General features: G+C 33.0%; 7 protein-coding genes, 4 long non-coding RNA genes and 5 other non-coding genes across 16 annotated transcripts in view; 11 read left to right on the forward strand and 5 right to left on the reverse strand.

Annotated features, from left to right (window-relative positions):
- The window catches only part of LOC132714458 (COP9 signalosome complex subunit 4-like), a 16,754-nt gene extending 1,533 nt beyond the window's left edge, over nt 1–15,221 (forward strand). The window contains exons 2-11 of the mRNA XM_060697387.1: nt 5,951–6,033; nt 6,668–6,819; nt 8,232–8,335; nt 9,576–9,729; nt 11,107–11,257; nt 11,894–11,978; nt 12,182–12,267; nt 12,725–12,840; nt 13,791–13,875; nt 14,969–15,221. Of these exons, the coding sequence (XP_060553370.1) occupies nt 5,951–6,033; nt 6,668–6,819; nt 8,232–8,335; nt 9,576–9,729; nt 11,107–11,257; nt 11,894–11,978; nt 12,182–12,267; nt 12,725–12,840; nt 13,791–13,875; nt 14,969–15,102 (1,150 nt within the window). The 3' untranslated portion in view covers nt 15,103–15,221. The remainder of the gene's footprint in view (nt 1–5,950; nt 6,034–6,667; nt 6,820–8,231; nt 8,336–9,575; nt 9,730–11,106; nt 11,258–11,893; nt 11,979–12,181; nt 12,268–12,724; nt 12,841–13,790; nt 13,876–14,968) is intronic.
- Nucleotides 15,222–22,728: 7,507 nt separating this feature from the next.
- On the reverse strand, nt 22,729–24,138 carry LOC132714564 (uncharacterized). Its single transcript, XM_060697485.1, has one exon. The coding sequence runs from the start codon at nt 23,729–23,731 to the stop codon at nt 23,261–23,263; it is 471 nt and encodes a 156-aa protein (XP_060553468.1). The 5' UTR covers nt 23,732–24,138; the 3' UTR covers nt 22,729–23,260.
- A 3,338-nt stretch (nt 24,139–27,476) lies between these two features.
- On the reverse strand, nt 27,477–29,991 carry LOC132712795 (uncharacterized). Its single transcript, XM_060695262.1, has 4 exons — nt 29,847–29,991; nt 29,412–29,614; nt 28,455–28,961; nt 27,477–28,209 (listed from the first exon to the last, which is right to left on the reverse strand). Exons 1-4 carry the CDS (start codon nt 29,902–29,904, stop codon nt 27,904–27,906), a joined length of 1,074 nt encoding a protein of 357 aa, XP_060551245.1. The 5' UTR covers nt 29,905–29,991; the 3' UTR covers nt 27,477–27,903.
- Trnae-uuc (transfer RNA glutamic acid (anticodon UUC)) lies at nt 27,774–27,845 on the forward strand. The gene has a single exon. It is a non-coding gene; the product is annotated as a tRNA-Glu (tRNA).
- Nucleotides 29,992–33,850: 3,859 nt separating the features above from the next.
- On the forward strand, nt 33,851–33,922 carry Trnae-uuc (transfer RNA glutamic acid (anticodon UUC)). Its single transcript has one exon. It is a non-coding gene; the product is annotated as a tRNA-Glu (tRNA).
- A 159-nt stretch (nt 33,923–34,081) lies between these two features.
- Nucleotides 34,082–34,154, reverse strand: Trnak-cuu (transfer RNA lysine (anticodon CUU)). Its single transcript has one exon. It is a non-coding gene; the product is annotated as a tRNA-Lys (tRNA).
- A 1,291-nt stretch (nt 34,155–35,445) lies between these two features.
- Nucleotides 35,446–35,517, forward strand: Trnae-uuc (transfer RNA glutamic acid (anticodon UUC)). Its single transcript has one exon. It is a non-coding gene; the product is annotated as a tRNA-Glu (tRNA).
- Nucleotides 35,518–47,620: 12,103 nt separating this feature from the next.
- On the forward strand, nt 47,621–47,692 carry Trnae-uuc (transfer RNA glutamic acid (anticodon UUC)). The gene has a single exon. It is a non-coding gene; the product is annotated as a tRNA-Glu (tRNA).
- A 7,388-nt stretch (nt 47,693–55,080) lies between these two features.
- On the reverse strand, nt 55,081–58,744 carry LOC132712893 (uncharacterized). Its single transcript, XM_060695363.1, has 3 exons — nt 58,642–58,744; nt 56,832–57,090; nt 55,081–55,784 (listed from the first exon to the last, which is right to left on the reverse strand). The coding sequence occupies exons 2-3, from the start codon at nt 57,081–57,083 to the stop codon at nt 55,128–55,130; spliced, it is 909 nt and encodes a 302-aa protein (XP_060551346.1). The 5' UTR covers nt 57,084–57,090; nt 58,642–58,744; the 3' UTR covers nt 55,081–55,127.
- A 1,848-nt stretch (nt 58,745–60,592) lies between these two features.
- LOC132714653 (turripeptide Lol9.1-like) lies at nt 60,593–71,602 on the forward strand. The gene is made up of 4 exons (XM_060697594.1): nt 60,593–60,740; nt 66,160–66,279; nt 70,275–70,391; nt 71,523–71,602. Exons 1-4 carry the CDS (start codon nt 60,701–60,703, stop codon nt 71,597–71,599), a joined length of 354 nt encoding a protein of 117 aa, XP_060553577.1. The 5' UTR covers nt 60,593–60,700; the 3' UTR covers nt 71,600–71,602.
- Nucleotides 61,167–63,329, forward strand: LOC132714748 (uncharacterized). The gene is made up of 3 exons (XR_009623604.1): nt 61,167–61,340; nt 61,719–61,828; nt 62,545–63,329. It is a non-coding gene; the product is annotated as an uncharacterized LOC132714748 (long non-coding RNA).
- LOC132714815 (uncharacterized) lies at nt 64,189–65,857 on the reverse strand. The gene is made up of 2 exons (XR_009623617.1): nt 65,606–65,857; nt 64,189–64,737 (listed from the first exon to the last, which is right to left on the reverse strand). It is a non-coding gene; the product is annotated as an uncharacterized LOC132714815 (long non-coding RNA).
- A 1,299-nt stretch (nt 71,603–72,901) lies between the features above and the next one.
- Nucleotides 72,902–75,303, forward strand: LOC132712991 (uncharacterized). Its single transcript, XR_009623393.1, has 3 exons — nt 72,902–73,030; nt 73,171–73,275; nt 75,179–75,303. It is a non-coding gene; the product is annotated as an uncharacterized LOC132712991 (long non-coding RNA).
- A 2,937-nt stretch (nt 75,304–78,240) lies between these two features.
- LOC132714886 (turripeptide OL11-like) lies at nt 78,241–80,961 on the forward strand. The gene is made up of 3 exons (XM_060697842.1): nt 78,241–78,395; nt 78,523–78,639; nt 80,840–80,961. The coding sequence occupies exons 1-3, from the start codon at nt 78,356–78,358 to the stop codon at nt 80,914–80,916; spliced, it is 234 nt and encodes a 77-aa protein (XP_060553825.1). The 5' UTR covers nt 78,241–78,355; the 3' UTR covers nt 80,917–80,961.
- Nucleotides 80,962–83,586: 2,625 nt separating this feature from the next.
- On the forward strand, nt 83,587–85,558 carry LOC132714974 (PI-actitoxin-Avd5a-like). Its single transcript, XM_060697959.1, has 3 exons — nt 83,587–83,911; nt 84,321–84,425; nt 85,102–85,558. Exons 1-3 carry the CDS (start codon nt 83,872–83,874, stop codon nt 85,179–85,181), a joined length of 225 nt encoding a protein of 74 aa, XP_060553942.1. The 5' UTR covers nt 83,587–83,871; the 3' UTR covers nt 85,182–85,558.
- Nucleotides 85,559–87,166: 1,608 nt separating this feature from the next.
- On the forward strand, nt 87,167–99,892 carry LOC132713054 (uncharacterized). The gene is made up of 2 exons (XR_009623400.1): nt 87,167–87,470; nt 98,494–99,892. It is a non-coding gene; the product is annotated as an uncharacterized LOC132713054 (long non-coding RNA).
- Nucleotides 99,893–101,939: the final 2,047 nt, after the last annotated feature.

The raw sequence follows: 101,939 nt of genomic DNA on the forward strand, positions 1-101,939 counted from the left end.
CGATTTAATTATTAAAAGCCGAGTTTATCAACCAGCCGAAGTTATTTCCCCAACCAGTATGATCATATAAGAAAGTTTAATCATGTAATCGGTAAAAATCAATCATGTACCACCAAGAATGATGCAATCATTGTCTTCTGGTACAAATTATTGTAACAATTATTGTTTGTTTTGATAATTTCTATCCTCGGCTTCCATTTTGATGTTGCCCGTATGTTCCATGCGTAAATCCAACTTTTGTTAGAAACTGTCAATTTCATTGGCTAATGAATAATAATAATCCGGATAATAATGGCATATAGCCGCGACAAATAGCGTTTTTTTCATCAGCCAATGAAAATACTCGGAACATAAACACACCTGCAAAATGGACGACAACTTGACAGCCAATGTAAATATTGAAATGTTAGCTATTTCCTGCAATGTTACAGGTTTTAATGAAGTGTTTGTAGTAGAACTTTGGTAATGACTCGTAGAGCTGTCATCGATATCGACAATATCGATGTATCGTTGATATTTTTTTGTCGATCAATAATCGATACACATTTTCAAAAATCGATACTTTTGACTTATAAATTAAATGTCTAGAAATTATACAATTCACCCAAAATATATGCAGAAACAATTATTTATATCAAATGTGATGCTTTTGTTATATAGTGGAATTATTTCATAGCAATGGTGACAAAAAATATTGTCTAGAAAAAATCATGCAGTGGACAAGACACTGTACAGAACATGTTTTTGACTGAAATCATTGAAACAGGTATGAAAATGAATGACAGACAAGTGAGTATAGGATATTATCGATATATCGGTGTATTGTTGATTTTAGTTACTTGATATCGATATATCGTTGATATGCTTTGCACTGAATCAATGACAGCTCTAATGACTCGTTCATATATTAACTTCTACAATAACTTTGATGGAATAGAGGATATTTTATACAGTTTACACGTGTGAATGCATTTTACGAACCCATGCTGGTAGTGCGAGGCCACGACTTGTATCCCTTGTTTATATTATATATATAGATTTAATAAAATAATGACAGATTTCCCTGTGGTTTCGGCCCCAAACATGTCCTAAACATTTAACCGAAATTTCCCTATATTTGTAATTAATAGGGCTATTCTGTCATTAATTATGCCCCCATTTTGAAAAAAAGGGGGTATATTGCTTTGCACTTGTCGGTCCGTCGGTCCGTCGGTCCGTAGACCAAATGGTTTCCGAGTGATAACTAAAGAACCCTTAGGCCTAGGAACTTCAAACTTGGTATGGTGATTGGTCATGACCAGTAGATGACCCCTATTGATTTTGGGGTCAAGGGGTCAAAGGTCAAGGTCACATTGACCTTGAAAGCAAAAACGGTTTCCGATCAATAACTAAAGAACCTTAAGGCCTAGGAACTTCAAACTTGGTATGGTGATTGGTCATGACCAGTAGATGACCCCTATTGATTTTGGGGTCAAGGGGTCAAAGGTCAAGGTCACATTGACCTTGAAAGCAAAAACCGTTTCCGATCAATAACTAAAGAACCTTAAGGCCTAGGAACTTCAAACTTGGTATGGTGATTGGTCATGACCAGTAAATGACCCCTATTGATTTTGGGGTCAAGGGGTCAAAGGTCAAGGTCACATTGACCTTGAAAGCAAAAACGGTTTCCGATCAATAACTAAAGAACCTTAAGGCCTAGGAACTTCAAACTTGGTATGGTGATTGGTCATGACCAGTAAATGACCCCTATTGATTTTGGAGTCAAGGGGTCAAAGGTCAAGGTCACATTGACCTTGAAAGCAAAAACGGTTTCCGATCAATAACTAAAGAACCTTAAGGCCTAGGAACTTCAAACTTGGTATGGTGATTGGTCATGACCAGTAGATGACCCCTATTGATTTTGGAGTCAAGGGGTCAAAGGTCAAGGTCACATTGACCTTGAAAGCAAAAACGGTTTCCGATCAATAACTAAAGAACCTTAAGGCCTAGGAACTTCAAACTTGGTATGGTGATTGGTCATGACCAGTAGATGACCCCTATTGATTTTGTAGTCAAGGGGTCAAAGGTCAAGGTCACATTGACCTTGAAAGCAAAAACAGTTTCCGATCAATAACTAAAGAACCTTAAGGCCTAGGAACTTCAAACTTGGTATGGTGATTGGTCATGACCAGTAGATGACCCTATTGATTTTGGGTCAAGGGGTCAAAGGTCAAGGTCACATTGACCTTAAAAGCAAAAACGGTTTCCGATCAATAACTAAAGAACCTGAAGGCCTAGGAACTTCAAACTTGGTATAGTGATTGGTCATGATCAGTAGATGACCCCTATTGATTTTGGGGTCAAGGGGTCAAAGGTCAAGGTCGCATTGACCTTGTAGGTAAAAACGGTTTCCGATCAATACCTAAAGAACCTTAAGGCTTAGGAACATTAAACTTGGTATGGTGATTGGTCATGATCAGTAGATGACCCCTATTGATTTTGGGGTCAAGGGGTCAAAGGTCAAGGTCACATTGACCTTGTACGTAAAAACGGTTTCCGATCAATAACTAAAGAACCTTAAGGCCTAGGAACTTCAAACTTGGTATGGTGATTGGTCATGATCAGTAGATGACCCGTATAGATTTTGGGGTCAAGGGGTCAAAGGTCAAGGTCACATTGACCTTTTAATTAAAAACGGTTTCTGATCAATAACAAAAGAACCCTTAGGCCTAGGAACTTCAAACTTGGTATGGTGATTGGTAATGACCAATCAGATGACCCCTATTGATTTTGGCGTTAAGGGGTCAAAGGTCAGGGTCACATTGACCTTGTAGGTAAAAACGGTTTCCGATCAATAATGAAAGAACCCTTAGGCCTAGGGACTTAAAACTTGAGATGGTGATTGGTCATGATCAGTAGATGACCCCTATTGATTTTGGGGTCTAGGGGTCAAAGGTCAAGGTCACATTGACCTTGTAGGTAAAAATGCTTTCGGATCAATAACTTAAGAACCCTTATGCCTAGGAACTTCAAACTTGGTATGGTGATTGGTCATGACCAGCAGATGACCTATTGATTTTGGGGTCAAGGGTCAAAGGTCAAGGTCACATTGACCTTGTAGGTAAAAACGGTTTCCGATCAATTAACTAAAAACGCTTAGGCCTAGGAACTTCAAACTTTGTGTGATGATTGGTCATGACCAGCAGATGACCCCTATTGAGTTTTAGGTGAAGGGGTCAAAGGTCAAGGTCACATTGACCTTTTAAGTAAAAACGGTTTCTGATCAATAACTCAAGAACGCTTAGGCCTAGGAACTTCAAACTTGGTATGGTGATTTGTCATGACCAGCAGATTACTCCTATTGATTTTGGGATCAAGGGGTCAAAGGTCAAGGTCACAATGACCTTGTAAGTAAAAACGGTTTCTGATCAATAACTAAAGAACGCTTCGGCCTAGAAACTTCAAACTTGGCATGGTGATTGGTCATGACCAGCAAATGACCCCTATTGATTTTGGGGTCAAAGGTCAAGGTCACATTGACCTTGTATGTTAAAACGGTTTCCGATCAATAATAAGAGAACCCTTAGGCCTAAGAACTTCAAACTTGGCATGGTGATTGGTCATGACCAGCAGATGACCCCTATTGATTTTGGGGTCAAGGGGTCAAAGGTCAAGGTCACATTGACCTTGTAGGTAAAAACGGTTTCTGATCAATTTACTAAAAACGCCTAGGCCTAGGAACTTCAAACTTTGTATGATGATTGGTCGTGACCAGCAGATGACCCCTATTGAGTTTTGGGTCAAGGGGTCAAAGGTCAAGGTCATGACCAGTAGATACTTTATAACCCTTATTAATTGTTTGATCACTGGGTCAGACGTCATGCATAATAGCCTTATCACATGACTAATTGGCTGCTGATAGGGGGCATACATGTTTTACAAACATATCTTGTTTCTGTGGGGTTTGTACTTTGAATGTCACAAGGGTTTTCAGACAGTTCATCCCTCCGACACCTCGCCCCAAGGCTTTTTTTTGCAGACACTTCATCTCCGTTTTTGTGAAATCTGTTTGAGAGTCCCAGACACTTCACCCCCTAATAATAACAAAAAAGTCAAAGCCTCAAAGCGAGCTCGATTTTCTTTTACTGTGAAAGATTAGAGTATAAAATAATCGTTCATTTTTATTTTACATTTTCCGTTTTAAAATTGTCTTTTCGTATTTTATACACTGCTTCCGTTTATTCTGATTCCCTGTCGTATTATGGTTCCCATTTAAGTGCGCAGGATACCAGTCTATGCTTCTGTTTTCAATCAGAATACCTCAGCTTTTATTGTTATCTTGAAATTCAAAAAGTTGGGATGTGTCAATTCGGTACTTCGGACGAAAGTTTTCAAAACCATCGATCACTCTAGCAGGTACTTGCGTTACTGTAAAGCTCACTTTTCAAGCATGCCCTTTGGGCCAGCTCTTCGAGCTCACTATGAAAAAGGCAAAGCCTCAAAGCGAGCTTGAATTACTTTTACCATGAAATAGTATAAAATAATTGTAAATTTTTATTTTACATTTTCCGGTTTAAAAATGCCATTCGGTATTTTATACACTGCTTCAGTTTACTCTGGTTCCTGTCCTATTATGGTTCCAATAGAAGTGTGCAGAATACCAGTTTACGCAATCCGTTTCAATCAGAATACCTCGGTTTTTATCGTTATCTTCTAATTCGAAAAGTTGCGATGTGTCAAATTAGTACTCCTGACGAAATTTTTCAAAACCACCACTATCTAGCAGGTTCTTGCGTTACCGTAAAGCTGGCTTTGCAGCTCGCTATTTTTTTTTTTTTTGGTTTTGTCATTTACACAAATGAAGGTGAAACATGTGAGATGTATTTCATTATAGACAGAAAGGTGGGACTGTGCATCTAGCATATACCCTAGAGGGGAACTTCATAATTATCCCAGAGTAATTAGTTTTGACTACCTAAAGCTGTTTAACTTGTGCATGTTTAGCTAGCCTGGTTTTTGAAGAAAAAAAAGGTTTTGTTACAGTCATGGAGATGTTGCCATCCAAAAACTTGAGCCTTTATCATAACCTTTTAAGTCCTTGGTATATTGTCTTCATACTTGGCCATAAGAAGCCTTGGGACAATATTTTAAAGTAGGCCAGACTAAACTTGACCTTTATTCTTAAATGACCTTGACCTTCAAGGTCAAATGTATGAATTTTGCTTAACTTTTGCAGATTTTTGCTATAAATGGCAATAACTTTGTTATTTTTGACTGGATTGTCTTCTAACTTGAACACAACAATTTTTTAGGATAGACCTTCCAGTTCTTAAGTTGACATTGATAGTTTAAGTTGATAGTTTATATTTGTCACCTTTGTTCTTAAAGCAGCACGCCTCCAGATTCATGTTAATTTTCATAAAATTTTTGGAAATGTATTTAAAAGTAAAATAATGTGAGGTGAACAAATATTGTAATTAACATATTGCAATCAGCACTTGCAATTGATTATCCATGAAAATTACCAAAAGTTGGTCAACATAATGCAAAAAACAGCCCTTACTGCGTTAGTAACGCAGTAGAAATATGGTAATAAAATACTGCAAAATCAGTGTTAAACCGCACATAACATGTAAAATATAAATGGGATCTTAAATGTTTTTACCTTTCTTAAAAGTTTAGTGCATTTTTCTCAATATTGATTTTTTTGAACTATTTTGGCTCATCTAGCTGGAGGCATGCAGCTTTAAATTGACATTGATAGTTTATGTTGATAGTATCAGTAAGACCTTAACTTGTCTGTAAATTTTTCATAACATGGAAGAGGTGGACATGTTCTTTGACCAAATAGTTCTATCTAATGATCATATGCTTGAAAAAAATAGAACAGTCCTGTCCATATGTTAAGCATTTGAAATTTTGAATATTGAAATGTTTTTCAAATTTTATAAGACTCTTTGTGTACTTTCAGATACAAAGGAATACTTGATGGAATCTTTAAAGCAAATGGATGTCCAGACTTCATACAACAGCTTCAGATCTTCGTGGAAGCTTGTAATTGCATTATTTCTTTATTTATATCATTATACTTTGCCATTACCACATTTATCACTTTATGATGAGAAAAGTTTTTTGTATTTTAGAATTTGTGATCTCCCACTTACTAGGGCATAAGTAACAACACTTTAAACTACTGAGCAAAAATACAACAATAAAAAACAGTTCTCCAGTGCATGTTATGTTGAATTTTTTTTGTATGATAATGCTATAAATGCAATTTATGAAATAGCTCTCTTAAAGTTTCTTTTTTTTCATGCTTTAAATAATGCAGGAAAAGGAACTATCTGATTTTTCCATTAAGATAATTTCAGCATTGGGGAGAATGGATCAATGCTAGTCCTATTTAAAAGGAGGGTAATTGCACTGCAATTTGTAATCATAATGGGACATGAAAGCAACGATATTGATAATCACAATCTATAAGTAAAAAAAATTACAAAATAGTTGTGTTCTTTAGTCATCCAGAACTGTAGAAGATACTGAAATTTCAGGTTGAATAATAAATGAATTTATTTCTTTTGTTTACTTTTTTGTTTTGTGAAATGATCAAAAAAATTGAGATGTTGGCCTCCAAATTTTGGCCAAAAAACACTGACTTATATAAATGAAATTGGAATTCACTTTTCAGTGTTGAATGAAGTTGTCAGCTTAGTGATTTCTCGACAGTTACTGAGTGATTTCTGCACACATTTACTGCAACTAGAAGATGGTATTGCCAAACAGGTTGCCCACTTCACCCTTGAGAAAGTTCAAGCAAGAGTCATATCATTTGAGGAGCAGGTAGTGTCAAATTAAAGGAATTTCAATTTTTTGTCTTCAAACCTAATAATGCAAATGTATTGAATTAATTGATGAGTATTGAAACAAAGGCCAGTTTTGTATTATAAATGTGGTGCCAGTTCTTTCTAAATTTCAAGATACAGCTTATTTAAGTGAAATTTTTATGCATTTAATTCATTTTAAATCTTATTCATTCATATGTCAAGCTTGCAAAGTTCTAAACCCCTGTACAATTACCTGTGACTTTAAGGCATATTTGCTGGAAAATAAAAAGGAAGCTTTAATGAAAGTGATGTGTGACATAAAACTCCAACTAAAAATAGAAAACAAATGTTTGAATGATTAAGTGGAAGAGTAGGTCAGAGGCTATATTTGGGGTTCCCAATCATTTTTGAAATTGAGTACAAAGGCAAACCTTTGGTCTCTCACCACCAGATAAACTTGACAAGGTGAGCTCTTGTGATCACAATATGTCCGGTGTCCCTCTGTCCGTAAACTTTTTCTTTAAATGACATCTCCCCATAAACTGTAAAACCACTAAGCCAATTTCATCTAAATTTCACAGTAATGTTCCTTTGGTGGTCACCTTTAAAAATTGTTCAAAGAATTTAATTCCATGCAGAACTCTGGTTGCCATGGCATCTGAAAGAAAGAAAAATTAAAAAAAATGCTTTTAAAGAACCCAAACAGCTAGAGCTTAGATATTTGGCATGAAACATCTTCTAGTGAGTGTCTACCAATTTTGTCCAAATAAAAGCCCTGGGGTCAAAATTGGCCGGCCACTGGGGGTCACTGATTTTTCTTACATGTATAGAGTAAAAACTTAAAAAATCTTCTTTTAAAAACCCAAATAGCTAGAGGTAATAGGTAGCTATTAAGCATGAAACATCTTCTATTGAGTGTCTACCAAGTTCAAGGTCAAATTGGCCGGCCGGGGGGGGGGGGGTGGGGGGGGGGGGGGGGGGGGGGGGGGGGGGGGGGGGGGGGGGGGGGGGGGGGGGGGGGGGGGGGGGGGGGTCATTGATTTTCTTTATATGTACACATCTTTTGGAACTGTTTTTTTCCCTTAGCAATAGTAACCAGTAAACAAGTAACGTTTTTACACATGCACTATTTCAGATACAGATTTGAACTGTATGATATGAGTTTAAGATTAAGATTTTATATCTGCTTTTGTTCATAGTTAACAATATTACTTGTTCCTTGTCATGGAGAGTTTTTATATTCAGGTGAGCGATTCAGGGCCATCATGGCCCTCTTGTTTACACAATGTATATAGTATCCATTAACAAAATAATAGAAAATTGTAATTAAACTAAACATAACATAATACTAAACATAATAGCTGTAATTATTATATGAACTGTATAATAAATATTGTTTCATTTACTATAATTTTTTACATTTATCAGGTGGCTGCTATCAGACAACATCTAGCAGATATTTATGAAAGAGAAGGGTCCTGGAAGGAAGCAGCTAATATACTTGTAGGAATTCCATTAGAAACTGGACAAAAGTAAGATTTATACATTATTGTGACTAAATGTACAATATTTATTTATGATGTTTTAAGTTAAGGTTATATACATTTATTTATAGTTAAGGTTATATATGCTGGTTTTAAAGGTTATACTACATTTATAGTAAGTTTTAAAGCTTATATTACATTAATAATAAGTTTAAAAGGCTATATTACATTTATGATTAAGATTTTAAGTTATGAAAAATGGTACCAGGCCATCTTAGACGAGTGTTTAATTTACCGTCATGTTGAATCACTAATATCTAATCTCGAGGTTTGCAACCCTGTACATGTACTTATAAGTTAAATCTTCTATGCGAGGGGGTAATCCATCAAGCTGCCACAAGGAAGGTCATTTCATTCAGGTGCCTCTTGCACCTGCCTGAAATACCAAATTGTTTAGAACAGTCTGCCTATACATTACAATGCACAGAATGCTATATAAGCATGGTTGTGTTTTCTGACTTCAAAAACTCTGCCAATTCAGAAAATATATTACAAGTTTACTGTGAATCTTAACGATAAATTGTATATGTTATGTATTAAGTGGTAACTGATTCAGATGTTACACATGTTGGTATTAATATGCCATTTATCTACCAAATATTATGAGGACCAGAGGACTCGAATAATATAAAAAAAAAATCTTAAAGGGAAATGAAGAAGGTCTTTTAGCTTTAATTAACTGGAGTGAACTCCAGATATATTTATTTGTCCTTTGTTTCTAAAAAATAAAGCAAAAACCGAACTGCAATGATTTGTACTTGCATTATGTAGATGGTCCTTTTACAGTGATCTTGTTTTCAATTTTCAAAACAACCTGTGGCTTTCTGAAGGGGAAATATAATGATAACACAGAAAAAAATGAAAACCAGTTACCTTAAATTAATTTCCAACAGTTGAGAATGGAATTTATCTGCACATTCTGTTTTAAATCAATTTTAACATGCATGGAATTAGCAAAGGCTATCTATAGGGACAGCTTTCTGTCCTTCAATCATTATATTTGTCGACTTACTAATATAAGTCAGCTGGTTCTGGTTAAGAATGTGCATAAGGCATTTCAGGGGAAAGTATAGCAGTTGAGGGGTAAATATACCTATTTTGGGCTAGGGGGAAAAAGCCTTTAATCATTTGTAAAATATAGGGAAAAAATCACTGGTTTATAATTCAGAAGTTTTCTATGGAATAAAGTATACAATGTATGTATTGTCAAATTTTTAATATGTTACAGGCAATATACAACAGATTATAAACTCGAGACATACTTGAAGATTGCCCGTCTATATTTGGAGGATGCAGATCCGGTTCAGGCAGAGGCTTACATTAACCGTGCTTCACTATTACAGACCGACTCACAAAATCATGAATTACAGATACATTATAAGGTACTTTTATATTTCTTTCAAAATCTTACTTTGGAAAATAACAATCTTAGATAGCTTTTTTAGCTTATATATTTGAAGAATAGGGAAAGCTATTGTACTTACCCAGGTGTCAGTGTTACATTTTGGTTAATTTTTTGTGTGCAAGTTGGTATCTCAAATTATTGCATAAAATCGGCTATTTTTCCCTCTTTTGCCCATGTTATAACGGGGCCAAAACCATGCGTTAACATAGTCACGCGCTCTTGTTATAGCCCGGTTTTACCTATGCGCAATACATGCAGGGCCCAGAAAACAAACAAAAAATGACGATTTGGCCTGTTTGCCAGAGTCATGCGCTCTTGTTATATTGGAATTATTAATTCGAGGGCCTCAGTCGCATATTCAAGTAATTATGCCGGCGATACGGCGTATAGACATCGCCCCTTATCTTGGTTGTCGCCCTTTCTTAGAAACAGACAGTTGTCAATGTAAACAAATAGAATCTGTCATTCAGTTTAATCCCCCGATTAACTTACAAAAATGGAAAGCACAAAATGAATATAAGAAAACGTTGTTTTATTGACGTTTATATTGATAAATGTTCATTATGTTTTTTTGAGAGAATAATGTTTTATGCCTGATTTTTTTTAAACTTCCGTGCTTAAAAAAAACTGATTCTGAAATTGAATCTGATGTCACTGATCTTTTTCTTACCGCCAATCTGTAACCATTCTAGGAATTTCTGAGGCGCCTGTTTTGTCTTTGGTAGAGTAATGTTATGTTTTTCTTAAGTTAATATATCTCCAAAGTTAAACTTTGTTAAATCAATTAAAATTCGAAATTTCGTTCGGTTCTCAAGTTGTTGGCCCCGGAAAAAATAAAACGTATACGTAAAACATGTAGAGTTGGATAAATACCGTTCAAGCACAAGGATTTAATGTTTGTGTTTTATATATAATATACATCATAAATCTGTTTTAAAATTTTATGCTATAATAGCGTCAACGCACTTTTATTTCGTGTTATAAAGTCTGCAGAGTCCCTCGGAACTGTTGGAGCCCTCGCCCTACCAGGCTCGGGCACCAACCGTTCCTCAGGACTCTGCAGACGTTATAACACGGAAAAACGTGCGTTAACCCTATAAAATAATAAGAGGTCACTGTTAAAGGCCCCATAATTCTAACATGGATTATTAATGCTCTTGTTTTAATGAGATTCTGCAGAGTTCCTTAGAGCTAAACAGTTACAAATGTGTTGTAATGTTATTGAGATCTCGAGTAACATGTGACAAGATTTATATGTTTTCCATTTGATAAAGCAAGTAATTAATTATGATGTTTTGTTTATGTCTTAGTACTGTATTCAAAATTTGTTTTTTCTGTGTTTGTGTTATTATAGGCATGTTATGCCCGGGTGTTGGACTTTCGTCGTAAGTTTATTGAGGCTGCTGTTAGATATAATGAACTGTCATATAAAAGTATAATAGCTGAGGAGGAACGGATGACAGCTTTAAGGAATGCCCTCACCTGTACAGTGCTAGCCTCTGCTGGTAGGTATATATTGTAGATTTAACATGTAGCATTCACTTTCATTGTGATTGATAATGAGATTCTTTCTACGGTCATTAGCACTGTACCTCTGCTTTTGCATGTACAAAAGAAATCTGTTCCTTGCAAAATTGAAGGCAACTAGTACTGGTAAACTGCTTGACAGCCTGCCCAGGAAGTATGTGATGGCTGAACTGTGCTCTGGTAAATTCAATGTGGCTTACTGCCGTGATCTGGAGTGAAAACTACCAACACTACCATTACTACTACTAGCATTCACTTGACCTCTTCAGCAATAATGAAAAAATCTGGCTAAGATGGCTGACTTAAAATCACTTGGCTATCACTTCCTTTGTTCCTGTTTAGCTGATTACTACTGGGGCAGTATTTTTGCGTGAGAAGCCACCTAGCTGGCTAATAGATGAATAATGGTTCCCTGTTGCATGTCTTTGTCAAAAGTGATTCATTGACAGACTTTCCTATATCATGACAAGAACTAAATTGTTAAAGTTTTACTACAAGTAATGAGTATAAGCATAATTGTATGTTTGTATGGTAATCTGTGGTAATTTCTTTTAATATAATAACTTTAGATACATAAAACATATTAATGACCAGTTCTTATTACTTTTATTCAGGACAACAAAGGTCAAGGATGCTGGCAACATTGTTTAAAGATGAGAGATGCCAGAAGTTACCTGCATACAATATTCTCGAGAAAATGTAAGTTTTTACTGTATATCAAGCTTATATTACAACAATATTCCATGATTTATATGCCAGAATTCATAAATTAAATTCTCATTAATTATTATTTATTGATTAATTATGCCAAATATTTTTTTTTGACATTTTTAGCTTATAGTGTGTTTAAAGGTATTATAAAGTTTGCATATACTCTGAATATGTATTATGTATATTTTCAGGTACTTAGACAGAATTATACGTAGCAGTGAGTTGGTAGAATTTTCAGCTTTATTGCAGCAACAGCAGAAAGCACTCACTGCAGATGGTAGGCTGATTCATATTTATTTTAACTTACCTTTTTCAGAAAAAATAATTGTGGCCATCTTTTTAATTTGCTTAAAATGTTTTTGTTTTCAAATTCTTAGATCATGCAAAGTTTATATAAATTCTAATGTACAGTTTTCGTTCTACTATAATTATGTCTATTTTTCAAAGCATGTTATTAAACACTTTTTTTTGCTGGTGGCAACAGATTCTACCTATGCCACCGGTGCAGACCAACATCAGCCTGGGACATCTGTGTCATCTGACCTGGTCTGCACTGTTTGCTGTATGTTATTTAGTCAATAGATATTTTGAAATTTTTCCTTAAAATGAGAAAAAAGTTTGGTCGAGGTTGAAGAGTGGACAAGTCCATTTATATAAGATATTAAATTGTGGTAAGGTTTAACTAAAGGAAAGCAAATGCCATGCTAATTTGATCCTTATTTTACTTATTTCAGGATCAACCATTTTGGATAGAGCAGTGATAGAACATAATCTGTTGTCTGCAAGTAAACTTTATAACAACATTTCTTTCCCAGAACTTGGTTCTCTTCTAGAAATTCCTCCAGCTAAAGTGAGTATAATAATAGGACCAAGGTTATAAAGATAATACTTAAATAATAAGTGCAAACTCAGATCTCGGGTATTTGATTGTTCAGAAACTGCCACAGAATTTCTAATGACCTATGGAAATACTGAGATTTGAGACAAAACTCAGAAAAAAAGTTTCATAACCTCAAAACTAGCTTTTTCGTGTTTTACTCCAGATTCAGATAGAAGAGGAACTGTTACATAGTGGTTAAGGTGTCTGCTTCCCACTCCCAGGGATCACGAATCGGGACTGTTTCCAACTATGGCTCCAGTTGTCCAGTTTTGGTGTTAGTACTAGGAAGCATATTTGACAGTGGTTCAGATATGCTGCAACCATTCATCACAATATACAATGTATCTAAAAATAGATACAAAATGTATATGAAATATATATTAAAAGTTGTAATCTTATGAAAATTTTGACTGATAAAGAGTTTGGTGAAGAAAAGAAATCTACTGTTTAATCATGACCAAAAAAGGGCAAATTAAATATGTTATACAGACATTAATGAAAACTGGAAAGTCATAATAAATAAGGTTGGGACAAATAGATCTGTTCCACAAATCAGGTAAAACTATACACAGATTGAAATATTGGATCTTAAACCAAATATAAAGGAAGATATTTCTCACAATTTATGTTGTTTTCCCCATGTGGATAAGTTATTGTAGATGAGTTCGGTTACAAATTTATTCATGGTAAATATTTAGGTTTGTCACTAGAAATAAAGTGAGCTTTTGTTGTTTTGAGTGAGCTGTAAATAAGTGAATAGAAAGAAATGTGATGACTATTTCCACTGTAAAATATGTTTTACTTGCACAAATTTATGTGATTTGTTTGTACTACTCATTCACAGAGTTGTTTTCAACAAACAACAAGATATCACATAATGTAGAAATGAGTAATGAATGATAAACTCTTGAACATTTTAGGCAGAGAAGATAGCATCCCAGATGATCACTGAGGGCAGAATGAATGGCTACATAGACCAGATAGATTCAATTGTTCATTTTGAATGTAAGTTTACTTATGTTTGTTTGGATTTCAAGTCACACAAGTACTGTTTAGGTTATATTGGAACTTGAACTTTATTGAGAGATATCTCTGATACTATTCCATTCATTATATCAAACAAGAACTGGTGTTTGAGCAAAACCACAGTTTTTAGCATGTTAATTACTTAGTTTCCTTAATTAAAAGAGTAGATGTTTTTTGGAACTCTGCAGATGTGCAAATATGTGTTTTCTCATCGTATCCCAGGGTACAAACAAACTTTTTCTGTTAAAATGGATTGCTCTACAATGGGCACATTTTCTGAAAGTATTTCAAATACAGATACAAACTATAGAAATTATTATTTAGATATTCTTATATACAGTAATTTTTGGGAAAATGTTGACATAGTTCTAAGTGAGTTAATATTATGACCATTTATATAATGAAAAATTATATATATGATGAAAAACAATATTTTGTTCTAGAACAAATTTCAATCTGCTATATGTTGATATGTAATTCAAGGTGATGTATATCACACAAACAACATTTATATATAATTATTTTGTGGTCTGTTGTCACTTGTGATACAATATTAGCAACCAAATTTATGGTATTAAAGACCTTTCACTTCAGAGCAATTCACTTTAAAGCTACACTGTGCACTACCATTCAAAATGGAGTGACCAATGTCTTGTGCTTATTATCAATATACATTTTTACCAATTTATATTTACCAAGTTGTAGTTCTGTAAAAGTTTTTGTTAACCCTGGGATTAGATGGGAATATTCACATTCCAGAGTTTCAGAGTATTTCTATTTCTATTGAATGTTCTCTGTAGGATTGTTACCCAAAATCTAGAGGCTCAAATTAATACAAGTTATACTATCTCAATGTACAGTCTGATTTTTGTTTGAAAAACATATTGTGTTGAAATAAGTTTTCATATGATAACTGCATGGTATTAAGTTCAGATAAACTGGTAGGCAATAAAAAAAAAAAATCAGTCAATGATAGAAAGAATTTGTGTTTTCGACTCTTACAGGCTCTAAGAAAAAAACAACACAGTCCTTGGCAATATACCTTTTATTAATGTATAAATTAAAATTTCAGCACGGGAGACATTGCCAACCTGGGATAAACAAATACAGAGCTTGTGTTTCCAAGTGAATAACATCATTGAAAAAATAACAGTTACACAACCTGATTGGTTATTAAAAACAATGGAATCTCAAATGAGCCAATGAGAATGACTTTAACATCATACACTTTGTGTTGATGCGTTGGCTTCACTCCAATGTCAAGATGATACTTTTGAAGTAAAAGCTGGATGTTTGTTAGGAAAGTGACATTTTCCTCAAAAGAATACTTCTCTCAAGCACTTTGCTGAATTAAGTTTGTAAATCGTTAGGCAATTGTATTTATTACACTAAACAACAAGTGAAGTATGTGTATGTTCCTTGTGCACAAGAAATGATGCTTATTTTTGTATTGTATTGTATATGATTATATTAAATATGTTAGAAAGAAAGGCGAGTTTGCTTTGTAACAGCTTGAAATTGGGTCACTTAAGAATTTAATTTTTTACTATTTGGGTTTATATGGGCATATTGGCCGTACTTCAAAGTAACGCTCCATTATGCTGTTATGGCGTTTTTTGCTTTTCATTTACACTTCCTTTTTGGCACTTCAGGTCATTTGTTACTTTAAAACTCCCATGTAAAAGTTTACAGAGTATTTTCTGAAAATACAAACTTGAAGGTTATGTCCTGTGCATTTTCAGAAAAAAATGCAATAGAACTTGCTGAAGACAGGGGAGGTTACTATAGTAGTCGTATTTGTAATAAATGTGTAGTGTCCTGAACGTTTGAACAGTTTTCTTGATTTGTGCCTTATTTCTTAATACATGTATTGTCAGTCCATGCCCGCCAAGAAACTTATCTCTGCTTGTCAGTCTTCATGGTGGCAGACTTTAGCCATACTATTTTTGTAAAGTAGGTCAGGGCCGTAATGCTTGACCGAAACACAACATGACTGAGGAGCTATCAAAATCTGGATCCCTACCCTATTGGAGCTACATGTAATACAGCTCTAGTCACAACATACCCGCAGAGCTTACGCACCTCTGGCCACAACAAACATGTGGAGCTAACACCTCTGGATTGCATAAACGCACCTATTGATCTAACATATCTGTGGAGCAATCACATCTTACAACATCTTACAATCTGATTACAACATACCTGTGGAGCTAATTTGCCAGTTGTGCTAAATCACCTCTGGACCCGATATTCCCTTGGAACAAACACATCATCTGTGGAGCAATCATCTCTTGTCATAATATAACCTGCAAAGCGGGTACAAATCTGGATCCAACATAACTGTGGAGTGTTCACAGCATATTGTTTTCCCTATATAAATACCTTTCATCACAAGAAATTGGGATTATTAGTAATTAGTGGCTTAAATAATCAAGATGTCAGTGTTGAAAAGTACCGGATGCCTAAGAAAACCCCAAACTTAAAATCAAAGGTTAATTATAGGATCAAAGATGCACATGTATATACAAATTTTCTGAAATAAACAAAGGCAAGACACCGACTTGTTTTAATATACATGTGTATTTTCGGGAAAAAAATGACTAAATACGATATATTACGTGCCGAAAAATGTACATGTAGTTTTAAGCGTTTATCATTGAATGGTTATTGATACTAGGAGTATATATGGAGTACTGCACGTGGTTGTTGACACATGCAGATATTGCCCTTGAATATTTAGAGGTAATTAAGGACAAATGTACCGACACGATAGCTGACTGTCGTCATATATTCTTAATTCTAATCTAGGATTTACATTTGATATATTATACTGTATAAACCACGGGATTAAGAAGATCATCCGGTTATAATACTAAAAGATAAACCATTCAACTAATAAAGCGCCGATATGCAAGAACGTAAGATTTTGCCTTATGAATATTGTAAACAGATTTATGCAATATTTAATCAGTTTAATATCTTTTGAAGACATTTAAGGAATTGGTGCAGTCATAATATTTCAGGTATTATATACGTATATAGAATGCGGGATTTTCATTTAAGCTGAATGCCAATAGTCCTTTATCTTGGATATGTAAATCTTGCCGACTGTTAACCATCATTCAATACCAGCTTATTTCACATTAAGGACGCACATTTAACCGATTATTCTCATTATGTAATGATCTTAACATGTTTCATCACTGTACGACTGCTTATCAATTTACGACGGCTGTATATCCTAGTTAACACTGGTGTAAGTCTAGGGACTTCGGATTCATGTTTTTGGTGACAATGTGAAAATAATGCCTTAAGTTCAACAATAATTTTTTCATCCTGTCGACTCAAGAAAACAGTACAAAATTAACGAGCAATGGTTTAATTGATTGTCTACTGGTACATCACTGAAATGCTGCAGTGTCGCGCTAACTCAACTCATTTAAAATAGGTCTAGTCGGGCCGGGTCAGTCAACCAATACAACCGGACCAAACCAACAAAATAAAGAATTTCAATAACATTAAATTTTGTCCGTCTTAGCACGTATCTATCACATATACATATACACGTAGAATATACTAAATCTAGATTCTTGTCTGGCCCTCTGCATTATTTCGCATTAGGAATACAGCTGCATGACATCCAGGATATCAATGTGAGCCGCGTCACGACAAAACCAACATAATGGGTTTGCGACCAGCATGGATCCAGACCAGCCTGCGCATCCGCGCAGTCTGATCAGGATCCATGCTGTTCGCTTACAAACCCTATAACAAGTAGAGAAACTGATAGCGAACAGCATGGATCCTGATCAGACTGCGCGGATGCGCAGGCTGGTCTGGATCCATGTTGGTCGCAAACCCATTATGTTGGTTTTGTCGTGACGCGGCTCAATGTAATGATATGCAGGCCACCTGATGTGTTCTTTCACAATAACAACTGGAAATTCGCCACATGGCATACATATTGCATACATACATGCACGTATGACGTAAAACTTACAACAAAAATGAAGATCTGAAAAAAGTTTTAAGCGTTCTATATTACCATGGTTACAGACAACAAAAGATTTTTATCTTTCTTCAAAACTTTTAAACATATAGTAACCTAGTCCCTGTGACCGATTCATTACTAAATGTAATTATTTGGATGGACACACGATACTAGTAATTTTGTAGGAAATGTCACATGTCTATAAATGTCAAATATTGTATAAGAAGCATTCGTTTTAGGTAAAAATTGATTTTTTTGCTTAGAATAGTGTGGCGATTTTCCAGATTAAGGTACAAGCGACGTCCCCGCGCCTTTTTCTAGGCAGAAATGGGCACCATTTGGACCCACGACCGTCATCGTTATATTCGATCTTTATCATTATAAAAAAATTACATGTAATGACTTCTTGAAAATTCGCACATACAGATTCGGAACATAGGGGCTCTAAATCCGAAGGTAGCGAAAACTGTTGGAAACGATTATATACTTTCTTTTTTACCAACACATTTATGTTTTATATTGACGGATGCAAGTATCACATGAATTAACGATGTTTTGCAAGCCTAGTTGACTGGTATTCAAGAAATTCGGGTTACGGATAGGTTTGTATATAAACAAGTTTACTATATCTCCAGGTAAATGTCAGTATATATTTACTCTTATTGAAATCATTACGTCTGTGTGGAGAAAACATCTCACTTGATTGCTGTTATTCTGCTCCCACAACTTTCTTGCTATTACGAGTATTGGCAGGCACTGCTGAGAAAATATTTACAGGTATATTCGACTTTAGTCAGTGCTCTCTATAACTTCGGCGCCCAGAATTTGGATAAATATGTGAAATGTCAAACAGATGTAGGTTGTTTTTAAATATTCAAATGTAATTATGTAGTTAATGTTGATGACATACAGGCACGTCTGATTTGAATTATTTTGTTGAAGAAGTGAGAATGTATATTAATATATGTAGTGCAAAAAATAAATAAATAAAAGCAAACCCACGAAAAACAAAAACAAATTTAAGACACGTAACAACAACAACAACAAAAACTAGCTAGAGCAAAAATGAAAGATAGACGCACCAGTAACTATTTGGAACATGTCATGTATTCGATCCTCTTGATAAATGATACTGTAATACTAGTAAATGTAATTATAAGTTAAAATAATGGAAAATGTATAGTAAAATAAATTGATACGAGTGCCTTCATATTTATCCTATTAAAGGTCCACAGGATGCTCTGTTTCCCTACGGAGTAAATCTGTGTTGATAATTACATGTATGATAATTTGATAACCCTAGCCGTACTTATTCCAATATGGCTAATTATGTTGTATAAAACGCGTAGATAAATCAGTCGTAAGTAATTAATTAACCAAAGTAAGACCAGTGACTGATAGAATAGCTGAGAATCCCGTCTATTGCCTTAGGGTTCCCCACCATTAACCTTTAGTGATAACATTTTATATGACGTAATGACCGACCTTTGACGATAATTAGTAATGATAATTAATTGGATAACATAATAATATAACACTAATGCTTATAAATATAGCAATTATACGCAATGATTGCCATTCCTTATTCCTAACGATGGTTGGGTTTGTTTGGTGCCAAAAAGTAATCATGATAAATGTGTCTTGTGTGATGCCAATGTTTGTTTTGTTTTATAGAAGAGATGTGGAGAAGAAATACCAGTTAGTAAATAAGCTTAAGAATGTGTATGTTTGAAAAGGGTCTTTCAAATTATTTGAAATTATTTGATGTGAGTAAATCGTATGGCCAACATATCGGCCCCTTAGTATGTTTCCTTTTATATGAGCCGTGTCATGACAAAACCAACATAGTGCGTTTGCGACCAGCATGGATCAAGATCAGCCTGCGCATCCGCGCAGTCTGATCAGGATCCATGCTGTTCGCTATCAGTTTCTCTACTTGTAATAGGGTTGGTAAGCGAACAGCATGGATCCTGATCAGACTGCGCGGATGCGCAGGCTGGTCTGGATCCATGCTGGTCGCAAACCTATTATGTTGGTTTTGTTATGGCATGACTCATATTATGTTAAATTTAGATTAATCGGCCCTTTAGCGTACATACTCGTGAAGCCAAAGTGGAAAGAATGCATTTCTATGAAATTTGACATAAAATATAAGTTAAAACAGTAATGTTCGAATCCAAATTTAAAGAAAGTTATTCGGGTTGTAAATAGCCAAATCGACATAGACACCGTAGCTAGAATGTATGGAATCCTTCGGGAACACTCGATTTCTGCCTAAAATTCCATTCGAAATCCTTTATGAGTCTAAAATTGTACACAGTTGTGTGTTGTTTTGTTTTTCAAATCATCCATTCCCAGTGATCAGACAGACAATATATTGTATTTCTAGCTCTTGAATGATGATGGGGGCATATTTTCATAATGTTGTGGGTCAACATAATGATATACATGTATACTGTAAACAGGGCCGGCGTAAGAATTTCTTAACCTTTTGTTGAAACATTACATTAAAATTTTATTGATATGCGATCCCTACATGAAAAGTTTTAAGCTTTTAGCGACTTCTCAGATTTTCTGTAATGAATAATTTAGCGAACTGTTATATTTGAAACATGTTACATATGAAATGGTCATACGTCCTGATAATTATATTGACTCTTTTGAACTAGAGACTGGCTGGAAGATATCTATACGGCTAGCCAGCTGTAATGTCGTGAAAACCATGTACATGTATATTTAATGCACAGTCAAAACTGTGAACAAAGGCCATCCAAATGAGAAACAAAACATGACCTTTATAGACAAGTGGTCTTTATTTGGAGGTTACTTTGTTATATTTAATCAATGAAGGGTTGTTGAAGTAGAACTAGATGGCCTTTATTTACAGGTGATCTTTATTTGAAGGTTGTCTTTAATACAGGTTTAACTGTACTTAATGGCAAGTAAGAGGTTTTTATTGATACGATCCAACTTGTTTTGCACAAGCACAACTCTTGTTACCGGTATTTTAAGATATATAATTACACGGCCAGAATTCTATGGTAGTGCTTGCTGGACAAGAATTTGTTCAGGTATTTATACAATTAATAATATAGAATATGATGACAAACAGTGGAAAACATTTTTAACTGGTTTTAACTGGTTCGTCGATGTTCACGTGACGTATGCACTTTCTTGTTACTATGATTATATTAAGTTTATTTCTAGGATATCGTTACAATTTTAATGTTCATAGTTTTTAAAAATAATATTTATAATACATTTTGTATATAGAAAATACACAGCAGTTATTGCACATGTAAAAGGTGTGTTTTTTCTTCTTCAAAGTGAAGCGTTTCTTCAAGGGGTTTGTACTTAGAGTTTAGCTAATGCGTTTTACCAGGTAAATAAACGTGCTACGTACAAATAAAATACCCCGCATAAAACAATTGTGACATGTATCTTGTTTCAAGTCACACCACGTGTATTAAATTTCCCATTCTCTTTACACACTAGAATATTCAGGAAGCAATTAAGCTGTCATTTTCAAATTAAGGAAATTTTAACTTATTTTCTTCCTTCTATTTCATCTTTCATAAATCATCCAAATATGAGGAGAAATTAGATAATTCATAAAGTAGGAATATAAAGTCAAACCTGTAAAAAAGACCAGTGTAAGGAAATTCGGAATAGAGGCCTTTGTAGCCAGGTTATGACTTGGAAGAGATATTCTTGCTTTTCAAATAATTGATGTTGAACTGAAAATGTTTTGTTTCCAATTTTTATACAGATTTTCTGATGGTCTATATTCGGAGACGGTTTTTGTTTGGAGAAAGTTTTTGTTTTGAGATTGATGGACTTTTAGGACAAGTTTGACCGTATGGAGCGGAACATAAACTTCAAAACTAGAAAGACCGCACTTAACAATGTAATGTTTCATTGACATAAAAATTGGTTAAATATATAAGACTTGAAAAATGTTGGTTTAATTTTAAGAGAAAACAGTCGAAAATACATTGAAATATTTCAGTAGAATAATAATTAAGATTATCATGAACCAAAAGAATGTATACTCAACATGCACATAAAGTTGAATGGTACATGTCATTTCATTAGAGCAATTAGCTACAATAAGCCTAACTTAATTTGTATGTCCATACACCCATGACAATGATTGAAATATTTTCATGGCTTATATTCTTGTATATTTTAAAAAAAGTACAAAGACACTTACAATTAAATGATTAGCCCCCGTTTTCTATGTATATGGAAAATGAGACGTATTTATTTCAATCTTTATCGTGCTAAATATCTTGTCTTTCATTCTTGACAAAGTCATTCATCATTTTTAGAAAGGTAAGTACTGATTTAATAGCGAACAGTGCAGACCATGATCAGATGGCAAGGATTTTCCGGCTGATCTTAGTCTGCACTGTTAGCATGGGTAATATTAGTTGCCGCCAGCAGACTATAAAGCCGCGTCAAAACAAAACCAACATAGTGCGTTGGCGACCAGCATTGATCCAGACCAGCCTGCGCATCCGCACAGTCTAATCAGGATCCATGCTGTCAGTCACTCTACTTGTAATAGGGTTGGTAAGCGAACAGCATGGATCCTGATCAGACTGCGCGGATGCGCAGGCTGGTCTGGATCCATGCTGGTCGCAAACGCATTACGTTGGTTTTGTCGTGACGCGGCTCATATTTGTTTTTCGAAATCCTTACGCAAATAGAAACTAGTTAATTTGTTTGGTTAATCGTTACGTCATTTGTATCAATATTGTTCTTTCTTTCTAACATAAGTTTCATGTACTAAAAATCCTTCTGCTAACATGGGGATAGAAAAATAAAAGAATACAATATATCAGTACGCAATAACTTTAACACTGCAACACATATAACTATAGGTCAATATATTAATTAACAACGAACTTAAAAAGTCAACAAAAATTACAATAAAATGTTAATATTACTATATAACAGTATGTAAACAAAAATCTATACATTCATGAAAGACATTAAGGGTTAAATCGTCCGTAAATAAATATACGATTAAGCATTTGTAAAACCACTTTGTCTATGAAGGTCGTGCCAAAACTTGTAACGATTTCAAATTATACATTGGACACGAATTGTATCATAAAATATGTTAATAATAATAATATGTTAATATCATTTCCAAATTTAAAATGACAATTTCTGTTATCAATTAATACATGCTACTGCAGGCTTCCAGAATGATAACAATGATTTGACCTGCTACAAAGATATGCGTGATCACGCGAAAAAGAGTACCGTGTGTGTGTGTGAACTGAATTTAACTGTTAACACAATTCAATTATACGTCTTTAAGGCCCCGAAGCGTAGGGATACTACAGTAAATCCTTTGGCACATCAGTCCCTAAAATGTAGTCCTTCATCTAGATGCACGGCGATGTCGTTAATGATTAAATCATCGTCATAATTTATACAATGTGACAAGATAACGGAAGCTTTCACTGTTATGTCACCAAAAACAGCCTGTGATTGTTTCATCAGTCCGTCTTTTAGGTATCTTTTCGCCTCTTCTGCTTCGTCTTCGTACATTGGCACTGAGATGAAAGTATGTAACTTGGTTCCACCTTCAATGTATCGCCAACGTATACTCTCCAACTGGTCCCGTGCCATTAAGCCGGGTCCCAAAGGAATGCCATTAAGTATTCGCGGTAACTTTTTCAAACACGTATTTGGAATCGGGGTATCGCTATAAACTGACTGGAATGACACTTGTAACAGAAAGCAAACTTTCTCATCTTCACGTTTCCGTTGGTTTTTCACTAATTTAGAAGCGTCACTGGAACTGATTGTAAACAGAGATGACGACATCCTTGAAGTATTTTCAACCAATGTCACAGGCTCGAGTACACTAACGGTCCGTAACAAGGGCAATTGGAAGTTGCAAAACTGGCCCTGATTAATTTCCGACCACGCAGCCAGTTTGATTGTTAAATCCAGCACATTATTTTCCTATTTCACGGCAAGCTATCCGCTCTTCATTTATTATAATCCGTTGTAAAGTATAATTGTAATTTGTCCTGCGATAAAATTACGACTGAAAATAATCGTATCTTTCTACCTTCTTATTGACGTCAGATTACCATTGAGGAAATGCCAACATTTTCAGTAAATGACATTGCAGCATTTCAAAACTAAATTCGTGAAGGTCAACTTTAAAATCGATATACTCCACTGTTCTAATAACCTATTTATTAGTCATTTATATAGTTTACATACAAGTTTTAAAACACGTGTACATAAAACGTTTTATCGAGCTATCAACTGCGAAATGTATATACACTAAATACTTCGTATAAACCGTACCATTATAATAAGTTCCTTAGTGCTACCAGTGTTTCGCCAACATATTGTTTCAATATGAAAAGAACATGCGGAATATATATATAAATATAGGTAAGAGAGAAATGCGTCAATGTTACACTACAAAATAAACACAGGCAAGATTATGTATAGACGCAAACCTCGACCGATTTATGTATAAGTTTACCTATACAACATGCGCCAAAAGACTTATCTGTAATGTCTTATCACAAAATGCAATATGTATTCAATAATATATTGACATAACAGATAATAGAGCAAATCCGCTCCGGGAGGGTTATAGTATTCACTGGAGAATACTAGCTGGGGCATGATCATTTTATTTTGTATACAGGAATAGTTCCATTTACATATCTATTTCATAAACTATATATAATAATTATAATCGTTTCAGGCTTACGTCACTGTTAACTACGTGTATACAATGTCTCTTCTGGTTTTCACAAATTATAAACTGTATAAACATGTATTTTCTGAACAATATATATGTACCATAATATCATACACTGAACAATAAAAAGAAATTTCTCCTGTGTTTAAACGGAGATATATAGTGTTATTTAAAAAAATCAAAACGTCAAATGAGCTACATATATTCGGGCGAACGATTATGTGTCCGATAAAACAAATTTTAACTCGATTACGGAAGAGCATCAGTGGCAGGTGTGTGTTTTATAAACTCGAAATTTCGACTTACTAACTTGAAATTGCGACTAAGTATATCTTAATCTCGACTTAGTAACTCGAAATTTAGACTAAGAAACGTTACTAGAATGGCCAAAAAGTTATGAGTTATCAAGAGTTTAGATAATATAAGATATAGTAGGGAATGCGATTGTACGATGGAGATGGAGAGCCGGGTGCCTGGACAAACTATTGAAGTAAACCTTAAAGTGCGGTCAACTTTGACAATGGCATGTACACGCCCGACCTCAAAAACACAAGGCTTCCTTTAATTTGTACGTTCGTGCGTTGTATTGTATCCCATCTGTTCGAACATATCTTTTCACTAATCCCTGTGAATAAAACGATCCTATAGTGTGGGACATCTGAGGAAGTACCGCGGTGTGGCCAAAATAGGGCGTGCTGAGGCCTTTGTCAAATTTGTTGGGCTGACTATGTTTCTTGTAAAATCGGATGCTTTAATATCATTGCCAGCATGTATCCACTTTTATCAACTTTATCAACACAATATGGATCAAATTCCGAGTAAATAAAAGTATATATAATTCATTGTATTGACAAATATCTTTTAAACACGAGCTGTCGGTAGGACAACAACGCTCGACTATTCTTAGTGCTTGAGCCTTGATAATGTAAAATTTTCTTAGTTGACAAAAGGGTAATTTTTTTCTTTTAATCCATGTTACAGTTATAGGCCTTGGAGAGAGTCCTATTATGCTCTCAAAGAAGAGTATAAAATTTTAACTTGTTTCAAAGCCAGATGTCAATAGAATATGAAAATGTCTGAGGTGGTATGTAAACTTAAATGCAAATTCAAAGTTTAAAAAGGGGCATTATTCTGCCAAATGATTCATCCTGTCACATCCTGTCTACAGGTTGGGGTCATGATGGTGAACAAGTGTGCAAAGTTTCAAAGCCATATGTCAATGGACTTTGAAAATATTTGAGGTGTTACAAAAGCTTTAACGAAAATTTTAAGTCGGAAAAGGGGTATAATTCTGTCAAAATGCTTGATACAGTTACCTCATCCTGTTTACAGGTTGAGGTAATGATGGTGAACAAGTGTGCAAAGTTTCAAAGCCAAAATTTCGAGTAAGTCGAAATTTCGAGTTAGTAACACACACACCTGGCACCAATGCTCTTCCGTACATTTTGCAGAGAAACCCGTTAAACGTGCATGCACGGACCAGTAGATTCGTGCATATTTTATGGAACCTTTCAGTGCAATATAATGGACTTTCAAGTCAATAAGAAAAAGACCTTGATTTTTGTTCAGTTTTCTTTATCTTTAAAATGCCTAGAACTTCCGCAACATTTAGGCGACCGTGGCATTGGCATGCTTAATGCTGGTATGACGATGAATGCCGTCGCTATAGAAACTCTTGCTATTCGACACCTTAGGCAACGTTTTTAAGCAACATGGCGTACAGAAAATCGACCACGTAGAGGACGTCCACCCGTCACGACGCAAGCCCAAGACCGCTATATTCGGAACACTCATATATTTGAAAGACCCTGAGCTAAGACAAGCCTTAATTTAGAAATGGAACAACATTCCACAAGCCGAAGCGCCAACGATGCCAGGCAGTCTTTCATGCTGAATATGGTCATACCTGATATACGTGTAGTCTCTGGTGTGGTCTAGTGGTTAGGATTCCTGGTTTTCACCTAGGCGGCCCGAGTTCGATTCCCGGCAACGGAAAACACTTTTGTTCTCAAGTTTTTTTTCGTCTTCATTTTAATCGATCTGTACTCTGGTTTAAAAAAAATAGTATCAAGTGAACAACGCACTATTGCCGGGCTACATGTTTATCGACAGTAGAAAAATAGAACGTAAACAGAATGGCATCTATTAATGCACAATGAAACCGCCAAAATCTGGCGCGGAAAAAATTGTTTATAGATGCTTAATTCGTAATTATCTCGTATCTTGTTCATTTAAGTACATAAGTATATATTTATTGTGAATATATGTAGCAGAGAGACAAAGTCGTGTTAGTTTTGTACTGAAAGTGTACGGAAGGTGAAAAAAGAAGGTCAAATGTGGAATGGGAATAGTTCAATTGGATAACCCATTACCTCCGGACCTCCCAACAATGTACAGAACTCAATGACTATATATACTGTATTGTAAAGTTTGTAGCTTTTAACCAACTTTTAATTTACATAAATGTTCTTGTAATTTTATCCTGCAAAAAAAGTCAATGCATCTATAGCATTTCATAAATGCATACGTTCACATGGATAATCGACTGCAAAGTAATTGGTCAATTTTACAATTGTGCCGAGCTCAATCTCATACTTTTAATGCAGTTCTATAAATATAGAATATAAATATAGACATACAACATACAGATCTAGTACACTACGGGAAAGCATGCATGCATGTATTCGTCACTGGCCGTTTTGACAGAAATAACGGCTTTTTTTTTAAGAATCAGCTTCTTTCTTAAGATTTATATTTTTACCGTAAAATAAGTCCTACGGGTCCTACGTGTGTATAATATATAAAAAAATATTAGAAAATGTGGACAAACATCGATGAGAGCTCTGGTACTAAATGAACAAAATACTGTGACAATTATCTATAAACATAGATCAATCTTTCAGCCAGCCCATATTCTTTTTCATGTCAACGGAATCTATTGAGAAAAACAACCGGACACTTTTAGCAACGACTTTTTGTTTGATTTCCATGCTGTTTATGTACAAAGAAATAAACAAATGACATGTATCTATAATATTATCAGCTGCGTACATATACATCGTTTTCCACATCAAATAGCTCATCCCGCTCCGTTTATCCTCATTATACACAATTTCCCGATAGGAATGACGTGTTGTCTCCGGTGTAGTCTAGTGGTTAGGATTCCTGGTTTTCACCCAGGCGGCCCAGGTTCGATTCCCGGCACCGGAACACACTTTTGTTCTCAAGTTTGTTTTCGTCTTCATTTTAATCGATCTGTATAGTATAGTTAAAAATAAGTTTCAAGTGAACAACGCACTATTGCGACCGGCTCCACATTTTCGTAAAACTGACGAACATTTCCTTTTATAACTTCGAAAAATGTAACGCCCAATGTGGGGCCCGAACCCACGACCCCGAGATTAAGAGTCTCGTGCTCTACCGACTGCGCTTGAAGATCATCTTTGTCCCAGGCAAAGATACAGCTGCTTAGCCTCCGCATGAACAATCCGCTTGCCGTACCACAGCAGTCACGGTCAACATAGATGACCTCTGGTGGTGGATGTCCTGCATCACTAAACCTCTTCATCAGACCCTGCAATGAATACCCATTTTATGTTGTTGTATCTTTTTTCTTTTTTTTAAATATATTTGACAGTAATTGGCATATTATTTGGCATGACTTGCAAATCGTTATAGTCTTCGGACTAAATACTTACAAATCTCTAAAAGATATGTCTTTTTGAAACATCTAGGACCGAGAGCTAGAGACCTTTTATGGTATGAGGATTTTATGTTATATGCTTCAAAAATAATCAGAGCATAACTGTAATATCATACCTTTGCCATCCTCATGAGCCCAAATCGACCTTCACCAGCAGTCAAAACTGACATCAGTACTTGGCCGTACTCATTACCCACATTGGTCGCCCATTCTGCTGTGCCCGTTGTTGGTCCTGATAATTTTTTAGTGATCTTTTTTGTTGAATCAACTTTGAGAATACGACCAAACACTGATGTTATGTTCGCCTTCACCTCTTGAAGTCTCTGCAGGACATCCTGAATGTAGACCTGCATCAGCCATCTGTATTCAGGTACACTTGCCATGACTGGTGGCTCGATAAAATGTGGTGCCTCAACCAGCCCTGATGATGCAGCTCCTGCTACAGTCTTGCATGCTGACAGGTACTGTATGGTCTTCTGGTACCACTCTGTGCTATGTTGTTCTTGAAGCTTTTTGTGGATCTGGGATGCACTATTTCCCAAACCACATTGCCTCTTTTTCCATTCGTTCTGCTGCAGCCAACAGTTCTTGGTCATATGTGCTGGACAGAACCTCTGTAGTTGCTGAAATAGATAATAGTCATATTAAATTATACTATTAGTGTGTTTTTCATCTGAGTTATTTTCTATTAATGTTCTTATTATAATTTTTCTATGATGAAAGTACAACAAAACAACACAAAATTTAAAAAGTTTTCTTTCCAGCACATTTCTAAATATAAAAGCAACATGTGGCTGTGAGATCCTTGTTAACCCCTAAGCCCCTTATACTAGGATTGTCATTGAATATGGCAATATTGAAATGTCATCGATATTTACCATTCAATGCAATATCTATACACAATATATGTACACTCACACAATTATTGAATTTTTTTCAAGACATTGCATTTTTTATAGAGATATTGGTATAAATATGTGAGGCAGATATAAACTGACTCATTTATAAAAAGGTAAGGTATTGGATGCAATTAATAGCACTTTAGTAAAATTAAGAATGTAGTAAAAAAATACCTTGTACTTTGACAGTTGGCTTTTTCCTGTTTTCTTTTTCTGTACTGCCTCAACTCCCTCTGGGAACAGTTTTAAATAGTTCCTGAGTGCCATCTTGTTTAAATAATTTGCTGAAGATGAAGTGGGCTCTTTTTTCTGAATCAGCAGCAAGGTACGCAGCATAGCCCAATGCATTTGAGGCAAGCCACTGGAAGGTTTCACCCCTATATATAGTGTTAAAGTAACAGTTTAATAATTCAATCATATAACATATATTTATACACATTGCATTATAATAATAATAATAATCAGAGCACTAAAATATATATTTTATCTATGATAAAAAAGATTAAAAAAAAGCTATTTCTATCTGCTATTGATAACCTTTATTAAGTTAAGACCCCATCCCCCCCCCCCCCACCCCCCAAAAAAGGAAATAGTTTCAGTTATTCTTGCCTGAATATCCCAAACTGAATTCGGAACTGCCCCAGCAAATGTTTTTTATTCGAAACATCACCACCAACACGCCGTACAGAAACCTCGGCCTCGGCCCGCACTTTGATAGCAGACATTGGTGGCACTAGCCTGGGATGGCACATAAACACGCTGTCGCTGTTCAAGCCTAACTCTCTTGGCATTGTCTGTATCTGCCAAACTGGGGCCTGCCTGTGTCTGCTTAAATACCGGTTCCAACATCCTGAAGTAAAACCAGTCTCACTTGAAATATTATCAAATGTTTGTATTCATTAGAAAAAAAAAGAATGCCAAAAGTACTAGGGGGGAGTATATTTGGGTTAAGTTATATTGTATAGATGATATCTAATTAGTGTAGATTTAATACCAAATTTATTGAACAAGTTGAATAAAAGCAAAGTAAGCAAGCCTCTGGCAAATTAAATTGTTAAAAATCAATAAGTTCAATAAATTTAGTATTGATTCTATACAAATATTACATTCTATTTATCACATATCAAATATAACAATTGTTTACAGTTTATTTAAATATATTAAAATGTGACCTTTTCGAAAACCTAGCTAAACACCGTTTTCCGGTACGTTAGGGATTTAGCTCTGGGGAATTATACCAAATAAAGTACATAACACAGTTACATGACATTTCTATCATTATTTTACCGTTTAAGGTGAAAGAAATTGATAATGATTTACTTAAACGAATTACCATCATAACATATTATTATAAATTATCACGATTAAAATTAGGTTTGAAAAGTTTTGAGTACGAATCATTACATTATTTTGCTTATTTAGTGAAAATATATCTTTAATTTTAATCATTTGGTCTACTGTTATAAAAGGAATCATTGACAAACTAATGAAAGTTTTCTTCAAGAGCTTCATTCATAATCATTGCTATTTACTTATCAAAATAACAATTTGACAACATAATTATTATCTTTATAAACAATCAATTGTAATATATTGTACTTACCAGAGAAATGGGTATAAAACGACTAAATATTTACTTAAAAGTTTTAAATTTTAAGGCTCTATACAAGTGACAGAAATGAAGCCTTAAATAACAAAGTTCTGTAAAGAAATATGTGTTGCATAACTATAAGTTAAACATAATACATAATCTTAACCGAGTTTTATGTCACAGTCATATGGTGACTTACAGCTTAACTGGTTGAAGACATCAGGTGCCCCTATGTGCATTATTTCTGGGAACAGGCACCATAGGCATAATAGTACAGCGATTTTTTTCTCTGAATTGTGAATGGGCCCGGTACCATAAAAATTGTAAAAAAAAGCGACATTTCTTAACAAATTGTGAACTCATGGAAGAAATCATGGTTGGCTAAACACATTTTAAGATAAACAAAGCACAACAGGCAAAATTTACCAGCATTATTATGTCTAAACCGCCCTATTGAAGATTGTGTCTACCATGTTTAGACCCATACTAGGTAGAAAAGAGGCGAGTGAATTGGTGTTTGTATGTGAGGAACATTGTAGGGGTGTGTGACGAACATTGTAGAACTATACATTGAACATTGTATAAGTATGCATTGGACATTGTAAAAACAGTAAATTATGCATGTGTTGCTTGTTTGTTAATATTGAAAGTTTTTATATAAAATAAATAATAAAAAATATCATCGTTAAACTTTTGTTGTTGTTTTTGTTGTAAATTTTTTTTTATTTCTTGAAAAGTGTTAACATTTTAAAGCAAAATAAATAATAAAAAAATGGGGCCGGGTTGACCAGAAATAACATTGATTTGGGGCCGGGTTGACCAATTTGGGGTCGGGCTAACTTGGGGCCGGGTTGACTTGGGGCCGGGTTGACTTGTACCGCTTAATTATACATAATAACATTATTAATGGCTTAAATAATCAAAATTGTGAAATTTCATCAGAATTGTGAACGGGTCCGTCGGACCCAGTCTGAAAATTGTGAAGGTCCTTTTGTGATTGTGAAAGGGTCCCTTATTGGGTACCACTTATATAGGGAAAAAATCGCTGTACTAGTAGAACCATAGACATTCCATGATAAGCTTGCTACATGTATATTGCTTCCTCCTATTAAGGAATCCAAACTTCTTGGTGGAAGTTGAACCTACAGCAGTTAGGGAAAATATTGGTAACAAAGTGAAGTTCATCCAAGCAATCTCCAAGAAAGAACCCATACATGTATGTCTATTTTCCAATTATTTTCATACAATATATTAAAGAATATACTAGAAAATTGAAATATGAAATTAATCTACGGTACATATTCTATTTTTATGGGGGTATGGGTGGTGGTCTGAAAGATACCATGGCCTTAAACTATAAATGTATTTGCTAGTATAAAACAGATCAAATTCGTTTGTCTCACTTCATCCGAATAAGTTTATCCGAAATGTATCATGGTCAGTTTTTCTTACAATCTCCGTAATATCGTAAATAATATAAACTTGGACACTATTATAGAGTGGAATCTTACCTATTATTTCCAAAAAAAGGTTAAACACCAGCTATAAAATTAGATACGTAGAGTAAACGAAAGTAAAAATTAAAAGTCTGCTGATACTATAGTACATATCCGCCATTTTCTGATTCTCGGTAATCTCTTGTTCACTGATTGGTTAATTTTCGGTAATTTTCGGTCATATTCGGTAGGGCTTAACCAATGAGATGATGGGATTCTACCGAAAATCTACCGAAATTGTGTGAGTTTGATGGGTTAAATTAAGCGCTAGCCGGGCTACATGTTTATCGACAGTAGAAAAATAGAACGTAAACAGAATGGCATCTATTAATGCACAATGAAACCGCCAAAAAATCTGGCGCGGAAAAAAATTGTTAATAGATGCTTAATTCGTAATTATCTCGTATCTTGTTCATTTAAGTACATGTATATATTTATTGCGAGAAATGTAGCAGAGAGACAAAGCCGTGTTAGTTTTGTACTGAGATTGTACGGAAAGGTGAAAAAAGAAGGTCAAATGTGGAATGGGAATAGTTCAATTGGATAACCCATTACCTCCGGACCTCCCAACACTGTACAGAACACAATGACTATATATACTGTATCGTAAAGTTAGTAGCTTTTAACCAACTTTTTAATTTACATAAATGTTCTTGTAAATTTATCTTGCAAAAAAAGTCCATGCGTCTATGATAAACCATTTTCTCTTGTGTTTACAGATGAGAAACTGACCTCTGCTTATTTTTCCCGTCACATCGGAATCGTACACTTTCACATGGATTTTATTTATATGTTAAATCATTTCAAAAAATTATTAATGAGCAGCTTCAATCTATTATTATTATTATTCTTTCGATTTACATAGAACGGCACAAGCGTGGAATGGCATTTCATGAATGCATACGTTCACATGGATAATCAACTGCAAAGTAAATGGTCACTTTTACAATTGTGCCGAGCTCAATTTCATACTTTTCATGCAGTTCTATAAATATAGAATATAAATATAGACATACAACATACAGATCTATTTGACTACGGGAATGCATGCATGCATGTATTCGTCACTGGCCGTTTTGACAGAATTAAGAATCAGCTTCTTTCTTAAGATTTATATATTTACCGTAAAATAACATTATTAAGTAAATACAAACAGAGGGTCCTACATGTGTATAATATATCAATTTTTTTTTAGAAAATGTGGGCATACAACCATAGATCGATGAGAGATCTGGTACTAAATGAACAAAATAATGTGACAATTATCTATAAACATAGATCAATCTTTCATCCAGCCCATATTCTTTTTCATGTCAACGGAATCTATTGAGAAAAACAACCGGACACTTTTAGCAACGACTTTTTGTTTGATTTCCATGCTGTTTATGTACAAAGAAATAAACAAATGACATGTATCTATAATATTATCAGCTGCGTACATATACATCGTTTTCCACATCAAATAGCTCATCCCGCTCCGTTTATCCTCATTATACACAATTTCCCGATAGGATTGACGTGTAGTCTCCGGTGTGGTCTAGTGGTTAGGATTCCTGGTTTTCACCCAGGCGGCCCGGGTTCGATTCCCGGCACCGGAACACACTTTTGTTCTCAAGTTTGTTTTCGTCTTCATTTTAATCGATCTTTAACTCTGGTTTCAAAAAATATAGTATCAAGTGAATAACGCACTATTGCGACCGGCTCCACATTTTCGTAAAACTGCCGAACATTTCCTTTTATAACGTAGAAAAATGTAACGCCCAACGTGGGGCTCGAACCCACGACCCCGAGATTAAGAGTCTCGTGCTCTACCGACTGAGCTAGCCGGGCTACATGTTTATCGACAGTAGAAAAATAGAACGTAAACAGAATGGCATCTATTAATGCACAATGAAACCGCCAAAAAATCTGGCGCGGAAAAAAATTGTTAATAGATGCTTAATTCGTAATTATCTCGTATCTTGTTCATTTAAGTACATGTATATATTTATTGCGAGAAATGTAGCAGAGAGACAAAGCCGTGTTAGTTTTGTACTGAGATTGTACGGAAAGGTGAAAAAAGAAGGTCAAATGTGGAATGGGAATAGTTCAATTGGATAACCCATTGCCTCCGGACCTCCCAACAATGTACAGAACACAATGACTATATATACTGTATTGTAAAGTTAGTAGCTTTTAACCAACTTTTTAATTTACATAAATGTTCTTGTAAATTTATCTTGCAAAAAAAGTCCATGCGTCTATGATAAACCATTTTCTCTTGTGTTTACAGATGAGAAACTGGTCTCTGCGTATTTTTTCCGTCACATCAGAATCGTACACTTTCACATGGATTTTATTTATATGTTAAATCATTTCAAAAAATTATTAATGAGCAGCTTCAATCTATTATTATAAATGCTGGTTTCCCACCGCTTTGAAAACATTCTTTCGATTTACATAGACTTAGAATCTAAAACTGAACAAGCGTGGAATGGCATTTCATGAATGCATACGTTCACATGGATAATCAACTGCAAAGTAAATGGTCACTTTTACAATTGTGCCGAGCTCAATCTCATACTTTTAATGCAGTTCTATAAATATAGAATATAAATATAGACATACAACATACAGATCTATTTGACTACGGGAATGCATGCATGCATGTATGTATTCGTCACTGGCCGTTTTGACAGAAATAACGGCTTATATTAAGAATCAGCTTCTTTCTTAAGATTTATATATTTACCGTAAAATAACGTTATTAAGTAAATACAAACAGAGGGTCCTACATGTGTATAATATATCATTTTTTTTTAGAAAATGTGGACATACAACCATAGCTCGATGAGAGATCTGGTACTAAATGAACAAAATACTGTGACAATTATCTATAAACATAGATCAATCTTTCAGCCAGCCCATATTCTTTTTTCATGTGAAGAAAAACAACCGGACACTTTTAGCAACGACTTTTTGCTTGATTTCCATGCTGTTTATGTACAAAGAAATAAACAAATGACATGTATCTATAATATTATCAGCTGCGTACATATACATCGTTTTCCACATGAAATAGCTCATCCCGCTCCGTTTATCCTCATTATACACAATTTCCCGATAGGAATGACGTGTAGTCTCCGGTGTGGTCTAGTGGTTAGGATTCCTGGTTTTCACCCAGGCGGCCCGGGTTCGATTCCCGGCACCGGAACACACTTTTGTTCTCAAGTTTGTTTTCGTCTTCATTTTAATCGATCTCTGGTTTTAAAAAATATAGTATCAAGTGAATAACGCACTATTGCGACCGGCTCCACATTTTCGTAAAACTGCCGAACATTTCCTTTTATAACGTAGAAAAATGTAACGCCCAACGTGGGGCTCGAACCCACGACCCCGAGATTAAGAGTCTCGTGCCGGGCTACATGTTTATCGACAGTAGAAAAATAGAACGTAAACAGAATGGCATCTATTAATGCACAATGAAACCGCCAAAAATTCTGGCGCGGAAAAAAATTGTTAATAGATGCTTAATTCGTAGTTATCACGTATCTTGTTCATTTAAGTACATGTATACATTTATTGCGAGAAATGTAGCAGAGAGACAAAGCCGTGTTAGTTTTGTACTGAGATTGTACGGAAAGGTGAAAAAAAGAAGGTCAAATGTGGAATGGGAATAGTTCAATTGGATAACCCATTACCTCCGGACCTCCCAACAATGTACAGAACACAATGACTATATATACGGTATTGTAAAGTTAGTAGGTTTTAACCAACTTTTTAATTTACATAAATGTTCTTGTAAATTTATCTTGCAAAAAAAAGTCCATGCGTCTATGATAAACCATTTTCTCTTGTGTTTACAGATGAGAAACTGATCTCTGCTTATTTTTCCCGTCACATCAGAATCGTACACTTTCACATGGATTTTATTTATATGTTAAATCATTTCAAAAAATTATTAATGAGCAGCTTCAATCTATTATTATAAATGCTGGTTTCCCACCGCTTTGAAAACATTCTTTCGATTTACATAGACTTAGAATCTAAAACTGAACAAGCGTGGAATGGCATTTCATGAATGCATACGTTCACATGGATAATCAACTGCAAAGTAAATGGTCACTTTTACAATTGTGCCGAGCTCAATCTCATACTTTTAATGCAGTTCTATAAATATAGAATATATTAAATATAGACATACAACATACAGATCTAGTAGACTACGGGAATGCATGCATGCATGCATGTATTCGTCACTGCATGCCGTTTTGACAGAAATAACGGCTTATATTAAGAATCAGCTTCTTTCTTAAGATTTATATATTTACCGTAAAATAACGTTATTAAGTAAATACAAACAGAGGGTCCTACATGTGTATAATATATCAAAAAATGTTTTAGAAAATGTGGACATACAACCATAGATCGATGAGAGATCTGGTACTAAATGAACAAAATACTGTGACAATTATCTATAAACATATTTCAATCTTTCAGCCAGCCCATATTCTTTTTTCATGTCAACGGAATCTATTGAGAAAAACAACCGGACACTTTTAGCAACGACTTTTTGTTTGATTTCCATGCTGTTTATGTACAAAGAAATAAACAAATGACATACATTTATTTAATTTTACCCATGAAATATGGTGCTATATCAGTCAAATATATTTCATATTTTTTAAAAATAAATATGAAATATAAATATGAAAGTGGGCGGAGTCAAAACTCATATTTATTTTAAGGGACTTCTTTTGCCGTTTTGTTTGAAAAATCTGATAAATACAAAACAACTTTTTCTTGAATATTGTTTTGAAAACTATCTAGCATGATAGAAAATGGTCTAACTAAGAAAATCAATCCGAACACCAATATCTTTAATTCAGTAATTAACGCTGTACAGACGTTTAAAGAGTTGTTTACATGACGTCACAATGTAGCGCCAAACAGCGCGTGCTTACGTATAAATTACTGCGCGCTGTACAATTGCAGTTTGTAGCAAGCAAGAGGATTCGTTACCATTTTCTTTGATAATGAAATTAAATAAAAAGGTTATTTTTTCGTTTTTCGTGAAATATGGTATATATTGTGAGCTAAGTCAAAACTGTTGAAAATAATAACTTTTATTGATAACAAAGTTCCAACATTCTTTTATTCAACTCTGAAGAGCACCAGATATTCATAACAAATAATAGACAGTTGTATAAAATAAGAAAATTACCAATTTATTAAGTTGTCACTAGTTTTCACGACTGTCAGGATTTGGAGCCAAAATGAAAAGTGAAGACAGCCTGGCATGGCTACTTATATAGACTCTGAACCTGCCAGGACTGTCAAAACTGACCAATCATAATGTGCCATTTGTCCTGGCAGACTGGCAGGAAAGACAGGAATTTCTTAAATGGCGGGGAGGGTTACCTTTTTTCCAATCCGGGGGGGGGGGTAAAAAGGGGATTTCCCGGGAAATTGAGTTTTTTAAAGGGTTTTAAGGAAAGTTTTTTTTGTTTTTTCAAAAAATATTTTGAAAATTTGACATAAAGAATTTTAAGACAGTTCAAAATTTATTCCCTGGAATTTCTTAAATGGCGGTAAAATTTAGAAGGAATAGATTCTAATTTTGCTTTATAACTTTTTCCTTCTGCTCTAAACATAACTTCTTTCTTTTCTTTATTTAGGTGGAAGACATTACTGCTAGGAATAGTCATTTCAGGATGGGTTGGTGAATATGTTTCAGGGTCTTTATTATGAGGGAAAAACCCTGGTAGTTTAGTTGCATAGAACCTGTCATCTGGAGATTTTGGACTTAACGGCAATGAAGCATAGTGTGATGTTGGTGACTTCAGTGGACTCACAGGAATAGCAAAAGAAGATGTCACATTAGCAAACTTGTTTTTACAAAGAAATTTTGTTCCCGACCACCCCAAAGTTGGTGATCGTCACGAAAGGTGTGCCAATACCCTGAAGCATCCTTTTCCCCAAATTGTGGTAATGACCCTGCCTGGGTTTTTCAAAAGCAGGTAAAAAAAAGGCAAACCTGTTTCCCATAGCTTTTTAGAAACCATCTGAGTCATAGGGGCGGTTTGACTGTCTGACATAGTGGTATGGTTTTTAAAGAGGGGGTAAAAAATTTTTTTTGGGGTGTAAAAGTTTATTTCCCATCCCCCGTAAAAAGGACTTGTATGTTTTAAAACCTGAAATTTTTTCTTTAAGTATTGATCTGCCTAAATCTTTTTTTTTTGGGATAGCAGTATGGAAAAATTATTCCCCAGATGTTTTTGTTCAGTTGGGGCATGGTTTTTTTAGACTTTTTTTTGGAATCATTAAAATTTTCCCCAACAAGCCCAGCATTTGATAAGCCATAGCCCTGTAAATAAAGTATTTTAAAACTTTAATTAAAAATGTAAACATAAAAACATTCCACATTTTTCAATTTTTTTAAAAAGTGTAACCCTTAAAATGGTTTTTGATTTTTAAATGAAGCCCTTTTTTTGGGTTTTTCTTAAAAAGAAATTTTCAGATTAACTTTTGATTAAAAATAACATTACCCGGTTCCGGAAACGCTCCAAAAAACCCACACGGAGATAAAATACTAAAAACCAACAAAACAAAATAAAAGTCAACCTTTTCCCGTAAATGGTAATAAATTTTAAATATTCAAAAACTTGGTTAACGCGAAGCAATGTTAAATTGCTAAAAAGGTTCGCAAATCCCAAAAATCCTCATATTAAAAACCTGGGTTGATCATCCATTTCCAACAAAGGGGGAATTTTACCCAACAGGGCCTGTGATTCCCTTAAAAAACCTTCACATTAAAAATTTTTTAAATTAAATTTGTCATTTAAAGCAAAAAAACCCCCCTGAACCAATGTTTTATTTTCATTTGAACGGGTTAAATTAATTTACTAAGGGTTTCTTTTAAAATGGGGGCCCCTTTTTCTATCAATTTTACAGAACCTTTGGGTTTTATATTACGGCATAATAAAAATGTTTTTTTGGGGTTTTTCTGGTGCTTTTTCCTTTAACTTTAAACTTTTTAATTTAACAATAAATGAATTTCCCCAAAAACAGATAATAACTTTTAACGTTTTATTTTGCCCTGCCCAATTACGGGGTATAACTTCATTTTTTGTTTAAACCCCCTTTATCCATGGGTTAAAGTATTTCCTGGGAAAAGGGTTGAATTTAAATCAAAATGGTAGTCTTTTGGTTATTCCTTGCTAAATTTTTTAATGACATAGGTTAAATGTGTAATTTTTTTAAAATTCTAAGCTGGCCCTACCCATTTAGGGTGATTTTTTGAACACCCCCTCCCTTTTTTATGGGAAAAACAACAAAAAAATTCTTTTTTGTGAAATTTTCTATTTTCTGACTTTTTGTCGTAAATTTGTTTTCTATAAATAGTTTTTTTCAGGGTTTTTCGAGAATGTTTTGACAGAAATTTAGACTACCCTGTGGGTTTTTTTTGAACATGATCATTAAGAAAGGGGTTTTTGGCTTTTGGGAAGGAATTTTCCTTTATTACGCTGTATGGTAATGTTTTTCCCCTACCAAATGTATCTATTTGGAGACTTTCCTGTTGGAATTAAAGAAAGATGGCCACCAAAACCTGATAGATTTTTTGGGTCCCAGTTTTTTTTGGGCCCCGTGAGCTTACTTGGTGGGGCCATTTTCTGAAAGGAAACGTTTTCATTGGGTTTTCATTTTACCCCTTTGGGAAATTTGGGGTAGACATTTGGGGTTTTAATTTTTAGGGAATTTGTAGTAACTCACAATTTTTTTAAAAAATTTTGGGGTAAAAATTTAAAAACCACCATCTGTTGGGAAATGACAAGGGGGTTTCCCCAAACCCGGGCCTAAAAATTGTTAAAAAATCTCTGTTTATTGTTTTGTTCTTGATCTGGTTTTTGGGTATAGCTTACACCATTTTGAAAAAGAAAGTGGGTTTTATTACAAGAATATACTTTTTTTACCTTTTCTTTTAATGGTAAAGCCCCAAAATTTTTAAGAGAAAACCTTTTTTCCTTTTGGTTCCCAAAAAAGTTCGGGCCCTAAGGTGCTCTTTTTGGGTACTGGTTTTTTTTGGGGGTGAAAGTACATAGGTAACATTTTTTAAATTTAATTTTTTTATTTTTTCAGTTATTAAAAGGCCATTTAAAAAAGATTGACAAAATGGGACTCCCCATTTTTACTTCCTAAGTGTGCGGCAAAAGGGAATATAAATGATACATTTTCCAGTATGTCTTTTTGAAAACCCTTAGGTAAAAAAGGGTGAAAAACTTTTTTATCATTGTAAAACCCATTTTCTAAAAAGCTTTTCCATTCTTTTAAAAAAAATTGTCTCTCTTTGCCCAAAATTTTTTTTTAAGTAAGTTTAAAAACAGATTTTTCCCACTGTAAATGGGCTGTTATTTCAAGGGAAACAAAATGATATTTATTTCTGGGTTTTTTAATTTTGTTTATTCGGGAATATAAAAAGGGTTTGCCCAAACACCCTAACAAAATTGGGGTTTTTTTTTTTTTGGTATTAAATTTTTCACGATGAAAACTCTAACAATCTCGGAAATTTGATTGAAAATTTGTTTTGTTTCAGGTCCCTACATTTTTTTTTGAGATGTTATCTGTCTTGGAAAAGAAATCTGGGGAATGAAGACTAGTAGGTGAGGTAAGATTTAATCGTCAAAATTTTTAAAAATTTAAGTTCCCAAAACTCGTAAATCATTTTTTTAAAACCTTTAAATTTTTTTGCTTCCCAAAAGTTTTTGGGCACAAGGGGTTGGTTTAAACAAAATCGGGCATTTCTATGCTTGGGTTTTCCCGGTTCCGATTTTGGTTTGGGGAAATTTGTCAAAATGTTTTCTACTTTTTTGAAAACCATCTAGCTACCTGCCTTTTTGGATTTTTGAGCTTTTTTTTAACCCAACTGCCCTGCAAAATTGTCAGTCCTAAGAAAGACTTTGTGCCCAAAAAGGAATAATGATAAAAAGGGCTTTAAAAACCCTACAAAAAAAAAGAAGTTTTTTTTTCGCATGGTAAATAATTAAATTTCATGTTTGTTCAAGGTTTTTAAAGGGTAAAAAGGAAATACTCTTTTTTTGTCCATCTTGCCTGTAAAAAATGCCCCTTTGAAGCGAAACCCTGAACTATCTGTATTAAAATCATTTTTTTTCCCCCCTAACTTAGGGTAAGAAAAATTTGGGGATTTAGTTTCTAAAAAATTTCCTTAAAATTTTTAAAAAAGCTTTTTTGGTTTCATCGGTCATTTAAAGCACACTTTTTTATTTGAAAATGATACAATTTTTTTAAATTTTGGTCCTAGTCTTTAAAAAATTTTGAATAATAAGATTTTAAACCCAAAAAACCCCTTTAAGTCTTTTTACTAGTTGGACGAGGCCCGTTTTTTATTTAAAGAGACTTTTTCTGGGGCTGTTTTTAAAGCCTTTTTGCTTACTAAGCCTAAAGAAATTGCATGATTTTTGAAAAAAAACACTTTGGGGAAAGGGTTTAAACTTGAGTTTGGGCCGGCCCAAACAAGTGGAAAAATTTTTTTTAACCCAGTTAAATTTCTCTTCAAAAATTTTACTTGGGGGTATTATATGTCCCGAGAGACAACATTCTTTTTTATTGTAACAACGGAAAATTTCCTTTTTTACGAAAATTTTAGATGGGGGTGCTGCCCAAAATTGGTAACCCCCGTTATTGAACAAAATACGCTTTTGAAAATGGGTTTTTCTTTTATCTTTTAGGTGCAATACTATTTTAAAGAAAAACCCTGTTTTAGATCCCCTTGTGGAGAAACCCTGAAAATTTTTTTGCTAACCATCCAAGCATGCCCAAAAATTGGTAAAAGGATATGCACACGTTTAAAAGAGATTAACTGAAAGAAATCCCCAAAAGGGGGTCTCCCAATCACCTGACTTTTCCGGCGAGAACTATAAATTTCTTCTCCAAAAATGTATAGATGGGTCAATGATGTTGTGATCTTAAAAGGGTTTTTTGGGCCTCTGCTCTTTCAGCTTTCTTGTTTTGATAATGGAATTTTTTTCATAGGATGTTTAAAACCCGGGTTTGGGGCCTTTGGGGGTGGGCTATATGATGTTGAAAGGATTTTTGTTTTTCCAAGGGTAAGGTTAATGCTTTGGGAAAAACCTTTAAAAACCCCAATATAAATTTTTTGAAATTTTGGGGGCCCTTTTTTTTTTTACCCCAAGATTGGGGAGAATTTTTCCAAAAAAAATGATGCAAAAAGTTTTGGGGGAAACATATTGAATTTTTTGAAGGGTATTTGGGCCCGAATTTTGTGAAACATTTGCTAACCTTGTTATATCAATGGAAGAACAGAAACCAAAAACAGGGGCTGGTATTCAAAATAACAGGAGTGCACATAGTTAATTAAATTTTAATGGAAACAAAGTTATCTTTAAAAAAAAAACAACCCTTTGGAAAAACAGTAAAATTCTTTTTATGTGTTTTTGCTAAAAATTTTAACTAGAATGGTTTTTTTAAAATTTTTTTCTTTAATTGAAATAGCTTTTGGGACCCCTACCTTGTGTTTGGTTTGGGAAAAGTAATGTTTCTTTAGCTAAGGGTTCTACATGTTCTGTTGGGGGGCCCTTTTTCCCTGAAAGGGAAAGAAAAACCAAATTTTAAACTAATTGACTTTTTCATAGTCAATGGATTTTAATTAAGAAAAAAAAGTCTTGCCCCAGAAAAACATTCAGTGTCAATGTCAAAAAAAGCATAGGAAATTGTATGCTAGACAAATTTTTAAATTGGTTTTTAAAAAATTTTTTTTAAACCCTGAATGTTTTTAAATTTCCCTTCCCTTTTAAAATAGTAAATGTATGGTTACAGAATCAAGTATTTGTTTTTTTATCCCCCAAATTCAAAAATTTTAAAAATGAAAAGTATTTAAAAAAGTTTGAAACCCTTGGGCATTTAAAACATCAATTTGTTAAATTTTTAACTGGGCAAATAAACAAAAACCCATTTTTTCAAAAATTTTTCTGTTTTTTTTTTGGTTTAATCAAAAAAGTTTCTTGGCCTGCAGATCTTGCTCAGGCCTTTTAAAAATTTCCCTCAACTCCTTTGCCTTTTCTGATGGGGTGGATCAAGTTTTTTCCCCAAATTTTTGTCATTGATGCCCGGGCCTAGTAACTGGGGGAATCCTTTCTAAATGGTTAGGAGAGTTGGGGATGTAAAAAAATCTCCCTTTCCGGACCCGGTTTTAGGGTTGGTTTAGAATTCTGTCTGAACCCGCCATGAAATTTGGTTTTTTTGCTTCAAGTTTTCTCTATGCGCTTAAAATTTGCTTTTAATGGGCCTTTTTTGGGTATCCCCATAAACAGCCATTTTTTACACATTTCCCCCGTGGGCATACGAATGCGTTTTTTTTATTTGTATCAGAACCAAAGATACCCCTCGTAAGTTCGATTTTTTCAAATTGGGTCACAACTGATTTGGGAAATTTTCCCCCAATAAAATTTTGTCTTAAGGTTTGAACCCAAGCCCCTAAAAAATTGTGTTTAAGTGTCATTAGCTCCTGGGCAAATAGGGGAAGATGAGGATTGTTTTCCCCTTTTCCTCTGCTGGATATAAACCCCAAATGAGATTTCACTTCACCTGGGAGTCAAAACCCCTGCTTTCTAAAAGTGAAAAACCTTTTGAAATCTGATTTCCCCCGCCAAATTTTTTGTTGAGCCTTTATACAAATGATATAGCGTTTTCCCCTTTTTCAGCAGTTAGGTAGTATAAAAATTTAAGTTCCTTCCCCCTAAGTGGGAACCCGCCAAAACCAGAGCCTTAGTGCGTTGATTCCACTTCCCTAACTTTGCACATACTTCAAACTGGGTCTTCGAATACCTCCAAATCCACTTTCGCCTTGTTAAAGATCTGGCGTCATGGTTATTTGAATTGTTTTTCATTTCTATCGATGTACAGGAGAGTATGGATAAATTCTCTGTTTACAGGCATTTCAAGATTACCTTTCCCCTTTGAAGTTGGTAGGGGCTTTTAACAGTTCTGTCACCTCCTGCTTCTGATTCACTGTCACAATTTGGTCTATTATTCTTTACATGTCTATTATCTTCATGAATGTAAGAGGACCTATTATTGTTCTCTTCTGTATTTGCAAAAAACAATTTCACTTTCAGAGTCTGACATTTTTTTTTTAATTTTTTTTTTTTTTTTTAAAGTTCAGTAATTGTTTTTTCTTGAAATTCTTAGTGTTGATTTTACTTTTGTGTAGTTTTAAGTCCCCTTTTTTTGGTATTTTAAAGGTAAATCTTCAAGTTCAAGGTCATTTTCCAAAGGGTAGTTCTTTTTTTCAAATGATTTGGGCAAAAATTGTGAGCTTAAAATTTAAAAATGTTGAAAAAAATAAATTTTTTTTGATTAAAAATTAACATTTTTTTAAAATTTAACTCTGAAGAGACAGATTAAATTATAAAAATAAAAGACAGTTGTAAAAAAAATAAAAATTACCCAATTTATTAAATTGTCATAGTTTTCACGACTGTCCAGGATTTGGAGCCAAAAAGAAAAAAATGGAAAAACCCCGGATGGTAATTATTAGAAAATTTTTGAACCCGCCAGGCCCGTCAAAAATGACCAAAAAAATAATTTTCATTTGTCCCGGCAGGGCTGGGAGGAAAGCGGAAAATTTTTTAAATGGGGCCATCTTGAAGGAAAAATTTGAAAAATGTAAAATTTTCTGGTAAACCAAAAAAAACAAAAAATGCAAGACAATTGAAATTTCTGCTTAAATCAAATGTCTAAAAAATTGGGAAAAAATAAATTTAAAATTCAAATTAGGAAAAAAAGAAATGGGTTTATATAAAAAAATTCTAGTGCCAGGAATTTGAAATTTTTTTCCCTTTCCCGACCCAAAATTGAGGGGCATACTGGTATTTAAGATTATTTGGAAAAACAGCCCCAAAAACCGCTAAAAATTTGGAAATTAACTTTAAATCTTAAAGGGGAAAAAAGATTTCATTCTTTGTTCCTTTCATGTAAATTTGGGAAATTTTGTTATTTTTATGAAAAAATAAACATTTTAAAGTTTTGAAATTAAGGGTTTTGACAAAAATTTTTTCGGCTTTTGATGCCAAAGGGAAAACAAAGTAAAATTTTTTAATCATTTTTTTAAAAAATATAAAAACCCCCCTTATAGTGTCCTATATGGGCCCTTAAAAAATTCAAAATGTTATAATATGGTATTTTCCTTCATTTAACAGAAAAAATTTTAAAAATCTTGAATAAAAAAAACATGAATTGGGTTGAGGAAAAGTTAGGAATTTCCCGAAGGGTAAGTGTAAAGTATTTTTCTTGAATAAATTTTGTAATTTTATTTTTTAATTTCCTAGCTTAGGGTTTTTTTATCTCAAACCTTGAATGTGTTTAAAAAAAATGTACTTTAAACTAAAAAAAAAAAGTAAATTATTTGAAAAGTTACTGTCTTTAAAAATATTTTCACTCAACTGATAAAAAGCAATATTTTCAATTTTGCCGTAACCCGGTCGTGAAAAAATGTTGGAATTTTAAACATGGGTTGTGAAAATATTTCCCTTTTTAGGCCCAAAAAAAAAAAATACCCCTGTATCTATAAATTAAACAGCTGCATACTTTAAAATCGGTTTTTTTCCCCATAAAAAAGCTCATCCCCCTCCCTTTTTCTCCCCTTATACACAATTTCCCCATAGGAAAGACGTGGGAGTTCCGGGGTGGTCTAGTGGTTAGGATTCCCGGTTTTTTTACCCAGGGGCCCCGGGGTTTGATTCCGGGACCGGGAAAACACTTTTTTCTTTAAGTTTGTAAAATTTCGTCTTCATTTTAAAACGATCTGGTTCCCGGTTTAAAAAAAATAGTATCAAATTTGGGGAAAGGTCCACCCTTTTCCCTCAAACTTGGGCCCAACATTTCCTTTTATAGGGAGAAAAAGTAAAGCCAAGGGGGGCTCAAACCCACGCCCCCAGTTTAAAATCTCGTGCCGGGCTACATGTTTATCGACAGTAGAAAAATAGAACGTAAACAGAATGGCATCTATTAATGCACAATGAAACCGCCAAAAATTCTGGCGCGGAAAAAAAATTGTTAATAGATGCTTAATTCGTAGTTATCTCGTATCTTGTTCATTTAAGTACATGTATACATTTATTGCGAGAAATGTAGCAGAGAGACAAAGCCGTGTTAGTTTTGTACTGAGATTGTACGGGAAGGTGAAAAAAAGAAGGTCGGGAATGTTAGAATGGGAATAGTTCAATTGGATAACCCATTACCTCCGGACCTCCCAACAATGTACAGAACACAATGACTATATATACGGTATTGTAAAGTTAAGTAGGTTTTAACCAACTTTTTAATTTACATAAATGTTCTTGTAAATTTATCTTGCAAAAAAAAGTCCATGCGTCTATGATAAACCATTTTCTCTTGTGTTTACAGATGAGAAACTGATATCTGCTTATTTTTCCCGTCACATCAGAATCGTACACTTTCACATGGATTGTATTTATATGTTAAATCATTTCCAAAAATTTTTAATGAGCAGCTTCAATCTATTATTATAAATGCTGGTTTCCCACCGCTTTGAAAACATTCTTTCGATTTACATAGACTTAGAATCTAAAACTGAACAAGCGTTGGAATGGCATTTCATGAATGCATACGTTCACATGGATAATCAACTGCAAAGTAAATGGTCACTTTTACAATTGTGCCGAGCTCAATCTCATACTTTTAATGCAGTTCTATAAATATAGAATATATTAAATATAGACATACAACATACAGATCTAGTAGACTACGGGAATGCATGCATGCATGCATGTATTCGTCACTGCATGCCGTTTTGACAGAAATAACGGCTTATATTAAGAATCAGCTTCTTTCTTAAGATTTATATATTTACCGTAAAATAACGTTATTAAGTAAATACAAACAGAGGGTCCTACATGTGTATAATATATCAAAAAATGTTTTAGAAAATGTGGACATACAACCATAGATCGATGAGAGATCTGGTACTAAATGAACAAAATACTGTGACAATTATCTATAAACATATTTCAATCTTTCAGCCAGCCCATATTCTTTTTTCATGTCAACGGAATCTATTGAGAAAAACAACCGGACACTTTTAGCAACGACTTTTTGTTTGATTTCCATGCTGTTTATGTACAAAGAAATAAACAAATGACATACATGTATCTATAATATTATCAGCTGCGTACATATACATCGTTTTCCACATCAAATAGCTCATCCCGCTCCGTTTATCCTCATTATACACAATTTCCCGATAGGAATGACGTGTAGTCTCCGGTGTGGTCTAGTGGTTAGGATTCCTGGTTTTCACCCAGGCGGCCCGGGTTCGATTCCCGGCACCGGAACACACTTTTGTTCTCAAGTTTGTACAATTTCGTCTTCATTTTAATCGATCTGTACTCTGGTTTCAAAAAATATAGTATCAAGTTGCGACCGGCTCCACATTTTCGTCAAACTGCCGAACATTTCCTTTTATAACGTAGAAAAATGTAACGCCCAACGTGGGGCTCGAACCCACGACCCCGAGATTAAGAGTCTCGTGCTCTACCGACTTGTTGATACTATTTATAGTTTTATGGGCAGTTCTGTAGTTATCAGTCGCCCAAAACACTAATCCAGTACACAATTGAACCAGTGACTGAGCATTATTCTAATTTATATGAAATACATTGTTTTCATTGTCCTTAATATGAAGACTGTTAGCAATTGATATTTAACACGAGCTACCTAAAAATCGCTCTTGAAATATGATAGTTTCAGATTTATTGGCATATCGACATACGAAATACCTTTAACCATTAGAGATATTTAAATGATGGCAACGATATCACAAATACATATACAGAATAGCATTTTGGCTTGAAATAAAGAATGATAATATAGAATAACATCCGTAATATAACAATATGGGCTATATTTATGAATATGCATGGCACTTCAGAATGTTTCCTATTACTTTTAGGTCCCATATTACTTTTAGATGATAAGTAACTTACAGTGCAATCAATGGAATTTTTGAAATTGTATCATTCGTTTAGATGTAAAAAATTATTCAAAGTTCCTTACTTGTTTGGCGTCATCTGTCAATGCTTGATTTTTAACTTTCTTACCTCCATATGGAGAGTCAGAATTATACATACAAAGCTACCAAAATATTTAGTTTAATATATACATTTAACATACTACTCATTTCCTACTCACAAACAAAAACAGAATTACATTGACAGAGAAATATGAAAAGTTTCCAATATCTTAAAAGTTCTATGTCTGTACTACTAATAAATTTCACCGGGGCCATAGTTCGAATATGTCCCCTGCCACTGATCTTTGCGACAGTTACGTCATGCGTTTAAGGTCTAGATGACTTCCGGTAAAATGGCAGCGACCATGCTGTAAATTTCTAATACAAAATATTCAATTTCTACATATTCCACAACTTCAATCAACAACTATGAGTGGAAAAAAAGGAAACAAATTATCCAAAGAAGAAATATCTGTGCTTGCGGACTCTGTTTATGAACTTCTTAGTGAGAAATTTGACAAATTACAAGCGAGTATCGACAAATGTGCTTCCGAGGAAACCATCAATCATAATTATTAAGGCCAACGTCCGTATAGGAAAATACGAGCTAGACCGCTTAGAGCAGTACACAAGACGGGAAAACGTAAGAATCCACAATTTCAAGTACGATGAAAAGGCACCTCTTCTCCCTCAAACCGTGGAACTTTTTAACAAATTAAAATCTCTTGACCAGTCTGACCCTGATGATTATACATTCACAGTGGATGATATTAGTGCTTGCCACCCTACAAAGTCAAAGCAACAGATTATTGTGCGTTTTGTGTCGCGGGCAAAACTCCATAAACTATTCTCGTCTACAAGAACGTGTTTATCACCGAGGATATGACACAGTTACGTGTAAGACTTCTTCACATAGTCAAGAAGTGTGATGATACATCCAATGTATACACTCGTGATGGGAACATTCATTGTACTTACCAGAGTAAACACAATATTATCTCTTCCCCGGATGACCTGTTTAACACTGGTATCGAGGCAGATCTCAAGGAACTAGGACTCGAGCACCTCATCTAGGATGCGTCGGAGGATGAGACCATTCCCTCTTTGACAGACTCTTATACTAGTCAAAATAACTTTGATATTTCTGTTTCTGTTGAAAATTGTTCCGATGTTGACAGTTCATTTATCTCTGCTGAACATGTTGTGATTGACAAAGTTACGGACAAGTGCAGTTCTACTTGTAATCAATATAATATTTCAAACAACGAGAATGATGTGTTTGATATAAATAACAATAAAAATGTAGATGTAAAATATAAAGTTAATCATGACCACTTCTATTGCATTCCATTTGAATCTCAAATAGTTAAATTCTACTTTCTGAATGTTTGTGGTTTGGTCTCCAAGTTACTGATACCAGACTTTATTGATTTTATTAAGGACTTTGATATTTTTTGTATAGTTGAAACTAAACTAGACCAATTTGATAATGTTAATGTTGAGGGTTATACATTTAGATCTATAAATAGAGATAATTGTAAACGTGGATCTGGAGGTGTTGGGGTTTTTATAAAAAATTCTCTGATAAAAAATGTAGTATTTTCTTGATCACGCACTGAAAACTGTTTATGGTTTAAATTTAAAGACAGATCCAGCATATTTGGAGTAGTGTATATTCCTCCAGAAAGTTCTAAAATATAGTTCACTAGATTTGTTTGTTGAATTGGAAAATAGTATTTTTAATTTCAACACTGTTTTATGATGACTGTGATTTTTGTATATTTGGAGATTTTAATGCAAAAAGTGGTAGACTTGCTGACTTTACAGACTTAAATAAGTACATTGCTGATAGGTTTTTTGATAACAGTACAAAACAATTGATTGGACAAAGTCGTCTTATTGAATTAGGATTTCCTGTCGATCGTTACTCACGTGATATGCATAACTGTAACAACAAGATATGTTTGTAAAACAAGTATGCCCCCTATCAGCAGCCAATTAGTCATGTGAAAAGGTTATTATGCATGACTTCTGACCCAGTGATCAAACAATTAATAAGGGTTATCAAGTATCTACTGGTCATGACCTTAACCTTTGACCCAAAACTCAATAGGGGTCATCTGCTGGTCACGACCAATCATCATACAAAGTTTGAAGTTCCTAGGCCTAAGTGTTTTTAGTTAATTGATCGGAAACCGTTTTAACATACAAGGTCAATGTGACCTTGACCTTTGACCCCTTGACCCCAAAATCAATAGGTCATCTGCTGGTCATGACCAATCACCATACCATGTTTGAAGTTCCTAGGCCAAAGGGTTCTTAAGTTATTGATTTGAAAGCATTTTACCTACAAGGTCAATGTGACCTTGCCCTTTGACCCCTTAACCCCAATATCAATAGGGGTCATCTACTGGTCATGACCAATCACCATACCAAGTTTGTAGTTCCTAGGCCTAAGGGTTCTTCAGTTATTGATCGGAAACCGTTTTTACCTAAGAGGTAAATGTGACCTTGACCTTTGACCCCTTGACCCCAAAATCAATAGGGGTCATCTACTGATCATGACCAATCACCATATCAAGTTTGAAGTCCTTAGGCCTAAGGGTTCTTTCGTTATTGATCGGAAACCGTTTTTACCTTCAAAGTCAATGTGACCTTGACCTTTGACCCCTTAACCCCAAAATCAATAGGGGTCATCTGCTGGTCATGACCAATCACCATACCAAGTTTGAAGTTCCTAGGCCTAAGGTTTCTTTCATTATTGATCGGAAATCGTTTTTACCTACAAGGTCAATGTGACCTTGACCTTTGATCCCTTAACCCCAAAATCAATAGGGGTCATCTGCTGATCATGACCAATCACCATACCAAGTTTGAAGTTCCTATGCCAAAGGGTTCTTTTGTTAATGATCAGAAACCGTTTTTACCCAAGAGGTCAATGTGACCTTGACCTTTGACCCCTTGACCCCAAAATCAATAGGGGTCATCTACTGATCATGACCAATCACCATACCAAGTTTGAAGTTCCTAGGCCTTAAAGTTCTTTAGTTATTGATCAGAAACCGTTATTGCTTACAAGGTCAATGTGACCTTGACCTTTGACCCCTTGACCCCAAAATCAATAGGGGTCATCTACTGATCATGACCAATCACCATACCAAGTTTGAAGTTCCTAGGCCTAAAAGTTCTTTAGTTATTGATTGGAAACCGTTTTCATTTACAAGGTCAATGTGACCTTGACCTTTGACCCCTTGACCCCAAAATCAATAGGGATCATCTACTGATAATGACCAATCACCATACCAAGTTTGAAGTTCCTAGGCCTTAAAGTTCTTTAGTTATTGATCGGAAACCGTTTTTGTTTACAAGGTCAATGTGACCTTGACCTTTGACCCTTTGATCCCAAAATCAATAGGGGTCATCTACTGGTCATGACCAATCATCATACCAAATTTGAAGTTCCTAAGCCTTAAGGTTCTTTAGTTATTGATCGGAAACCGTTTTTGCTTACAAGGTCAATGTGACCTTGACCTTTGACCCCTTGACCCCAAAATCAATAGGGGTCATCTACTGGTCATGACCAATCACCATACCAAGTTTGAAGTTCCTAGGCCTAAGGGTTCTTTAGTTATCACTCGGAAACCATTTGGTCTACGGACCGACGGACCGACGGACCGACGGACCGACAAGTGCAAAGCAATATACCCCCTTTTTTTCGAAATGGGGGCATAATTATGGAAATAGACTTCTTCAGGTTTGTAAATTTACAGATGTCCATATTGCTAATGGTCGATGTGGTGCTGATGCCTATATAGGAAAATGCACAACTACAAATACTAGTCTGATTGATTATGTTTTATTGTCTGCTATTAACTTTCCCAAAGTAACCCACTTTGATGTGACAGATTTTAATCCACTATTTTCTGATGTTCATTGTGGTATAGAATTATGTTTTAATATTATTGGAGAGGATCTTACTTGTAATGTAGATAATTCGGTTTCGCAAAACGATAACAATGAGGCCATTATTAAATCAACATGGGATAAAAATCTGAAGGATGATTATATAAATCAGTTTGATAATATCGATACAAATAATATTACAGAAGAATTGATTAAAATATTAAATGATAAGAATTATAACGATGAATGTATTAATTCCTTGACTGAAAAACTGTCAAGTATCATAACTAACGCTGCTAAAAGGTGTAATTTAATACAAGAAAAAAATATTTCACAGAAAGAAAAAATGCAAAATTGACCAAAAATGGTTCGACAAAGATTGCTCGAAATTTAGAAAGGAATATTACCTAAGCAGAAATACCTATAGGAAAAATAAAACCGAAGGTTATAAAAACCTTATGATGATAAACAGTAAAAGATATAAAAAAGAATTAAATAAAAAGTTTAACAGTTTCAATGACAATGTCATAAAAAAACTGAGAGGACTAAAGCATAGTGATCCTAAATCTTATTGGAGTTTATTAAATAAATATTCTTCTGATAAAAAAGTGAATAAATAAAATAACTAATGAGGTTTTCCATGAGCATTCCAGTAATTTGAATGCAGATATTTTAAGAAATGAAAATGACGTAGATAATTTAATGTTAACAACTTACCAATGTTTAATGGGGGCACTGAATTCGCAATTTACTGAGCAAGAAATAGATAAGGCTATAAAGGCGCTTAAGAATAATAAAAGATCCATCTATATTTGATAATATTATTTAATGAGTATCTCAAAAATGCTCCTGATAATCTGCTGCCTGTACTTAAGCTATTTTTTAACATTATATTAGACTCTGGTATCTTTCCGGATGTGTGGAGCAAGGGAGTTATCTTACCATTGTATAAATGATCCGGATAATTACAGGGGCATAACAATACTCAGTTGCTTTGGAAAACTTTTCACTTCGGTACTTAATAACAGATTAAATGACTTCTTGGAATCAAACAACATTCTATGTGAAGAACAAGCAGGTTTCAGGAAGCATTATAGTACTGTTGATCACATATTTTTCATTAAAACTTCTAGTGGGACGTATATCTAGCACATTGCAAAAAAATTGTATTGTGCATTTGTAGATTATCGCAAGGCCTTTGATTCTGTAAATCGCACTGCCATGTGGCATAAATTATTAAGTTACAATATTGATGGGAAATGCTTTAAAATAATACACAATATGTATGACAAAGCTAAGTCATGTGTTAGTTCGAATAATACAATTTCAGATTTTTTCACTAGTCATACTGGAGTAAGACAAGGTGAAAACTTATCTCCAATATTGTTTTCTCTTTTCTTGAATGATCTAACTAATTTTATGTCTAATATGAAGGTTTGCAGTTTCTAAAAAAACATATAAATGATATGTTAAGTGATGATGAAATGGAAGTTTATCTTAAACTGTATTTACTATTGTATGCAGATGACACTGTAATATTGTCAGAGAGCTCTCAGCAGCTTCAGTTAGCATTAAACGCTATGTCTGACTACTGCAAGCTTTGGAATCTTGAAGTAAATACAAATAAAACCAAAGTTATTATATTTTGGAAAACCAAGAGAGGTTTGCGTAATATGCCCTAACTTTTCACTATGAGGGGACTGTCCTTGAAATTGTTGAGCATTTTCTCATATTTAGGTGTACAATTTTTCATTTAATGGTAACTTCAGCAGAAACTAAAACATTCCTTATTGATCAAGCCCGTAAAGCCATGTTTTCTGTAAAATTAGGAAAATCTAGGATACTTAATTTACCAATAGATATGCAATTTACACTTGTTTGATACAATGATAGCACCCATTTTGTTGTATGGGTGTGAAGTTTGGGGTGTTGAAGATGCGAGTGTTGTGGATAAATTTTCAATTAAAATACCTAAAGATAATTCTACAGTTGAAACAGAGTACTCCAAATTGTTATGATTTATGGGGAGTTGGTATTACCCCACTTTCAACACAAATTAAAAGTAGAGTTCTTAATTACTGGGGTAAAATAGTTAATTCTAAACATGATAAGATAATCAGATTCTATATAGAACAATTCATAATTTATATACTCTGAATAATATTAAATCAGATTGGGTCTGTTTTGTTCGAAATAATTTAAATGATCTTGGATTGTCGCATTTCTGGATAAATCAAAATGTGGAATCTCCTGCTTCATTCAAGAATACTGTCAACTTAAGACTGCGTGATCATTTTATGCAAAATTGGAGATGTACAATTAATAATTCCAGTAAATGTCTAAATTACAGGATTTATAAACAGGAGTTTTGTTTTGAGCCATACCTCAGCAAGTTACCTATGAATTTAGCTTTAATTCTCTTTAAATTTAGAAGTATGAATCACAAACTTCCTATTGAAAAAGGAAGGTTTGATGATATTCCAAGAGAACTTAGAACTTGTAATCTATGTACCAGTAACTCTTTAGGCGACGAATTCCATTATCTTTTTGAATGTTCACATTTAGTTAATGAAAAAAAAATTTAAAAAAAAAACAAAAACGGTTTGATCTTCAATTGTACTCTTCTTTTACAAACTATTCTGACATTTTCTGCACATCTTTTCTCGTCTTAAAAACAAATTTATAAGCATGCATTATAATACTAATTGTATTACATTTGTTTGCTGGAAATATAGCAATTATACTACATTTATTAAGGTTTGACAACATTTTCAAATTCATTAGAAATAAATAAAACAAACGCAGGCATAAAAGTTAAAAAGCTTTCTTTTTTAATTATGTTATTAGAATTTTATTCAAATGTAAAGGAATCTGATATCTAACGCTTTGACTTGTTGACACAACAAAACACCCTTTTTTAACAAACTACAAAAACGCCCATCTCGTTTCTCCTCCTTTTCTGATGTAATGCAAATATTTGTATCGGAGATTCCTTTAACTGGAATGAAATTGTTCGAGATGTTGTGTTTAACTGTGTCGTCTGCGAGAAAACACGTATGACGGCTATCAGTGTCTACATCGCCTGAAACTGCATCCACGCCGTTTACGAAGCTTTCGAAAATCATGCTTTGGCTTCTTACGGCATCGTTGGACCAAAAGTTATCGTCGTCTGCGTGCGATGGTAATTTTACTGGTAAAGATTCGCTGCTTTCTGATAATCTTGAAACAATTTGGTGGGATGAATTAACATCTTGATAAGATATTGTTGGGATAGAAATATGTTGAGAATTGTCCACGAGTTGCTCAAAATCTAATGACTTTATTTCAGAAACGTATTCTGTTTTTTTAGGGTACTGGACCTTTGGAGGTTGAAGAGTTTGTCTGCACCAGATGTCACCTTGTTCTGACATGTAAACCTCGCGTATAGTTGAGGTAAAGTTGTCCCAGACTTCGGCTTGGTTCGCACTTGTACACATCTGGTATACCTGAGTGGATTTGAATTGACTTCTTACCTGGAAAAATAATACACGTAATGAAATACAGTTAACCAATACTTTTGATTATAAGAATGAGCAGAATAATTTCTGGTAAAAGTAAACATTTAAAACTCTTATGTGAATTTACTATTTATTCTCTAGTTTGAATTCTAATATAATACATGTAGAAAAACCACTTCATTTGCCTAATCACAAAGGTATAGTTACACGTATATTAGTCAGGTGTCATAAAAGAATGTAATATTTATAATTAATTATTACAACAACAACTCTTAAGTCTCGCTGAGGAATCTCTAGTTAGTACAAGGATTTCATACAAAGTGTGACTGTGACATTTGACCTTAAAATTAATATGGGCTATGGCTCGTGATCCAAGTTCCTCAAAATAAATAGGGGTTAGCTACTTGCTATGGGCAGCAATGTCCCATAAACATTTCAAACGTAGGACGAATATTTCTCAATTTCTCTATTGACCGGACGAGATATTAAACAGAGTTTCTTAGTGGCCTTGACCTTTGACCTAATGATCTCAAAATCAATAAGGGTCATATACTGTCCATTGGCTATATATTCCTACAAAGTTACATAAATCTGGACTTATATCATCTCAAGCTATTGATGGGACAATGGTAAGAGGACGTATGTGCGTACGGACGGATGTGTCGAACACCTCATTACAGAATGACTTCCTCATTTCAAAAGATGTCATAAGATCTACATCGTTAAATGGCGATTAAACTTAAACAGTCCTCTTTTTAAAAAAAAAATAATTGCTAATACGATTATTTTTTTAGTTTTAAACGTCGGGTCATTAAATTGTCGATCTTAAAATGCTTACACTATACAAGGCACTGACATGCTGAAATATAGAGAAATAAAACAACAACAACAACGACGACGACGACGACGACAACAACATGAAATATGAACAATGAATGGAGAATCAAGATTATACTTCGGGACGAATCAAATCATTCTCAGAACGCAGTGTACAACTATAAATGAACTAAATTGCTTACTTAACTCGTACACTTCTCGCTTTTATAAGTAAATTTTGTTTACCTTTATTTTTTTTGCTAAGTTCTGGTAAGATAGGGACAGCATCCTCAAAGGTAGGAGAGACAACAACTCGTAATCCATGACGTCACCACTGAGAACCACTCTTGCTATTGTGAGGCACTGGATCCCGAGGCCCAGGCAGAGTAGGTTAGTGGCGTGATCTCCGATCAGCCCCACAAATCTTCCCTCAGCTAGGAGTCTTTCGTCAATGTTGTACTTCTCACGCAATATCTTTTGTAACGTAGGTTCTTCCATTTTTTTTCTATAATAGGAAAGGTATGTAACATGTATTTTGTAATAGATAATCACGTTAATTGTTTTGAACTACCCAGCTAAAAGAAAACTGACTCATTTCAAGTGACATTATTCTCTTTCTTTTTTTCATTGTCAAGTGGAGCTGATTTCAAAAGATTGACGGTCATAATGGCGATTAACCAACAGTTCATATTGGAAAATGACACTTAAGATAGGTTTTATTTAATATTAAAAATATATTTGAAAATACTTGTGTATGTTGACAAAGCTGGTGTGTTCAGACTCAAACGGACTCGCTTTTGTTCATCATTTGCAAGCAACAATAAAACAAAATAGTTACGCATTTGTTTGAGAAATGGTGTACCTTAATATTGTCTGTATTTAAACGTCAAAAGTAAATTAAGAAATTGTTATTATCAATATTTTCTGAATTTATCGATGGATTGGTCTACCATTGGCCCATTGTTCATAAGATTTCAAATATTGATAAAACAAAAGACGCAGTATAAATATTTATTATATACATGTATGCACTTTTAGATGAAATATTGATGAAATAAAATGCATAATTTCATTTTCCGTATTTTCATTGTATTTTTTTACACTGTAGTGAAACTTTTTTTCGTAGTTTCACTGGTATCTTGCCAGACTACTTTCTTCTAAATTAAGCCAATACACAAAATTTAAGGGAAAATTTATTCAGTCTTAAGGTCAAAATAGAGAAGAAGTATATGATAAACAGAAAATTCAAGTTTTTTTTCTATAAATACGAGATTTATAGTAAAACTTGGATATTCTCTTTTTATTTCATGAGTAATAACATATTGTTCTAGATAATTTTATCATCTGACATATAAAATATATCTTATCAGATGATATATCTAATACTTACTTACAACATTCATACATTATTAGTTCCTGGTTTGTAGTCATGTATGTACGGAAACGTTTACTTAATACAATCATAATTATTTATGGTATTAAAGACCTTCCGCTATGCACTTATTCACTTTAATTGATGTACGAATTAAAACACTAATGAAACTACTGTAAATTTATCAAAAATAAATATTTTTTAAAATGTACATCCCAATAAAAAAAGTTTGCTCTACACGTTATGTGCGAAGAAAATGGTATACTTTTCATTTCTTCTTTCTCCAAACATTTCAGCTGATTACTTATCAACTGCATAAAAATGTGTCTGAAGAAAGTTTTCAAAATATATTTAAGTTTAAATGCAATAGTCGATCCTTGATTGACTTTTTTTCTTTGATATATGGACAGGTAAATTCAAATACCAATACGTTTCCCTTTTTTTTGAAGAAGAAAAAAAAAAAAAAAAAAAGATTTTTTAAATAAAATCAATCTACGAAATCGTAATCTGATCAATTCTGATTATATTATAATAAAATCACAGCAACTCTTTAACACACATTTTGTGTGCGTATATTAGGAAATAGATTTCAGTTTGTTTTTGGTGCCACGGGAAAAATATGAAGTACGTTTTCATCACTAAAATTGAACCATCATTTACAAAAAAAAATATGAAAAAGTTTACCTTGTCTCAGTTTTTATTGTGGTTTTCTTTATGAAACTCAGTAAATCGCTCTTAATGTACTATGCTGGCTTTTCGTCGTGTCATAGAAACAACGTTACGTTATCAACGTCACTCATGCAGAAATGACGTCAAAATGACGTTGAATATTCAACATTTGGTTTTCTTATACTTATATTATCGTTATTGATAGTGAACATTTTTTTGAATGTATAATACATTGCCTTCCTTGCTGCTTAACATAAACAGAAAATTTATATGATGTGCAAAGAGAATCTTGATCTGATTTTATTTTGTTGAAAAAAATTCTCTTGGCACAGAAACAAAAAGTAAATGCGTGTCCAATACAAGAAATAAACAAAAGTGCTATTACTGATTAATTTGTTAATTGATAAATAAAGTAGTATGCACTTTAAATGTGAAAAGGAAATAAAAGTGAAAATCAATCTTTTTTATTTAAATTTTAAGTACAATTTGAGTTAGAACGTTAAACGAGTAAAGTTTATATTCATTATATCAAGTACATGTCAACTTAAATTATTATTATTATTATTCATTATTATTATTATTATTATTATTATTATTATTATTAGGGGGGTAATCGAATAGGTCATTTGTCGATTTGTCTACTTTCCAGCTTTACCTCATTATTTCAGACTCGAACAACCACCGACGTTCCGTTATTTAGCAAGCTAGTTGGATTGCTTCTTCACATGAAAGAATCCAAAGTCCTTGTCGGGATTTGAATCCACAGCAGGATAAGTGGTTTGAAGTCAACGACCTTTAACCATTCGGCCATGGATGCCCTCTAAATTAAGTAAATATATAGATATACATATTAAAAACATTGTTTATATGATAACTATTAATTGTTCACCTCTTGACGATTTCGGACTCGGTTATAACTGGTACATAATGAACATTCTGTTTGTCAGATTATTTTCAATCAACATTCTACCGAAATTAACTTTATTTTCCGTTAGATGTAAAAAAGATAAATTCGTCACTCATTATCTCTGTTTTTGTTTATATCTGGTTCCCTGTTCAGTAACGAAAGATCAGGATCAGAATCATGTGATCTTGATTTTATTTTCATTGTTTTATTAAACTAAAACTGATATTATTTTCCTAGAATTAAATGACACATAAACAAAATGTAAATGAATTCTTATTTGCACAGAAACGGCACTATTTCGGGATGAACTCGACAAAAAACAAAACAATTACAAAAATAATCGGATCAAAATAAGGACCTACATCAAATGGAACACAAAATTGAATTTTTTCCAGACCCTTCAAGAAGAAAAAAAAACAGTGGAGTAGTTACTTTCCCGTTCAATTAGTGTTTCTTTTTTTTCCCCTTTTTCATGTTGGCAAAATGTAAATTTGCCGTTTCATAGAAAATTCCCGAATGAGAACCTAAAAGTATTCATCATTATTCGAAATCATCTTCTATCAGTACTTTGATAAACTTATTTTATTATTGCTTGCTGGCAAAAAGTAAATTTACAGGAGGAAATGTAAAGAAATGCAATAAAATCGATTGACAACATTTTATAATGATTTGCCCAGAAGAAGTTCTAAGTATTAGTAATTTAACATTGACAGTTGCGAAATATTATGAGCGAATTTGTCATAGTTTTCTGCCTGAGTTAGCATATACAGACATTGCCTACATTAAAATTGTAAATTTCCTTCCAGCTGTTATCAATAATTTAGCCGCGTCACGACAAAACCAACATAGTGGGTTTGCAACCAGCATGGATCCAGACCAGTCTGATCAGGATCTATGCTGTTCGCTATCAGTTTCTCTACTTGTTATAGGGTTGGTAAGCGAACAGCATGGATCCTGATCAGACTGCGCGGATGCGCAGGCTGGTCTGGATCCATGCTGATCGCAAACCCACTATGTTGGTTTTGTCGTGACGCGGCTTATATCTCAATAAAATGAGCAATAAAATCTCGATTGTCATGTTTTACAGCAAATTCGTCTTTGTCGTTTTCTCAGCAAAGTAAAACTCTATTCATTTACAAGGAACTTAAATTTAAAGAGGGTGACAAAATGTTGATTAAAGTCAGCATTTGTTTTATTCTGTTTAGTTGTAAGTGAGGAAACTAGGATCGGATTATGAAATTCTATTACTATTTTTTCTTTCTTTCTTGAAAACGTGTATTCTTATCTATGAGCCGCTTCACGACAAAACCAACATATTGCATCCGCGCAGACGGATCAGAATCCATGCTGTTCGCTTACAAACCCTCTTACAAGTAGAGAAACTGATAGCGAACAGCATGGATCCTGATCAGACTGTGCGGATGCGCAGGCTGGTCTGGATCCATGCTGGTCGCAAACGCACTATGTTGGTTTTGTCGTGACGCAGCTCATAGATTGAGATGAGACGAGTGATTACTGAATTGAGGTTTAATTAATAAATAGAGGATGTATAATAAGTATAGGGTCAATACTGTATTAACTGAACGAGTTGAATTAAAGTATAATATGAGAGTCTCAGATGAGCATATTATAGGGCCCGTAAGTCTCGTTTACTTTCACTTTCGATTTACCACTTCCGGGTACATCGGCAGACTTATTTACCGTTACGCATATAGGTAACCCGAAGAACTCGAGGGATATAAAAGTTAAATTTGTTTCGGTCCTCTTCAGATTTGAAGGAATGGATAGCACGGGTCAAAAAATGCAGGTAGGTCAATTATCTGACGGAAAAACGAAGGATTTATAGAGTTTAATAAAACTAGTTTATTTTCGGATAGTGACAATTGTTTCGGATGTTTTGTCAAGGTAGTGAATTCTAGTTGTTTAGCTTTTAGTATTGTTTTAAAACTACTGATGTGAGAAATTAATTCAAACCATTTTAACTTATTGAAATAAACAATGGAGAGACACTTTAATTTTAGTGTATATTAAAGTTATACAAAATTCGGACAGTGCACAGTAATTCGGATATTTTTTCCCTTCCATTTTATTCTTGTTCCTTTTTCAATTATATATACATGTTAATATGGTACCTATCAAATTATGATTGAATTAAAAAATATAATATTTGATTAAACCATTTCAGATGTATAGACAAGGAGGTATATGACAAGTATAGAATATACAGTTGTTCAATATGGACCATTAATCAACTGTTTGCATTGCCTATGATCCTGAAATATCTATACATCAAAGGTAAATACATGTAAAATAATTGATTAATTTTTGAGATCGGAAAGATAAACAATTATCAAAATTTATTATATACTTATAAATTAAATATTGAGAAATATTGATGAAATAAAATGCGTATTTTCATTTTCCGTATTTTCACTGTAAAAATTTATTTTTCACTGCAGTGAAACATATTTTCCGTATTTTCACTGGTGTCTTGCCGGACTACTTTCTTTTTAATTCTACCAGTACACAAAATTTAAGGGAAAGTTTTTCAAATTTTATCGCAAAAAAGAGAAAAATGTACATAATAAACAGAAAATTCAAGTTTTTTTCTATAAATACATGATTTATTTTCATCTTGTGGCATGAAAATTACCATATTTCACTCGTGGCTACCGCCACTCATGAAATATTTATTTTCATACCACTCAATGAAAATAAATCATGTATTTATAGAAAAAACTTGAATATCCTCTATATATTAATAACTTTTGGATTTCACTGCATGATAATTGATAAGTAAATAAAACATTAAAAATAGTCATGTTTCACATTCAAGAAGATCAATATTTTTTACTGTTATATATTATGTGTTGTTGTTTATCTTTAATGTTTATTTACTTCAAATATGAAATTTTTCTGTCAATCATGACCAGCTTATTAAATGTAATGTAAATATCATTTCTAGTGTCTTACACTTGTAACAACATATTTATTGATTTTTCATTCTGCAGATAAAAAGGGAAAAGATGAGGAGGATTTGTCCATGAAGACCTTTATTGCAACTACCATCTTCCAGTTCCTTAATTTGAGAATGATATCAGAGAACACAAAGTTACAGTGAAATATTAGTTTAATATAAGCCACTGAGAATAGTCAAATGTACTTTCCTGAAGAAGATGAATGACATCCAGCACAAAAATATTAATGTATAAAGAGTATGATTTTATGGTGTTTGACACTATGATCTTGTTAACATGTTAATGTCACAATGATAGAAACAGAGTAAAATATCCACATTTAATTGCAGTTTTAAGTATTAAAACTAGATACTCTATATATACCAAAGCTGATAACACACCAGAGATAAGGTTTTTCATGGAATCACAGTATAGTCATATGACATTATGGACATAAAATGACTATGAAGTAAAGATTAGCAAAAATATTATATATCATCTACTACTAAGTACTAATATTGTGAGGTAATCATTGATAAGCTCACAAATTTGCATTCAAAGCTTTGATATCAAGCTGAACATTTTTCAATTAGAATATGATTTATAACTCTATGATAATTTGTTCATGTTAATTTTCAAAGTCTTTACATTTGTAAAAGGAAATATTCTTATTTTTGTATCAGTAGACATTCACAGTGTAAATTTACATTGTCCAAATAACTAATAATAATTCCAAGTGCTTTCCTGAAGTTTTTCTTCCACTGGAAAATCAGTGTGATATATAATTATGCTAAGCAGTGCACTATAAATTGTGTAAAAATAAAAGTTTATTAAACTTATGAACTGTTTTTTGTTTCTACTATTTGGCATATATTTATAGCAGTGCTTAATCATAAAAGTTCATCTGCAAAATAAGTGTCACTGTGTACTTTAATTCTCTAACAGCAATGGCTAGATTGCTTGAATATGCAAGCATTGACTATATTAAATACTATGCATGTCATTTGAATTTTGTCTGTCCTGAAATCGAAACAGACACTATCTAAATAATATTGATGAAAAGTTCTTGACAGCTCTTCAATGACTACATTTACACATATGTACATGGACAGAAGTTAAAAGCATTGTGTGGTGTTTTTGTTGTTGTTTTTTTTTAAACATTGACAATTTTGAAACAGTTCCAATGGGTATATTAATGTATCAGTGATGTAATTGTTTTGTATCAAGTGCAAACCCTAAGTTTTGCATGTATTGTATAGATAATTCACTTTTGGTCAAATGTCAACAGGTTCAATACATTATAAAACAGGTAATTTGAAATCCAAAGAAGTATATGGTATGTAATAACTACCCCTCTGATACTAAAATCTTCAAGGAATGCAGAATTGCAAGTCTTCTCCAATTAAGAGAGAGACTTGGGCTTACAAGGGCTAGCAAGCTAGTGTTTTGCTACAGAATACTCAACACAGATGAATTGCATTAATATTGTTTACTCTGGTATTACTACCTGCCATGTACAATGCAAATCATGGCTTTTCTAAGAGCAGTGAAAGGCTATAACTGGAAGAAATTTTACACATCTTGTCTCAGAAACAAGTTTTTCTTTGAGATGATTTTTATGATATTAAAATAATGGTTAAAGATTACATTACTTTTACAATTGCAGTGATCGTGGTGATAATATGAAATGAAACTCAATCAAGATAGAAACATTTTAATGCTGAACATTAATCTTTTTACCATTCCTGTTACTTTACAAGTCTATTTATAACAAATTTATCTTAACTGTTTTGAAACTACATGATGCCTGGTTGAAACTGTTTTGGGCAGCCATTTGCAGAAGATAAATTATCTTTGAATAATTAAGTTAATACAAAGTTACAAATGAAAGGTTATTTATTTCTAACAAAGACAGGTTATTTATTTCTTACAAAGACAGATATTTTGTTTAACATTTTTACACTGACATATATCTTTGAAGTGTCTTCAACCTTAGTTTTTATTAGAATACAAACATTCAGTCAGACAGTTTACACAAGACATGGAGCTTTAAGAAGCTTTAATTCAGTCAAAATCTGTAATGGACTGCCATGTCTCTACCACTATGTACTCCAAGACTGTGTATGGACATTTCCTTTCAACTATGCCTGGTGGTATCACTATTTGATTTCTAATCTGATGGTGAACACTCCAAAATAAATCAAGAGCCATGACAAGTACTCAAGATCCAACCATGAAATCACATACCTGTATATAAAGAAAATTTATCATGAGTTGAAAGCAATAATAATTGGTCAGCTATAAATTTCAATCATTTTCATATTGTCATGAATAGAAAATAATGTTGAAAAGGAAGAAACACTTCTTGGTGTCCTAGTTTTTGTAGATTTGCTTTGACAACTGATCTTTAAAAAATGTGATAGTGACTAAGTTCTTTTAACATTTAACATTTTAACTGAACATGATTTAACTAAAAAATATGATCCACTTACTTGAGAAAAATACTTTAAACAGTATTTAACATGAATTAACTACATATGCCATACTGTTTGTTTATTTAGCTACACTGTAATTATTTACAAAAACGAGAACATTATATGTTATACAATAATATTTATTTTTCATTAATGTAGTTTAAGTAGCTTTAAGTATATATTTCTTACCAAAACAATTTGACAGCAGAACATGCATGTGTATTTACATCGGATACCAGTTGACGTCTTTCATCTCACCACTTATCTACAGGAGCAAAATATTTCATTGAATTTTATGACAATTTAAATTGGTTATATACAGCTTGACTGTTTGTGCTTTATAAAGATAATAATTATAAATAAATGATATTTTCAGTTGGAAGAAAATATATTCAACTAAAACACACTGATAATCATATTGAAACGTTTATCCGAAATATGCGCTGTCCGAAATTTCTAAACATTATATACTTCTGAGAGATAATCAGGTAGCACTATAGAAAATTGATAAAATCAAATTCACCAGTCTGGTGTCAGATGCGAATGATGTTGTATCAAAAAACAAATTTATTAGATTTACATGGAAATGAAAATATTTCAACATTTATCGGGATAAACTGAATTTGAAATGACACACCCACCTGAAGATTATACGAAGTTGTCTTTCATTGATACTTGTTCACAAGATGAGACCATTTGCATTTCGTTACAAAACAAAAATCTCTGCCAATTTCCACATATCATTTGCTTTTCCATGTAAGTTTTACTTTCCCACCGGCATACAAGTATTACCCAATATAGATAAGCAATGTTGTTGATATTTGTTTGTACCCGGAAGTGCAAAATATCGTGAAATCTCGCAAGTCACATGACGAGACTTACATACCCTATTACTTTATTCAACGATTTAAATACATTTAGTTATGCAGATACAACAAGAACATAATATTCTGTTTATCACGTACTAGTACCCAAAAAATAAGAACTGTTTTCCTAAAAAGATAGAAATATATTAATTGGAGCGCAACTTCATGCAGTATTTGTTAACACAAATGATGATTTATAAACGATTTTTTAAAACAATATTAAGCTCGCCAAAGGCTCACAGAATATGATTTTATTCAAAACGTTCAATAAATTTAGTATTGAACTTACATTAATTCAATATTCTATATGTACATGTATTATATTATAGGTATGGTGTTAAATGGTAAGGCTGATACAGGCCACCACGATCCAGTTGATCTTAAATGTTTGTTTTCCTGTAGAGGTACTGGAGTGGACCTAGTATGTGGAACAGATGGACGAACTTACAGTAAATGTTCTTTTTTTATATTCAAAATGATTAAAAAATTACCAAAAACGATACATTATTCAAATTGCAATATTTTGGCAACACCAGTTGAAGTTCAGTTGTTGGCTGGTGATGTCATTGGAACAATTGGTTCACAATTAGTTCCAATTATAATTATTATCTTACTTATGGCAATACTGATATGATAACGTCCGTCGGGACTAAATTGCCAACCTGTAGCATCAATGGTTATTGATGTTACCTTTGGTATTCTAGTATTGGTGCCATTTAAAATAATTTAATATAAACTGTTACAGTTTATAAATCGCTCAGGTATCAAACTTATAGGGACCAGCGCTGACCAACATCATCCGCCACAGTCATTTGTGCCGTTTGATCATGATCTGCACTGTTCGCTATTCATTCAGTATTTATTTGATTATTTTTCTATATATGTAAAGCAAAGATGGACAAGTCCATCAAAAATATATATAGTAGATATCATGTATATTAAATATACATTTGATTTTGAGACGAATTTTTATTTCATGTTATAGCCTACTCTATTCCTATACATCGGTTGTTCTATGTGATATTTTATCCTGTGCGTATTTTATTTCATGCCATATGATATGTTTTGAGTGCTGGTTTTTTTTTGTAATTAATAATTTCATGATTTATAAAATTCTATTTTATGTCATTTCGTATTCTTCGTGTTTTTTAAAAAAATGTTTTATGCTATGCCCATGCAATCAGATTTTGCTTGCGTTTGTAATTCCATGCTATACGAGTACTATGCAAGAGTTTTAAGACTTTATTTCCAATACTAGTATACACCTGGACATTATGCCCATGCGTACATTGTACGTACGATACGTGATAATTATAATGCTCATATATCATTTTAATAGGTATTTTATGTCATTTAATATGTTATTCTATTGCAGTAAACATGTGCGAGTTTAAGAGAGGAGTATGTCGAAATGAATCATTGAGGGTAGCATACAAAGGACCATGTGTTTAAAATATTTGAAAACTAATAAAGCAAATAAATGTATCTGTAAAAATGAAGATGTGCTTATTTTCTATATTTCTATTCAAAGTTTTAAAAGTGTTTCATCTTATTATGGTAAAGTAGATCAAATTACAGATTTATATGTAAAAATGGACCCTTCATTAACTTTGGACTGTTTATATATACTCAAAGAGCAAACATTCAAATTGAGATGGACACTGGTATGTTATACAATGTATGTTTTATATGTATACGTTATATACCTAGATGATACAGAAATTATTCACTACCAAGTTACCATATAGTGTTAAAATGTATCTGATAGATTTTTTTTTGTTATTTCATTAAGTGCGAATTTTGTTCCATGAGAACATACTTTTCAATCTCCCGAGATATTTGTATAAATGAAGTTCAACTGAATATGAGCCGTGTCACGACAAAACCAACATAGTGGGTTTGCGACCAGCATGGATCCAGACACGCCTGCGCATCCGCGCAGTCTGGATGCGCAGGCTGGTCTGGATCCATGCTGGTCGCAAACCCATTATGTTGGTTTTGTCGTGACGCGGCTCATATATGTAGACGAAGAAGATATCATATATACGTGCGCTTTATATAGGAATTACTTTGGTATTGCATGGCCTGGATTTGTGTCAAAGTGAGTTTTAATTAGTTTATATCAAGCCGGGAACCGGACACTTATTCTGTTAGGGTATCTTTGTAACTGTTGAATTTTTAAGGTATAAAGAGTTTTATCGTTTTGGGCTGTTGTACATTTTAACTTGGGAATGTAAACGTACATGTTCATATTTAGTGTTTGCAAACTTGTGTTTATGCTTGGTATTATAGCAAACAAGTACACGATTGTCATCTGATACAGTGTTTAATATTCAATTATCAGTCATTTTGCGTCATGATTGGTTTGGAAAGGTAGGTACAAAATTTTGTCAATTAAAATATATCTAATACTCATTAATATTTGACACAGCTGAAAATGCATGTGGCAATAATCAATTCAGAATAAGGATTTTTGTACTTTTAAACTTAGATACGGAAGTAAAGAATCGTTAGAACAGATACACTTCTGTATTTGATAATGAAACTGCTGCACATATAGAAGATTACATAAATCGTTAGTCTAGTAAAATTTACCATTCGACTGTTGTTATTCCTCCATTTTCATATAAGTTAATCCTTGACTTGAAGATTGATACCAATCTTTATTTACATTGTAAATCAGCAATTTTTACAAGGCATAATTAAGATAGTAAACAAAAACCGGTTATCTTTTTATGTCTGTTTATAGTATGGGCAATGTCAAAGTTTGTAACGACAGTAATGGTACACACAACTTAGAGGTCAAGCAGCGCCAGACAAAAATCAGAACTGCAGAAAAGCTGTGTGTCCGAAGAATACCTCCTCGAATCTAGGAACAAATTGAGGGAAAAAATGCTGTAGCTACAAAAACCAAGTATACAGCAAGACGGACAACCAAACATTTAACAACTGCTTCAGATCCAGTTTATTTGGCTTCAAGAACACCTGCTATCAAGCCAGATCAATGGTTTCTGAGGCCAAAAGGTTGGATGATGTCAACTGAGCTGGTGTGGACAGAAGGTTTACCAACCAATCGACCAGTAAACACATGATGCACAAAATACGGGACAGTGGCACAGCACACACTGATTTCATGCAAATTTCTTGGCACAAGAATGTTCAAAAGCATCTTGAACTCTTCAGATATGTCTCTTATAGATCAAAAAGCTTGTTCAAACATTTTTTTCTACCAATAACACAAGCCTCCCCCTTCCAGCCCATATCAGCCTTGCCTGATAACTTTGATGTCAAAAGACAATAGCCTGTTATTCTCATTTTATTGGACTCCATATGACATTTTATTTTCTTTTATGCTTAGTCTTTTCACGATCCTCTGTAATTAATAATTGATTTTGTAAACATAAGTTCAAGGTAATATCTCATTTTAAAATGGATAGACTTGTAGATGACAACCAACCTTTTTGCAAAGTTTATAGTATATTTGGAATCATTCCGGACACACTCTGCAACACGTTTTTCAACTTGTCACTAGTCTCCGAGAGTCTCAAATATGCTATTTCTTTAGAATTAACACACCTCGTAAAGCAATGGTCAGCGAAAACTAAAAGCAGCAAGCATTTATTACCGGTTTATTGACAAATACTTACAGATTATTTACTTAAATAATGAAGAAATTATTCAGTACCAAGAAGTGTAAAACTACCTCTCATCCGTATATAAAATCGCAGTAAACATCATATTGACATGTCCTTTATAGAGGAAATACTGTGTTATGGCTTGAACTGATATCAGCAGAAACTGCATACATATTGAATGATAAGATTATATTTTCTAAGTTGTCCTAATATTACTAGACAGATGTATAGAATTTATTACTCACACTACGTCAAAGACTTTAAAATACTTGAACTCTCTATACATTTCCTTTTATAATATGTTGATAAGGTTTAATAAATGTTGGTATAACTCTGATGCAGATGTATAATGTTGTACCGAAAGAGAGTTCTCATATTTCAATACGTTAAAATTATTTATCTTTACCTTGACATTTTCGAAAAACTCTGTATTATGAATAGATAAATCAAAATTTACCGTCTAAATTAGCATATTTGACAGTGTCTACTTTGAATATTTGAATTTCTTTGCAAATGCTATTTAGATTTCAATCAAATTAGCAATTGTTATGTTTGACAGGAAGTAATCTTTTGTCATTTTCCGAGCCAATAGATGATTATTTCTTTGTAAGCAACTTCAAGTAAAGGAGGGTGACAAAATGTTGCTAAAAGTCAGCTTTTGTTTTCTTCTGTTTAGTTGTAAGAGACGAAACATAGATTGGATTATTTCATGCATTTTGTTTTCGTTTTTTTAGAACCCATGAATTCAAATTCGAGTCTATATTTAAAGAGATGAGTTCGCACTGAATTGATATTTACTTATATTTTAGGTATGATATTGAAAGGTAAAACTGATACGGATCATCCAGACCCAGTCGATCCTGAATGTTTGTTTGGCTGCACTGGTCTTTGGGAACCAGTTTGTGGAACAGACGGGCAGACTTACAGTAAATGTTCTATGAATTTCTATAAATATTACTTATTAATGCATTTAATATAGATATCTTACGCGTTTGTTTTCTTTTTTTACTTTTTTTTTTCTATAAAGTCATGATATCTTTTGTAAATTAAATCATTATTAATGCGTGTTTATAATAATGCGTTTGTTACTTCATGTCATATACAATACAATCTACCTGTTATTTAATGTTCTCTTCTACATCATGCGGGTAGTACACTGTGCCAATTTTATTTTGTATCATAAAATATTCCATGCGTTTGTTACATACAAGATGTTAAATGTTATTTTAATAAAAAACAATATTGAACGAATTAAAAAAGAATTATATTATGGGAGCCTGTGGTGAGTTCAATAATCTAAGTATTAAATCTACACGAATGTTTTAATTTATATATTTATCACATATCCAAAATAAGAACGGTAATGTTATTTTCATGGACACGACCGTAATACTTACAAGAGCGCTTTTACGTTGTTGATAACCAAGCAAATACTGTTATGAATACAGTATTTTGAAGCCTATGATCTGCTTATTGTCAAATCCGCCAATAGTCCGTCTGTATTTACTAGCAGGCGCATTAATTTTTCACCCTTCTAAGGAACAGAAAAATGTTTCCGAGGCGTTCACAAATAACAATGTACTTCTACATCCTAGATGGTTACATGCGTGTGCGCATATTTTTTTATTGTGTTTTATTCTTTATAGCCTATTTCTCGATTCGATTGCAATTACTTAAAAAATAGTTAAACGTTATGACATTACATATTTGAAATACTTTTAATTGCACTGCCATTGAACGTCTGACGTCATCTGTTTGCGTGTGTCTACAGTCTGAAGTTGCTGGGTCTTCTTATAACTTTTCGTCAATTATAAATTCGTTTAACAAGTTGCTGACGGGATATATGGGAGAATGTAGCATTGCTGACATAAAAATAACTCTAGTCTCAGGTCTGATTCGTGCTGTAGGCTTATCTTCTCGTTTATCCCATCAGCAAACAATGTGTTGCTCTGTTGCAGGTAATCGGTGCATACGGAAAGCACCGAGAGTCATATTTATCTTCTCCCGTGCATCCCGTCATCAACTTGTGTAATTAATAATATGTTGCTCTATTGCAGGTAATTGGTGCTTGCTTATGAACGAAAAATGTCGAAATGAATCATTGCGGGTAGCATACAATGGACCATGTGTTTAAAATATTTGAAAACTAATTAAGTAAATAAATGTAAAGAATAAAAATGTCTTGATGTTCTTTTGACCATTCATATAAGATCTAAAACAATTTTTATCTTTTTGTTGTAAACTAGTTAAGTTACACATTTAGATGGTAAAACAAGGTCTTACATTTCTTACATTTAATTAAGAACGCGTAAGTTTATATAAACGCGAAAGCATTATATTGTACATAAAAAAGAAATTAGATAGGTTATTTACTTTACTAATGAAGAAATTATTCAATACCAAAGTAGTGTAAAACCGCCTCTGAAAGATTATTTTCGCTTAGTATGAACAAACTTTCAATGGTCCAATCGTATGTATATCAACAGCAGACATTATATTTACATGTCCTTTACATAGAATATACTTTAGTGTTGTATGAGTTGATGTCAGACGAAACAGAAACTGCATACATACTATATGACACAATTATATATCCCAAGTCCTAACATTTTCATGATATATTGAATTTATTACCAACACTTGATTCTACACACTAATACTTGAACTTTTGTTTTTTCCATACTATCCATTACCTCTTTCAATATCATCAAGTGAGTTTTAGTTGTTGTTTTTCAAGCCGGAAACATCAAATAAATACTGTTTAGAGACAAATATCCAGATGTATCTATGCCACAGATGAATATTTAGGGTGTTAAGGTTTTAATCGTTTTTGCGTTGTTTTACTTTGACAATCATACATTGTACTTGGCAAACATCGATGGCGATACTTACATCATTTTTCTAATGTTTAGTGTTTCGAACTAGATAGGCTACTGATATTATTAGCAATAAATGCACGATGGTCATCAAATAAAATTTTGCCAAATACAACTAAAACTGACGTATTATCAATTGTCAGCGATTTAGTGTCGTGATTGTTTTAAAATGGTAATTAAAAAGTATGCTATAAAAAAGTCATTATTTGGGGATCACAATACGATTTGATCATTAAATTGAAATATTCCTTATGATTTGATCGTTAAATAGGAATATTTCATTATTTGGTCTTCAAATTAGAATATTTTTCGCACACAAATGTACAGTTTCATTAATCTATCCGGATAAGATGTTAAGTTAAAGCATATTTTATTCTTTGATATGCCAAAATGTTTCCTGTAAAACTAGGTTAAATTATAATAAATTTTAAACAGCTGAAAAAAGAACGTGGCAATAATCAATTCGGAATGAAATATTGCTGTCAAAATATTCATTAATTTTGTACTTCTTAACTTAAATACGACAGTAAAGACATGTAAGAACAATTATTCTTTTATATAAATAGATAATGAAAATGTTGTATATATATATATAGAACTTTTGATACATCATCAGTCTAGAAAGATTTAGATCTGAAGGTTGTCGAAATGTTTTTTTCAAATCTTCATTTTCATTTTAATGACTTTAGGTAAGTTATCATTTTTATTTTGTTTATTGATAAATTAGAGATTTCATCCAATTAACTTTCAATTATTTTTCTTCGCATTTAAAAAAGATATATATGTTTGTAGGACAAGACAAGACATTTCTTATTTATTTATTTTATAGGTGTAAATGGATTTGCAAGTGATCCAGATACTATAGCAGAAATTTGTCCTACAGGTTGTTCGTTTTTATTGGACCCTGTTTGTGGTTCCGATGGAATAACATATGGTAAGTTATTACATATTTAACAGCCATATTCTGATGTAAAATTAAACCTTTTCATTTGATAAAATGCAGATAATAATAACAAACATTCTCCTGCAAAACGTGTTTATATTATTAGTTATAAACATTTTTGACAGGTTATATGGCCCGATAAAGGTCGCTTTTCATTGGATAATCGTGACATTTATATTATATGTTATTTTAGTTTTGGAGTGATATATGTGGATATATTACCTGTCAAGATTTTATATCACCCGAACCGTTAGGCGAGGGTGATATTTTATCTTGGCAGGTAATATATCCACATATATCACTCCAAAACCAAAATAATAATTTTATAACCCTTCCTCTGCCGAGTTAAGACGATTTTAAAATAAATCATTGCAACTTCAAATGAAACGTAGAAATAAGATTCCCTTTAGGGTACCCCTTCATCAATACATGACGTCACATAAATACATATTTTCTTTCGAACCTAACGAATGTAAACAAGAGAAAAGGAGAAGTCTGTTGAACGCACTTTTTTTGGATTTAATATCAAGCTTTCACAAGGTCATATTTGTTTTCAATACTGATGAGAATATGTATGATTACTCTCTTTTGGTAAATATTTATCATTTGACACTAAAAAAGTGTTTGTAAATCGGAATTTACATCGCGTAAAATTAAACCGTACGCGCATCGCCACAGCGCATGTTGTTTAGAACGTGAGGTACCCAACGGGGAAATTTAGTGTGTATATTACCCGTCTGGCTCGGTAATATCAATTTCTTTCGGGTGATCAATATCCAATCAAAAAGGCGGAAAAAATCTGTAAGGGTAAAAATATATGTTATTTTGGTTTTGGAGTGATATATGTGGATATATTACCTATCAAGATTTTATATCACCCGAGCCGTTAGGCGAGGGTGATATTTTATCTTGGCAGGTAATATATCCACATAATTATATCACTCCAAAACCAAAATAATAATTGTATTACCCTTCCCCTGCCGAGTTAAGACGATTTTAAAATAAATCATTGCTATTTCAAATGAAACGTCGAAATAAGATTCCCTTTAGGGTACCCCTTCACCACAACATGACGTCACATAAATACATGACGTATTTTTTTCGAACCTAACGAATGTAAACAAGAGAAAATGAGTAGTCTGTTGAATGCACTTTTTGGAATTAATATCAAGCTTTCACAAGATCATATTTGTTTTCAATACTGATGAGAATATGTAACATTACTCTATTTTGGTAAATATTTATCATTTGACAGTTAGAAAAAAAGCTTGTAAATCGGAATTAACATCGCGTAAAATCAAACCGTACGCACATCGCCACAGCGCATGTTGTTGACCCAACGGGAAATTTAGTGTGTATATTACCCGTCTGGCTCGGTAATATCAAAATGTCAAAAAGGCGGAAAAAGTCTTGAAGGGTAATAAAGTTTTATATAAACGTCACGATTATCCAATGAAAAGCGACGTTACGAATTTGCAGTATTATAAAACGTGAAATAAGTATTGGTAACATTACTATGACGTTATTAAATGTGCGTGTCTGTGTTCAGAAACATTTTAAGTATCTTTTAAATGCATGTAATTTGTTTAATCTTTTTACATTTTTATATTTTTAGCAGTTCAAGTGTACTGAAAAAAATAGTTATGAAATATTAGTTAGTAATTCATTACAAAAGAATTCATCTACATGTTTAAACAGAACAATAATATAATTCAACATGTCATATTTTATCTGAAGGTTTAAGTTATTTTGATACATCTTTGTGCATGTAATATATGTAAAGTAACAAAATTTTCTTTACAATTAACATTATTGACACCATCGAATGTTGAGTATTGTAGGAATTATGTCTACAGTAATTGAATATTGAGAAAATTCTTTTTTTCCCTTTCAGATAACCGATGTTTATTCAAAATGGCATACTGCAAAGATGATGATTTATTTATCGCCTATGATGGACCCTGCAAAACGTAGATTCGTTGTATATAGCATAGCTGATTAAAATAATAGTAAACAGAACATATTGTTATCTTTTCTGCTAAATCTTATCATGTTCCTCTGTAACTTTTAATGAATTACATCAAAATTCGAGGTTATATGATAGAACTTAGGTTTGTAGATGTCCACCAACGTGTCTTTTAATTTGGAATCTTTCCGGCCTTACGCTGTGGCACACACTTGTCGATGGGAGAGTCTGAAATATTCCTTTTTTCAGCACTAAAGGCCTCAACAGACGGTAGGATTTTAAAGTACAACACCAATTAAAACTAAGATGTACAGACAAATCTTAATGTGTGAAGGCTACTATTTCTTGATTTCGGAAACCTTAAGTCTAGATGTAAGGGATATGACATGTTCTATTTTGAAAATCTTGTCGTACCGATTTTTTAAGACCTCCCACAATGACAAGTAACAGATTACCAAATTATCTCCTGATAATGGGTGTAATGAATGAAATTCCAGAACAATTAGACCCAAAGTTGTGTTAAAATATGTTCGAATCCCAAATTATTCCGAAAATGATTATGTCACGGTATTGAATTGTTCTCTAATTAGGGGAGGGGAGGTAGTTTGTAGGCGGCCAGATAGCTTAGTCAGTTGAGTCGCAGTACGGTATTCCGAGGGTCCCAGGTTTGAGTCTCGGTCATGCCTCACATTAAAAAAAAATATATATATTTTTTTAATGGAGGTGTTTCAATCATTACTCATGGCGAAAAAAGTATTTAGTGAGTAAAGTATGTAAAGGATCAATGTAAAGGGATCCTTTTTAGGGAAAACCTCAGATGATTCTTACAGTGTAGAATTACCGTCTGAATGCAAGTGTTGTATAGCTTTGAAAATTGTACATCTTATCTCTAATTAGTGCTGTACAGCTAAATCCTACCGTCTGTTGAGGCCTTAAGACACCGTGTAGCGTTGTGGTCAGCCGAAACTGAAGTAGTAAGCATTCAATAGCAGTTTATATGTAATTTGTCACACAAAAGCAAATGCTTACTCACTGCGTACACACTTATCAAGCATATCAAATAATATGCATTACGTGTTCAATATTTGTCAATGATATTGTTGGCGTACGGTACGTAGTGTCAAAACTTGAGAAAGTGAGATTGCGGGCACTAAAGAAAATATGTTTTACAACGAGAAAACGAGTTTCTAAGGCTAAAGAGCTTTTGTCCCCACATTGTCCCCACATTTATTTTATGGCGAATTCAGTGGTATCATTCCTGTAACAATCTAATAATCTGGAAACAAAGTGATCCCTCGGAAGAATTAATCACAGCAAAATTACATGAAAAATTGCAGACTCTGTTTGATTGAGTCTGTACATGAGTGACAATGAATACGCGCAACATCCCTTACGCCCCCTAGCACCGGCTTGAGCGGTACTCAATTCTCAACACTTAATAGTGCTGGCATCAATGATTCCGAAGGACCGAAAATATAACAACACGGAAGTCAAGTACGGGGCAACTTTTTACAGCTGCCCCACGGCACTTGACACCTGTTGTTGTGAAGTATAAAAATCTGGAAACAAAGTGATCCCTCGGAATCATTAATCACGAAAACCAAGTTTTTATAAATTGATCAAAAATATTAACTTGACGCTTGTTGTTAAACAAGATTACCGCGACCTATTTTGTGTTTTCTAGCACAGAGTGCAACATGAAATATGTTTGTTATCCCCGGCCCGAAGGCGCGGAGGGATATAGATTTGGCGTTGTCTCCTTCCTTCTGTCTGTCTTTCTGTACTCACATACTTAAATGGCTATAGGGACAATAGATAAGACAAAATATAACTGCTTGAGAATATTCTTTATTTGAAGTCATATTCGAACGGTTATTACGGCAAATTTTCGAACGTCTACACTGTCGCTTAGCCTACACTGTCGATGAACATTGAGCCAATAAGAACTGTCAGAAATAAGATATTGTCACGCAAAGGTAAGCGTAAACCCTCAGTGACTAAATGTACATTTTTGCAAAAAAAAATTGTATAAAATAATCGTCAATGCAAGAATCTATTAATTTCCATTCCTATTCGAACTGACAAAAGACCAATACTACATTATGCAGACGCGACATGTAAACAAAAAGGCCGTCCAACCTCTACAAACACCAGAGTTAATAGTTATTCTGAAAAAATTAGTTCATATTACTTCTTTTTATTTAGGGACTTTTAGAAAAAAAACATTCTCTTTTTCGGTCTCTGGCCTGCTTGAATGACACATGGCTGCACTAAGACATAAAAAATATTCTGATATATGATCATTTTCTTCTAAACATATCATACTCAGTATTTTTTTTAAAAAAAGACAAAGGGTGACCTGATGAAAAATATGATATATTTTCTAGATATGACCTAATTCAGTTCTAGAATAAACTTTGTATAGTAAGTATAATTGTATAAAGGATCCTTGTTATGATTATCTTACTGACGGACGGACGCATGGAGCGACGAACCAAAGTGCCAAAATTTGGGGTTTATGTGCTTTTTCTTTAATCTTTATATGTGGCATTTTTTTCGTCACATAAACCAGTAAAATAACCACATAAACCAGTCCATAAACCCACTTGTTTATGTGATTTTCTTCTTGATTTTTTACCAAGATTATGGACGAAATGAAGGTCACAAACAAATGATTGTTTGCCCGGACTGACTGACTGATTCACTGACTGTAAATGCATACAATGTCAAAACCTTAATTTTCCCATTTCTTCTGTTAAATGATTATTATTTTTTTCATGTTGGCAGAAAATAAAACAGAAATGAATCCAAAGAAAGGGAATAAGATTAAATGATATTTGATATAAGTTTAAAATGTTAACTCTTAATATGCTATTTGCATAAAATGATTTATTAAAATTTATAAAATTTATTACAATTTTCTGCCTTGATAAGCATACACAAACAACGTTTATTTCTTTCCCTTTGTTGTTTATAATGTAATTGAGTAAGCAATAAAATTTCGTACATCTTACTTGACAAGTACATTTCTTATAAATACCACTCCCTCAGCCGAACAAAACGTATTTCTTTTTAAAGCATCTTCAAGAGAAGGGGTGTGACAAAATGTTGTTTAAATTCGGCATTTATTTTCTTCTGTTTAGTTGTAAGTGAGGGATCTAAGATTGGATTTTTTTTTAAATTATTATCATTTAATTATCTTTTTTCTTTGGAATGTTTATTTGAATTTACATATAGAGAAAAAATTGAGTTGATGTTATCTTATATTGTAGGTATAATGTTGAAAGGTAAGACCGAGGGTCGTCATGTAGGCACAGCCGATCATAGATGTTGTTTTTTCTGTCTTGCGGTGTGGAATCCGGTATGTGGAACAGATGGGAAAACCTATGGTAAATGTTTAAAAAATCTTTTACATTTTTAGTGTAAATAGTGTAAAAATATCCTAAAACTATGGATTTTCTATGTTTTATTCGACCTAAAGTGATAAGACGGTTTTAAGCTTTGAACAAAAATGATTTTTACATATACGGAGTTGCAAAAAAAGTGTTTCCTTGGTAACAAAGAAATTTTGTATTTTTATATCAACAAATATTGACGTGTAACAGTTTTCATGTAATTGAATTTTGATTATTGTGACGATTAAAAAGCTGAACAGTGAGAAGTAAAACTTTCGAGGTTTTTTTTTTTTTGTAAATGTTTTTTTACCTTTGGATACTTTAATCTTTTGATGGAATATCAATCAAGTCTCGAAATTTATTATTGATCCATACACGAAGCACGAAGACAAAATTCTAATAGTTATCAAATTTCAAAACAAAGTGAACAATTTTGTGGTCAATACATTTCTGCAAATTTTATTACCATTTGACACTATTTTGGTCATGTAGGTATAAAGAATTTACAAGTTGTTTTCCTTTGCAACTGAGTATATTTCATCAAAAATTCCAAACGTGGTATTATAAATATGCATACAGCTGATTTTGTTCATTAGTGCAACTTTTAAAGACTATTATATAAAGGATATTGAATAAGTGTATGGTCAGTACTGAATTTATTCAACAATAGGTTATACGAATGTACGCCTTAATGGTCAATTGCTAAGCATCAAAATTCAAAAGCGGTGTTTTATAGTCGATGAACACAGTCCTAACTGCTTTTATTTCATCATATTATAGACTATGCGTTTCTTATTTTGTATAATTTTACGTTATATATATTCCATATATACCTTTCAAGTCATATTAAATTTTAATTCATCTCGCATGATATGTTACTTTTCTTTTTCATATGACATTTTTGCGTGTCTGTTGTTTTATATAGTATGTCACATTATGCATCTATCATTTCAAATGATTTGTAGACGCCGCGTTGTTGTTTTAACAAAGTTACACCGTTTTTAGATTCTTTAATAAAAGTAGCTTTTATGATGTACAACATGTCACTGAGCTTAACGGAATTAAAATAAACGTTTAATTTAAGTGATTGTGCCATGTTTGAATATCATATTCTTTTTGTTTTTATCCTTTTTTATTTACCTAAAAATAACGTGTCAATGAGCCAGTTTATATTTTAATGTCGGGAACCAAATTTGGACAAGGAATCAGGGGTTGACTAAAATACCATCGGATATTTTTTGGGCGCAACGGGCGCTGCGGACAAATTTTTTTTAGCAGAACAGGCACAACATATGCTTATTCATGAAAATAATTAACATTTAAGTCACAAAACAACCGAGTAAAACAGTTTGTTTTCAAATGTTTCACGAGTATTTGTAATAGGTTGTTTTGAAGGATTTTAAGCTGACAAAATGTCGAAATGGACATATTCTTGGTGCAACGGAGATAATTTTTTATAAAGGGAATAATGTATGGTTATAAAATATAACAATTATCAAACTAAAATACATAATATATATCTATATATATTAAATGCAGTATCAACGAAAAAGTGTGTTGTAAATTTTAATACGAAATATTTTTGTAATATCTTTTGGAAGGTTATACATGCCTATGAAATGGACTTCATTGTGATCTCAGCGCAAAGGAGATAATTTTGTATAAAGAGCACAATGAATCTTTATAAAGTATACTTATCGAACTAAAATTTATTCTACATATTGATTTTAATCTTTTTTAAAATTCAATAGGACTATCGTTTTTATTTTTAATCTTTTGAAGGATATGCCGGCAAAATGGATACATTCTCGGCGCAACGATGATATTTTTCTCTACCTCTGTATTTGTCTTGAATTTACTTTAAGTATACCAATCATTTCATTTTTTTTTTGTTATCCAATTTATTTTGCTTCGATCAGACCTTCCAATCTTTGTCGCAACAGACAAACATTTCAGAATTTCAGACATGACATTACTTTGTGACTTTATGCATATGGTTAAAATTTTGCAACTTATTAAACAACGAGCACGTGCCAAGTAAATTCATAAGTGTTTCGGATGTGTAATAGAGAACAATTGTCAAGGCTGATTTTGTATATTACCAGCGACTATTCACGTCATTTGGCGGCGTCTTTGATGTGCAGCATCAACATTTAACTCGTCTTATCTTATTATATATGTTACTCTGTTGCAGGTAATAGGTGCGAGTTTAGGAGAGGAAAATGCCTGAATGAAAAATTGAGGATTGCATACCCTGGAGAATGTGTTTAAAATGCTTGAAAACTGGTGAAGCAAATAAATGTTCCAAAAGGAAAATGTTTTAAATGCTCTTTTTACCATTCATTTAAGTTAGAAAAGTGATTTGCCTTTTTATGATTACACGTTTCTTGACCTACTGAAATAATATCAAGTTTTATTGATTTTGAGAATCATCACAAAGAAGATTGTCTTTTATAGTAATAATAAATTGTCATTTAAATAAACTACCTAATAAATTGGGTGGATATGGTGGCTGATTTGTTACATTTTTGCGCGTCGCATTGTCGCTGACGACAACACGATAAAGCGCAAAACTACGCGTAATCGCCTTGTCATCCTGTCGCTAGCAAAACACGCCAAGCGGCTTATTGATGCTCGTGACAAAGAGTCATGCGACAGCACAATAAGAAGCCAGTCCTTCGATATAAGCCAATGGCGCCATGGCGATAACGCGCCTCACGATAACGCGATAAGTCGAAATATTGGTTGTGTTGTCGCTAGCGACAACGCATCGCGCAAAAGTGTAACAAATCAGCCACCATATCCACTCAATTTATGAAGTAGTTCAGAAACTGGACCGTTTTGATTTGTCCGTGACCTAAATTGTTATTTGTTAATATGAAATTCTGTTTTAATTTATTCAAAATGTCAAAATTCTGAAATTTAACGAAAAGATTTTATGATTTTAAATAATTCATAACGTTGCTTGAATGTTACACGTTTTATTGTCCTGGAAAAAAAACACGTTTTAGACGTCTTTAAAACAGTCTAGCCATTACTCTGTATTATGAAACTAATTCTCACAGTCAGTATTATAAAATGTCTGTCTTATTTGGGCATTAATGAAGTAAAGGTGAAACAATCTTTACTGAATTTATGTTAATGTTAACCTTTGCGCACGATTTCGAAAATGTTGAAACAAATCGACATGACATTTGTTTCCTTGTCTGTGTTTGGCTGAGTTGTTTGTTTTACAGAATGTCCATGTTCAGTTTTGATAGGCTTATTTAAGCCTCTCAAAATTAATCGGCCACTATAAACTAATTAATTTTCGAAACAAAACTTATCCTGAAGTATGCTTGCTGCTACTGTATACTTAAAGCCTAATGAGTTTAATCGTCTTGTGTTTTTTTTACATTTCCAATTTAATTGTGTAATGGGTGATGTTTACATAATTAGACAATGTTGATAGTAAGTTTTTAAGGTACTTGGGTTAATGCCAGTAATTGAAAGCACCAAAAACATGATTTTTACCTGATAAAAGTTTACCAAACGCAACTGACGTATTTACAATTGCCTGTGACTTAAGTTAGTAATTGTTTCAAATGGTAAGTAAATAAGTTAAAATACTTATAACTAAAACTCATTATTTTGGAATTTCTATATAAAACAAAACGTTATTAACAAAAATACATGAGTAACTGTACACACAAGTTAGTAAACACAAATAGTTTAACGCTTAACTTTTTCCTGATATGATTTATGACACTTTTCTTATACTTGAGAAAAAAAATCCTGTCAAAACAAAGGAAATTGAACTTAAAATGCTGAATAGTGTGACAATGATCAATTTAGAATGAAATATTTTTGTTGTCCTATATTTATACTTGTACTTTTGATTTACATAATTATGAAATCTATGAACAAATACTCTTTTGTTTTGATGATGCATAAACTTAAATAGAACATTAAATTTACATCGGTCTGGAAAGATTTACACATTGGATCTGTTGAAAGTGTTTGCACAAATCTGCAAGATTATAATTTATATTATATATCTGGGGGTTTAATAAATTGTTCACCATCCTATTATAAGTATTATCAGAGTATAATAGTTCATTATACATTCTCTTTTAAAACAAAGACAATTTTGTTTCTCAAGATAATCGATTTTTATTCACCATGGCGTATTGTTTAGTTGATGACTTCATGTACAGACTCAATCAAACCGAGTCTACAATTCTTATGTTATTTTGTTGTGATCATTGCTTCCGAGGGATCACTTTGTTCCCAGAATTTTATACACAGGCTAAGACGGACCCTACATAACGTAGGTTTGTTCGATTAGATGAATAAAAGGATTGAACATGTTGATATTTTGTTTTCTTCACCACACTCCAAACAAGAAATGTTTATGTAAGTTCAAATAATAGTTCATGAAAATATCAGTAAACTTTAACCACAATAAATACAAGAAAGATATATAGAAAATGTTCATTTTGTTTCCATTTCACATCTTTATGACGTAGCCTTGCGGTACACCATGGTCTCTTGCTATACATTTGTATATGCAAAAAAACGTAAAGTATTCCCTTTCCTCAGCGATAAGAAACCCGCTTTACTTATTCAAATATAGAAAGCGGATCAGTGATTAATGATATATCGGAGAGTTTCCTTTTTATTTAATCGTCGGTAAGTTGCATTTTACAGCTTCATTCTTTTTATTTGACAATTACATGAAATGATTTATCAAAAAATAACATATTTAACTTTGAAAATCCTGAAGGTCGCATTGATATATTAAAAGGACTAAAATATCTTTAGCAATATTTTAATTATATAAATGTAGGCAAAGCGATGAATTGCATATACATTGTAATAAATTAAATGATTTATTTTGCACTGTCAGGTCTTAAATTTACATGCATCCCGGTATAAATTTGAGCAGTTTTAAACAATTGAAACATATAATTATTAGAAGTGCGTTTTAAGCATTTCATTTGATTACCAGTAAAAAGTTGTTTTTATACTTGAAATATCTTGAAAGTTTCTGTATTATTTTCTCATATTTTGAAACAATAGAAGCAGGTTTTTGAACCTTTAGATTCGGCAATTATTATGACAATGCCTACAATGGGTAATAAATCAGTAATAAAATCAGCAAAATTATATTCACTATTATTGCACGATTATCATATATATAATGCGACAATCTAGGCGGAAAGTTTGCACGCTAAATCTTTGACAATGTTGGCTTATATATTTCTTTGTTGTCTAGCTGTTCAAAGTAAGTACTTTTCCTTTTTAGTAGATTATTCTTTCACATGAACTTGTAGTTTGATTTATAAAGTTATCGTTTGCGTACATAATTTATCCTTTGGGGTTATTGATTTCAATGCGTTTAGTGCTTAAGCCGGTGCTAGGGAGAGTGTGAAATCTTTCTATTATATCTCATGAACAGACTCAATTAAGTCTGCAATTTTTGTTGTTTTCATTTTTCTCGATCTATTAATTCATCTATTCCCAATTTCTGAAATAATTATTATTTGCAAGTCTTGTGAGCAGAAAAAAATCCTTTAAGAAAAGAAGCTACCATGTTATATCATTTAAACCAGATTATTATCTTAAATAGAAAATATTTAAACTTTTTCAACATAACATACGTTAAAACTGAATTTGTGACCGTGATATTTTAGGTGCATATGGAGAGTTAAATGGATTTGAGTTATTTGATAGTGACTGTGGCGAGATTTGTCCCGAAGTATGGGAACCCGTGTGTGGATCTGACGGTATAACATACGGTTAGTGTTTTAACATTCATGCATTCAGATATTCTGAAAGTGACCTTTAAAAACTCTTACAAATTTCAAATGTTGATATAAATTTCATGAAATGAGTTTGATGTTCCTTGAAACATGAAGTCTTCAAATACATGTTTTAACATAATTTACTATATCAATGTATGTGCATGCATCAGCATGCATACGAAATATTAGAATCTCGTACAGAACACAGATTTCTCGTTATAAAGTAATTATTCATTTAAAATGAAACATTTAACGTCCTAGCAATTTATTACAGTGCTTATGTGTCAAATATAAATGACTGGATTTATTTTACATTTTATTGCTTTACAATGCAAAGTACGTTCATATCAACATGTCAAAACAGATTGATTAATTATTAAGAATTGACATAAACTGGAGTAGAATTTTCTAGGTCTATATACTTTAAAATAATTCGTATTTATAAAGGTCTTGGTATCCTTAAAAAATAATTTAAATAATGTGAACCAAATAAACATTTTTTTAACCGAATCTATCCCAAATAATGAAATATTGTCATGACAGATCTTCCACGAAACTTTCTGACTGAAGAATTAATTTCGCATATATTTTTAGGATCTCTAATCATTTGTAATGTATGTAGAGAGTAATAAGATAAATCTAACTTTTAAACGTATCATTTATTTTTTAGGTAATGCTTGTGTATTCAACATTGCACAGTGCCGAAACGAAGAACTAACACTAGCTGCTCCTGGACCTTGCCTCGTCTAGATAAATGGATCAACAATAAAGATGAAGTCGGCAGTTCTGTTTATATAATTTAAAACTTCCAAAATATTTCACTTTTACCGTATCTTGTATAAACTTCTTACACGTAAAAATAAATTATATTGCTTCCAATTACAGAGATTATCAAATTATATAACCATAATGACAGGTGTTTTCTATTAATGAACAAAATATGGACTTCTCAAATTCGCAGTGCATGTTGAGATATTCTTGAATATATATTAAACACCAATTCTGTTAACTTATATACATGTACATGTATAAATCCATCAATTACATGCGATAATAGCATGTACAAACAATATTAAGAATAAGAGAAAACCATCTTAGGTTGTTGTATTGCTTTATAAAAGTTTTGTTCTCCATGTAAGATTTTGCTATCTTTATGTTCAACAACTTTAATACCCAAAATCCGCTGAGGCCTTTGGTTGTAAATGTGGTACACAGAAGCAGATACTTAGAAATGATGATAGTAACACGCATTGAAAATATACTCATGTCAAAATCAACGCCATCAATTTAACAATACAGCTATCTTAAGAAGGGAACATGTAAGTTTGTAGTTACATGGTGCAACCAATTTTATTATCGTGACTATGAGCGATTCAGAAGTCACACATGTAACTTGTAACATTATTTTGTAAACTCTGCGGGAAAAAAAACCCAGAAAATTTATTTAAAAAAATGATATTACAAAATGTTTAATCACATGATACACTTGAATTAACAATAAAAATAACTCCCATTTGCCTAAATATAAATAACATTACAAAAATAGTGAGGGGTATTAAATATAATGTTGGGAACATCCCAATGTGTTTTTCATATCCTTAACATACCATTATCAATTTCATAAAGATCTTCTTTTGATTTCTGTGTTTTGCCTTTTGGTTATTGTTTTTTCAACTTCAAGTATGTAAGGACAAGACTATTAAGATACAAGTGAATCAAAGATGATATAAGTTTTAGTTTGTCGTCTTGTAGATAAATACTATATCTTATCTTCTCAATTAAAATGTTAATTATGGAATGGAACAGAAATATCCGTAGAGAGTACTAAGAAAGCAATATCAACAATGCTGGTGATGAGTCCTGCTAAATGTAGCACGGATTGATCTAATACCAATTTGTTACAAAAAATACTGTATGATTTGAATGCCGTGGCCACTGTTATGTTGTCAGTAAATACTTTAAAACTTCAAACACTTTGGTCTTTCTCTTTCAGAGACAAATTTGAGCCTCTTGCATGATTTTGTCCATTTTGCACTGATTTTTATGTGGAAGATTTGTTAAAAGGTATTTGACTTAAAATAATTTGCTCCTGGCCACTATAGCCTCAACGTGTGGCAGGTATCCAAAATAATGCACGGAGCGGGACCTATTTCTTCATATTTTGTTCAATAAATAATATAAACGAGCATGTAAGCCGAGTTTCACACAAAGCTTTGGCTAAAACATTACGCGCATGAAGTGTAATCATTTCTACATAAATACCTAAAATTTGAGACATTTTTACTGGATATGTTGTTTTTATGCTTAATGTAGTGGTTACTTAAACTATTTATGCTTGATAAAACATCTAAATTGGTTAATGGACAGGCGTATATAAAAGAGCGGTGTTTCTTGAAGTACATCCGAAAGGTATATGGGGTCGTGTGATATGTATGGACATTCTTAAGTATCATAAACAGTATCAAGCTGGTATATGCAATTTCAAGGTGAACGAGAGTATCTCCAAGATATGACCTAAATTGTATCTTTTTAGTTCAGCAATTTTTAAAATATATGCAGTATACTTTATCAATACAATAAGAGTGAGTGAATAACTGTATTACACAGTGCAATCAAAATATTTTGAGTTGGTTCCTATTTATAGTTATTAAGCGTTATGTTAACATGCAAAGACCATGATGTTAAGAGCTCTTAAAACTTAAAGTTTGTTAACATTTACACTCAGTTTTGTAAATGATATTCATATTTTATATTCAAATCTTTGATTTATGTGACATTATCTTTATTCAACACAATGCATATTCAGATAATAAACGATTAAGTTTACAAGACACTTAAATTGAAAGCTTCAAGTGAAAATGGCTTTTATGACAACCAATGCGTAATTAATAAATGTTTAAATCAGCAAAATAATTTTAAGAGAGTTTGACGTCAGTATTATTACACGATTATCAAATAAAATGGAAAAGTTGCATAAGTGATCTACAAAACCTTTGACAATGCTGGTTAATATTTTTCTTTGGTGTCTTGTTATTCAGAGTAAGTAATTTTCTTAATTTCTTTCTCTTTTTTTTCTTGGTAAATTGATTAAATTTTATCAACATTTTACGGTGTCCTTATCGTGCCATTTAGAATGTCGTCCGTCGCGTCTAAGGGTAGACACACGACAATGCGAAGTGACATCGCGACAATGCGAAGCGACGCTCGACAACGCGAAGCGATATGCGACAATGCGAAGCGACGCTCGACAGTGTCAATCGATATGTCGCACTGTCGCCTAGAAATGTCGCGGTAAAAAAGGGCGACATTTAAGAAATGTCGCTTCGCGTTGTCGAGTGTCGCTTCGCATTGTCGAGCGTCGCTTCGCGTTGTCGCGATGTCACTTCGCGTTGTCGCGATGTCACTTCGCGTTGTCGCATTGTCACTTCGCATTGTCGAGTGTCGAGGTTGGTAGAAGTGCATACCACGACACTCGACAATGCGAAACGACAACGCGACAATGCGATACGACGCTCGACAATGCGAAGTGACACTCGACATCGCGAAGCGACATTTTTAAAAATGTCGAGTAAATGTCGCGTTATTTTTATGATTTTTACACCGCGACGCTCAACATTGCGAAGCGACACTCGACAATGCGAAGCGACACTCGACAACGCGAAGCGATACTCGACAACGCGAAGCGACACTCGACAATGCGAAGCGACATTTGGAATAATATCGTATCGCATTGTCGTGCGTCTACCGGTGCTTGGTCAGAATTTACTAACTCACCGACAAACGGTGCGATCATGGAAGGGGTCGCACTAAACTGCTGACGAATTAGCTGACGATATAGAATATATAGGAAACTGCTGACCAGTTAAACAAAGAAGGATTGTCGAAAACTGCTGACCAGTTACACAAAGAAGGGAAACATTGAAGGTGTCAAATTGCCGTTGGTGATATTACAGGCGAGGTCGAGAAATACTTGATAAAATGTTTTTTCAAGATGTCAATATTACAAATGATACATATTAATTATAAAAAATTCAATTGATATATACTGTATATTTCTCAATTTATTTTGATATAATATTTTATTTAAGTACCTTAATGAATTTTCTTCAACGTGTTATATATTGGTTAAAATTTTAAAAATGTAGTCAAAATATGATGTACGAAAAATCATAATTTGTTTCAAGTATGTATAAAACTTTAATACACTTGTTACTATATATAGTAACAAAATTGCCTATGATTTCAACTGATTATGAGTGTCATGTGACCTATTATGAGTTTGCGGCCCGGGGCGAGAACTAGTTATCAGCCCGCAGAACATGTACACGTGCACAAACTGAAACAATGACGTCATATTTTACGTCATCAAACAGTTAACTGTAAAATTGAAAGTAGGTTGTCAGCACGAATCGCTTTATTTTTATTATTATGAGAGCTTAAGCGTATTTAGTACAAACACATTTTTGTTACTATTGAAATTTGAAGAAATAATACGACAAATTTATTCCGAAAAAAATGAAAATAAAACTTGCTTCTAGATTCTACTGCTTTGAACACACAAACAGTAAACATCTCTGTACAGAACAGTAGAAGAGTAGACAAGAATTTCAACGAAAGAACTTTGTTTGTTTTTTTTTTCTTTTTTTTTTTTTAATGCTACTATTAGATCATCCAAGTGTATTAAAGACATTAATACACGTCAGAGTAGGGCCGGAAGGTGATAATCGGCCCTAAATGAATAATGGCCCTCGGGCTAAAGCCCTCGGGTCCATTATTCATTTTGCGGGCCGATTATCACCTTCCGGCCCTCACCTGCCGTGTATTAACCTCTTAATGCATCATAGGTTAAAATATATACATGTACATATACGTAATGTATATTTTAACAAAATATAATTATTATGTCGTATTTAGTGCAAATATGAAATAAAGTGATTTATCACACACCCGTGCCGATTTTGCGACTCCGTAAATATGGTATTGCACGGCCGTGCATATATTTTGACGTGACGTCATTAGCGTTATACAAACATAGTGTAATGACGCGCTAAATGTTAGCGTTATACTATAGGCGCGTCAATGAAAAATGACTCTTATTTCTCTTTAAACGGTCTTTATTTTGGGTATGTGATAAATAGAATATTAAATTCGTGTAAGTTCATTACTGAATTTATTGCACTCGTTGAATAAAAATAATATTATGCTCGCCAGAGGCTCGCATAATATACTAGTAATTTTATTCAACTCGTGCAATAAATTCAGTATTGAACTTACACTCATTCAATATCCTCTATTTCTGTTTCCTTATTTGTTGTTCGTATAATTGTATAAGTAATATTGAACAAAAATTAATAATGTGCTAATTGTTATAGTTAATAAGCTTTTATTACATTATAAACAACATGTTTCCACAGATATCCATTAAACTGATAATTTATCGAGATCGATATGCCCCAAGGTCATATTAAAATCGATTTCACACGCGACGTGTCATTCTTGATTTATCTATGACAAAATACAATAAACAGTCAAAAATATGTTATTAAAATGCTGACCATATTGTAGAATCTGCTGAAAAGTTAGATATTAAAACAAATTATTCATCCTAGGACAGTAAACAGAGATAGTGATGACGTAAACAATCAAAACAAACGAAAGAAACAACGTACTGTCCTAGGATGATAATTTGGTCTTAACGGTACATGGGAAAGTCCAAAAACGGGGTTATCTGGATTATTATCCGATATCGTAAAAGTAAACACTTACAAATACTATATAGCATTATTCTTACAGTATCGTTTGCGTATTACCGTTATGGTTCTGTCGGTAGAATCGAAATTATTTGTAACTTTTAGAGTTTTGTTCTCATAGGTTCGAACCCCAAGTAGTGCCATTTTATAACCACAGGTTTTTCTTCTTGCTCTGTTTTTTATCATTATAATTATTCATTTATTTTCGTTTTCCTTTTTGTTTTCTTCTTATGATATATATATTTTATAGTATATATTTATTTTTTATTTCCATCTTTTTTCTTTTTGTATTTTTTGATCACAGTGAAATAAAATATTCGATCTCATATTCATGTATGCATAAAACCGGTCAAACAATTGACTGTTCTGAGGTAAAAAAAATGTACCAGTAGTCGAACTTCTGTCTGTACGGATAAACTCATTACTGACACGGTTGCTCTACCTGCTGCGCTAACAAGACATATGATAACATGTAGTTTTATTTTCATTTTTATAGATGGTGGCATTGATCTGCCTAACCTATTTTTCGCATTGTTATTGGTCTTTGTTATGTAAACAAAGGCTCAAGTTATCATCCTAGGACAGTGACATATTTGTATACGATACACCAACAGTAAGTAAAATAAATAGTGAAATGAGTACTAATGGAACTTTTCAACAATCATTTACTGGACAATTATTGCAGTCACCTCCGTATCAGTATAATCAACAATATCTTGGTCCACTACCGCCAGGTACACCAATGATGAATCAAGGTACAAACCAAACTCCACCATGGGCTATAGCTATGATGGAAACTATGAACTCCCGTCTTGATAAGATCGACTCCCGACTTGATAAAATTGACAATATTGAAAAAGTAGTAAACTCAATGTGCTTGAAACTCAATGATCTAGATATTAAGGTAAAAAGTATAGAGTCGCGAGTTTGCGATGTAGAAAACAACAGTACATTTATCAGTGAAAAGTATGATAAGCAAACAACAGAATTAGCGTCAACTAAAGATAGTGTAAAGACCATGCAAAATCATGTGACACGTTTAAATTCTACAATCAAAACATTAAGTAAAACCCAGGAAGAACTTAGAACACGCATCTTGGACAACGAATTTAGAAATATGAAGGACAATCTAATATTTTATGGCTTACCGGAAGTACATACCACATCACCGGAAGCATCCATGTTATTAACAAGTTCCTCTACAAGTAACACTGACCAAAATATTAATGTTTTCGCCACAAACATATGATACAGCAACAGACCCTAATTCTTGTGCCTCTATTGTAAAAGAATTTATTAAAAATACATTAAAAATCAGTACTGAGATAGAGTTTGATAGAGCCCATCGCCTTGGTACACTAACCAAACCCGAAAATCCAAGACCGATTGTTGTGAAATTTCACAAGTATAGTTACAGAGAAATAGTAAGGAATACAGCTTTCCATATGAAGGATGTCCTTAAGCAACATAGATATGGTGTTGGAGTACAAATACCCAAAGAGTGGCGAGATGCCATGAATGCTATGAGGCCAGAAAAGCATTAAATAGAGCAAGAAATGTATTTTTGAGAAATAGAACGAACGAGAATAAAAGCATTTTCATAAATAAAAGAAAGGTATATAAGAATATAAAACTTAGATGTAAACGTTTATTCAAAAAGACAGAGGGGAAACGAGTGTCAAAATTAGCAAAATGTAACCCAAAGTCTTTTTGGAGAAATGTGAGAACACAATACAGGCAACCTACTATAGAAAATAGAAACATAAGTATTGATGATATGTATATACATTTTAATAGTTTGTACGGTTCTACACCACTGTATGATCATGAAAATAATGATGTACATAATGATTACATATATGATAATGATTTAGATGTTGAATTTACATCGATGGAGATAAAAAATGCAATATTTTCGCAAAACAATTCCAAATGCCCAGGTACTGACCATCTGATTGCAGAAGTATTTAAAAATTCAATTGATATAATTTGTCCATTTCTCACACGCTTTTATAATAAAATATTTAATGATGGCGTATTTCCTGAATGCTGGGAGAGAAGGTATTATAGTACCAATTTTTAAAGGTGGAGCTCATGAAGCAAAAAACTTTCGCGGAATTACCTTAAATAATATTTTGTCCAAAATATACTCAAAATTATTTAATTTTATCCATGAAATATGGTGCTATATCAGTCAAATATATTTCATATTTTTAAAAAATAAATATGAAATAAAAATATGAAAGTGGGCGAGTTAAAACTCATATTTATTTTAAGGGACTTCTTTCGCCATTTTGTTTGAAAAATCTGATAAATAAAAAACAACTTTTTGTTGAATTTTGCTTTGAAAACTATCTAGAATGATAGAAAATGGTCTAACTAAGAAAATTAATCCGAACACCAATATCTTAAATTCAGTTATTAACGCTATACAGACGTTTAAACAGTTGTTTACGTGACGTCACAATGTAGTGCCAAATATATCGCGTGCAAAACAAGACGCAATAATATATTACTGCGCGCTGTACAATTGCAGTTGCGTAGCAAGCAATAGGGTTTGTAACCATTTTTCTTTGATAATGAAATTAAATAAAAAGGTTATTTTTTCGTTTTTCGTGAAATATGGTATATATTTTCACTCAACATGATAAAATGCCACATATTTTCACTCGCCGTCCCGGCTCATGAAAATATGTGGCATTTTATCATGTACAATATCCTCTTATTATTAGTTGATAGACTTATTAAATGGGCTGATAAACATGAAAAATTTATTGATAATCAATATGGTTTTCAAAGGAATAAGTCAACTATTGACTGTATTTTTGTTCTACATGCTATAATAACAAAGAACTTTGTCGAGTAAGAAGAAACTCTATGTAGCATTTCTAGATTGGGAGAAAATGTTTGACCGTATTGATAGGGTTTTATTATGGAGAAAGTTACTGAATGAAAATATAAGTACAAAATAAGTGCAATCAAGTGCAATCAAGTCAATGTATGGTATTGTTAAATCTTTTGTTAAATATAAAAACATGCATTCTGATCTAATTAATTCTAAGATTGGAGTAAAAAAGGAGATCCAGCAAGTAGCATATTGTGTTTATTTTTTCTCAATGATATATTAAATAATATAAATAGGAACATTCCTGGTATTGTTAACATTGATGATATACAGGTATTTTTGTTGTTATTTGCAGACGACGCTGTAGTTTTCACACATGATCCAAATTCATTACAATCTATCTTGAATGATATAGAACATTATTGCAATATGTGGAATCTGAAATTAAATGTATCTAAAACAAAAGTAATGATTTTTGAAAATGGTAGACATACATCTTATGATTTCTTTTTGTATAACACTAGAATTGAAATTGTAGAATCTTTTAAATATTTAGGTGTGTATCTTTTTAAAAATGGGAACTGGAACAGAACTCAAAAATATATTGCGCAACATGCGTCATATTCACTACACAATCTATTTATTGTATGTAACCAGTTGGAACTTCCAGTTTCCCAAATGATAAGTTTATTTGATAGTATTGTTTTACCAAACATTAAATTTATGCTGCAGAAGTGTGGGGGCATCATGCTGGTCCGAACATAGAAATTATACATACAAAGTTTTGTAGAAGATTGTTATGTGTAAAACAATCAACCAATGTAGATGTGTTATATGGTGAACTTGGTCGTACACCAATGTCCATTCATAGAAAACTAATATTGATCAAATACTGGTTAAAACTTCTTAAACTTAATGAAAGAACTATATTGTATAAAATTTTTATTATGTTAAAAACAGATGCCGACAATGGTGTAACTTATAGTGGTAAAAACTGGGCATATACTGTTAAGACTATTTTAGAGCAGACTGGCTTGTTTTATATGTGGGAAAATCAGTTTACTATACATATAGAATTTAGTATTATTAAACAACGAATTTTAGACATATTCTATCAAAGTTGGTATTCCTCAATTAATAACTCGTCTAGATTAGATACATATTGTTTATTTAAACATTCATTCGAATTTTGAAAATTATTTGGATTTTATCGTTGAACCGAAATTTAGGGTAGCTTTATCCAAATTTCGTTCATCTTCTCATAGTTTGGCTATTGAACGTGGACGGCATAGAAATATACCAAGAAATGAAAGATTGTGTAGTAATTGTAATGCCGGTCTTATAGAAAATGAGTATCATTTTGTATTAATATGTTCTAAATTCCAGGACTTAAGATCAAAATATATAAAGAGATATTATTATACGTGGCCTACTAAACAGAAATTTGTTAATCTCATATGTGCAAAATCAAAAGCAATAATTAATAATTTAGCAAAATATATATATTATGCAAACTTGCGAAATAACTAGTCATCTTTAATGCAGATACATATATATATATTATATTATTGTGCTCTTCTGTAAACCATGTCTTTGTATAAAAAATTGTATTGCTATGGAACATGTTGTTTTAATGCAATAAAATATTTGTAGTTGTAGTTGTAGTTAGATATATAGGGAAACTGCTGACCAGTTAGATATATAGAGAAAAATATATTTTGCCGTGAAATTGTTACTCATTTTATAATGTATGCAAATTTTTATATATTATATAAAATTATGTCGACAATTTATTAAGTAAAAACACTGCTGACCAATTTAATGTTAATTCAAATTGATTTAAGCCGTAAAACTCTTCTTATTCTATATGGTCAGCAAATTTAACGCTCTTTACATTCAGGCGAGAAAATGCTGACCAGTTAAACATACAGTAGAATCTGCTGACCAGTTAGATATATAGGGAAACTGCTGACCAGTTAGATATATAGAGAAAAATATATTTTGTCGTGAAATTTTAATTCATTTTATAATGTACGAAATTCAATATATTGTATAAAATTTTGTCGACATTTAATTAAGTAAAAACACTGCTGACCAATTTAATGTTAATTCAAATTGATTTAAGCCGTAAAACTCTCTTATTCTATATGGTCAGCAAATTTTAACGCTCTTTACATTCAGGCGAGAAAATGCTGACCAGTTTAAACATATATAGTAGAATCTGCTGACCAGTTAGATACGAGGGATGTCCGGAAAGTTCATATACATCTTCATTTTTTTTATTGTAAAACAATACATACGCTGTACAAATTTTGTCAGCATAAAAATACATATCTAGCGAACACATTTATCAAAAATTACTGAACTGTGACTAACGTTTGTATTTTAAAAGTATTTACATACAACATATATACATAATCATGGAGCACTTTGACAACGTCAACGGCGTCAAATTAAATTCATGTTTACCAACTATTTAATTTCTTCCGATTTCAAAAGCCATCATGGTACCTGTCTGACGTATACTTAATACATGTTATTGCTTCATACATTTCATATTTAAAATTATTATTTAAAAATAAAGATTTCACTGGTTCCCATACTGTGTGTAAGATGTCTGCCTTTTTCAAAAAATGTTGTAACGCAATCTACGATATTTCAGCCATGCTACTTTTGGTCACTTCTGGAGCGTTTCTTATACAATATCCTGTCATCACCGCTTCTTTATCTTGTTTGACATTTATTCATTTAAACACAAGTTGCCTTTAACATTTCATGGTTAATTTTGTTTTAAAGGTAAAGATTATAATCTCAGTTGGCGCCAGTTTCGTGATTTCGTGTTTTCACCATCGTACTATCGACTATCGAGTTTCAGATTAACACATTCATAGGCGATGGCCCTAACGGCATTCCGGAATGCCGTTAGGGCCATCGCCTATGAATGGTTTGATCTGAAACGCGATACTCGACAGTACGATGATGAAAACGCGAAATCACGAAACTACGATGGTGAAAACGCGACAGTACGATGGTGAAAACACGATAGTTTGTCGCGTTTTCAATCATCGTAGTATCGTACTGTCGCGTTTTCATCATCGTACTATCGCGTTTTCATCATCGTACTTTCGCGTTTTCACCATCGTAGTTTCGTGATTTCGCGTTTTCACCATCGTACTATCGACTATCGCGTTTCAGATCAACACATTCATAGGCGATGGCCCTAACGGCATTCCGTAATAATCGCCGTAAACAAGCTGTTTATTTACGTATGACATCATAATTTACACTGAATATCATGTTATACTATCCTATATGATGTCACAAAATTAAAACGAGAGATTGCATTAAAATTACATCTTTTAGCAACTTTTTATTCGAGTAGCTATCATCATGAAATCAAAGTGCTCCGTTGTTCGTTGATCATGTTGCCATGGTGATCGGCGCTTTGCGAATATTACTTTTATCATGTTTTTTAATTTAGAAATATGTAGCAGATAAATACTTAAGTAAAGTATTAAATCATCATATTGATTATGTCTGCTTAAAATAATTTTATAGCCTTGTCTACGAACTTTCCGGACAGCCCTCGTATATAGGGAAACTGCTGACCAGTTAGATATATAGAGAAAAATATATTTTGCCGTGAAATTGTAATTCATTTTTATTATGTATGCAAATTCAATTTATTTTATAAAATTATGTCGACATTTAATTAAGTAAAAACACACTGCTGACCAATTTAATGTTATTTCAAATTGATTTAAGCCGTAAAACTCTTCTTATTCTATATGGTTAGCAAATTTAACGCTCTTTACATTCAGGCGAGAAAATGCTGACCAGTTAAACATATACACATGTAGTAGAATCTGCTGACCAGTTAGATATATAGGGAAACTGCTGACCAGTTAGAAATATAGAAAAAATATATTTTGTCGTGAAATTTTAATTCATTTTATAATGTACGAAATTCAATACATTGTATAAAATTTTGTCGACATTTAATTAAGTTAAAACACTGCTGACTTATTTAATATTAATTCAAATTGCAATTATTGCTTTTGAAAATACATTTTTTTTCCGTTACAAGATTTTTCTATTGAAATATCACTAACAAGAGATTTTGATAAAACTCATTACATCATAATTCTTTATAAAACATTAATTCAAATTTTTGCATATCTTTAGAGGTATAAAAAGCTGTTTAATATATCCTTTTAAAATCACGGATTTATATTACATGTAGTAATGTAAATCCGTGTTAAAATGTATGATATTATGGTACTTTAAATGTATATATTAATTTAGTTTATAAACATAGTCATATAAATGCAAAAATTAAAAATATAATTAAAAGAATAAAAGTAATTTCCCATCTTTTTTATTACCCCCTACGGCGTGTTTATATAACTTCACACCTTCAATGTTTCCCTTCTTTGTGTAACTGGTCAGCATTTTCCGATAATCCTTCTTTATTTAACTGGTCAGCAGTTTCCTATATATCTATATCGTCAGCTAATTCGTCAGCAGTTTAGTGCGACCCCTTCCATGATCGCACCGTTTGTCGGTGAGTTAGTAAATTCTGACCAAGCACCGGTAGACGCACGACAATGCGATACGATATTATTCCAAATGTCGCTTCGCATTGTCGAGTGTCGCTTCGCGTTGTCGAGTATCGCTTCGCGTTGTCGAGTGTCGCTTCGCATTGTCGAGTGTCGCTTCGCAATGTTGAGCGTCGCGGTGTAAAAATCATAAAAATAACGCGACATTTACTCGACATTTTAAAAATGTCGCTTCGCGATGTCGAGTGTCACTTCGCATTGTCGAGCGTCGTATCGCATTGTCGCGTTGTCGTTTCGCATTGTCGAGTGTCGTGGTATGCACTTCTACCAACCTCGACACTCGACAATGCGAAGTGACAATGCGACAACGCGAAGTGACATCGCGACAACGCGAAGTGACATCGCGACAACGCGAAGCGACGCTCGACAATGCGAAGCGACACTCGACAACGCGAAGCGACATTTCTTAAATGTCGCCCTTTTTTACCGCGACATTTCTAGGCGACAGTGCGACATATCGTTTGACACTGTCGAGCGTCGCTTCGCATTGTCGCATATCGCTTCGCGTTGTCGAGCGTCGCTTCGCATTGTCGCGATGTCACTTCGCATTGTCGTGTGTCTACCCTTAGACGCGACGGATTTAGATTTTTAAATGACACGAACTTTATCTATGATATGAAGTTTTTTCGCAATTACCCATTATATAACGTCTGAATCATATTGTATAAAACTTGCATTCGTTTTATCATTTTTATCATTTTAGATATTAACTTAGAAATATCTTAATTTACAGAAACGTTAAAGGGTCTCTATTTAGTGCGATTATGCATGGTGTGTAAGTCGACTAATTTTTATTCGATTTGATTTTATGTTTTGCTAAAATGAACATTGTATCTTGATATTTTAAGGTGTATATGGACGCAACCGAGAAACTGATGACTGTTTCGGGGGTTGTCCTAAAATTTGGGATCCTGTATGTGGATCCGACGGAAAGGCTTACGGCAAGTGTTTTGTCATTCACGTTTTAACCTAATGTATATGTAAAATACTACTAATTAATTTCTAAGAACGTGCTTATACTATTGTTTAAACCTTTACAATGAAATGTTCCATAAAACTATTTACAATGTAGTAAAATTATAACTGTTTGAGACTTTGCAAAATTCTTTGTATCAGTTTTGTGAAATTATGAACCTTACGTAAAAATATATTGAAAATACTATATTTATCCACAGTGGATCAAGATTAGTGCAATATTTGTGCAATGATATTGATGACGTCACAAACGCAGTGAAACCCATTAAAAAGCGTCCTCTTGTTTGCGTTTATTTAGTATTATTTTTACATATATGAGGTTCTCAACAAACTTTTATATACTTGTACAATACATTTGTTTCAGTACTTACATCAATATATGCTTATTTCTTTTCATTTATTATCAGTTCACTTATTATATGCCCCTCCCCTCCTTTCGTGTGCCTTTCCCCGTTTTTTGGTTCGGTGCCTTCTGCGTGACCTGTGACTGGGTTGTGTCGGGAGGCGCGTTCTGTAAACGTCGCCTTGCCTTGGTGATCTTTGTTCTCAATCTTTTACATATGTTTAATTTATTCAACTCTAGGCAATATGTTTTCAGATCATTTACATGACGTCCTCTAAAACAACCATTTATCTCTGATTATCCATTTACAATAAAGGTTTCAATCCATGTTTCATATTTGTACTTCATGAAACCTTTGTGCTAACACATTTGGTTTTAGTTGACATTTTATATCAAATTAACAATTGATTTCAGGAATAAGTTAATGCTAAAATGTATGTAAAACAGATTGTTTAATTATCTAAGAGAAAATGAAACAATTCCGATCTACATATCATTATATTACTTGCACATCTGCATGCTTTGTATCCTTCAAAAAGAATTAATTTAATTAATTAATTAAACCATTAAATGTGAAATTACAATAGACATAACTGATACATTTTTTAAAAAAAAAAATCAACCTATTTTATCACAAGGTATATAATTTAAACCAAATGAAAAACAAATATTCATTGCACAAATGATTTTACGAAACTTTGTGATTGAAGGAATAATTGCTTATTCTCAGTATCACCAAACATCTGTTACTGTAATACTTCATTAATAATCCAACTATGTTCAAAAACATCATATATGCATATTTTTCAGGAAATGCTTGTGAATTCAACTTTGGAATGTGCAAAAACGAAGAACTGGAATTAGCTTATACTGGGCGTTGTCGCATCTAGAAACATAATTTTACTACAAATAAAGATGAAGTCTGCAAATCTAGATCTTAAGTTGTTTCTTAGTTTATAAAAGTTATATCCTCAGTAGTTCAAAGAGTTATTTCGCTTTTACTCTGTACATTCATAAAACCTACTTGAATAAATAATATTGTTTCTATGAATAGTAGGGTGCTGATGATAAAGGTTGTGCAAAATTTCAGAATTTACACAGTGACATGTGCTACCATTTGTCACAGCTGTTGTTTTTAACATAAAATAAGCCGTGTCATGACAAAACCAACATAGTGCGTTTGCGCCCAGCATGGATCCAGACCAGACTGCGCATCCGCGCAGTCTGATCAGGATCCATGCTGTTCGCTTACCAACCCTATTACAAGTACAGAAACTGATAGCGAACAGCATGGATCCTGATCAGACTGCGCAGATGCGCAGGCTGGTCTGGATCCATGCTGGTCGCAAACGCACTATGTTGGTTTTGTCGTGACGCGGCTCAAATTTAAAATTGTTAGAGCATTTGTTGTTATTAATTGTGCTAATACCGGGTAATACATTACAAGTGGTAAAAGATGGAAAATAACTAAAAGAACTCCCAAAAAGGAAAATTTGAAAATGTTGCCTGTCTTTGGTTACATTCTGTCCATTTTGTTAAATGTTTGTAGTTTTTTCAAAGCGACTTTTTCAATATGCACTGAAGTCTTTGGTTATTAATGTGAAATATATGAGAAGATTCTTAAAACATCAATTGCTTAAAAAATTGATAATTCATTTATGTCAAATCATATCCGTCATTGCAACAGTTGCTATACAAAAAAGTAAATATTCGTCACTTGGCCCACCACACTCTACCATCATGTTTTCCGAGAAAGTAATCGTTGCAAATAATATAAACAACACACTTCAATAGGTGTAGGATAAACATTTTAAGAGTGATCCTTTACATGCACCACGAAATGAATTAATACATTTTTGTAGTAGTTATTCATATAATTCTTTTTATTGTCTACAGATCTAGACAGACGAAAATTATGTTCAAATAGGCTCTAGAAATGTGTCTTTGTAATACTTAAATTACACATCCTTGGTTTTATAAAAGTGTCTTCCTTTTAGTAAATCAAGAAACTTTTAGTCTAATTGAAATAACTGTTTGGTTTATTTGACATCTTATTGCTTTACAAAATCGAAAGCAGGAAATAGTTCATATCAAAATAGATTGATTGATTAATTACTCAGAAATTATATATAGTTAATGTAAATGTTCTAGGTCTACATATTTAAAAATAATTATTTGCATCTCTTCGTGTTTGTGTATCTTTCAAAAACAATAAGATGGCAATAATATGAATCAAACTAGACGAAATTGCTATAGAATTTTAAGCTTGTAACATATATTATGCATATATTATTGATATGTGAAAATACAGATACTTTCTGTACATTCTCTCTTTAAAGACAGCGTTAACATCTTTTGCGCTCACACAGAGAAGATATGTTACATTTAAATACACACTACACACTATAGATAAAAGTATGATTATAAAAAGCTGGCAGAAGAGACTAAATTTATTTGACCAGTAATTAAGGACATAGTTTGCACAGATGATTTCACGAAACCTTTCTACTGGACGATCATTTTCTTATTATCAGTATTACCAAACATCTTATTTTCTATATTGGTAATTTCAAGATAAAAAACTTTCAACTTTTTTTATTCAGGAAATGCCTGTGAATTCAACATTGGACAGTGTAAAAATGAAGAACTGAAATTGTCTCATACTGGACCTTGTCCTGTTTAGCTGAATGAAAACATAATTGTGATACAAATAAAGATAGAGTCAGTGATTCTTTATTTGTTTATAAAAGTTGCATCAACGAAATGTTTCATTTGTAACATGTTCATATTGGACATAAAAATGAAAGGACTATTGCGTTCAATTAGAGTAAGATGCTGAACAAAACTTTAGAACTGACAACGTGATATGTTCGATCATACAGTTTTTGTTTTACTATCTCTACGATATCATTTAATAAACAACTGCTGGAATTAAAACAGAGAGTGCAATCTTTGATAATTTAAACTGGATGTATA

This window comes from Ruditapes philippinarum, unplaced genomic scaffold (genome assembly GCF_026571515.1).
Source record: "Ruditapes philippinarum isolate M1 unplaced genomic scaffold, ASM2657151v2 ctg167_1_1_1_1, whole genome shotgun sequence".
Lineage (NCBI taxonomy): Eukaryota > Metazoa > Mollusca > Bivalvia > Venerida > Veneridae > Ruditapes > Ruditapes philippinarum.

Bases quoted from the DNA above. Each gene is read 5' to 3' on its own strand.
- LOC132714564 (XM_060697485.1), bottom strand. From the start codon at position 23,731: ATGTCGTCATCTCTGTTTACAATCAGTTCCAGTGACGCTTCTAAATTA.
- LOC132712795 (XM_060695262.1), bottom strand. From the start codon at position 29,904: ATGTTTCGAATAAAAAACATTTGCTGGGGCAGTTCCGAATTCAGTTTG. The intron at 28,962-29,411 runs GTATTTTTTTAC...TATCTATTTCAG, and splicing joins GCCAACTGTCAAAGTACAAG to CAACTACAGAGGTTCTGTCC. The intron at 28,210-28,454 runs GTATGATATTAC...TATTCATTGCAG, and splicing joins GGCTCATGAGGATGGCAAAG to GGTCTGATGAAGAGGTTTAG.
- LOC132712893 (XM_060695363.1), bottom strand. From the start codon at position 57,083: ATGGAAGAACCTACGTTACAAAAGATATTGCGTGAGAAGTACAACATT. The intron at 55,785-56,831 runs GTAAACAAAATT...TTATTTTTCCAG, and splicing joins ACTTAGCAAAAAAAATAAAG to GTAAGAAGTCAATTCAAATC.
- LOC132714653 (XM_060697594.1), top strand. From the start codon at position 60,701: ATGTTGATTAAAGTCAGCATTTGTTTTATTCTGTTTAGTT. The intron at 66,280-70,274 runs GTAAATGTTCTT...CTTATATTTTAG, and splicing joins AACAGATGGACGAACTTACA to GTATGATATTGAAAGGTAAA. The intron at 70,392-71,522 runs GTAAATGTTCTA...GCTCTATTGCAG, and splicing joins AACAGACGGGCAGACTTACA to GTAATTGGTGCTTGCTTATG.
- LOC132714886 (XM_060697842.1), top strand. From the start codon at position 78,356: ATGTTGTTTAAATTCGGCATTTATTTTCTTCTGTTTAGTT. The intron at 78,396-78,522 runs GTAAGTGAGGGA...CTTATATTGTAG, and splicing joins TTATTTTCTTCTGTTTAGTT to GTATAATGTTGAAAGGTAAG. The intron at 78,640-80,839 runs GTAAATGTTTAA...ACTCTGTTGCAG, and splicing joins AACAGATGGGAAAACCTATG to GTAATAGGTGCGAGTTTAGG.
- LOC132714974 (XM_060697959.1), top strand. From the start codon at position 83,872: ATGTTGGCTTATATATTTCTTTGTTGTCTAGCTGTTCAAA. The intron at 83,912-84,320 runs GTAAGTACTTTT...GTGATATTTTAG, and splicing joins TTGTTGTCTAGCTGTTCAAA to GTGCATATGGAGAGTTAAAT. The intron at 84,426-85,101 runs GTTAGTGTTTTA...TTTATTTTTTAG, and splicing joins ATCTGACGGTATAACATACG to GTAATGCTTGTGTATTCAAC.